This window comes from Sminthopsis crassicaudata, chromosome 1 (assembly GCF_048593235.1).
Source record: "Sminthopsis crassicaudata isolate SCR6 chromosome 1, ASM4859323v1, whole genome shotgun sequence".
In the NCBI taxonomy this organism is placed as follows: Eukaryota; Metazoa; Chordata; class Mammalia; order Dasyuromorphia; family Dasyuridae; genus Sminthopsis; species Sminthopsis crassicaudata.
The window spans coordinates 143,960,654-144,104,832 of record NC_133617.1 but is presented as its reverse complement, the minus strand read 5'-3'; the positions used below and the strand labels follow the sequence as shown (position 1 = coordinate 144,104,832).

At 35.2% G+C, this 144,179-nt stretch overlaps 1 protein-coding gene across 1 annotated transcript; it reads left to right on the top strand.

The window, feature by feature from the left end:
* The first annotated feature begins 35,808 nt into the window (after positions 1 to 35,808).
* Positions 35,809 to 143,522, top strand: LAPTM4B (lysosomal protein transmembrane 4 beta). Its single transcript, XM_074268847.1, has 7 exons — positions 35,809 to 36,287; positions 67,335 to 67,446; positions 81,508 to 81,581; positions 82,525 to 82,647; positions 89,065 to 89,163; positions 97,192 to 97,287; positions 140,710 to 143,522. The coding sequence occupies exons 1-7, from the start codon at positions 36,189 to 36,191 to the stop codon at positions 140,869 to 140,871; spliced, it is 765 nt and encodes a 254-aa protein (XP_074124948.1). The 5' UTR covers positions 35,809 to 36,188; the 3' UTR covers positions 140,872 to 143,522.
* Positions 143,523 to 144,179: the final 657 nt, after the last annotated feature.

Below are 144,179 nucleotides of genomic sequence, written 5' to 3'. Positions count from 1 at the left end.
GGTGTAGTTGTTTCTGTCCATCATTGATCAACTGGAAGTGAGTTGGATCTTCTTTATGTTGAAGATATCCACTTCCATCAGAATACATCTTCATAAAACATTGAAGTGTACAGCAATCTTCTGGTTCTGCTCATTTCACTCAGCATCAGTTGATTTAAGTCTCTCCAAGCCTCTCTGTATTCCTCCTGCTGGTCATTTCTTACAGAGCAATAATATTCCATAACCTTCATATACCATAATTTACCAACCATTCTCCAATTGATGGACATCCATTCAACTTCCAGTTTCTAGCCACTACAAAAAGAGCTGCCACAAACATTTTGGCACATACCTTTGCCCTCCTCAGTATTTCCTTGGGATATAAGCCCAATAGCAGCAATGCTGGATCAAAGGGTATGCACATTTTGATAACTTTTTTGGCATAGTTCCAGATTGCTCTCCAGAATGGATCAGTGTCCCAGTTTTCCCACATCCCCTCCAACATTCACATGATGAAATTTTAAAACTATTATTTTTTTCTTGATTTCATCTGGTTGATCAACTGATATCATATAAATGTGAATCTGTCTCTCATGCTCTGTGACAAGTGTTTTCAGGTGGTGTCAGTCTCTGTGAATTTCAAAGTCATCACCTCTGAGTTCAACTCTGCTCTTCCCAAGAGGGACTGGAAGTGGGGTGTGGCTGATCCAGTGGAACTCAGAGGTACAAAGGCAGGCAAGGACCCCCAGGCAGGTGGTCCACAGCAAGCAAACCCTCCCTCCCCCCAAACACACAATCCCATCTCATGTTTCTCTAGTCTGGGTCGACTGTGAATGCTTGATAAGGAAATAAGAAGCTGGCCTAACACAACATAGTTTTGGCTATCTAGGCTGAAAAGCTGGACAAAACAGTCTTATATGTTGACTGTTGTTAACAATAGATCTAGAGGACTTTTGTCCTTTCTTTTACTGGACATCTTTCAAAAGTTATTAGTGGAGAAATTCAATAGGCTTTCCCTGCAAAATAAGCACCACACAAGGGGCCTTTATGATGAAGGTTGGGATGGAGAGAGACAGAGAAATGACAACTGCAAGATTTACTTCTTACAAGAATTCATGACTGAGAGGCAGAGACAAGATGGCAGAGAAAAGGCTCCCCTTTCCTGAGCTCTCCCAATTTCCCTCAAAACAGTTTTAAATCGCATCCCAAAATAAATTCTGGAATGACAGAGCCCAGAAAAGAATGGGAGGAAACAATTTTCCAGCCTCATAACTATTTAGAAGGACGGCAAGAAAGGAATGTCTCTCTTAAGTAAAAGAGGAACATAGCCCAGCATATATGGTGTCCAGGCAAGCTAGAGAGAAGTCCCTAATCCCAGCATAGCTCAAAAGTCCAGTTCAACAGGATAGCAATGAGGTCTCCAGTCCCAAAGCAGCAAGCTAATGCTTTGATTTGGAAAAAATATTCACAATGAATTTGTTTCATAAAGGACTAAAATTTGAAATTTAGTAAGAATTGGTATAAATATGTAAGAATAAGATCCTGTTATTTTTGCTTGTATCCCATGTATATCTATATATGACTAAACAGTGCATGTGATATATCTTATATGTAATTTAGGCTTGAAGTCACTGAAACAGCCCATCAAGTGATTTTTTTCACTATAATATCTATTCCATATATTGTTGATATAGATTCACTACAAATGGCACCTTTTGGAGATTACCTGGGATATTGGAGTAATCATCCTTCTTCTGTAAAGATGCCAGTGTTCATTTTAATGCTTCAGTGAATACTTTTTCTTGAATACCATAGTCTGTTTTGAAAGGGATTGTAAATCTTAACTCCAGGAAGGAATACAAATAGTGTGAGTGATCCTCTGCCAATGACATGAGCAGAATAAAGATTCTTCTGGTTAGTATCCCACACCTTCCTTTCTGGTCAAGCAGGTAAGTGTCTAATAAAAAGCTTTTTTATTGTTTGAGCTTATTTATAATTCCTAATTTAGTGAGTACTTTGATAGTAGGTTATGCTAAATAAAATATGAACAATCAACTTTTTTTGCTTTATGCATTTCAATATATGAGAGCGTCACCAGGTGATTCAATATAGAGAGAGTGCTAATCTTACAGTCAGAAAGACTCATCTTCCTAAACTCATAATCTAGTCTCAGACATGAACTGTGCGATTAACTTTTTATGCCTCAGTTTTGTTATCTGTAAAATTAACTGGAGAAGAAAATGGAGAACTCTTCTGGTATCTTAGCCAAAAAAACTCCAAATAAGGTCAGAAACAACTGGTTGGCTGAAATGACTAAATAACGACAGGGCATTAGGGCTGCTCCTGGGTCTGATGTTGATACCTGCTAGGTGTCTTCTCTGGGAGTCACTACCTCTGCCTTCCTCCATGTTCTGGTCAGGGAACTGGAACACCTATTTAACCTGATGTTTGTTGCAAAAGAGCTTATTAATAATGACAAAAATTATGATGAAGAAGAAAAAGCTGAAAAGATCAAGATTTAAAAGGGAAATATGTAGGCTGCTTTACTTGGAGCTTAAAGCACAAAGTTTAGGATGATGATTTCTGAAATGCTTTAATATTCCCAAAGTACTTTCTTAACAACAAGCCTGTAGAGGGCCATTCAGAAGCTTCTTTCACTACTTTCCACAATTCACTCCCATCTCAAACCCATAATTTGAAAAAGATCTTCAACTTTTAAAGCTAAGAAAAGAAAATTTGGCCTTAGCTTTCTTCTTTTTGCTTTTTAATGCTTTTTTATTTTCAAAACATATTCATAGGTTTCAACATTCTCCCTTGCAAAACCTTATCTTCCTTCTCCCCATATCTTCCCCTAAACAGCAAGTAATCCAATATATATATTAAACATATGCAATTCTTCTATACATATTTCCACAATTATCATGCTACACAAGAAAAAATCAGATCAAAAAGGGGGAAAAATGAGAAAGAAAACAAAATGCAAGCAAACAAGAACAACAAAAAAAGAGAAAATGCTGTGTTGTGATCCACACTGAGTTTCCACACTCCTCTCTCTGGGTGCAGATGGCTCTCTCCATCATAAGACCATTGGAACAAGCCTGAATCACCTCATTATTAAAGAAAGCCACATCCGTCAGAATTGATCATTCATATAATATTCTTGTTGCTGTGTACAATGTTCTCTTGGTTCTGCTCATTTCACTCAGCATCAGTTGATGTAAGTCTCTCCAGGCTTCTCTGTATTCCTCCTACTGGTCGTTTCTTACAGAAGAATAATATTCCATAACATTCATATACCATAACTTATTCAGCCATTCTCCAAATGATGGGCATCTACTCACTTTCCACTTCCTTACCGCTAACTTTCTTAGGCAAATGTATTTCTATTATTATTAGCCATTGATTATTATTTTTATAGTCATTTGTATTTATTTCTTTGAACAAAAAAGATGATTAACAATACGTAATTGGTTTGAAATGTATAATTGACATAGAGGAGGATTTAGGAGGGAAAAATATGTCACATAGAGCAAAGTGTAGCTAAAGATGTCCTTAAGAAGGTGGCTCTTTGATCTTAAAGAAGAAAAAGGGACCTGTATATGAAAGAATGTTTGTGGCAGCCCTTTTTGTAGTGGCCGGAAACTGGAAACTGACTGGATGACCCTCCATTGGAGAATGGCTGAATAAATTATAGTATATGGATGTTATAGAATATTACTGTTCTGTAAGAAATGACTAACAGAATGATTTCAGAAAGGCTGGAGAGACTTACATGAACTGATGCTGAGTGAAATGAGCAGGACCAGGGGATCATTATACACTTCAACAACAATACTATATGATGATCAATTCTGATAGACCTGGCCCTCTCCAACAATGAGATGACCCAAATCAATTCCAATAGAGCAGTAATGAACTGAACCAGTTACACCTAGCGAAAGAACTCTGGGAGAAGTCTATGAACCACTACATAGAATTCCCAATCCCTCTAATTTTTGTCCACCTGCATTTTGGATTTCCTTCACAGGCTAATTGTACACTATTTCAAAGTCTGATTCTTTTTGTACAGCAAAACAACTGTTCAGACATGTATACATATATTTTATTTAATTTATACTCTAAGATATTTAACATGTATTGGTCAACTTGGGGGAAGGGGTGGTGGGAAGGAGGGGAAAAATTGGAACAAAAGGTTTTGCAATTGTCAATTCTGAAGAATTACCATGCATATATCATGTAAATAAAAAGCTATAATAAAAATTATTTTAAAAAGAATATGGCTCTTTTTGGGGCAGCTAGGTGGTGCAGTGGATAGAGCACCAGTCCTAAAGTCAGGAGGACCTGAGGTTTTTTTTTGTTTGTTTGTTTTTTGTTTTTTGTTTTTTAATTATAGCTTTTTATTTCCTAAAGGTTCTGATAAAGGCCTCCTATTCCACTCATCAACTAATCTATTTTTTAGCCAGCACCAAATGGTTTTGATAACTGGTACTTTATAATATAATTTTAGATCTGGTACAGCTATGCCACCTTCATTCGAATTTTTTTTTTTATTAGCTCCCTTGAAATTCTTGACCTTTTGTTCTTCCATATGAATTTTATTGTTATTTTTTCTAGGTCATTAAAATAGTTTCTTGAGAGTCTGATTGGTATAGCACTAAATAAATAGATTATTTTAGGTAGTATTGTCATCTTTATTATATTCCCTCGACCTATCCAGGAGCACTTAATATTTTTCCAGTTGTTTAGATCTGAGTTTATTTGTGTGGAAAGTGTTTTGTAGTTTTGTTCATATAGTTCCTGACTCTCCCTTGGCAGATAGATTCCCAAATATTTTATGCTATTGGCAGTTATTTTAAATGGAATTTCTCTTTGTATCTCTTGCTTGGATTTTGTTAGTGGTATATAAAAATGCTGATGATTTATATGGATTTATTTTGTATCTTGCAACTTTGCTAAAGTTGTAGATTATTTCTAATAGCTTTTTAGTAGAACCTTTGAGGTTCTGTAAGTATACTATCATATCATCTGCAAAGATGATAATTTGATGAAGGACCTGAGTTCAAATTTGATACTTCCTAGCTGTGTGACCCTGGGCAAGACACTTAACCCCAATGCCTCAGGAAAAAAAAAAAAAAAAAAAAAAAAAAGAATACGGCTCTTTTCAACAATGAGGATTCAAGCCAGTTCCAGTGGTCTTGTGATGAAGAGAGCCATTTGAAAGAGGACTGTGAGAAATGAGTGTAGATCATAACAGTATTTTCACTTTCTTTGATGTTCTTGTTTACTTGCATTTTGTTTTCTTTTTCATTTTTTTCCTTTTTTGATCTGATTTTTTCTTATGTAGCATGATAATTATGGAAATATGAATAGAAGAATTGCACATATTTAAAATTTATCGGATTAGTTGCTGTTAAGGGAAGGGGGTGGAGGGAAAGAAGGTAAAAATTTGGAACACAAGGTTTTGCAAGGGTAAATGTTGAAAATTATCAATGCATATGTTTTGAAAATAAAAGGCTTTAATAATAAAAAATAATTAAAAAGCTTAAAAAGTAAAATTAAGCATAACTCATTGCAAACTTCTGAAATATTGACAATGAGTACAACATGTCATGAAAGATCATGTGTATTATTCACTATTTTCTTTTTTTTTTTCTGACCAAAATACTGTGACAATTTTCAATGGCACTAAATTGGTTTAAAATATATATCGATATCTATATCTATATCTACATCTATATCTATCTATCTATCTATATATATATCTTTAAGAGCAACTACAGGATTTTATGTTTTCCTATGTTAAATTTTCTAAGAAGTAGAAAGGTCAAAGTCTGTATCTCCAGTAACTGGGTACGTAAGTCTTATTGAAAATAAGACTAGAACTAGGACTTCAGAGTAACTATTTCAGAAATCTTGTTACTAAAATGAAAAGCAGCTATTGAATTATGTAATAGACTTAAAAGGTGGAGGATGATTTTTTAGCATTTTATTTCAATCATCACTCAGCTAATGGAACAAATTTTAAAATACATTTTGGTACACATGCTGCATAAGCAGGAAAGAATGCACGGCCAATTATGTATTCATAAGACTCAGATTCTTCACTACCCAATGGAATCATCAAATTCACCATTTTATTCAATAAAGTCCTTAATGAGACTTAAAACACTATAGAAATATGAGTTTCTTTTATTACAGCAAACATTTTTTTGAGCATTTACTATGTACAAGCCGGATGAGAGCAAACTACCTCTGGTATCTAGGTGACACAGTGGATAGAATGTCCTAACCTGAGTTCAAATCTGTCCTCAGGCACTTAACTATCTGTGAGACTCTGGATAAGTCACAATCCTTTTTGTTTTATTTTCTTCATTATAAAATAAGCCAGAGAAGAAAATGGCACACCACTGCAGTATTATTGCTGAGAAAACGGGTAATGGGATCAAGAAGAATCTGATACAAGTAAGTTCTGAACAACTACATGCAAATCCCTGTGCTGTAGGGTGCATGAACATTAATGGCACAGTTCCTGTCCTCAAAAAGTTTCCATTCAAATAATGTCTTGTAAAAACAAGATCAAATGAACTTGCCTACTGATCTCTATGCATTTTCCAAGCACTCCCAATGTTTTTGTTGGGAATATTTTTTTAACTTCCTTAACTTACCTAAATTGGAGGAATGGGATAGTGAGCTTCTGGATAGAAGGGAAAAAGAGGGATTATAGTTCTCATCTGCTAGTTAATTATCTCTGCTCTTACTATGCTAGAAGCTGCAGTATCACAAAACTCTATGACCTAAGGTTTTCCAAGGATTTAAAGCTGGAAAAGATATTAAAAGAGGTGATCTCTCCCCACAAGAAGCTGAAATTCTAAGTGGAAGACACGTGAAACAATGATTGAAATGGACAGTACATAGTCAAATGCTAAATCCTATATTTTGTACAATTAGAAAATGAGATGGTATGCATTAAGATGATCCTAATATAGTTATTGCCAAGAGAAAATATAGTTAGGTAAGTCTATGGGATCTACAGAAGATCCTACCCCTCTTACATATGAGATTGTAGAAAGCTATTCTAGCTTTGCTAATGTCCCTAACCAATGTGTCTGCTTAATTAGGACAACCAGAAAGGGCACGTTAATCAAAAGACATTAAATCAAGGAACATAAGCAGCAAGATCTACCTCTATACCCACAAGGATATATTCTCCCTCCAGTTACTATAGTGCTAGTGTCATGTTGGGAGTACATATGGCTTGTATATATGCACAGAAGTCACATAGGTTAGGGCCACCTGTGGCTAGAGTTTGGTTGTATCTATAGAGATACTACAGAATCTCCAACATTCTCTAGGATGTCATAATGCTGCTTAGGTTTCTTGTTTTGGCTCTCTTATCAGCATTCCATTGTCTTTACAAAGTAGAACATCATCTTCACTAGGATATTGGTTTCTAATTACAATGAAGTAGATAACTTTCTGCTGCTATTTGTTGGTCTTCAGGAATTTATCCAGAACCTATGTAAACTCAGTGTTTGGGAAATTCTGAAAGAATTATATGGGAGAAAAAAAAATAAAAATTTAAAAATTAAAAAAAATTGTATGGGAGATATACTGCCTACAAAACCAAAGGTCCACAGAGTCATTGTACTGACTTCATTGCTCTATGTTTGTGAAATCTGGACAGTCTACTATCATTGTGCCAGGAAACTGAATTATTTCTATTTTAACTGTCTTAGGGAGATTCTGAAGATCAGTTGATTGCAACTCCAATTGGCTGGCCATATTGTTTGAATGTAAAATGTATGTTTGCCTAAAAGAATATTTTATGGAGACTCACAAAAGACAAGCTTTCACACAAAAGTCAGAAGAAGCAATACAAGGACATGTCAAGGTCTTTTTGAAGAACTTTGGAATCAATTGTGAGACACGGGAAATGGCCCAGGACGTCCTAGTATGGCGTACCCTCATCAAAGAAGGTTCTGTGCTCTATGAGCAAAGCAGAATTACAATAGCTCAAAGAAAAAAAATGATATGTTCAAATTTAGTCATTTCATCTCGGCTCCAAATGTTCATGTGGACTATTTGTCCAACCTGTGATAGAGCCTTTTAAATTCATTTTGGTCTGATTAGCCACAGTTGAACCCACTCTACCTTGACCCCAATAGAGTAATATGATTTTGGTTTTCTTCAAGAACATAGTACAACAACCAACTGGGATCCAGCAGAAACTTTTAGGGTATGACTTTCATTGGACAATACATTGTCACATACTTAGTAGGTGTGGCCTGGATGAAGACCCAGGAAAGGACATGGAGGAAAGTGGTCAGAAAGGTAAGAAGAGAACCAAGAATTATATAACAAAAACCTACAGAGGAGGGATTATCAGGGAGAAGAAGGTGATCAGTAGTGCCAAAGGAATCAAGAATGATGACTAAAAAAAGGCCATCAGGTTTGATGACTTGAGATAACTGATAATTTTAGAGAAAGCAATTTCAGTTGAATGATGAGATCAGAAGCCGGTTGCAATGTCAATAAGAGAGTGAAAGGCAAGGAAATAGGGACACCTACTATGGACAGCCTTATCATCTAGTGTAATTATAAAAAGGAGGAGTAATATAGGGCAATAAATAACAGAGATAAGCATATCATGTAAGGCCTTTTTGAGTCTATGGGAAACATGGGACATGTTTGCATGCAGTAAAGCAGCAACTGGTAGACAAGGAGAGATTGAAGTTTAATGAGAGCAAGGATGATTGTGAGGGTGATCTGCTGGAGAAGATGGGATAGAAGGCATCAATTGTACATCTAGAGGAGCTCACCTTGGCAAAGAGAAGGGCTACTTCATGTGAGGCAGAGCCTAAGTGATGGGGGTGAACCCTGAAACTGTCCTTGACTTTTTGGGTGAGCCCTGAAACACCCTTTGGGCAGTTAAGTGGTTTCATTAAGATTAGCCCAGGACCAAGATTAGCTCGAACTTAAATGATCTCATTTAGCTGGAGATCTGGACCTGGTATTTCTATTGAGTAGCTGCCTGTGAAGAGACCCTCTTCTCAGTGAAAACCTTTTGTTATTTCTCTGCCAGGACCCTGCCACTCAGAAGTTTGTCTTCCTAGCAAAGCTGGCTTTTTCAGGGCCAATGATAAACTTCCTTTTGCCAGTCAAACTTTTCAGGTTTGTGAATTCTTTCATGTTGATCCTGCATTGACCAGAAGGGGATTCTCACACCTCAACTCTCTGTACTGCCACTAACCATATCATAAGGAGATAGATAGTGGTAGAAGGCACTTGACATATGTGATAAGAAGAGAGGTGGGGGCTCTCTGTGAATGGCCTCTTTTTTTTTTCCAGTGAAATATGAAACAAGTTCCTTAATTGAGAGAATATGGAGAAAGAAAGACACAAGAAATTTGAAAAGATTTTTAAAAGATTTGGGAAAGCCTCTACAGTGAGTGGGATGATAAGTAAAGTAGGGCAATATTGCCTTGCAATGGTGAGGGTCCAACTGAAATTTTTAAAATAAAATTTTACTGGATTTATCACAGTTTTGTGATTTATAGGAGCACTACATTTGTAAATAAGTGGTATTTACTATCTTGAATTATATTTTCATTAGCCCAGAAAAAGTCATGTTGTCCTCCTGTTATGGGAGCCTCCATAGTTGTGGTTCATAGCATCTGAAGGAGTTGCAGGGCAGCCTTTACTGACGCAGGTGTTGTGGACTGGGAATGAAATAAATTGGAGGCAGAGAGAAGAGGAGAGAGGTCAGGAAACAGCAACTGCCTCTCAGTCTCCTTGTATCATCCTCTCACAAGAGGAGACCCATTCTGGGTTGGATTTCCAGCAGCCACTGTTAGGTGGCTCCTGTGTATTTCAGCAGCTCTCCTGTGTATTCCAACACCTCCCACATTAGAATGAATGAAAATGTAATTGCTACATGTAAGTGGGACCAACACAAATGTTAACATCATCTGAGATTTTTATTGGACTTCTACTTCCAAGGAAATTCTGAAATGTCTCTTCTCCTTGACATGCCTCCTCTGAAATATTTAAAACAGCTTGACCAGCTGTTATTTCACTTGCTCATTTTGCTGACAGAGACAGAGGAGGAAGTGGAACTCTGAAGATGAATGACCAAAAAAAAAAAAGGGGGATGATAATGGAACCAAATTGCTTATGCCTTCCAGCCACTTTCCTGAAGTAAAACTTCAAGAGTGAGACTATACATCCTTTTATGAAATATAATATTTCCTAAATATTAGGAACATAGAATCAAACGTTGGCTCTGAATGAAGTGAGATGAATGAGATGCAGGCAGAAATCAGGAACTACTGCAGTGAGCACAGAGGGCACTGGAATAGAGCCAACTGAGAACTGAGGCTTATAGAAACAGAGGCTGGACAAGATGCTAAAGCCTGTGATGAGCTAAGTGACTTCCAGATCATGTAGATGTTATGAGTGAGAAATTGGGTCTCCCAAATCGTCTCTCTCTCTCTCCTTCCCTCTGATGTAATATGATTTTGTGGTTCCCTGATTTTAGTGGGGCTTCTATTCTAACAATAATTCAGTAATCCTAAATCTTCTGGCTTTGGAGCCTGCTTCAGGGACTTCCCACACTTCCAGTCTAAGAACAATAATCTGATTCTGAAAAGACCACTCCTCAATTCTTTGCTGACAGTCAGATAGCTTCTGACAGTTCTGACAGTTCCATGGACCAAACACCTGAGACAATAGAGATAATTTTTTTTGGTGATAAACAAATTCCAGGGACCACTTCTGAGCTGCAGAATTAGCACATCAATGATAGAAAACTGGATAAATGTGTCTCCTGGTTTGCTTCTCTGCAGGATTCTCTTAGAATTCAATCTGCTTGTCTGAGTGGCAGCTAGGTGGCGCAGTGGATAGAGCACCAGCCCTGAAGTCAAAAGGACCTGAGTTCAAATGTCTCCTCAGACCACTTAACACTTCCTGGCTGTGTGACCTGGGCAAGTCACTTACTGCCTCAGCAAAAAAAAAAAAAAAAAAAAAAAAAAAAAAAAAAAAAAAAAAGCTTCTCTAAAAGATAAAAAGGCAGAGAGAACTGGTTTATATCCAAAAGATTCTCTGTTGTTGAGTTGTATACATGAGAATTAGGATTGAGTGTTCAATTGAGGACTCTATACCTGAGGTCCTAATTACGGAATAAGAGAAAGAATAGAAACAATACCTGCTATGATGTCACATTTATTAGTTACCATTTTTAGCATCTTCTGTTGCCTGTCATTTAAAATATATGTTGAGTCACTGTTGTCTAGTAGAAAGAACCTTTCCAGAAAATCTGAACTCCTAAGAACTTATATTTGTAGAGAACTTTAAAGGTATCCTTCAAATAACTCTCCAAGGAAAGCAATGCAAGTAGCATGAGGTTCTGGTGGGGTTGACAGAGAAAGCCTGAAGTACTGTTCAGATTATACCTTAAAGCAATCAGGGAAGGGCAGTGGAGGTCTTGAGTAATCCCACCTCAATCACGAAGCCAAATTATGTCAAATCCCTGAGGTTAAATTTCCCCTAGAAATCTTCCCGTGTCCTAGACCATCTTTGCTGAATCCCTTTTGGAATAGCCTGCCACCTAGTTCTACCTCATGGTGTCTCTCTTTCCATCCCTAATCCTTATCATGTTCCAAGCTTCATGGTGTCTTTCACCATTACAGTTACTTAACTTTTTTAGGGTACTAAATCCCTTTTAGGATTTAGCCAGCCAATCAAAGGCATATTCCCACCTCATGATATATTCCCTTTCTCCTGGTTGATTGTGAGTTCTCCTGGGAAACTTGTCTTTTCCACTGTTAATTGTTAAAACCGCTTTCCTTGAGAATTTTATGCTCTCTCAAATCTATTTCTTATTTACCATTCCGGGTGCCTATTTTACCTCTTTGTTTTGTCTGTAACTTCTCATAAATATAACCTATCGTTTGGTAAAGAAGAAAGTCATTATGAATTCATCATATGACTGAATCCCAACATTTGCTGCCTACACCAATTTTATCAAGTATTGCTTTACTATCTCCATTTTGCAAAGTGTAAAATAGACTCTTAGAGAAATTAAACAATTTGCTTGAGATCACCTAGCTAGTGACCTCATGATCTAGAATTGAAGCTAAGTCTTTCTTCCTCCAAGTACAATACTTTTTTGGAAGCATATAGATGGCTCAGTGGATAGAATCCTGGGTCTGGAGTCCGGAAGACCAATTCAAATTGCCCTCAGACACTAACTGTGTTACTCTGGGCAAGTCACTCAACTCAAACTGCCTGCCTCAGTGTCCTCAACTGTAAATTGGGGGTAATGATAGTACCTATCTTCCAGAGTTTTTGCAAAGATAAAATTAAATTATATTTGTAAAATGTCTGGCCCATATTAGATACTTAATAAATGCTTGTTTTCCGTCCTTCCTCCTTTCCTTCTTTCCCTCCCCTCTTTTCTCCCTCCCTCCCTTTCTCCCTCCCTTCCCTCCTTTCTCTCCCTCCATTCATTCCTTCCTTCTTTTCTTCCTTCCTTCTTATATCCCTTGGCACCTTGAAATTAGAGAAAATATATTCATAAATATTTTACTGACAGATTGATTCATCTAAACATTTATTTCTAACATTGGCTAAAATTTGAGATTAGTTTTATTTCAAGGTTCCAAACTTCACACCTTAAATTGGAAAGGGCTCAGATATATTATGAATTAATGATAGGATTAACTCCTAGGCCATTGGCATTTGTCACAGTTAGCACAGAGCTGTTCTCTATGACATGATGGCAAAAGAGAAATTATAGACAAAGTATAAAGCCCATTTCTCTTTATGTACATCTAATCTAACCTTTACTAAATAAGGCTTTTGAACAACTGGACCACTGCTTTTGAGATCTCTTTAGCTGTTTTTTTCTCTACTCTCTACTGCTTTATAATTATATAATATAATATATTATAAAGAAAACTTGTGTTTTCTTTGTGTTAATTATTAGGTCAAAAATAGCACAAACAGCAGAAAACCCATCTATACTTTGTTGCATCTTGGTTTCAAAGGATGCATCGAATATACAAACTACAAACAAAAACTCATGCATCATCTCTTTCTCCATCTTAGCCTTGGCTTATAGTCTTTTCAAGTTGAACAATAAGCCCATGACAATGCAACTGCTACTTGCAGGAAAATACCACACCACCATTAATTGTACTTATGCTCCCACCATGACAAATCCTGATAAAATCAAAGAAAATTTTTTTGAAGAACTGGAAATCCTCATCATCAATGCTTCAAAAGAGGCTAATAATTCTTGATGTACTAAATTGAGGTTAAAGAAGTTGAGGAAGTAAAAGGGATTTAAAATCCTATAAATGGAAAGGCTGATTGCCCCCACAATTGTGAGTTGGTGCTGTAAGAAAAGATTTGAAAGTAAAATCACAAAATTACATAACCTTAGTGATGAAAAAGGCCTCCGAGATTACACACTGAATAGCACAAACAGTTCCTTACACATAACAGGAACACATAATGACAACAAAAGTCTGTTAAAATGAACTGAATATAAACTAATCTTTTATTTTATTGCCACAATCAAGGCAATCCTGTGCTGGGAAGACAGCAATCACTGCTAACAGCCCTAATAAAGCATCATACCTCTTCTGTTCTGGAACTGTCTAGAGATAACATAAAATTAGGGTCAGCCCACTTCTATTATGAGAGTTTCTAAATTGGTCCTTATAATATTGTAGAGGTGAATGCATAAGCAAGGGAATCAGATGAGACTTCATTGTAGCAGAGCTATGTAACTCTGGGGAGTCAAGTTAATTATGTGACTTTATATGTGTGTTTGTGTGTCCAATATGGATTGGATTGAGTTTCATGCTACCTAAGGACTTAGCATAGGGGTATCCCAAAGCCAGGGCTTGATGATAGTTGTAAAGTCAGTGACAAATATGTCCTTGAGACAGCTGCTGAGTCCTTCCTGGCCTGCCTATGTCAGGATCTGAGGACTTTTACATCACTCTCTTAGCACTTTAACATATTTTACATCAAAAGAAACTATGTTCAAAGAAGTTGGCACAAGGGGAGAGAGAGAAGGGAAATAGATAATGATGTAGCAGATTGAAATGAGTCAGTTTTTAAAATGAGCTATCATTTGCAAACTATGTTAATATAGGTAAAATTGAATTAATCAAAATTCAAATAATATTTCTGAATTATCTTGGTACTGGATTTCAGTTATATCAGCTATTTTCCTAATGGACTGTCTCATAACCCTGGAAATCTTTTTTTTTTTTTTTTTAATTATTTGATGTTTTTCTTTGTCATGGCACTTGAACTCTAAACAAGAAATGGTAATAAATCGGCTATACATAGAAGACCCTAAAAAAATCAGTCATTCATAAGCTCCTATATAATGTTTATATATATATATATATATATGTGTGTGTGTGTGTGTGTGTGTGTGTGTGTATGTGAATGCAAAATAGCTAGTAAAAACTCAATAGCTATCTAGTTCAATCCACAAAAAGAAAAGAATGAAGATTTTATTATTTCAGATTAAATAATAGCCAAACTGTAAGAAGCAATGCAGAATATGCAATTAAATCCATGGCCTTATGAATCTCAAACAAATATACATATATGTTTATATATCGATTATTGTCCTTCATTCTGGAAAAGAATCAAAATGCCATTTCACTCTGTAGGAGTCAAGGTACAGTGTGTCCATTTGTGGCTGATCAGACTAATAGCAACTTGGAAAGCTCTATCACAGAGTAAGTACAAACAGTCCACATGAACATTTGGAGTAGAGATCTCCCCAAATGTGTATATCTTATGTTTCTTTTGAGTTACTACAGTTCTGTTTTACTCATAGAACGCAGCACATTCTTGGATGTGGACAAACCGTGCTGGGGAATCCTGTGCTGGTGGCTCCCATTAAATTCTAAAGTTTTTCAGAGAAAACTTGAGAGTGTCCTTGTATCACTTCTTCTGGCCTCTAGGTGAGTGCTCACTGTTTGTGAGTTCTACATAAAACAATCTTTTAGGCAAACTTCTATTGAGCATTCACAATGTAGCCCATTGGAGTTGCACTCTCTACAGTAGAGTTGGAATGCTTGGCAGTTCAGTTCAAGAAAGGAACTCAGTGTCTGGTATCTTATCCTGCCAGATGATCTTCATAATGGAAATGATTCAGTTTTCTGTCATGGCGCTGGTATACTATCCAAGTTTCACAGACATATAACAGGGAGGTCAGCACAACAGCTCTGTAGACTTTCAGTTTGGTAGGCAGCCTAAAACCTCTTCTCTCCCACACACTGTTTCAGAGCTTTCCAAATGCTGAGCTAGCTCTGGCAATGGGTGAGTCAACCTCATAAATTATGTTAGCATCCCTGGAAAGTAGAGTGCTAAGGTAAGTGAATTTAGCCACAGCATTTAAGATTTCTCCATTTGCTGTAACCCATAGTTCCACGCATGGAAAGATAGTGCAGTGCTGACTGGTGGAGGAACTCTGTTTTCTTGTTGATTATTAGGTCAAAATTAACACAAGCAGCAAGTGAATTGATTCATATGTTGTTGCATCTCAGTTTCAGAGATTGCACTAAATGCACAATCATCTGTGAGCAAAAAGTTGCCCACCAATTCTCCCTCCACTTTAGTCTTGGCTTATAGCCTTTTCAAGTTTACCATTAGTGCAGTAGATGATCCTGATGCCATTTTTATCCTTGTTGAAGGCATCTGACACCATCACTGAAAACATCCAGCTAAAAAGCATGGGAATAAGCACACAACTCAGTTTCACAGTAGTCCTTTCTCAAATTATTATGTGTCTATCTGTCAATAAATATTTATTAAGAGGCTACAAAGTGTCAGAAAAAAAAGGAAAAGACTATCCCTACTATTATAAAGTAGAATTATAAACTCCAATGGAAGATACAACATGCAAACAAATATATGCAATCTATATTCATCTTTGGACATAGAGGTAATGATGGGCAACCCGGTGGCACAGTGGATAGAGTAATAGGCCTGTAGTCCAGAAGACTTGTATCTTCCTGAGTCATAATCTGGCCTCAGACACTTATTAGCTGTGTGACTTTGGGCAAGTCATGCAACTCTGCCTTGGTTTCCTCTTCTGTAAAATGAACTGGAGAAGGAAATGGTAAGCCATGCCAGTATTTTTGCCAAGAAAACCCCAAATGAGGTCACAAAGAGTTAGACACATATAATAACTACAAACACTAATAGTAGTTACTACCCCATATTAATGGGGTAATTAATAGGGTAAAAAATTAATTTAGGGTTTATTATCCCATATAGTAAGTCACATTCAGACTTCACACTACTTCATCTCTCTCTGCCTTTAAGAATTCTGCAAATTAAGACAACTCTGAGATACCACTGCACACCTGTCAGATTGGCTAAGATGACAGGAACAAATCATGATGAATGTTGGAGGGGATGTGGGAAAACTGGGACACTGATACATTGTTGGTGGAGTTGTGAAAGAATCCAGCCATTCTGGAGAGCAATTTGGAACTCTGCCCAAAAAGTTATCAAAATGTGCATACCCTTTGATCCAGCATTGCTGCTATTGGGCTTATATCACAAAGAAATACTGAGGAGGGGAAAGGGACTGAATGTGCCAAAATGTTTGTGGCAGCTCTTTTCTTTCTTTCTTTTTTTTTTCTGATAGAAATGACTGTTATCTATTTTATTTTATTTTATTATTATTTTTTTAATTCATTTTTCCAAATTATCCCCTCCCTCCCTCCACTCCCTCCCCCGGATGGCAGGCAATCCCATACATTTCACATGTGTTACAATATAACCTAGATACAATATATGTGTGTAAATACCATTTTCTTGTTGCACGTTAATCATTAGCTTCCGAAGGTATAAGTAACCTGGGTAGATAGATAGCAGTGCTAACAATTTACATTCACTTCCCAGTGTTCCTTCTCTGGGTATAGTTATTTCTTTCCATCATTGATCAACTGGAAGTGAGTTGGATCTTCTTTATGTTGAAGATTTCCACTTCCATCAGAATACATCCTCATACAGTATTGTTGTTGAAGTGTACAGTGATCTTCTGGTTCTGCTCATTTCACTCAGCATCAGTTGATTCAAGTCTCTCCAAGCCTCTCTGTATTCCTCCTGCTGCTCATTTCTTACAGAGCAATAATATTCCATAACCTTCATATACCACAATTTACCCAACCATTCTCCAATTGATGGACATCCATTCAACTTCCAGTTTCTAGCTACAACAAAAAGAGGTGGCAGCTCTTTTCATAGTAGCTAGAAACTGGAAGATGAATGGATGTCCATCAATTGGAGAATGGTTGGGTAAATTATGTTATATGAAGGTTATAGAATATTATTGCACTGTAAGAAATGACCAGCAGGAGGAATACAGAGAGGCTTGGAGAGAACAACTACACCCAGAGAAGGAACACTGGCAAGTGAATGTAAATTGTTAGCACTACTGTCTATCTACCCAGGTTACTTATACCTTCGGAATCTAATACTTAATGTGCAACAAGAAAATGGTATTTACACACATATATTGTAACACATGTAAAATGTATGGGATTGCCTGTCATCAAGGAGAGGGAGTAGAGGGAGGGAGGGGATAATTTGGAAAAATGAATACAAGGCATAATGTTATAAAAAAAATTACTCATGCATGTATACTGTGAAAAAAATTATAAATAAATAAAATTAAAAAAAAAAAAGAATTCTTAATTCCCTTTAAGAATCAGCCCCCTCCATGAAATATTTCCTAATGTTCTCAGAAGAAAGTGTTCTCTCACTCCTAGAACATTTTGACTTGATGTCAATTTAAAAGGATTTTTTTCCCTCCTTTGCTACCATCATTTCCTGCCTTATATTGTGTTTATTTATTTATATGCCACATTTTCTCCAAGTAGAATATGGACTATCTCAGTTGTCTTTGTGTTATTATTGCCTACTTTGGTTCCTTGAATATACTAGGTGCTCAACAAAAGGCTGGTGCTCTACACATTGTGCCCCAAAAATGATACTAGAGTCAAATCTCAATTTTATTCCAATAAGAAGACACAAAAAAGTCATCAAATTGTTTACTTCTTTGTGATGAAAATATTTGGTAAATGTTTGGTAGGAAGGAAGGAAGACAGACTAGGAAGGAGGAAGGGAGGAAAGGAAGGAAGAAAGGAGGGAAGATGGGAGTGAAGGAAGGAAGGAAATTAAGAAAGGAAAGAAGGAAGGAAGATAGACAAGGAGGGAGGGAGGGAGAGAGGAAAGGAAGGAAGGAAGGAAAGAAGGAATGAAAAGAGGGAAGGAAGGAGGGAAGGATGGGAAGTAGGAAAGAAAGAAGGAAGGAAAAGAAAGTAGTATAAAAGCACAAAAGTTTGGAGCCATTTGCCATAAGGAAAACCAGCCCTAATCTATCTTAATTACCCTTGAGGACTTTTCTAGACCCTTTTCATAACTGTTATATCTATGCCGCAGAATCAAAAAGATTAATTAAAATTGTTAAAATATTAAATGTGTTTCAAATAGTCTTTGTTAAGGTAAAGAGTCTTAGAAAGAAATTTAGTAAGAACCCGGTCATAAATCATTAAAATTAAGATTTTTTTCTATTAACCCTAATTTTGTCAGGTGGCTTTTTGGTGGTTAAGGATATCTTGTTCTCTGACACCATACAAATGTTACTGCACAAACATATAAGCATTTACAACAGTGATGTTCTGTTTTGCCTCCCCTGCTAAACTGAATTTTATGAGACCAAGGACTATGTCTTATACATTTCATGTCACTCCCTCTGAATCAGAATTGGGCCACTGTATGGTAAGTAATTTAGCTGACACTGCTGGAGAATGCAAATTCAGTCCTTTGCTATAGATATTCTTTTGTGAAATCCTTTTAAGGGATCTTTAAAGGGAACCTAACAAGACTACTAACTTTCTTAGGCCATTAATGAGAAGAAATTAATAATAATAAAAAAAGATGGCCAATCATTTAAAAAAAGGTGCCATTTAATACAAATATATAATAATCATTTGATACTTTACAAGAAGAAAAACTTATGACATGACTCTTAAAAATCTGCCACATAGATGATTCAGATCTGCTTCCTATACCCATATTTTAAGGGTTTAATCAATATTGTTATCCAAGTAATGATACTAAAATACTATTATTGAATAAGGGATAGTCAGATCTTGATATTAGACTGCAGACATCTCTTTGGAAAGGCAAATAGCTGTCACTGAAGGTGAATACTAAAAAAGGTAGCAGATGTTCTGATGTTAGTGATGTTTTGAAGACAACTCTAATTGTATATTGTAGAGACCAGAGAGTATTTGGAAAGAGATAGAGTAATCATCTCTTTAATATATATTTCTGCAAGTAGTAGGATTAAGTCTATATATGTATCTGTGGGTGAGAGTCAGTGTGTATTGAATAAAAGTGTTATTCAAGCACAGATACCTGGTCATTTGAAGGTATTTTTTGTTCCTCTAAGTGAGGATTCCTGGTGGAAATAAGTACATGGATAAATTGTGTGCTGAAAGCTAATGTTTTGAATCCAAAGAATGAGAGTATCTTGACTCCCAAGGTCAATCCTTAGGGAGTAATATTAACATTTTAGAGCACAGCATAGTGACTCTGTAACCTATTTGCCATCTGACACATTTCTGAAGCCCTGGATATATCCACACACAGGAGGGATAAAGAATTCCCAGCTTGAAACAAAAGAGCCAGAGTCAGAGTATACGAGTATATGTCAATATGTGTGTTTGTGTTTGTATTTGTGTGTATATATTGGGGATGGAGAGAGGCTAAAAAAGGTTGAAGAGGAGAGAAGAGTCTGGAGAAGTTCCTGGCACTCAATAGCAAAGGAGAATAAAAGATAAGCTCATTTTTCCTGCTACTTTTGCCTGAAATCTCAGTGAATAATAATAATAAACTATGACATCAAGAACTTAGTTGATTTTTTTTAACTTTGTAATTTACTGTAATTGTTTCACTTATATAATGAAAATACTGAGTTTCAATCAAACCAAATCTTTGAGTAGCTATGATTTCATCCACGTGGGTATTCCCTGAGCTGGAAATGAATACAATCTCTGCTTTCTTGGGTTTCTGATTCTAAAGAGTAAAATTTTTGTGGTTATTTATAAGACTTCACATTACATTTTTTTTTTTCTTGAGGCAATTGGGGTTAAGTGACTTGCCCAGGGTCACACAGCTAGGAATTGTTAAATGTCTGAAGCCACATTTGAACAAAGTCCTCCTGACTTCAGGGCTGGTACTCTACACATTGTACCCCATAAACTGCCCCACATTCATTTATTCTTACAAGTTTTGTTGAATATAAATAACATTTTAATGGAATAAATTATGAATTGGAAGATATTTAACATAATTATATAAACTTGATTTTAGAGTTAGACTTTTAACATTTGAACAAAGATTAGAGCATTTGCTATACCAGACAAACACCGTCATAAATTGACGTTAATTTTTAAATTTTTATTTCAAACAAGGATAAAGTAAAAATTATATTTATTTTAAAATTTTTATTTAATACAAAATAAGAAAAAAACAAATAGAAAAAGGAAGATAGAAAAAGGGAAATAAAACAAAATATTGTCATGTGCCCAACAGAATATCAGAGAGGAATCAAAATATGTAACAGTAAATTTCCATTTCAAGAAAGCATATATAAGAATAGAAGACATACTCATGAGTGTCCATCTTTGCTCTCTTGTAACTTATTTTTTGTTCTCTTGCACACTTTTTTCTTTAAAGAATAAAGCTATTCTTTTTTTTTTTTCCCTTTTCTTCTCTCTCTCCCACTACCCCAAACAGGTTACAGTTAAGCACAGGTACAATTATACATTACATACATACACACACACACACACACACACACACAGCCATATCTGTCTATATATCTATATACATAAATCTATATACACACATTTTATGTAATTTCTCTCTTGATTGACTCTTTAAGTTTGAGTTTGTCTGAGATCAATGATTGCTACCCCTACTTTTTTTCCTACTAAATTCTACTCCTAATTCTTGTTGTGTTTGGGTATATATCTCTTATTTCCTATCCCTGCTAACTCTTCTACTTTAGTTTTGCTCCTTGATCTTCCTTGTTATTATGTAACCTCTCCTCACCCTCAAAAGATCCCTACTTTATCTTCTCACCCCACTCTTTACTTCTTCATTTATCTCATTCCCACTAATCTACCTAATCTAATTTAAAAAAATAATCACAAATCCAATGGAAGAATAAAAAAGCAACAACTATATTTCTATGATGAGAGTCAAGGAAATAAAAGTTCCATTTAAAGACCACTTTGCTAAGGGATACTTATACATTTTAAAATTGCCCAGGGGTATGTGGTGCTTTTGTTAATTTAAAAGAAAAAGAAAACTACAAAGTAAAGCCAGTATTTTAAATCTGTGTTTCTTTGAATTAAGTGTTAGAAGAGCGCCTCCTTTCAGGGAAAAAAGACTATTTGAAAATTTGTATTTTTATCTAAAATTTGTCCAATAAAATCACCTTGTGGGTGAACTGCTGCGGAATCTCTGAAAATGTAATGAGGCAGGTCCTTCCTTTATATCAATTGTCCTAGAAAAGAGACATCATCATTATCATCATAGTCATCATCATCATTGTGTCATCTGAATGGACCCAGCCTGTACCCATATAAGTCCAGAGCCAAACAGAGCAAGCTAGAGGTAGGAGAGTCAGAAATCAAACAGAAGTTTAATTTCAAAGTGAGGGCAATGGACTTCCAAGCAAGGACATGTGGCAGAACTCCACCTCTAGGGGGGGACCTGCTCTAGTGTGATCAAATTATTGAGGTTGAGAAGGGGGACCTCAAAAGTCACAGACCGGTGGTCATGAGGTGCCTCAAAAGAATTTGCACGTTTGAACCATTCTAGTCAAGGGGCAAAGCTTATTAAAGCAATGTTATGCCATTCCTGAGCGGACTGAATTCTAAGAGAATCCAATAAAGAGACTGAGGCAAGGAGATAACACTTGCACAGTTTTTAACCACAGATGTTAATTCTATGACCAAGGGTAAGGCTAGGAAGTAATCCCCACATGAATTAAGGTGGTTTTCAAATAGATTGGATATACTAAGTTTCCTGAAGTGGATTCCAAAACCAGAAGACCAAGGACTCATTAGAACAGAAGTCCCAAAATCACATTACATCAAAATCTCAATATTTCCAGGAATGTCCATTTGTAAGTGTAAGCAGTGAGCTGTAACCCTGACAAGGAGGGATAAAAGAAACAATGTGACAAGTTTGATTCATAGCAGGACTTCTTGATCTAGATCATGAATACAGTAGGTGCTTGTCCCAATTCAGAGAACACTTGGTGCAGGTCAAAGTAATATAATAATCATAGGATTTTGTCAGAGGGTGGGTGTAAAACATTGTTGCTATGCCAAGCTCAGGATACAACTTGCTTGCTGAGTCAAAGATCTGGAAAACAAAGTTTCTTCTAATGTCTTGACAATCACTAGCATTTATGTAGCCTTTTAAGATTTGAAAGTATTTTCTATGCTATTTCTTTTAGTCTTCACCACAACTCTGGGATTGAGAAAACTAAAGTTGAGGGAGGATAAATAAATCTCTCAGGGTCACACAGGTACTAAGTTTCTGAGGCAGGAGTTGAACTCAGGTCTTCATCACTCTTAAGTCCAGCTTGCTATTCATTATGCTATTTAACTGCCACTATAGACATATATTTTTCAGTGCTCCATTTTCTAGATTGGTAGCACCTACCACTACCTGAGCTATGCTGGTATACACATACACACATATATGTGTGTGTGTGTGTGTGTGTGTGTGTGTGTGTGTGTGTGTGTGTGTGTGTGTGCTTTATTCTGAACTTAATAAAACAAGCGTATCTATAGCAGTAGAATAGAAAAAAAGATTATACATGAATTTGCAAATCTATTATGGACAACTTGCTATTCCTTTAAAAATATAATAAAATTATCATGTAACATTCTTACCTTTTTTCTCCCTCCCCCACCCTAGAGATAGCTACCATTAGAGTCATGCAAATATATATGTACATATATGCATATGTATATGTATGCTGTGCAAAATCATTTTATGCCTACTTCTATTTATCAATTCTTTCTCTGGATGCAGATGGTATCTTCCTTCATATGTCCTTTTATAATTTGGGTATTTATAAAATGATTTAGTCACTCAAAGTTGTTCTTAAAACATTAAACATGTTGTTTTTAAATATAGCATTCTCTGCTTCTGCTTATTTCACTCTTCATTTTATATGTCTATACATGTGTTTTCTAAGATCATAGAGATCAATGGTCATCTTATTTCACAGTAGTATTCCATCACAGTCATATGTCACAACTTCTTAAATTGATAGGCACCTCCACAATTTCCAATTCTTTGCCACCACAAGGAGGGCTATTATAAATGTTTTAGAACATATAAATTCTTTCCCCCTTTCCCTAATCATCTTGGGAAAAGGACCTACTAGTGATATTACTGGTTCAAAGGGTATAGTCAGTTTAGTAACTCTTTCGGCAGAATTCCAGACTGCTCTCCAAAATAGTTGGATTAGTTCACACTTTTACCAACAGTGAATTAGTATGCCAATTTTTCCACATCCTCTCCAACATTTGTCATTTTTCCTTTCAATCATTTTAATCAATATGATAAATATCAAATGACATCTCAAAATGGTTTTAATTTGTATTTTTTAATCAATTATGATTTAAAGAAGTTATATATGACTAAATTGTTTTAATATATTCATCAGAAAACTGCCTGTTTATCTTTTGACTATTTATCAATTGGGTAATGACTTGTATTCGTATGGAGATGGCAAAATTCTTTATGTATTTGAGATACGAGATCCTTAAGAACCCAAAGTCATCTATATTCATAATGAGACATAGTACCAAGATCTTAGGAAAACAATGAATGAAATGTGATATAACAAAATGCTCAGCTCATTGTAGGTACTTAATAAATGCTTGTTGATTGATTGAAATCCCTATCTTATCCTTTGGGAAATAATAGCAGACTACTGATTTTCCTATTTTTTTTTTTTTTTTTATCATTTCCAGAGTCATCCAGGCTTGAAATCTTGAAGTAATTCTTGCCTCCTTCCACAGCTAATAAATCTTATTTATCCTCCTTTCAAAGAATTACTCTTTCAAACCTTACCCCACATTCCTTTCCCTCATCACTATTATCATCTCAAATCAAACTCTTGTCACCCCCGGATTATTATAATTACCTCTTAATTCATTTTCTGACTTTTAGTCTATAATCAATCTTGCACACCAATGTCAGATGGAACCTTCTCAAAAAATAATTCTTATTGTCATTCCCATTTTAAAAATCTCCACTGGATCCATAAAATGAATACCAGGTAGAAAGGGGGACATAACTCATAGGTTAACTTAAGGTCATTCTGTGAGGTCTTTCTTATTTTCCAATAGACTACTTGTACCCCAAATATTTGGTAGATGGCTTGTCTTTTTGCTGCCACCAACACCTCTCTCTCTGGTTACTGAATTTTCTTTTTTCTTTTTCTTTCTTTGTTTTTTTTGCTGAGGCATTTGGGGTTAAGTAACTTGCTCAGGGTCACACAGCTAGGAAGTGTTAAATCTCTGGGGTCACATTTGAACTTAGGCCCTCCTGATTTCAGAGGTCGTGCTTTATCAACTTGGTTACTGGATTTTCTTTGGCCAAGGTGTGAAAAAAATCTCTTCCTTAATTTGATTAAGATCTCTTGGCATAACAAAAAACTGAAACTACCCATGCACATGCATACACACACACACACACACACACACACACACACACACACACACACACACAAACCAAAAAAGTACCTTTAAACTCTCCATCTCTCCAATCCTTCTTAATCAATAAGGGAGGAAAGAAAAGACCAGAACAAGCTATATTCAAATCACTCTGTCTACTGGGACTAACTTATCTGTATATTGAAATGATAATAATAATAGTTATTATGTATGTAGCACTTTACATAAGGTTATCAAATTTGAGCCTTGCATGTGTCTGAGATAGGATTTGAACTCAACTCTTTCTGACTCCAAGCCTAGCATCCTACTACCATGCTAACAAAGCATATATTGGGTGCTAAATAAATATCTGTTGACTTGGTTTGAGAAATAGAAATCCGTCCCATTGACTGGAAGCTAGTCAGGCAGTAAATTGAATTATAAATGAAAGATATATGGAAAATTATTTCAGTAAGCTATAGAAGATGGTATTATGTTCTAAAGCTTTTGTTCAACTACAACGAAGCAGATATTTTATCCAATTATACAACTGTCCAAAGAATATTAACTATGGAAGAACTATATCAGAATAATGCCTTGATGTGGGACCTTTTTTATCTGAATTCTATTGAACAAAAATAAATTTTTTGTAATAAAATAATAATGACAAACATATGTTGCTTGACATTATATCATTGGATAACAAAACAACTATGAACTATAGTATTGTTATCTTTATTTTATAGAAAAGAAATTGAGATACAACAATACAAGGTAACTTATCTTAATCTCCACAGCTAGTTGTCAGGAAAATCATGAGCGAGAAAAAAAAAGCTTCAAAGTGAAAATAGTAGGCTTTGATCTGCAATTAGTCTCCATAGTTCTTTTTCTAAATACAGATGGTATTTTATATCCCAAATCTATAAGGATTGTCACCGTATTGCTGAGAAGAACTAGTCTAATAACATAGTTGATCATCACATAATCTTGTTGACACTGCATACAATGTTTTCCTGGTTATGTTTACTAAACATCAGTTCTTGTCTTTCCAGGTTAGAATTATGGATCACCATTATGGATTGCCCTATATCAAGAGAGGTTGAAATAGGTTCATGATTTAAATATAAAGAGTGTTTTGTCCTGCTTTCTAGAGCCCCCAAGTTGAGGTGCCAAACCAGACATTGTCAGCAGGTTCTCTCTGGGCTGAAGGGTGTTATACCTCACCTAAAGTTCCTCCACTGTCTGTGACCCTCTACAAAAGAGTGATAGTATATGCAAATTAGAAGAACAAAGAATTGTCTACCTCTCAGATTTGTGGAGAAGAAAGGAATTTGTGGCCCCAAAAGACCTAGAGTACATTATGAAATGCAAAATAGATAATTTTGACTATATTAAGTTAAAAAGTTTTTGTACAACAAAACCAATGCTGATAAGATCAGAAGGAAAACAGAAAACTAGGGGAAAGCATTTTACATCCAACGGTTCTGGTAAAGGCCTCATTTCTAAAATATATAGAGAATTCACTGGAATTTATAAAAATTTAAGCTATTCTCCAATTGATAAATGATCAAAGGATATGAATAATTTTTAGATGAATAAATTAAAACCATTTCTAGTCATATGAGAAAATGCTCTAAATCACTATTGAGCATAGAAATGCAAATTAAGTGAACTGAGATACTAATTCAACCTGTCAGATTGGCTAAGGTGACAGGAAAAGATAGTGAGGGATGTTGGAGGGAATGTGGGAAAACTGGGACACTATACATTGCTGGTGGAGTTGCGAACCAATCCAACTATTCTGGAGAGCAATATGGAATTATGTCCAAAGGGCTATCAAACTGTGCATACCTTTTGATTCAGCAGTGTTTCTACTGGGGCTGTGTCCCAAAGAGATCTTAAAGGAGGGAAAGGGACCCACATTGTAAACATGTCTGTGGCAGCCCTTTTTGTGGTGGCAAGAAACTGCAAACTGAGTGGATGCCCATCAGTTGGCAAATGACTGAATAAGTTATGGTCTATGAATGTTATGAAATATTCTTGTTCTATAAGAAACAGAATAATTTCAGAAAGGCCTGGAGAGACTTACATGTACTGATGCTAAGTTAAGTAAGGAGAACCAGGAGAACATTGTATATGGCAACAACAAGATTATGTGATGATCTACTGTGATTGACGTGGGTTGGAGGTAATTCAGGTCAGTTCTAATGGACTTGTGATGGAGAGTCATCTGCATCCTTGCATAGCATTACTTGCTATGTAAGGAAAGAGTGGGGAGGAATGGAGGGAGAAAAAATTTGGAACACAAGATTTTGCAAGGGTGAATCTTGAAAACTATCTATGCATATATTTTGAAAATAAAAAGCTTAAAAAAAAAGAACTATGGGTTACAACCCCATATGGAGTTGCAGAACTGAATGCAGGAATCTCCAATAAATGTGGCAATAAAGGTATTAAATATCCTGCCAAGATTTAATTTTTTTTTTTAATTTATTTTTATTTTATTTTATAATTATAACATTTTTTGACAATACATATGCATGGGTAATTTTTTATAACATTATCCCTTGCACTTACTTCTATTCAGATTTTTTCCCTTCCTCCCCCAAACCCCTCCCCCAGATGGCAAGCAGTCTTATATATGTTAAATATATTACAGTATAATTTAGATACAATATATGTGTGTAGAACCGAATTTTTTGTTGCACAGGAAGAATTGGATTCAGAAGGTAAAAATAACAGTTTACATTCATTTCCCATTGTTCCTTTTCTGGATGTAGCTGGTTCTTTCCATCATTAATCAATTGGAATTGGATTAGCTCTTCTCTATGTTGAAGAAATCCACTTCCATCAGCATACATCCTCGTACAGTATCATTGTTGAAGTGTATAATGATCTTCTGGTTCTGCTCGTTTCACTCAGCATCAGTTGATGTAAGTCTCTCCAAGCCTCTCTATATTTCTCCTGTTGGTCATTTCTTATAGAACAATAATATTCCATAACATTCATATACCATAGTTTACCCAACCATTCTCCAATTGATGGACATCCATTCATCTTCCAGCTTCTAGCCACTATGAAAAGGGCTGCCACAAACATTTTGGCACATACAGGACCCTTTCCCTTCTCTAGTAGTTCCTTGGGGTATAAGCCCAGTAGTAGTATGGCTGGGTCAAAGGGTATGCACATTTTGATAACTTTTTGGGCATAATTCCAGATTGCTCTCCAGAATGGTTGGATTCTTTCACAACTCCACCAACAATGCATCAGTGTCCCAGTTTTCCCACAGCCCCTCCAACATTCATCGTTATTTGTTCCTGTCATCTTAGCCAATCTGACAGGTGTGTAATGATACCTCAGAGTTGTCTTAATTTGCATTTCTCTGATCAATAGTGATTTGGAACACTCTTTCATATGAGTGGAAATAGTTTTAATTTCATCATCTGAAAATTGTCTGTTCATATCCTTTGACCATTTATCAATTGGAGAATGGCTTGATTTCTTATAGATTAAAGTCAATTCTCTGTATATTTTGGAGATGAGGCCTTTATCAGAACCTTTAACTGTAAAAATTTTTTCCCAATTTGTTACTTCCCTTCTAATCTTGTTTGCATTAGTTTTGTTTGTGCAGAAACTTTTTAATTTGGTGTAATCAAAATGTTCTATTTTGTGATCAATAATGGTCTCTAGTTCTCCCTTGGACACAAACTCCTTCCTCCTCCACAAGTCTGAGAGGTGAACCATCCCATGTTCCTCCAATTTATTTATGATTTCGTTCTTTATGCCTAAATCTTGGACCCATTTTGATCTAATCTTAGTATGTGGTGTTAAATGTGGGTCCATGCCTAGTTTCTGCCATACTAATTTCCAGTTTTCCCAGCAGTTTTTGTCAAATAATGAATTTTTATCCCAAAATTTGGGATCTTTGGGTTTGTCAAAGATTAGATTGCTATTTTTATTCACTACAAGATTTAATTCTTTATGTAAAAACAAACGATCAATCTATCTTATTAGTATGTAAATTTGCTTTCATCTTTAAAAAAATGGTAAAAATATATCTTCCCAGTTCTCTCTTGATGTGATTGGTATTTTCCATCCCAAGTCCACCAGAATTGTCCTGAATGATGGCACTGCTAAGAAGAGTCAAGTCTATAACAGTTGATCATTACATAATCTTGTAACTGTGTACAATGTTCTAGTTCTTCCCACCCCACACAGCATAGACCATGCAGGTTCCTCCAGCCCCCTCAGATATCAGTTTGCCCATCACTTCCTACAGAAGAATACCTTCATACACTACAACCCATTCAGCCATTCCCCAATTGATGGGCATCTACTCAATTTCCAGTTCCTCACCACCACAAAAAGAGCTGCCACAAACACCTCCCTACAAATGGGTCCTCCTTCTTCCTTTATTATCTCCTTGGAATACAGACTCAGCAGGAAGACTGCTGAATCAAAAGACATGTATAGTTCCAAAGCTCTTTGGGCACACTCCAAACTGCTCTCCACAATGGCTGGACCACTTCACAATGCCACCAACAATGCATCAGTGCCCTAGCCCATATCCTCTCCAATACCCATCACCATCTCTTCCTGTCATCCTACCCAACCTGAAAGACATGAGAATACCCTCATTTTATAGATGAGAAAACTGAAGCCCAGGAAGTAAAGTGATTTGTACAAAGTCACCCAGGTAGGAAAAGGAGAACAAAAATTTATTAAGTGCCTATCATATACCTGGTACTATGCTAAGTACTTTACAAATATCATTGCATTTTGTCCTCCCAACAAAGTAACAAATAGCAGAACTGGAATTCACATTGAGGTCCTCTGATTCTATGTCTATGCCTAAGAAGAATGGTTCATGGAAACTTTTTATTTTTTTAATAATTGGTGCTATTTATAATTTTACCTAATAGCATTTAAAAGACATTGGATTTTTGTGTGTGTGTGTGTGTTACTATGTATTGGAGGCTTTTATTGTTATGCATCTTTTTAATTCATTTCTTCCTTCCTTCCTTCTTATTTTCCTCCTTTCTTCCTTTCATCTTACCTTCCATCCTTTTTTCTTTTCTTCCTTTCTGTTTTCATCTTTTCTTCATTCATCTTTATTTTCTTTCCTTCCTTCTTTATCCCCTTCTTCTTTTCTTCATTCATTCAACAACAATTTGTGTCTGAACAACCTATCACAAAGCAAATATATACATATATAATTTTCTGGGATTAAAAAAATGAGTTTATATAAAGTAATTTGGTTCAAAGTAATGTGTGCTGCATGTTCAGCAGATTCCTGCCTTGTGGGCTTCTAGTCTTGGCTCTTTCTTATATAAAAAATTTATTGTTGCTTTAACTTGTCATTACCATAGACATTTATTAGTGTCATTAAAACATAAAGCACTGTATAAAGCATGGATAATGAGAGCAAAAATTGGAATTCCTGAGTCCTGATCAATAGATGTGTTCAGTTAAGTAGGACAGTTAGCCTATTAGCAAATGGGATCAGAAACTTTGGACCTGTGACCAGAACGAAATCAATCCCTGTGCTTATAGCTTGCCACCTTGGTCTCTCCCAGGTGGCCATCTTCTTACAAATTTATAATATTTTAGAGTGCAAGGGATTATAGAAATCATCTGGTCCAGAATCCCCATTTTGTAGTCTATTCACCCATTAACACCAATATTCTTTGGGAGATGACATATAACTATTAATCCTATAATTTCATGATCTTAGAAGAATGCAAATGACAAGTGACCCAAAAGACAATGGAAAAATTCACGGTGGGTACAAGTAGTTTATTAGCTGATTATTATATATGAGTATATTATATAGAAGGCATAAATTACATTTTATATATAAAGTACTTATATTAGCTATTTAAGGGAGCATAAAGGATCCAAAAGGAGCCCTTCACCTAGTTGGATGAATCCTCTAAGTATGAATTGTGGAAAAAGATGGACAAGGAGAATACAAGGTAAGAAAGCTATGTGGGTTTTGATCTGTTCTAGTAGAAGGAATTCTGATACTCATGAAAATGCAGGTAGAGAATTGTCAAGTACCGATTTAGCACTGTTACTACCTCCCTTGCTTGGCTGACAACATTCCTCCTTGGCTGAGGAATCTCAGCACCATTGGTGGTTGAATTGCTAATTAATTTATGGAAATATTAATTGGATGAGAGAATGAAACCAGAAGGGGGTTCCTGCAGGTCAAATGGGAGCAAGCACAGAGTGCTCTTTGGATACTTGCCAGGAAATACCACAATGGTATTAGAGAGTAATGCTTCAATCACTCTTTAATAAGGCACAGAGATTACTACTGCAAATGGCAAAAAAAAGTATAGAGGCAAACGATGTGAATGGTACAGAGAGAGAGAGTAGGGACAGGGATGGGATGGTGGAAGAAAAAGAGATTGAGGAAAAGAACGGAGAGGAGGAATATCTCAGAGAGTCACATAATCATTGATTGGAGTTAGGAGTAACCAGGTAGCATGGATCCAGATGGATGTGGAGGAATACTGGCATCCGGGGGAGTTTGGATCCCATTTTTATAGGATTTTAGTGGGAGAATAACTTCCATCTCTGCCACCTTGGGATTAGTTCATTAACACATTCACATCATCTCAAAGTTATCAACAACATTTGGGGCCATCCAACTGTGGATCTCTGGAGCTCATCTGACACTTACAGACTGTAGCAGTTTCCAGGACCAAAAACTCTCACAATAAGGTCTAGCTGGCATGCCCTGATTTAGCAGATAGTCTCAGAATGTGATTTGTAGTTAATTTATAATAGAGATTACAAGTAACTGTTACACCTCTGTGGTCTTTGGGACTGTCTGTATGTGAATTTTTGTGATCTTATTATTATTGTTACTTCATACAGGCTCCTTATAAACTTAATAAAATAAAGGATTGAGGAGACAGAAGGACCAGAATTAGATACAATTTTAACAATTTAGTGATAATAAGCATCATCTGACTTTCTTGTACAAAACAAAAGTAACTGACTTTTCATTGTCAGCTGTTTTAACTTCCCCTCCTTATTATTCTGATCTTGATTCTAAACCTATTTAATTTTGATGTACTTCTGAAGAGCACTTTGACATTATGGCCAAGAATTATGGGAAATGGCATTCCCAAGTGAAACATTGTTCTCTCTAGGTAAAACAACAGGAATTACAATTATTTTTTTTTCATGTACTATAACGTGCTGTTGTCTCCAGAAGCTGCCGATCGCGCTCTCTGGGAGGAGATCTGCTGTGTCAACTCAAATCTCTCGGACAGATTCTTCTTCCTGTAGAGAACTGTTGTCTCCAGACAGTTGCCATTAACTGTCATCCAGAGAAGTGACTTCCCTTCCTGCAGAGAGCTGCCTCAAGCCTGGTCTAGAGCAGAGACCCTCTATCTCTGGAGTGCTGCCCTCTTTATCCTCCCAGAGAATGGGCGTGGGATAATGCAAGGGCTTCTGGGAAGAATTACTTCAACCAATGAGCTTGCTCCTCTTAAGCATGCAAGCTCTTCCCCAGGAAAGGCCGGAACTAGAGAATTGTCAAGTACCGATTTAGCACTTAGTAAGAACCTAATATCTCATTAGCACTTAGTAAGAACCTAACAATGTACAAGCTTTTTTTTCTTAAAATATTAAAAAAAACAAACAAACAAACAAACAAACAAAAAAAAAAACACCTTAATCACTGGGTCACAAAGATTTTATATTGCAAACATTCATTAAATCTCTCAATTTTGAATACCTTTGTAGCACCCTTCATTCCTAACCCAAATCACTTCACTAACTTGCACTGGAAATTACAGGTTGAAAGGGTTCTAAGGGTTCTAAGAGACAATTCTTAAGGGCTGTACTTCTAGTACTGTTGTTCTTGAGTCCCTACTGGTATGTTTATATTGATGTCTCAATCAACCAGTAGACAAATAGCTTTTAGAAAAGGTATACTAATGTATGCTAAAGGATACTAAGAAAGCATATTGAGAATACTTGATATAAACATTACCTCCAAACTTGAGATGCACTTTCCCATAAATACATGCAGAAGTCATGAGTGGAAGTGTGCACAGCTTAAAGTATAGTGGTAATGAGTCATATGTAAGGAAAATATGTGGCAAAGGGATAACTCATAATTCCTGCATTGTAAATCCCTTTCTCTCTTCATATTGTCCTCATGGAATTTCTTTACATGTAGTTCTCTCCTATGGTCTGAGGTGTCTAACTAGAGTCCATAGCTGGCATTTCTTACTGTCACAAGGAGATTAAACTCCTTGAAGCTGTTTTACTTTGAGTGATTATTGCTCTGGACCTGTTTGCCCTTGGTATGCCTTTCTGCTTATAATGTAGATAGTTTTACTCCCACCAACCACTGGCACTGAGGTAGGTGCATCAGTTATTTATCTTTGACTGCCTATGGGACCTCTGAATCTCTCAAACTCACAAGATCACCTAAACACTTCCATTTTAGAATACCTAAGAAATAATAAACACACAACTATGTGCTTATAGACAGCCTGGACATAATAAATAGCTAACATTTATATAGCACCTACTATATGCCAGACACTGTCCTAATCACTTTACAAATCTCATTTGATCTTCACAACAAGCTTGGAATATCATTTTAATAGTACTATACTTTATCGTGGTGGGTACTGTGCTATATTATATTATACTATATTAGAGTAGGTGCTATTATAATCTCTGTTTTACAGGTAAGGAAACTGAGGCTGACTGAGATTAAGTAACTTGCCCAATGTCACACAGTTAGTAAGTGAACTCAAATCTTAACTGATTACAGTAGAACAATTCACCCATAATGCATCTTTATTAATCTCTCAATTTTGCAACAGTCTTATTTGTATTGTCTTCTCAAAAAATTATTAAAAATTTTACCTTTCATGAACTCTGGAAAAAGCTTCTTCCGAGCACCAAATTCTGTGTTTGAATGATTTCTCCCTTAATGACTATAATTAGAAATCAATCATTTAATCAAAAAAAGAACTTTCAGAGTACTGGATTAATTTTGTTCTTTCCTACTTTGGGCAATGGAGGTGTGAAAAACAGGGCAGGCTCTAAATATTCAAGCAAAAACAATGTCATTGATAAATGGGAATTTGAAAGGGAGTTAGTTTGTGTGATGGAAAGTGAATGGTTATTTCATCCTGTGGAAAGTACTAAAAGGACAAGAATGGAATAGTAGGTGAGAGTTATCCTAAAGCAGGACAGTGAATAAAAGAGCATGATGGAGTCCAAATGGGACAAGATAGTTGAAAATCTTGAAGGTGAAAAATAGCAATGGGACAAGCAAATCAATGGGAGAACTAGCTAAGAACTACAGTATGAATAACTTTATTGAATGGACAATATTATAATTGTCATGGCCTCAAGGCTTTAAATCCAGGGATACTTCATTTTACACAAATTTGTTCTTGAAAACCTATATGTGATTTGAAATTTGTAGTAGTATTAGTAGTAGTGATGTGATTTGTGGTGTGGGGTTCAGCACCAAATGATGTGGTTTGAGGACCAAAATGATGTGTGTGGGTGATGTCCTCTACCAGATGATGGTAGACACTAAAAGCTGGGGTTCAGTCATGTGAAAAATGAATGTGAAGAATGGCATTTTGGTAGATTTATTTGGAGAAGTGGCTGCAGACAAAATGAAGGGATACAGTAGACATTCGGAATGGTAAATATGAAATAGAATGGGAGAGCATATGAAATTCAAGTTCCTCAGCAGAACTCCTAATTAACAAGTAGAAAGGGAGCACCCCCTGAGTCTGAGGCATGCCCTTAGCTGGTAGGCTAATAATTGAAAGGGACTCAGTATACTAAAAGTTAGTTAGCTGTAAGTAGGAATAGAGTTAAGAAGCATTGATGCCTCCATATCCTAAGAAAGCATAATGGACTTAGGAGCTCTACCAAATGGCAATGAGGAGAAGGGGAAGGGGAAAGACATCAATGAGGCAGAGTGCCAAATGGCAGACTGACCCAAAGAAAAGCAGCAATCATGGGATGGCCCATAAATGGATTTTATAGAGCAAATTTAGCCTTAGGAACATGACAGATTTCTGATAAGGCATGATAAGGTGAGACTGCTTGAGACCCCTATTGAGGATGGACTTTAAGAGTTTGACATAACTTGGTTTTCAGAATGGATCACCTCCCCATGGGGATAAACTGATATTTATCAGAATCTTCTCCCTGCCTGCCTCAGGGATTATTTTTTTTTTATCAGTTCCTCTGTTAATCACACCTAACATTATTGAAGACCTCATCAGTAGTACAAGTCTAGTACTAGTAGAAGAAGAAAAAGAAGAAATTCAGTATTTATAGGATATCTGCAGTGAATTCTTTTTTAAAGTGAAGAATTCTAAATGCCTTTCATTTTAAAATTTTTTATTCTTCTCCTTTGTACATGTTATCGATGATGATAATATAGTGGATGTAGCTTGAAACTCTATTGTGATTTTTTAAAAATGCAATAATGACTTAAAATGTTGCTAGCGTGGAGACCTTTTCTTAGCTAGGTACCATATTACCAGGAGAATATCACTTTCACTGTGATTGAAATGAGTGATTTGGGGTAACTATATTGACATCTTAGTGACTTCAAGTTAGATAATAATTTTCCAGTTTTGAAGCAAAGATGCAGACTTGACGGATGAACCTACTGCATTTCCTTATTTTAGCCATCTAGCTGTAAAAACTGCTCCAAATGACCCTGTCAGTATTTCAGGCTAGATTTCAATACACAAATACAGAACAATTCAAAACAATCAAAGGAGGAGAGGGAAGAGGACTGCACCAATTTTACTTTGGCTTTTGATGGTCTCTGGGAATTGCTGAGGGCTCAAAGATCATTTATTTAGATTTACCTTCCATCACTTGGTAGCTGGCACAAACTACCTAGTGACATCATGGAACTCAGACCCAGATTATGGCTAGCACTGGTCACGCGGTGTCGCTGGCGCCTTCTCTCCCTGGCCCTTTCCCCTCCCCCTCAGGTCCTTCCCCTTCTGCCCAGGTCCTCCTACTTCCCTCCACCCCACTACGGTCGAAGTCCAATCCCTTCCTCCTCCCTCCCTCTACCACTTTCTTGCTCTTGGAGTCCCGCAGAGGCTGCAGCTTGAAACCTCTCTGGGTTTGTCAGAGCCGGAGAACCACCGAGGGAGGCCGAAGGGAAGGAAGGGGTGGGGGAAAGGTGCTTCCCAGAGACCAAAACAGCCACAGCAGCTGGAAGTGGACCTGAAGGGAGAGGCGGGGTGTTAGCTCTCAGACAAAGTTGGGCGCGCGTTTGCGGTAACTCTGAACCCGCGGGGCGGCGAAGCAGCAGGGGTTGAAGAGGCAGTGGCGACCCCTGAGCGGCTCCCAGAGAGCCAAGGGAGGCCCCTTGAGATGAAGATGAGTGCGCCTTGGACCCGCTTCTATTCCAACAGCTGCTGCCTATGTTGCCATGTCCGCACCGGCACCATCCTGCTGGGCATCTGGTACTTGGTAAGCACCGAGAGGTGTCCCCTCGGGGCGATGGGGAGAAGCGATGCAGCTGGAAAAGTGGGATGTCTGGGCTTCCCAACCCTGGCCACTTTAGAGTTTGATGTGAACTCTTCCTGCAGGTTTTAAATTTTTTTGGGGGGGGAGGGATAGCACAGGTGAGAGTTCCATCCTCTCATCGTACTACCTCCCCAAACCCTTCCTTCGCTTCTCAGATACGCAGCCTCCTTACTTTTTCCCAGGGAAGAAAAGGCGAGCAGGTGCCCCAGGAATAGAATGGGAAGTTGTGCACAGGCGGAGTAATCGGGAAAACTGAGGTCGTGGCGGGCAGGGAGGGGAAGAATGGAGGGTATAGACACTTGGGGTCTATGAAGTAGTTTTTCTTTTAATATTTTGACAATGGCATTTCAATATAATTTGTTTCTTTTTATATCCTGTGCATTTTATTTTACACATTTAAAAACATTCTGAGAATGGGTCCATAAGCTTCATCAGGCTGCTTGAGAGGTTGGGGGGTGGGGTATGACACAGTAAAGGCTAAAAAAAAAAAAACTAGGGGGAAAAAATAATCCCTTTAGTCTGATTTAAAGCCTAGAACTGCAGGTTTTCTCAGGTAGAGGGAAAGATAAAACAAACAAAACAAAATCCTTTGCTTCCTGGTTCCTTGCCCCCCCGGAAATTATTGCTTTCCACTCCAGTGGCATAGCTTTTTATTATTATTTTTTCCTCTCTTCCTTGCTTCCCGTGCTTATTCATACGTCAGCGGCTGTGGATTTTAGCCGCTTGAGCCGGGTCTATCCTGTGGACTGGGTGTTTCTGGAGATAACCTTCCTAAATGGTGTTATTATTAGAAACCTAATTCTCCTTAAGAGTCAATAATTCTCTCTGGCTGCTCTAACCTGTGGCAGGATCGTCTTTTCCCTTCTCCCTAAGTCATTCAGCTTCGGGAAACCCCCTCCCTGGGGGTGATTGAAGCACTGGTCTGTAGGAAACCCCAAGCTTTCCTCTGGAGAATCCGCATCCTGGTTTTGAACACTCAGCTTCTTTTGGATGATCATCACAACTAGAAAGAGAAAAAGACCAGACATTTCTGAGATAGCCCCAAGCATGGTGCTTAGGGGCTTCATATGGCTAGAGTTGATGAAAGAAACTCCCCCCCACACACACTTTCCTATGAAAATAGACTGAGTTCCCCCAAAATTATTCACTTTGTTATGGAGAATTTTTTTCTTTTGCACAAAATCATAAGATATTTATGTTATTAAAGGGGTTTAGATAAAGCTCACTGAGGTAGCGGGTCTTATTGCAAAGATATTTTCTGCTTTAGGCTGGAGGGTTTGGCGTCCCTCATTGCCAGATTCCTGTCTTCTAATCTTCTGAGTCACTGATTTGTGGATTCCTTTTTGTTCCTGGAATTTTTGAGGGCTTTTATAACAATCTCCTGAATGATTTTGTGTGTGTGTGTGTGTGTGTGTGTGTGTGTGTGTGTGTGTGTGTGTGCTCTGATTTCTCACAGGTTTTAAGATATAGTCGAGGGGAAATTATTTGGATATTATATACTGACTTTTTACCTACTTAATTTGGGAAATCATTTTGCACCCATTTATCATACTCTTCCAATCACTTGAGATCAATTTTTTTTTTTCCCTTTCTACTTAGCAGTATAAACTAAGGAGGTTTTAACATTAGGGTTCAAATTTTCTGAATTTTCAGGAGAGTTGAAAATACTTATCTAAAGTCTCTCAACTCTTAGGGTTGGTAGATTGTTGGCCTTCTCAGTCTACACCAATACTTGCATAAAAAGATTTATCTGAGTCTATTGCATCACTGTTAGAGCCTGGAGGATTAAAACTGGAGATGTACCTTGGAGTCATTTTTTTTTAAAAAGCAAAGTTGATTATTTTTTAAAAAGGAAAAGAACCAGAAATTGCCTTGGTGAAATTGGATATAGAGCTTTTTACTTTAGGCATAAGTTTGCTTTTTTTTTTTTTTTTTTTTTAAATCTTTTACACTAGTGATTATATCCATGTCACATAATATAGGTAGCAAGCCTTAGGCAATTATTTCATATCTTGCTTATAATTAAATGTGTGTGTATATTTTTTTAAAGGAAACATGTTTGCAGACATAATTCTTTACAAATTTACAGCAAATTTATATTTACAGCTTTCCTTTTGGTTGAACATATATTGTGGTCACACAATTTTAATTTCTTGCTTAAAAAGCTTTCAAATGTGCCATCAGGATGTGTGGGCCTTTAACAAATGCAGCATGAATGCAGATAAAACATCAGTGTGTTGGCTCAACTCTGACTTGGTAAATGCCAGGAAATCCTTTAGATTATTAAAGGGAAAAATGAAGATGCATCAAATGCAGTTCATATATTTATTTATTTATATTAAAACCATATTACTTTGAAAGAACGACTTAGAGCCTTTAGACTTTCAAGTATATGAATGACTATTTATTTTTTTTTTTTTTTAAGGAATCTAGGGCATTGCATCAGCCAAATGTGCTACATAATATACAGTTGTGATAAATCTACTTGAGCTCTATTATAGGCTATAATTCAACAAAATTAAATGTATTTGTGTGATAAATGAGTGCCACATTTTGCTTACTAGTTGAACACTCTTCTTTATTGTTGATGGAAGTTACAAAATCCTCTGAAATCTGAATTAGAAAACAAGACCATCACAAATTTATATTATGGAAGCTATTCACTAAAGCTCATATACTTGACTCTTGGTACATAGTTTTTTACTCATAGCCTGTAGAACCTTGTTTTATATACAATGCTGATGACTTTGCTTAGCTGGTTTTCAAACTTTCCGAACTTCCTTGATCAACCAGAAAATTAGAAAAAAGAGAAAAGGAGTGTTGCTAAAGGCAGCCATACTGTTAGCAGAGATAAATGATAATTGATGGCCTAGCAATAAAGAAGGAAACAAGTCCTAAAAAGCAGATAAAAACTCAAAAAGAAAAGTCTAGAGCTATTTAGTATTGGAGCAAACAACTCTATATACTTCAATACCTCTTGAGGGGAATACTATAAAATAAATGATGATAATAATGTCCCCAAGTCATTGCAAAAAATAATGATGCAGTATGCTGTTTTTAAAAAAGGTGAAGAAGAAAAGACAGCCCTCTGAAATGATCAGACAAAATCTGGTTAAAATGGGGGGTAATCCCTTAGTTTAGAACATTCAGCTTTCAAGAACAGCTCGTTCCCTGATGATTAAAGATAAAGGTAATCATTCTGAAGATAGCAGCAATTATACTTTAAAATGAAGGACTGAACAATCCTGGGAGCAAGTTTAACATAGTTACATGACCTTGAGCAAATTACTCTATTTCCCAAACTTTATCTGCCTCATCTGTAAAAGGAGAGGGTTGAACTAAATGTCTACAATCCTTTCCAGTTCTAACATCCTATTGCTCTAAGTAAAGCAATGAACAAAATACTAAATATTCATTTAATCTGACTCTTTCAGTTTCTTAATTTATAAAAAGGAGATGATAATGATCTCTACCTGTCAAACGAAGTGTCTTGCACACCTTAAAGTACTATATGAGTGTTATTTATCTATTCATCCATTTATCTATTTAGCATGATCTATTTATTGTTACTTTAATGAAAGGAGTACCCAACTCAGATGAGATCTTAGATCTAAAGCTTAGATACAATACAATGGCATAATAAATAATTGAATTGAATTTAAGATCCTTTTTGGTATTTAATATTTGTAGTTACTGCCATATGGAATTAATGTGAGGAAATGGCCTTGTAAATTCTATAGTGCTATATAAATGTGAGTTGTCATTCTACATTTATTTAGTACCAATAAATGGTGTTGTTTATTGTTACTGTGTGAAGTGCTGTGGACAACAATACTGCATTAGATTCCTTATCATTTAGATCATTATTGATGAATCTTTTTTGAGTGACTGCTGTATGTAAGGCGAAGTAATTATCCCATGGTAGTAGCAAGACATTGTGATAGATACAAACCTAAATCTCTACTGATAGATGACAAGTTCAGTTCTCTTTCCAGTACAGAGTGCTACTTCTGAGTATAAGATGTTACCATCAGTGAATTTACATTCTAGTAGGGACCTCAAGGCAGGTAGAAAAAGCAAATGCCATATTGGGCATTATACAGAGTAAATGTCAAATGAAGGCTATTACAGAGAATAGATGCTATGAATTCATAAAGAGGATTTGGTTTGATATGTGGAAAAAAGGTAGTCTTTTGAAAAGCAGAAGGGACTGTAGTCCAGTGGAAATAGCATGGTTTCTCTAGCAGCAGGGTGGCAAAGTAGATAGAATGCCAGGTTTGAAGTTAAAATTTGGCCTCAAATACTATGTCTCTGTGATCCTGGGCAGGTCCCTTAACCATGCTTGCCTCAGTTTCCTCATCTGCAAATTGATCTGGAGAAGGAAATGGTAAACTATCTTTGCCAAGAAAACTCTAAGTGGAGTCAGTAATAAGTCAAAGTCGGCTGAAACAACTGAACAACAACACCTATAGTCATAGGACTTGGGTTTGAAATCTTGCCTTTAATGTTAATTACTTTTGTGATCTTGGTCAAGTCACTTGATTTCTCTGGGTGTCAGTTTTCATACATGGAAACTGAGGGACCTGTCTAGATGGCTTTTAGTAGGGTCCCTTTCAAGTCAAGATACATGGTCTTAATTGATGAGGAGTAAACTGAGGTCTAAATCGAGATGGGTCAGTTCCTTTTCTCTCTCTCCTTCCTTCCCCAAAGTAACCAATGGCGGGTTCGGCAGCAAAGGAATTTGCTACTTAATGCTGTATGGAAACATAGTCTTTATTGATTAGAATGGAAACACTGGAGAGCCAGTGGGCAAAATGGCTGCATGGTACAAGGCCAATTTTGCAAAGAATAGATTTTTTGAGGACTATGTTTTATACAAGAGAACAATCATTCAGATGCAGTGATGCAAGGAGCTTCAGGAGAGTGATGTAAATAAGATAAGGATTCTCATGTTATCTTTTGGGGACAGACAGAAGTCTCTTTCCAAAAAGGAATTTCCTGATGGCATTTGGTCTATCTGAGCAGATTAGAATGGGGGCTGTAAAACCCTGGCCAGCTCAGATAGCCCAAACTAGTTTAACCAGATCTTGTATCAAAGGTCCAAGTCCCAAAGGAAGTTGGAGATCAAACAAGGAATATCAAGAGGCTACCGCCTCCAACATTAATGATCCAATTAATTTGACAATATTAGCAAGGAGAAGTGGTAGAGTGGATGGCATTTCATACATAAAGATGGAGAAGCACATTCTGGGAATAGATCAGTCATGAGCAAAGGGTTGTGTTGAAGATCCAGGCTAATGGTATGTGAGACAAGCTTGAGTCTGGTAAAAGAATTTACTCTTAGTAGATTCTGAGAAAAAGAAAAAGTTTATTTTTAGATCACTAAGAGAACTAATCTTTTAGGGGACAAAAGTTCCAAAATGGGATTAGGAGTTTTGCCAGGTGGTAGTCCAGGGTTCTTAGTTTTATGATCAGAATTCAGGTCTTGGGGGCTTTTGAAACAATAGGGAAGGTTGGATTTGAATAGGCTTCAGTAAAGTTATAGAAAGTTTAATTGGTGGTAGTTCAAATCTATAGAAAGCTTAATTGGTGGTACTTAACATTAGTTCAGCTCTTTTGAAAGTTAATGGTACTTAACTTTAGTTCAGCTCTATAGAAAATTTGGTTAGTGTCACCTGAACTCTATTGAAAGCTTAATTAGTAGTAGTTAACAGAAGTGGAGATTGGTTTCTAGGATTAAGGAATCTGCGTTCAAGGTGACTGACTTTTAGAAGAGAGAGGTTTCCCCATGTCATTTGGAGTATGGAAACAGTTTGAGGTCAGTTTGATCCCAGGGAATAAAGACTTGAGAAGTGTCCCAATTAATAGATTTTTACACTGGTTCAGAAGTACCAAAGGCTTAAATTAAGGGGCATTGGAAATAGGGAAAAAAGCCACAAATGTATGGTGTCTGTGGGAGACAATACTTGGCTAAATGTGGAGAAAGAGTGGAGGAATCAGAAATGATTCAGGCTTGAAGCCTACATGACTGGGAGAATGGTGGCATTAAAGAGAAATTTGAGAGAAACTAGTTTGGGGATGATGAGAAGAAAAGATGATGAATTTGTTTTTAAGTATAGTGATTTTGAAGTGAGGCTGAGTGGATTGTTTTGGTAAAAATATTAATCAGGTATTTGTAAATGTGGAGACTGAAACACAAGGGAAAGACCCCCAATCTGACCCATCTTATTTAAAAAAAATTTTTCAATAGCATTTTATTTTTCCAAAAACATGTAAAGATAGATTTCCACATTTACTTTTATAAGACTGTGTTCTAAAGTTTTCTCCCTTCCTCTCCCCTCATCAAGACTGCAAGTAATCTGATATAGATGAAATATGTATGATATTGTTAAACATTTCCATATTTATTATGTTGTGCAAGAAAAATCAGAACCCAAAGAAAAAAATGAAAAAGAAAAAAAACAAAACAAAACAGTTTTCATGGTTCTCTTTCTCATCTCAAGACTAATGAAATTGCCTTGAATCATTGCATTGTTGAAAAGAGTAAAGTCTATCACAGTCATCACATGATCTTGTACTGAGTCCAAGGTTCTCGTGGTTCTGCTTGCTTCACTCAGCATCAGTTCATGTAGGTCTTTCCTTTCCGGGATTTTCTGGAATCAGCCTGCTCATAATTTCTTATAGAACAATAATATTCCATATACTCAACCAATGGTCATTCAATCAATTTTCAGTTCCTTCCAAAAAGGGCTGCTACAAACATTTTTGCATATGTTGACCCATCTTATTTCTAAATACATTCAGGGAATATATTTTTACAGACTTACTTATTGACCTGTTTCAGTATGTCTAAACTTTGTTTATCCAGGCCCAAGTTTATCATGATTTAATTAATGCTTCTTTTAGGTAGCTAGTAGCATAGAGGAGAAAATCAAGAAGTTGAGAAGAAGTAAAGAAAACTCTTCCTGAATTTATATCAAGTTTCAGACACTTGCTAGCTGTGTGACATTGGGCAAGTCAAACTCTCTGGAATCTTTGCCAAGACAACCCCAAATGGGGTCAAATGGGGTCTGTGATTCAGACACAAGTAAATAATAACATCAATTTGTGCCTTTTGCTGTTAATTTTGTGATACAGTTTCTCTTTCACATAATGATTTATTTACATTTAGTAGTAATTTCAAGAAAAATTTTGGTATTTTGATAAATCTATCATAGTCCTATTCTAATGCCTTATTATAACATGGAGATGGCCCTAAATCTTTGCTGGTAATGCCAGTGTAGTACACTCTAGCAGGTCCTGCAAACCTAGAAAGGTTTTGGGAATGGGCTTGGTGATTAGCTTTGTGTGCTTGTCCCCCAAAACTCAGACTAGTTGAGTTCGGAGGGGGGGAGATTCTTAAACAGGTTATCTTCAAGTTAATGAATTGTTTTTTGACAATAGTAACTCTACCATGTAAAGGGCTGAAACTCTTGAGTTAATGCACTGAGGTGGGACAACCAAGCACTTAAGGCTAATTACCAGTTGGACAATACTCTATAGAAATATGCTTGGAACATGGCCCTTCCCACTATCCTGTGCTGGCCCATTCGTTTAGTGTATACAGAGAATTGTAGGAGGGACTAGGGGGTGGAGTAAGACTAGCCAGAGTCATTTCTGGGTGGGAGACAAGAGGTAAGGTCTCAGAGATCCTATACGTCATTCCCTTCACTTTTCCCGCTAAAGACCAAGAATAAAGACCAAGGACTTTTGTTTATCCTGACTCTGGCTGATTCTAAGGTATCTAGGGTGCTAACAAGGTCACCACACTACCAAGTGATAAAAGACTAATATTGGTTAGTCCTTGCTCCAATTCATCTTAACACTCTGCTGCCAGATCATTTTCCTATAACCATTTAAAAATAATCATATGCATCCCCTATTTAGAACTTTAATGACTTCCCTTTGGAACATACCCTCCCATCCTACTACCTTCCCTATTATTATTGTAAAGAGTAACACCATCCTCTTAATCTCAGGTTCATAACCTCAAAATCATCTTGGAATCTTCACTACCTCTCACCACTTACATCCAAGCTGTTGTTAATTAAGGCTTATCAATTATACCTTTTCAACATCTCTTGAATATCTACCCCCTTCTCTATGACACTGCCATCCAGTGCCTTCATCACTTCACACCTAGGATAGCTTGCTGTTAGGTCTGCCTGCTTCAGGTCTCTTATTCCTATCTATCCTCCATTCATCCATCAAAGTGATTTTCCTAAAGTACAGATCTGACCATTCACCCCATACTCAATAAACTCCAAAGGCTTCCTATACATCCAGGAGTAAGTATAAAATGCTTTGGTATTCAAAGCCCTTCCTAACTTTTTTTTTTTTTCTAACCTAATTTTAGTTTTAGTTTTAGTTTTTTTTTACACCCCTTTCCTGAGATGCATTCTTTGATACAGTGACACTGACCTAGACACTCCATCTCTGGACTCTGATTATTTTCTCTATCGTCCTTCACTCTGATTACTGACCTCCTTGACTTCCTTTCTGTACCAACTAAAATCCTGCTTTCTATAAGAATTCTACCTTTCCTAACCCAGTTAATTCTAGTGCTTTCCCCAGGGCCTGTTCATTATTTCCTATTTATCTTGTTTATTACTTGATACACAAATGCAAATGTTTGGATGTTGTTTCCCCCATTAGATAATGAGCTCTTTGGGAGAAGGGGCTGTCTTTTTTGTTTCTTTTTGCACTATACCAGACTTAAGTAGGCTCTTAATGAATGCTTATTGATTGATTAATTATTGATCAATTGACCAGACTGATTTTTATGGTTATGATTCTCTAAGAGGTATCTAGAAGGCTCCAGAAAGAAACAAGTTGACCACATCTCTGGGGACTCTTTAAATAGCAGTGAAAGTTCAACAGCTGGATGAATCTGAGACTTCTGGAGTTTCCAGGATTGGGTGCTTCTAGAGCTTTTGTTTGTTTCAAAGGGAAATTAGGGTGGTAAAATGAGTAGTATGAGACCAGAGGGAGTGTTATTCTGTCTCCCTGACTTGTCATCAGAAAAAATGGACCAGTAAGAGATAACTCATCCAAGTGGCAGCAGAGAGACACACACACCTTAAATATAGATCCAGAGATAGCCACTTTAGAGAACCAGTCGTTTTAGGCCATTTGAAAAAATGCAAACAATGGACTCAAGAAAATACTTCCAAAACCAGGAGTTGTAATTTCAGTGTTTGGCCTTTATATGTATGTCTCACTGCCATTATACTTTGTATTTAAGCCCATTCCTATGAATCTATTAGTACTTGGGGGGGTGGATGCCTCAAGCTTTTGAGGGTGGGGGAAAATGTTTTATATTATTAAAATTATATTTTTAAAATGTTAAATGTTTAAAATGAATAAGTTATAATATATGATACCACTATATCACCTTGGTAAATGCCTTTGCTAAAAGCTAATTGTGGCTACTGACTGATAATCAATAGGGGGCACACTATGGAGGCTTATGAACTGCAGTCCATTATTTTACTGTTCCAAAGAATGGTGTAGCTCCAAGTTCAAGTCAAAACTGTGACTATGTTCCCTAAAGTTCACAGAACTAGACTATATATCAAATATAAAGACACAAGGAAGAATGACTAAAGAATGTTTTGTTCAGGCAGTATCTCTCTTTTTTTTTTTTTTTCAAAAAGATCTTTTGGGCTCAATGTTCCTTGTTACAATTGTATAAAATACAATAATACAAAAAAATAATAATGGAAAAGCCTGATAATCACCGGTTTTTTTATGTCTGAAAATTAGTGAGCCTAAACCTATAGATGTCAGTCTTCTTAATCTTCATATTAAAAAACCTATAAAAGTCATTCCATTTAATCTTCAAATTCACAATCTTCTCTGGTTATGTTTATTTTTCCTAAACATTATTGAACTGTTGCTACTATGGTTAATAGCTTAAGTAATTTTACTTAGTCAAACCAACAGACACTCAAAATATTAATTAGCTAAATTAATTTAAACAAATGGTTTGTATTCTTTTACAAAGATAATAAAGTAAATAGATAAGTGCTTAGTGGGTTTGGTGATAATAAATCAAAGAAAAAGAACTTGTGAAAAATGCTGAAAAGTTGGTATAATGCCAGAGAAATTGAGGCAAGACAGAGATTAGAGAGTTTTAATATTTTATTGGAGAGTTTTGATTAATTGACTGGATTGGACTAGGGGCTCAAAGACTCCAGCAATGGGTGAAGAATTCCAAGGATTTTTATAGGACTTCATCAACCAGGAAAAACAAAAGGGGGGAGGGGATAAGAGCACTGGTCAGGGTGAGGATCATAAATTCTGTTAAGTTGGGTGTTGTGAAGAAGGTAGTCAAACTAGAGACAGGAAGTCTGGAACAAGAATATGTTTACCTATCTCTAAATTATCTATCTGCAATTTATAACTCTGTGGAATGCTAATGATCAGGGCTCCCAGACCTAATTTATATCAGTCCTAATGGTCAGGAAAAAAGGGGTTGGGGCATAGCATACTAACTCAGGGAAATTGAGATATTATAGTTCAGGAAAACTAATGTAGGGAAGCTGAGGTATTAAAATTTAGGGAAACTGAGGCAGAACAATTCAAGGAAACTGAGGTAGAACAATTCAAGGACACTGTGGCATAACATTGGGTTTCCACAGTGTTGCAAGCTTTGAAATTGTGTGGAATGGAGATAGTGGGTACCAATGACCAAGAGGTTTTCAGAATGTGAGAGGTTAAGGAAGATTAGGATTCACAGAACAACTAAATGATCAATGGAAGCCTTGAGCAAACAAGAAATTGGGGGGCTAGGAAAGCACAGATGGATTCAGCCAATTAAAAAGATTCTTGTAGTTTTGAGAAAACCACAAACTTAATAGCCTATCCAGTTGAAACTAGTTGGGGTCAATGACCTGACTTGACTAAATCACTACAGCTCCTGATTAATAGGCTAATTGAATATTAAACAACACCCCCCCCCCCAGGAAGAATTTTCCACCATTTTTGAACTTGGGATGCATGATGGGAGGGGCATGTTTTATACATATTAAGGGGAAACATGTAGTGGGTATATGAGAAAGACTAATCCACATAAAACAGACCAATCTGTTTTCTTTTCTTTTTCTTTTTCTTTTTTTTTTTTTTTTTTACTTTTCTTTCTTTTCTTTCTTTCTTTCTTTCTTTCTTTCTTTCTTTCTTTCTTTCTTTCTTTCTTTCTTTCTTTCTTTCTTTCTTTCTTTCTTTCTTTCTTTCTTTCTTTCTTTCTTTCTTTCTTTCTTTCTTTCTTTCTTTCTTTCTTTCTTTCTTTCTTTCTTTCTTTTTTGCTGAGGCAATTGAAGTTAAAGTGACTTGCCCAGGGTCACACAGCCAGGAAGTGTTAAGTATCTGAGGTCATATTTGAACTCAGATCCTCCTGACTTCAGGACTGGTAATCTATCCACTGTGCCACCTAGCTGCCCCTCCCCCCAAATCCATTTTCTGAAGGGAAGAGCTTCGTTGCATAAGCAAGTATAAAAGTTCCCCTATGGAAAAAAAAATCAAATGAAGATGGCCTAGCTCTACCAGATCTAAAATTATATTATAAAGCAGCAGTCACCAAAACTATTTGGTATTGGTAGAAATAGACTAGTTGATCAGTGGAATAAATTAGGTTCAAAGGACAAAATAGTCAGTAATCTTAATAATCTAGTGTTTGACAATCCCAAAGACCCCAGTTTTTGGGATAAGAATTCACTGTTTGAGAAAAACTGCTGGAAAAATTGGAAATGAGTATGGCAGAAACTAGGCATTGACCCACACTTAACACCGTACACTAAGATAACGTCGAAATGGGTTCATGATTTAGGCATAAAGAATGAGATTATAAATAAATTAGAAGAACATAGGATTGTTTACCTCTCAGATCTGTGGAGGAGGAAGGAATTCGTGACCAAAGAAGAACCAGAGATCATTATTGATCACAAAATAGAAAATTTTAATTATATCAGGATTGAAAAGTTTTTGTACAAATAAAACTAATGCAGACAAGATTAGAAGGGAAGCAATAAAGGAGGAAAACATTTTTACAGTCAAAGGTTCTGATAAAGGCCTCATTTCCAAAATATATAGAGAATTAAATCTAATTTATAAGAAATCAAACCATTTTCCAATTGATAAATGGTTAAAGGATATGAACAGACATTTTTCAGATGAAGAAATTGAAACTATTTCTAGCCATATGAAAAGATGCTCCAAGTCATTATTAATCAGAGAAATGTGTGATGTTCTATTGTCTCTAAATCGTGATCATTCTCTAAGAGCAGTATTCTTGGGGTGCTAAAAGCCTTGGCTTTAGTTTCAGTTCAAATAATCCCAAAATGCGGCCAGGAGTTAAAGTCTTTCACTGTCTCTTTCCATATCTTATCTCCAGATCCTTTATTTTCTCTTTCAAGCCTTGTCTCCTTCACTTGGGGATCTGCTAGCTTTCTTAGAGGCCTCTCTCTCTCTCTCTCTCTCTCTCTCTCTCTCTCTTTGGTTCCTGAGAGCTCTTGTCCAAGAGTCTCCAGCCAGCACAAAGGTAGATATGGGACTGAAATCTTGACTCTGCCTCCAAGAGTATAGAATTGTGGGTTTCCCAGAATTCAATCCTAGTTGTGAATCTCCTGGAAGTCCATGAGCAGGCTTTTCCTTTAGACTTGTGAATCTGCTGGACTTAGGAATCCACTGAATCCTGGCTTTGAATCTCCTCAAATTTCCCTGAAGTTCTCTTTCTCTGTCCTTGCCCAATCCAGACTGACTGACCCCACTGAATCTTGGCTCCTTATATCCTCCCAGATAATGGGCTTGTGGGAGCTCCTTAAAGGACCAATGAGCAAGCTCCTTTAAAGGTGTAAACTCCTTCAAAGGTTTGAACTCTTAAAGGTGTAAACTCCTTCAAAGGTTTGAACTCCTTTAAAGGTGTGAACCAAGAAGATTACCTTGTCTCAAATTCTGGCCCATAACATCTGTAAGAATCCTAACAAAAATGCAAATTAAGATAACTCTGAAATACCACTACACACCTGCCAGAGTGGGTAGGAAGACAAGAAAAGATAATGCTGAATGTTGGAAGGGATGTGGGAAAAGTGGGTCACTGATACATTGTTGGTGGAATTGTCAATATAGTCAGCCATTATGGAGAGCAATTTGGAACTATGCTCAAAAAATTTATTAAACTGTGCATACCCTTTGATCCAACAGTGTTACTACTGGGTTTATATCCTGAAGAGATCTTAAAGAAGGGAAAGGGACCTGTATATGCAAAAATGTTTGTGGCAGCCCTCTTTGTAAGTGGCCAAAAACTAAAAGCAGTGGATGCCCATCAATTAGAGAATGGCTGAATAAATTGTGGTATATGAATGTTATGGAATATTATTATTCTGTAAGAAATGACCAGCAGGATGATTTCAGAAAGGCCTGTAGAGACTTACATGAACTGATGCTGAGTGAAATGAGCAAGACCAGGAGATCATTATATACTTCAACAACAATACTATATGAGGATCAATTCTGATGGACGTGGCTCTCTTCAACAATAAGATGAACCAAATCACTTCCATTTGTTCAATAATGAATAGAACCAGCTATACCCAGCAAAAGAACTCTGGAGAATGAGTGTGAACCACAACATAGCATTTCCAATCCCTCTGTTTTTGTCCGTTTGCATTTTTGATTTCCTTCTCAGGTTAATTGTACATTATTTCAAAGTCCGATTCTTCTGCAGCAAAATAACTATGAATATGTATATATATATATATATGTTGTATTTAACATGTATTAATCTACCTGCCATCTGGGGGGGGGAAAGGAGGGGGAAAATTGGAACAAAAGCTTTTGCAATTGTCAATGCTGAAAATTTACCCATGCATATATCTTGTAAATAAAAAGCTATAATAATATTTTTTAGAAAGTATAAAGGTTCCCCCATTTCTGTACTTAGTGCTCTCTCTTCCTGAAGAGGAGTGCAGCCTGCTTCTGGCCAGAAACGTTAAGATGATTCCTCAAGATTTTTCATTAATAAATTTTTCTTGATATCTGATTTTCAGTGTCGAGTGTTTTTTTTTTTAAACAATTTTAATCAGCATTTTTTTTTCTTTTTACTTCTGATTTTTAAAAAAAATAGCTGTGGACTTCTACATTAATTTAAATTATCCTGCCATCAGAGAATAGAACATAACAGGCTCTAATTGAGGATTAAAATTGTTTTTCCCCAAAATAGACATTTGAATAAAATTTAAAACAAAAGTTAAAAAACTAAAAGCTTATACTTTCTCTGAATATCTGAAATGTTTTTAAAAATTCTAAAACAATAAAGTATCAATGGAGAAAATAGAACTTATTTTATATATTATTTTACAAAATAATCCTTAACTGTCATCATTAAATATCATGCTATAGTAATAACTTCTAAGAATCTTTTGTAGAACAAAGAAATGTTTTGTAGTTACTGTCCTGAATTGCTGGACAGCTCCTTTCTCTAGCCAGGCTTTTAAAATTTCTATAAATATTCATTACTATGGATCTGGGTAATGAAAAATTCTTCTTTGAGGTTATAAGTATCTAATTATGTTTCCACTTTTATTTTAAAAGAAATCAGTGTTAGATAACTAAGAAAGTGGGTGGCTTCTCAATCATTATTCCTCCAACTATTTTAGCTAGAACTGGTGAAGAGATTCTTACAATGTCTTACATTCCGTTCATTATGCTGTCTATGTAACAGATTTAATTAAGCTGTTATTCATTTTTACATTGATACTTAAAAGACTTACTGAATTCTCTAAGCTTAAAAATGTCAGGAATAGAAGAAAAATGAGAGTTCATTTTAAAACAATAAATATTTAAGTGACTTCTCCATGCAAGATACCAAACATGGTACTGTTGAGTTGAACCAATGTTCAAAAAGATAATTAAACAGAATTTTAAATGAATTAAATTTGAATCCTTTCTCCAAAGTCTATTTACAGGATTTTTATAATTTTATACTTTGTTAAAAATAGCACTCATGACACTGAAAATCAGATGTCAAAGAATATTTATTTAAGAAGAATCTTAAGGAATTGTCTTAATGTTTCTGGCCAGAAGCAGTCCCCATCCTCTTCGGGAAGAAGGGGCACTGAGTAAGAAATGGGGGATCCTTTATACTTGCTCATGTGATACAGCTCCTTCCTTCAGAAAATGGATTGGCCCTTTTTATCTGGGTTACCGTCTTTCTAATAAACCCACTACATGTTTCCCCTTAATATTTATAAAACATGCTCCCTCTCGTCATTCATCCTATATTCAAAAATGGCAGAAAACTCTTCTGGGGTGTGTTAATATTCAGTTAGCCTATTGAGCAGGTAGCAGTAGTGATTTGGCCAAGTTAGGCTACTGACCCCAGCTAGTTTGAGCTAGATGGGTTATTCAGTTTGTGGTTTTGTCAAAACCACAAGAGTCTTTCTGAATGGCTGAATCCACCTTTGCCTTCCTAGACCCCCAATTTCTTGTTTGCTCAAAGCTTCTATTGATCACTTAATTGTTCTGTGAATCCTAATCTTCCTTAATTTCTCACGTTCTGAAAACCTCTTGGTCAATGGTACCTACTATCCCAATGCCACATTACCTCAAAGCTTGCAACACTGGAAACCCAACTTTTCAGCATTTTTTCACAAAATCATTAAAAGTATTTGGTGAAATGAAAATTATCAATTTGGGGTATCTTGATTATTATATTTGGATATAGAGATGTCTGATATATCTAGAAAGAGCACTAGATTACCATGTAGAAGACTTCAGCCTTATTCTTAGCTTTATCAATAAATCATTGTATAACAATTAGCCTCGTTGGTTCTCAATTTGCATTCAGCAGCATTTCCAGAAAACTATAAATTTCATGAAAGCAAGACATGTTTGTGTTAGGCTATGGGACTCTATCCAGAGGGAGTACTGAGGTCACCTTGACCTTTGGTGCACAATAAGTTTTCTGCCTCCTTGCAGAAATGACCTCCTTGAGCAAGAGCAATGATTTGTGATCATGGGAATGGGTAAGCCTGAGGGTCACTGCATGCCTTAACAAGTCCTCTCCTCTGTGAATGAGTTGTTGAATTGCTGGATTGGCTCTCCTCCCATTGGCAGATACCACACATACGCAAAGTCTATAAGCTGCTTCTCTGAATGGTGATTGGGGATTGCCTACTGTTCATGCACTGATCATGTTACAAAAATGTATATCAACAAGGCTGTACCACATAATAAACTGAAACTTTTTTCACATTCTGAGTCTCCTGCTTCATTTGCCTCTGAAATCAAAGGGCTCATATGCTTTGAGCTCTTAAGACAGCTGCAACAACTGATATTTGTGTCCTTAACTACATAACAGATTACAAAGAGTAGGCATTTAGCATTTTTTAAAGTTAGTTACTCACTTCAAAAATGACTAGATTATAATTTTACCAAAAATCTTTTTTTAATGGTTCTTCAATGTCCCTTTTCCCCCATAAAATGAAAACATTGAATTAAGTCAGGGAATTCTTAACCTGGGGTTTGTCAGTTGGTTTGATTCAAATTAATTTTAATAACTATTTCAGTGTTATTGATTTCTTTTATAACTGTATATTTTAGTTATGCACATGTACTAATGTGATTCTGAAAAGGTATCCATTACTTTTACCACAGTGCCAGAAGGATCTATGCAAGGATGTATTGGAGCCAGCAAATACCATCTGTGCTGATTATGTGAGCATTTAGACCTTGGACATTGGAAAATCAGGGCTTAATCTATTGTAAGTTGTCTAGATTTAAGAAAGTGATAGAGAAAAAAGATACTAATGCAGGTTAACTTGAATGCATGTTTAGTACATTTTGGAAAGCTGGTTGTTAAACTTTGTTTCCAGAAAACCTTTAGATGCATGACAAAAAAGAAATAGTGTTGAATGATTAGTTAGGTCATTTTTAGTATTGACATTCAATACTTCTATTCTATAGTATACTTATGTAGTTGTTCAGTTGTATTCAACTCTTCATGACCTCATTTTTTGGCATTATCTTGGCAAAAGATGTTGGAGAATTTTGCCATTTCCTTTCCCAGCTAAGGAAACTCAGGCAAAAAGGGTTAAGTGACTTGCCCAGATTCACATAGCTTGTGTGTGATGCTAGATTTAACTCAAGAAGTTGAGTCTTCCTGACTGCAGGCCGTGGGGTCCAGATAATGAGTCATAAACCTCACTAACTTTACGTAATTATGGAAAGCATATCATAATATAGGTAGAATGTGCCAGTGCTTCATCCTTCACTATTCCTACTTCTATATGCAATCAAAGAATATTCTTTAAATCTGATAATTAAAATCAGAGAAAAATGAGTAGAGATAACTTACTTTTGACAAGATGTATGTTTTTCTTTATTTCTCCCTTAAGAATAAAGCATAAACTAAGATCTTAATCTACAAAGGTAGTATAGTGGAAGGAGTGATCAACTTGGACTCAGTCGAGTTCAGATCCTTATTGTGTTACCTTAGGTGATTTTTCTTGAATATTATCTGTTTCAGTTTCCTTATCTGTGAAATGGAGATGAGAGGATCAAATTAAATAAGATAAGGCATTTTATGTTACTATTATTATTATTACTATTAGTTATTATCCCTGATGTAGAAAATATTACCATCCAATAAATATAGATTATCTTAACACTTTGTCAAATCCAGGTAGTTTTTCCAAAATTTAACTGGGCATATTTATATAATATGTTTAATTTGAGGTATGACTCAAATGAGCAGACCAATGACTTATTCACTGCAATCATTATGATATTGCTACCCATATTAATATTAGAGATTTAGCAAATAGGTGTTAAATCTGCTGGAGTATGAATTGTCTTAGAATTTCTCTTCACAAGGGCCAGTGAAGCATTCTGCAGATATTAATGAATTTTATTTCTGGTGAGATGATCACTGGATCTGATGTACCATTTTTTTGTCTAAGTTTTTGAAGGCTTTTCCTTCCTATTTGACATCAACATTGAAACAATTAGGAATTCAGTGCCTTTGACAACCAAAATTACATTTTAAATTTGTAATTTGCATCCCTTTTCTCTGCCAATAATTAATTATTATTCAGTTTCCTAAATGTATTTTAATGCCAATCCAGGATCTCTTTCTATAAGACTGAAGAGGAATGGATTTGCTGTATTTAAACAAACACAATTACATCTTATTTTAGAAATTAATTTTTATTTGAGAGGAATTATTTTTCAAAAGAATCTTACATGGAATTTGAAGTAAAGGAGTTATTCAAATATCCAATTTTTATGCACACTCTGGGTCAGCTCATGATTTATCATTTTATCTTAAAGGTTTTCCCCTTTACACGTGTCATAAGATTTTACAGTTGGGAAAGACCTTAGCAATTATCTGCTCCAACATCCTTATTTTACAGATAAGAAACTAAGACATAGAGATTAAGTAATCTGTTACAGGTCTCAAGGAGACTATATGTTTTATACAAACTCCTTATCCACCAAATCTATCTACTTTGTGATGACTACTTGGCAACTTATATCTCTCATTCATTTATTATTTGTTCTTTGCTCCCAAGAGTACTATGACATCAGGAAGGTAATGTCATGACATGAAAGTGAGGTGTATTTAAGGAAGGGAGGGCTGTGTAATGTCACTGACCTTATTTTCTCCTCCAGAGCTATCTGGGTCTAGGAGCAATATACAGATCAAGACAGTTGGAGATTGTCCTCAATAATCACCTAAATGGTGCCTACTAAGTGCTAGATTTTGGGGATATATTGAAAACTAGGAAAGTAGTTGGTGAGTTATGTTGCCTTTTTGTATGCTTTTTCAATTGGTTTTCAAAATGAAATTAATCAATTAATTAATTATTTATTATTTAATATTTATTTTTAAAAAATTTAAGCATTTAAAAAAATAACTCAAAAGTCACTATATGCCTAGTCATATAATGTATTGCTCTCTATGACTATGGACAATTCAAAATCTGAGCTTCAGTTTCTTTATTTGCAAAATGGAATCAATAATATTCATACTACCTACCTGGGACCATGACATCAAGGAAGTGATGCTATAACATTAAAGTAAGTGAGATTTAAATGAGGGTGGGCTGTGCAAGTTTACCAACTTTACTTTCTCCTCCAGAGCTATCTGGGTCCATTGGCAAGATATGAATCGGGACAACTGGAGGTGGCCCCAAATAATCATTTAAATAGTTCCTACTAAGTGCTAGATTCTAGATATATACTGGAAACTAGGAAAATAGCTAGTGAGTTATATTTCCCAACTGATTTTCAAAATGAATTCAAGGAATAATTGTCAAAGCTTAATCTTTGTTTGAAAGAAATTTTCTTTATACATTTAAAAAATAATTCAAAGACACTATATGGTTAATCATAATGTATCGTTATTTTGATTAAAAAGTTAAGAAGAAAAAACAATATGTCAGAAATAATGTTGGGTTTAAAATCCCAGTTCAATATGACTATGGATAATTCAAAAATTAAGCCTCAGTTTATCTGCAAAATGGGATCAATGATATTCATATTACCTTCGTGGGGGGAGCATGAAGAAGATACTTCATAAAGTCCTGTATAAATATGAATTGTTTATGTGAATTGGATTGTTTAAGCTCCTCAGCTTGTCTTTCATTTGTTTCAAGGCTGTGAGTTGAGAATGGAGCACTAGAACTGAAGAGAGCACATGTTAGGGCATGGCACCACTTGAATTAGAGAACAGAAGGTGGATTTATTTATATATGAAAACAATGTCAAAAAACAGGGGAGTATGTGGTGCCACAGGAACATTTTGTAAATACAAAGGCACAGTTTGTACAATGAAGTTCTAAAATAGGAAAAAAGCTGAAATGTAACTGAACATGAAGGAGATAAATATCCTTTGTTTTTCTTTCACTTTTAGGGAAGGGAAAGTCATTATGTAACCTATACTTTCAATTTGTTACCATGTAATCAGTTTTTTAAATTTAATTTTCCACTCTAAATTCTCTTCCTTCACCCTTCCTCATTGAAAAAGCAAGAAAAACAAAACCCATTACAAACAGGTATAGTTAAATAAAACAAATTCCACATCCAAAATTCCACAGCCATGTTTTCTCCTTCTTCCCTTCAATCAAAGTATTTCTCAGTCTGTACTTTGAGTCCACCAGTCCTTTATCTGGAAATGGCTAGCATGTTTCATTATGAAGCCTCTGAAGTTGTGGTTGGTTATTTTGTATTGATTGGAGCTCTTAAGGCTTCAAAGTTGCTCTGTACTATTGCTGGTAAATTGTATATTGTGTTCTGCTTCTGTTTACTTCACTTTGCATCAATTCATACAATTCTTCCCACTCTCCTCATCAACACAATGTTCTATCACATTCATATACCATAACTTGTTCAGCTATTCGCCAATTGATGAGTACTCCTTCAATTTCTAATTCTTTATCATCATCAAGAACTAATAAAAACATTTTTATGCATATGATCTCCTTTCCTCTTTTTAAAGACTTTTTAGTGTACAGATGTCATTTAATCAGTTCTTATATTTAATAGTAAAAAAATAATAATAATTAGCATTTTAAGATTTGCAAAGCAAATATTATGTCATTTGATCCTCACAACAGTCCCAGGGTGTAGGCACTATTATTATCCCCATTTTGTGGAAAAGTAAACTGTGGCAGACAGGTGAATTGATTTGCCCAGTCACACAGTTAATAAATCTAGATTTGTCTAGTCACACAGCTTTATATCCTTGATCAGAAATGGCCAAAATTTTTCTTGGATTGATTTGAGTTTGTTCTGATAGGGGATTTGGTTTGATGGAGGTATTAGGTCTGTATTTCTTCAGAATTTTCTTCCCAGTGCCGTTTCTCCAAATCCCTGTGCAATGAGAATTTCTATCACACGATTTTAGATTAAATTAGGGGGTACTAAAGAGTTTTATGATCCACGGGAGACTATTGAGCCCAAATTTTCTGAATTTTTATTCTGTTATTTGCAATTGTTTAAAAAAGACCAGAGTAAGTACATGTTACTATCCAAGTTCTATGTAAAAATTTCACTAAGTGATAGAAGTCATCTCTGGTGTTTATTGATTGTCCTTACCACTTGATGGAAATTTAATCTCCCACCACCTTTGTCTAGACAATTTACAAAGGGACCACTAATCACAGTCATCTCTGAGATTGTGGGAGCCCCAACTGTAGTCAGTGGATTGTGGGTGTGGAGTGAGGAGCTGGGATTGGGGAAACTGAAGTGAAAGCTGGGAGTTCAGGAAAGATAAGAGAGTATGAGAACAACTTAAATCCAGAGAAAAACCCAGAAGCTGGTGGAAAGGATACAGCTAGAAACTGGGAAGCATGTTGCATACTTTCAGGTACAGATAATCGGCTGATTACAAAGATGCAGCATAGTTGGTCCAGATTTGAGATTATTTTTGATTGAAAACAACTGAACATCAACAAAACATGAGACTCGAGAGATTAAATTATTGATTGAATAATTAATTGAATGACTTGTCTAAGGTTACAAAACTAGAAAATATCTGAGGCAGGATTATAGTAATATCCAGATCTTCCTGACTCCAAGTTTAGATTTTATCTCTAACTTTTTGATAGCTAACTGAAGTGTTTGAAGGCATCCCAGGGGACATCTAATCCAACTCCTAAAGGAGAATAAGATTCTCTTCTACAAAATCTATGACAGGATCTGCACTTGAAGGCTTCAAATGACAGGAAACTTACTATCCTCAACTCTTAAATATCTCTTGTGTTAGGGAATTTATTTCTTATATTGAGCTGAAATCTGCTTCTCAGCATCTTTCATCTATTATTCCTAATTCTTTCTGATATCAAGTACACCTACTGTAATTATCCTTTTATACAACAGGCCTTTGTATATTTGATAACAAATTTCTCTCTCCAGTTTTCTCTTTTCCATTTTAAATAGTCCCAGTTCCTCCAGCTTATCCTTTTATGGAAAAATTTCAAATTTCCTCATTATCCTAGCTACTACTAGCTACTATTCATGCCTTTCTTGAAATGTAACATCAAATAGTACTGGATGTGAACTGATTAAGATACAGTATTGTGAGACTGTCTCCTTTTCCATTCTGGATGCTGTTGGATCTACTTAATATATCCTAATTTATTATTAATTTTTCAACTTTCTTTTTGGGGGCCATATTTAAACTATTGACTAAGTTTGAGCAAATGAATGAATGAAAAGTGCCTATGCCTAGGAAGGAGAAAGGCAAGCTTAAGGGGAAGGGTGCCCAAGATAGAGGCAATTCATCTTTGTCATATAACTTGAGAGATAATGGTCTACTTCTCTCACATTCCATCCCAACTCTGCTAATACTTTTGTAGTTTTTAAATTTATATAGATCTTTATGTTTATCTCTATTCAATTTCATTTAGGTTATTATCTTTTTGGAGATATTTTGTGCATCTAAAGTTTGATTTTTCATGGTTTAGTTGTTACTCTTAGATGTGTCAACCACAAATGTCATAACTATCCTATTTTTGCATCTATCCAAATCTTTAATAAATATTTTGAACAGCATAAGGACAGCTTTTTGGGGATACACCCACTACAGAGTTTCCCTATAGATTAATATGTATCCATTAATCTTTGTTCTTTGCCAATTCTAAGTCCATTTTAATTATCTACTCTATCCTCCAATGGTTCAATTTGTCCATAAGTAAAGCAAAAAGAGCCTTCTTCACATACCGTGTTGAAATCCATGCTATATCTACTACACTATTCTAAGCTATCAATTGGGTAATCCTGTTTTCAGAAAATAAATTAACCTAATCTGGAACAATTAATTCTGCCGTAATTAGTAATTCCATGGTAATTTTTAATGATCATTGTTTCCATTTTCTAAATACATACAAACTGGCCCTTAAACATTGATTCTAGAAATTTTCTAGATATCAAAGTCAAGTTTATCTCCCTATAACTTCAACAGAATATTTCCATCTCTTTAAAACATTGGACCATTTGTTACTATTCTCAGTCCTGTACCCTCTTTATTATTCTCTGTATTTTTTCCTTCAAAGATCTCAAATAGTGATTTAGTAATCCTTTACAAGTTCTGCCAGTACCCTGAATCATAGCTCATTTAGGCCCAGATTTCATCTTATGGAAGATAGCTAAGTGATATCTAATTCTCCCTTATTTATGTTAACTTTCACTCTCAGATTAGTAATTTTTTGTTTTATATGTTTCAGAATGAAGATGATTCTCTTGGGTGGAAAAAACAAGAAAAAAATGAAGTTAATAGTTCTGTCTTTCCTTCTCTCGTAGTTATCATCTATTCAGAACAGTGTTTCTGTCCTTTAGATCTTCTTTTCCCCCTAATAGTTCATGTTTGAATTCTGAAGCCATTTTGGTGTTATCTAATGGGATCTATTGCTTCTCATGGTTTGAGGAGTTCAAATTTACCACACTATACATAGAAATGAATGAGAATCAAACCTGGTTATCAGTCACCAATTCATTGACCACAATTTCATTTGATTTAAAATAGCATCGACAAAACAGTAAAAGTATTTAGCATTTATTGAATGGTGATTATGTAACAGGCACTGTGCTAAACACTAGGAATATAGGTGAAAAGAAACACAGTGCCTTTCCTCAAGGAACTTATATTCTAATGAGGAAGACAACACACAGAAAGGAGCTGATAAGTGGGGTAGCATGGGAGTAAGGATGGAGAATGGTTATAAGTCCAGAATGTCAAGAGCAGGAGTGTGAGCAGAATGATATTTGACTCACTTGTGTCTTTCCACAAAATGGACATCTAAGGAACTCACTAATTGGAGAAGGGGGCTAGCGTGCCTGATGGATAGATATTTCAAAGTGAAAAGTTTACAGAAGTGGTTGAATAGTCCTAGATGAGGAAGTCCTAGGAGTTAATGAAGGTTCCAGAATTAGTTTCCGTGAGAGACATAGTTTTGAAGCTTAGAAAGGGAGCAGAGTGGGGAGACGAATTAATAATAAGTAATAAAAGTGATCTTACACTTAAAATGTTTTACAATTTTTCCAAACATTTTTACCATGTCTATTTTAATGGAGGTTTTAAAGCATGTCTAACATGGAGTCACCCTGCTTCTGGAAGGAGACTGAGTTATTTGTGGAGCATTCCATGGATGGAAGTAGTCTCTTTTAATTGTTTGCATAGCCAAAACGGGCTTCTCCTAAGAAGCATGATCTTGCCTGCTCAGTATCCTGAAAGATTGAGTCAAATTCAGCCACAGCATAGGTGTTATGGAGAGGGAAGTACTTCTTCCTACCTCCTCCTCATTTTCAGGTTAGAAGTAGTAGAATCTCCAGTGCCAAACTGACCTTTCCCTGTGTCTTTGCATGTGTTGTTCATATTCCTGAAATATTTTCTTGACTCACTTCTACTTCTTAGAATTTCAACCCTCTATGAGACTCCAGGGCCATTCCCTACATGGGACCTTTCCTGATAATCCTTATTCATGCTCTCTCTTATTCTGAATAACTTTGTACCTGTTTTATAAGCTAAATGGTACAATGAATCAGTTCTAGGCTTGGAATCTTCCTGAGTTCAAATCTGGCCTCAAACACTAAATGTGTGACTTGGGCAAGTCACTTAACCCTGTGTGCCTCAGTTTCTTTATCTGTAAAATGAGCTGGAGAAGGAAATGACAAACCACTTCAGTAACTTTGTCAAGAAAACCCCAAATGGAATCACAAAACATCAGAAAAACAAATCAACAACAAATTTATTTTATATTCATCCTTGTACATGCTCCTTTCCCTCTAGTGGAATGTAAGCTTTCACAGAGCAGGTACCATTTCACTGTTATCTTTGTGTGTGTAGCACCTAACATCTTGTCTAGATTTAGAGCTGGAAGTGATGGTTGGGTAGAGGCCATTACCTCAACCTCATAGATTGGTAACCTGAGATCCTGAGAATTCATAGAATCATGGATATGCGAGGAGGGACTTCAGAGGCCATCTTTAACACTGATGCCAAATTCAAATGAAAACAGCCATGTAGGTTACATATGATTTAGAAAATCATAAATTAACATTACTTATGTTGTATTATATTTTTATTTACTTTGTTAACTGTTTCTCAATTACAATTTAATCTGGGACTTGCAACTTTGGGACATTGAGTTTGACACTTCTGATTTAGAACAATCTTACCATTTTACTTATGAAAGAACTGAAGTTCAGGAAATTTAAATGACTTATGTGAGGTCACACAAGTAGAAGACTCCAGAGTCAGGATTTGAATTTAGTTCTTTCACCCTAAATCTGATATCTTTATCATTTTGCCATGCAGATTAATACAGACTAATGAATGAACTTTGAGTTGTAAAGTAAATTATCCTATCTCTAAATGTTTTTGTGTAAATTGGGATTTCTATATCTATCTATTTCAAATGAAATTATTTTGAAGTAAAAATAAAGGCACTATGTGTAGTGATAATATGAAATAGATTTGAGAGTATAGTGGTTAGTGACATAGAACAATCATAACATAGACATCCATCAAAAGTTACAAAGATTTGCCATTTATTATGTGAAATAGCTCAGGGGCTTAACCAAATGAGACAGAATCATACTGATTAAGCAATTTGCTTTTGGGGGAAATGACTTATAAGGTTTCAGGGGAGTAGAGGAACAGAAGTGGGGAGTGAAGGGAGGCAGCACATAGGAAATAAGGGGAGGAACCAGGAAGGAGTTTGGTTATCAGAGATTGGAGTACTAACAAAGGAAAGCCAATTACCTTCACATCATTATATCCTAACAATACAGTCTTGATAATAGAAACTGGATAGGCTCGCTTTTTTTTTTTTTTTTTTTTTAAAGCAAAAACTGAGAATAAACTGATTTAGAGTTCATATCACTTTATCCCTTCATTTTTATACATAACTCAAACTTCTGTCTTCATTTATTCTCTGCTTACCTTTCAGTTTCAGAAAGTGAAATGAGCCTGTTTCTTTCAAAAACTAATCCCTACTTGCTTGAATTTAGCCTCCTTTCCTCCTGCCTCATCTCAATCCTTGCTTCATTGATCATTCATTTGCTCTTAATTTCAATCTTTCCCCCTCAACTGGCTCCTTTCCCACTGTCTAAGATAAAGATCCTTCTTAGCTTTGGAGGGGAAAAACAAACCTCTTGATTCTTACTCTTCCACTTCATTGCTAACCATCTAGATACCTTTTAACTGATAACTGTCTCCATTCTTTATACAGCTGTCAAGATAATCATATTGATGTACAAGTTAACCATGCCTACTTACTTTCTCAAAAGTCATCAGTAGCTAATAAAATACAAGCTTGATGGCCTGGGATATTTCATCATTTAGGTCCAACTTATTAGACTACTTGCCTTTATTTAGTCTCTGTTTTAGTCAAATTGGTCTACTAGTTTTTCCATGTTGAATTATTTTTTACTCTTTCTCATGCTTTCAACACAATGCAACAAAGTTTTATTAAATATCTACTCTAAGCAAGGATTTATATGGAAAACATTAAATATTTTACCTTCTGAAGCACAACTGCTTGGGAAAGACACATTGTTTTGATGAATTATATAAAATTAAGTTGTAACAGTTCTTAATTTTTTTTTGGCTATCTTTGATTACTCCCTATTTGGAAATATATTCATGCTTTGTTATACATTCATATTTGCTTACTCTTGTGTATTCATTTATATTTGAGAATAAAGTTGTATTCATTCCTATTTGTTTAAAATTTAAAATCTTCCTACTGGGATGAATTAGATTGATTTCTTAAAGGTTTCACTGACTTTTACATTAATGTCTTTCTGCACTAGTTCTTTGGGATTACAAAGGAGAATAACAGTCTTGATTAGTTTCAATCAGCAAGTATTTTGACATAATGACTATAAAATTGTCACATTTCAAGATCATATAGTACTAGTGACTATCCAGATTAGGCATGTTGTCTTAAGCACACACACACACACACACACACACACACACACACACACACACACTCCCCAACCATATAGATGTTTGGTCATCCTATCATGATAGACAATTCACTTTCATTGATTTGAGAGGAAAAAAAGCTGGATTTCCTTGAATGCCTTGTTTGTTAATGTATAAACCATCTCATATGAGAGGCACTTCGGAGAAGTGTCACACTTTGTGGGTAATAGGAATGATATAAGGAAAGAACAAAAATTGGAGGGAAAAGGAAAAAAAACTGAACCCAGCCAGACTTTTGTCTTTCTGCTAAGTTTGCAAGGCTTTGTTAGAGATACAAAAAAAAAAAAATTATAATGGTAGCATTATATCACTTTGTGATACCAATCACTTTGTTTTACAAAGGGCTTTCATATTTATCTCATTTGATCCCTGCATCATCCCTGGAAAGTAAATAGTATGCATGTTATCCGAATTGGGGGAAGCTAGGTGCTTATTGTAGATAGTGTTGGGCCTGCACTCAGGAAGATCTGAATTCAAATCTGGTCACTTACTAGTTATGTGACTGGGCAGTCATCCAGTCCAGTTTATCTCAGTTTCTTCTTCTGTAGGATAATCTGGAGAAGGGAATGGCAAACCACTTGAGTATCTTTGCCAAGAAAATCCCAAATAGAGTCATGAAGTATAATGCCACAGTCTCCTTGAATTACCTTACCTCAGTTATTCTGCCCCAAACCTCAGGCTGTCATACCACCCTTCCCTCTTGATCATCAGAATAATTGATAAGGATAAAAGATGTTATATTTGAGAATATCAAATGCTACTCCCTATTCCAATCTATTAGAATATCAGATACTTTACCCTATTAGAGTATCAGATAACTTTCCCATCTCCTGGCACCTCTTCATTATGTCATCCCCCTCCACTCCCCATTATATCATTGTTTCTGTCACCCTATAAAGAATCTCTATACCTCACATTCAATACTAGATACTTGAAGATGAGGGTCCGATCCAGGCAATTGATTTATTCTCCAATAAATTAAATTATTATAACTCTCTAACCTCTATCTTGTCTCAGTTTCTCCAGCATTACAGAAGAGTTGGGAAAGAATGAAATAATTGAACAATTATACCCATTTTACAGATGAGACAATTTTAAACTCTCTTATTCTTCCTTCCTCCTCTCTACCTCCCCATTGATAGTCTTTCAATCTTACTAGTTTCATTTTCCCCTTCTCCTGGCCCCCAAACTCTTCAGTTCAGGAACCATGATCAAAATAACTCTCCAATGTTCCTTTTACCATCCAAGGAAATTTCTGAGCTAAGTTGCTCTTTCTTGGCCAGCATCGGCAATATGTGTTGTTTCTGTCTTTAAAATGTAAACTCCTTGAGGACAGAGATAACCTTTGCTTTTATATTTGTATCTGTAGTGCCTAGCACAGCACAGTGCTTTGTACATTGTAATCTTTAATACAAACTTTTTCTTTCATTCATCCTCAGAAATGGTGTCTCTTGCTCAAGGTCAAAACAAGTAATAAGCAGGAGAGCCAGGACTTTAATGGAATCTCCAGCTTCAATGTTGTTTCCCAATAAAGCACAAGCCCCCAAAGAGCTTGCAGCTAATTCAGATGAATTAGAAACATAATTCCATGACAAATAGAATTACAAAATCTTAGATTTTGAATGAACCTCATAGTTGTTATCTGTCCTCCTCTTCCTCCTCTTTCTTCACCAATGACCACCATCATAAATTCCTTGAGGCTAGCATCAATATCATTTCTTTTCATTCTTCAGACTCTAAAGGCATTCTGCAAAGTGCTGAGCATATAGCATACAGTAAATAATCATTAAATGAATAAACCAATGAATATTTAAAGAAATATAGTTTTATTGCATGCACTGGTTGGCACAGTGGATTGAACACAGGACCCAGAGATGGAAATTTCTGAGCTCAAATTCAGACACTTTCTGACTGGGCAAGTTATTTAACTTGTTTGCCCCAGTTTTCTCATGTCAGATGGGGGAAATAATATTAACACCTACTTTCTAAGATTGTTGTAAGAATAAAATAAAAAATATATATTTGTAGAGTACTTCACAAATGTTAAAGTGTTATATAAGTGCTAATTATATATCATTTCCTGCTATATAATTTCCTGCCAAAATGGCTTCCTGAGTGGATGCAAACTGTTTAACCCCATGTACTTGCTCCAGAAAAACCTTGAAAAGTTCATGCCAGACTGAATACAGATCTTTAGGGTTCTCTCCAATGTTTTATGATACAGTGTTATAGATCTTAGAGGCTAGGTCTGAGCGATCTACTCAATGAAAAAGTACAATGACTTTTCCCACCTGAGAACTGCATAAAAAAATCAGCCAGAGTTCAATAGTTAATAGGAAAGGACTACATGGATGGCAAAGATGGTACTTATCTAGCCTTTAAGACTTTATATTCAGAGGTAGAAAGAATGGAAGATTCCCTTGTGGAAATCCCAGGGTGGTCAGAAAGCTCTAGGGAGATTGGAGACCTTATTAGTCCTGGAGAGCAGCAGTGGGCCAGCCCAGTACTGACCAATGCTCTGACCTAGACTGAGCTCCATAACATTCTGTCATGAAACATTGGAGAGAGCCCTGAAGATCTACATTCTGGACCAGACAGTTTATTACTCACAGTTATTCACGTGTGCAGATCCCTTGCCCTTTAGTCCCATGAATAATCAGGAGTTGGTGACCTGGGCATCCCAGAAGATGTACATCCTTGATCAATAGTGAAATATTATGTTTTCATCTAGAGATTCATAGTAGATTCATAAGGATTGAGTAAAAAGGGGATATTAGGGCCAATCAGAGAATGACCTAGACTGCAACTCCTTCCCCACCCCCCACCTCTAATGGCATCATGATTAAGACAATTTGTCAACTTTCCCTAAACAAATTATCTGGGGAACATTGCATTCTTTGCCTAAGTGAAGCTGACTAAATGAGTATTGTTGTTCAGTCCTTTATTTGGGGTTTTCATGGCAAAGATACTACAGTGAATGGTCATTTTCTTCTCCAGCTCATTTTGTAGATGAGGAAACTGAGGCAAACAGGGTTAAGTGACTGGCCCAGGGTCACACAGCCAGTGGGTATGGCCAGATTTGAACTTCAAACCTCTTGACTCCAGGGCTAGTAGCACTTTGTGGTCAAATAGGTAATCTTTACAGTGATCAGTAAGTACAATTAAGTCAAGCAGTAAAGTGATTGGTTCAATGACCTAAAAAATAGTAAGTCACTGAACTGGGAGGTGAACCTAAGACTTCTGAAAACCTAAATACTAAAGCTGTCTCCCTTACTCCACATAAGTGTTTCTCTTAAATCTTTGACTTTAAAGACCATTTGGACCATGTGGCTTCAAAAGATTGAGGAGAAAATGTAGTGTAGAAAAAAGATCACAGGCTCTGGAGTCAGATGATTTGGTTTCAAATTTGGTGTATAGTTCTTTAATACCTATATGAATCACTTAACTTCACTTGATATTAGTTTCTTCATCTGGAAAGTGAAAGGTTACATGCCCTCCATATTTTCAAACATTCATATATATATATATATATATATATATATATATATATATAATATGTAGTATATACTATACTACAGTAGTATCTACAAGGATTGTTGTAAGGATCAAATGAGATAATATTTGAAAAGTGCTTCTCAGGCCTCAAAGTGATATATAAATACTAGTTTTTTTTAATACTAGTTCTTTTTATTATAATAACTACTATGAGGTTGTTCTTAGTGTGTTTTTCATTTTTCTTTTTTCTTTTCTTTTCTTTTTTTTTTTTTGCTGAGGCAATTGGGATTAAGTGACTTGCCCAGGGTCACACAGCTAGGAAGTGTTAAGTGTCTGAGACCAAATTTAAATTCAGGCCATCTTAATTTCAGGGCTGGTGCTCTATCTACTGCGCCACTTAGCTCCCCTCTTAATGTGTTTTTCAAAAATAATGTTTTGCCTTCTCCCCTCTTTTCCCATTGTAGATCATCAATGCTGTGGTACTTCTGATCCTATTAAGTGCCATGGCAGACCCAGATCAGTATCACTTAACCAGTTCTGAATTAGGAGGTGACTTTGAATTCATGGATGATGCCAGTAAGTATATTTAATAACCATTGTGGGCATTTGTGGGTTGTTTTTTTTTTGAGCATATGCTTATGAGTTGAGAGGTAGGATAGATTTTCAGCTGCTCATAAAATATGCTGTGCTTGAATTGAACAAGTTAAAAAATGTATTTGTTGCTTAATGCTCCATTTAGAAGAAGAATCCTAGTAATTTTCTTCATGCCTTCACTTCTTATGTGTTTACATGAAGATAACATATATACTTAAGTTGATTCACTGCCTTTCCTCATGCTCCCATTTGAGTAAGTAATACTTTCATCTCACAATGCAGATCAAATTAAATAGGTAAATAAAACATTTATTATATACTTACTGTGTGTTAGGCACTTTGTTAATTACCAAATAGTTCTGTCATAAAGAAATATGCAAGCTACATCTTCTGTCAAAGGAACTCCTTTCCATTTTGATTTCAGGGAACATAAATTCCATTATCTTGTAGCCCTTTGTGTTGCTATATTTACTTATTTCTCTGACGGACATTAGATTAGCCATCCTCCATTCCAGAAAGCACTTTGTTAATTAACTCTAGGAAAATAAAACCCAGTCTGGTATACCAAAACATAATTTTGATTGGTGAGACATAGATAGAAAGAAATGTTATGAAACACTAAAGACTATTTCCATAACACATTGTTACTTATACTTTGCTAATACTCTGGGATTTTGAAATTATAATGGCTTTCCAGTGATACTATTGTATGCATAATCCCCAACAGCATGATGTCCAAATTAACCTTTCTCTGGTTTTGCAGTTCACTTTGCTGCATGTTTACTTGTTTAGTCTTTTTTCTTTAGTTTTGATTTGGCTAATATTAAGCTAGCCCAACTTGTAGTAAAAATGTGCTAGGCTAACAAGCAATATAACCAGGATAATGCTGACTGGTTGAGGTGGTCAGCTCAAGATTAAAATGTTGCTTCAGATAATCCACAAAAGTGATTCATCCATAAATCAGTATTTCAATTGCATTAAAAACAAACAAGCCTAGATTTTTATTTCCAAAAGAATGGACATTAGCTATAATGCTAGTGGACTTTAATCAGTGGACATTGGTTATCATCTTAAAGCCTTTATCCAGAAAACAGGAGCACTTTTTGACATCATCCTTTGAACCTTACCTGAAGAGAAATGTTTATGAAATATTGAGTTGTAGTCTAAAGAAAGTGGGGATTATTATAATTGTTAACCTTCAATCTATATAATAATGTGATTTCATCTGCATAGGGAATTCCTGAACTGGGAAGTGCTGCCACTAAGGAAGAATACAAACCTAAGGATTTTGTTTGATACATGTGACTTCCCCAGGGTTACATAGCTAGTTAAGGATCAGTAGTGAGGTTGGAGCCCATTTTTATTAAATACAAACTCAGCACTTTATCCACAAATGTCATGAAACCCTAAAGACTACTTCCATAACACCTTACCACTTATACCTTGCTGATACTCTGGGGTTTTGAAATTATAATGGCTTTCTCTATATGCTGTGATAATAACAGATATGCTACAGAGATATGATATCTCTATTTCATGTATTTTGCCAGATGTATTTCTATCTCTATGCAGGGCATTTGTTACACTCACGTATTTCTTCTGGGAAGGATAGTGAATTCCTGTAATAGTAATAGTAATAATGACTTTAAAAAATAAAGATTCTAAAAAAAATTTAGTTTTACAAAGCCTATGATAGCTAAAAAGGGTGATGAATAATTGCTTTGCCCTCCATATTTTCAAAGATAAATGTGCTCAAATGATAATGTTGAGAAGTGATATTTAGCAAAATTTATCTCATATGATCCTTACAACAATTCTAAGGGTTAATAATATAATTTACAAGCAAGAATTGTTGTAAGGATCATATGAGATAATATTTGTCAAGCACCTGGCACATAGTAGTCACTTCATCAATGCTTATTCCCTTTTCTTTATTAAATGCAATTTGATAAGATGACAGGATTTTTAAAAAATCTCTTTATATAATTAGATCTAGAGAACTAAGAGTTATAATAGACACAGATGGGACTCTAGCTGAAACTGGCATCAAAATGGAATACTGTGTCCTAATTCTCAGAGATTAACCCTAGTGATGATTGTCTGACAATGTAGGCTTTATTTAGCTGACTTCAAAGGTCTGCCAATATTTGAAACTTTAAAATAATTGCTCTGTTTTGTAATGCTGTGGCTATTAACCCCAGTGCATTTGAGGTTTTTATTTTTCTTGTTCACTGAAGGGTTGAATGCAGAGCTTGTGGACTGACCAAATGGAAAATATTTATCAAATTTAAATGACCACTCTTTTTATTTTACCTCTTGATTTTTTTTTAGCCGTTTGACTTGGCCTACAGAATTCTTCCGGTCAAGATATCAGAAATTGAAACAGTCAGCTATCATAACTGCAATGTCACATTTGATGACAGCTGTGAATGAAATTCTAAATTATTCAAAATAATAACTGACATTTATACAGTAATTTATATAGTGATTGTAAAGGGTGTGTGTGTGTGTGTGTGTGTGTGTGTGTGTGTGTGTGTGTGTGTGTGTGTGACTAAAGACTTGGGTTTATTATATAATTAGAATGCTGTGAACCCAGTTTTAGAACCATGGAGTTGAATGTGGTCATTCAGAGATGGTTCAGTTAGGATACAGTAACAGTTATAAGACTAGAAGTTGGTTTCTTGTTGGATATGATTTGTGGATGTGGATGTTTAGATAAGTAACACAGATACTCATGGTAACTATCAAATAGGTATTGTTAGATGAATGTATGATCTTGTTGATATTCGTAGTCACAAGAGAAATGTCTGTTAATTGGGGAATTGTTAAATGAACTTTGGTAATGAATATAATAGAATATAATAGAATATAATTTCTCGCTCTGCAAGAAATGACGAATGAAGAATTCATGAGAAGACTTATATTAATTGGTACAAAGGTAAATACTTGGAACCAGAAAAATAATACATAATAAAATATAACAATGTAAGTGGAAAGAACAGCAACAAAAATCAAAGTCAAATGCTATATAATTATGACAATAGAAGAAATGAGATAGAGAAAAGAAGAGATGCGAATATTCCTTTTTCCCTTCTCTGTAGAGCTGTGAGACCATGGAGGAAGAATACATGGATACTGACAGATATGGTTGATATTAACAATTATTTCACTGAATTGACTTTCTCCCCTCTTTTTTAATTCATAAAAGATTTCTTAAGATGGCTCTTGTAAAGGTTGGAGGAGTATATTAGGAAAAGCAGGTGATAATACAAGCAAAAGACATCAATAAAAGTTAGAAAAAAAGTCAAATGTTAAGAGAAGCTCTAATAATTATATATGTATTACATATGTACATAATTATAAATATATATAAATGAGAAGTTGTGATTATACAAAAGAGATGAGTTGTGATTTATACAAAGTGGATTTGCTAAGTGTTTTTCAAATCTTTTTTCATCTGAATTACAAAAGCAGAGATTATAAAGTAGAAGCTGTACATCTGGATTTAATTAAAAGATTTGATAGTGACCTCATGGAGTTTTAGTTGGGTAATTAATTCCTATTGGTTTGTCTATGAGATCTAAGAGGTCAAAGGAATCTAAACAAAAACCAGGAAGCCTAGTAGTAAATATGATGAAGTTTCTGTGATTAGAAGAGCTATGTTTGAGCCATCATGATGTAGGGAAAAGATTGCCAAAGTAAGCTAAATTATCATATGACATGTTCTCCCTGTGATAGATGGGTAGTTGCTTCTTATTTATTAAAGATCTTGGCCTTTGTGTAGTTAGCTAAGTGGTATGATGAAGAGAGGGCTAGGCTTGGAATCTGGAAGACCTGGTTTCAAATCTTTCCTCTGATATTTATTTAGTTGCATGATCCTGGCAAATCACTTAACTTCTCTTAGCCTCAGTTTCATCATCTGAAAAATAAGAATAATAGTAGCACCTACCTCTTAGGTCTATCATGAGGATCAAGTGAGGTAACAAACGTAAAGTATTTTGTAAACTTTAAAAGAGTGTAAATAAATTTAGCTATTATTATTAGGATAAAAAACAATTATTGTTATTTCATATATTTGGAGATGGTTCTGCTCCTGATGGTGATATCTACTCACAAGTGTATATGTAGGTATGGCAGAAAAGACCCAAGGTTCAGTCAAACATTCTATCTTCCCTAGGTATAACACTCTACCTTCCTGAGCTCTTTCCTTCCTGGAAAACTTACAATATGTAAGTACAAAGCCAGAAAGGTAGATTTAGGGGAGAGGAATGAGACTGGAAGCAGAAAGACCATTTAGCAATATACTGTAGGATACTAGGAACGAAGTGATGATCATCAAGATTAATGTCATTGAGAATTCTCCAGTTGCCAAGAGGCCAAGGGAAGGAATAGACAAGATTTAACTGAAATTAAGATTTAATTCCCTCTACCTTTGTAGGTCAGCATCCAGTAATCAATTTATAGCATAAGGGAGTTGCTTAAGAGCTCTGAAAAGTTAAACGACTTAAGGGTCATATAACCGATATAATCAGACTTGAGCCCAAGACAGATCTTTGCTACTTTGAAGTAGCAAAAAAAATCATAGTCCTCAGCTCATTTGGGGGATATGTGAAGTTGGCAGTATGATAGAACCTTCTAGATACTTACCTTTTCCCATCTAGGAATGGAAAGTCCTTGGTAGCAGCCTTATATTAGAGAGACAGGATGTGGAAATCTAATGACCAAGCTGATGTAATTTGAGGCTGAGAGCGTAACTCTGTCTTCTGGTTATGGAAAACTGAAGACTTTAATATAATCCTAGTAGCTATCATAACTAGAAAAGTACATTTCCAAGCCAATGCAATTTATAGACACATACCCAAAAGTTGGAGGGCATCCAGAAAAGAGAAATTTAAATGATTTATGAATTCAGATGGTAGAAACTTTCAAGTTTAAAGCTCAGGCAAAGGAAGGTATGGTGATCAGCTCACTACCTTGACAACTTCAAGTTTTCATGATAGAAGGAAAGATAACTTGGAAGAAAGAGAATGAAGAGTTTGGAGAAATTGAAGACTCAAAACAAAAGGCATTCATAGTTCATAGTGAGTAATTAATGTATTTTAATGATAGATTGACTGTCAAGGGGCTATATGCCTTTTGTGGGCTGCTGTGAGTTTTTAAGAGGTGCACTTGAACTGCACAATGAAGTAAGGAATTTAATTTATGTAACAATCAGATTATTAGCTTGCTCTGCAGTGGGGACAGGAAGAATGCTATATAGAGAGAAAATTAAAAAGTGAAATTAAAAGACCTTCCTAGCCCTGGATTTCTGTGGCTCTTATTTAAGAGAGAGAGAGAGTGAGAAAGAGAGAGGGAGGGAGGGAGGTTCAAAAATGAGAGAAATGTTGTCGCCAAGGATTTCAGATTATCTTTACTGGAGACATCAATTATGGTCTGATATTTTTTGTTTCAATTTAATACTCCTTATTCATCTTCCTTAAGCATAACCAAAGATATAATTGCTTGGAAGTAATATATATATGTATATTATTTTGAAGGAATTTATAACTTGTTTAGATAAATTAGGATGAAATATATTACTTTCTGTTTGTAATAACAGTAGTTAGTATTTAAATAGCACTTTATAAATATTATCTCTTTTTATCTTCACAGCAACCCTGAAGATGGGTGCTATTATTATATTTATATTACAGATGAGGAAACTGAAGCAGACAGAGATTAAGTGAGTTACCTACATCCCACAGTCAATGTCTGAGGCAGAATTTGAACTTGGTTCACTGACCCAAGTTCAGATTCATATGTTCTCCTACTCATCTTTGCCCAGGGCTATTAGTGATTGCTTACTCATTTGAATTCTGTACTTATTTTCTTCATGCTAAAGTCTGTTTTGTATGGTAAAGGGAGTAAACAGTGGATGGTATGCTGGTGTCAGAGAACTCAGCTTCAAATCCTATTTCTGTTGCTCACTTGTTGTGTGACACTTGATGCTTCTGGACCTCATATCTCTTCATCAGTAAAATGAGAGGGTTGGGTAACATTGCTTCACAAATCTCTTCAGACTCTATGACCAACCTTAGGATTCCCCTGAATAGTAAGGGCAGCTGGGCTTCGAATAAGAAAGTTCATAAGTTCAAATCTATCTTCAGATTCTTATTAGCTATATGACCTTGGGCAAGTCACTTAATCCTGTTTACTTCATTTTCCTCATCTGTAAAGTGAGCGGGAGAAGGAAACGGGAAACCTGTCCATTATTTTTGTCAGGAAAATCCCAAATAGGGACATTAAGAGTTGAATGTGATTGGAAAATGAGAAAACAACTTAGGTCAAAGTTTTTTCTGGTTAGTAGAGTGATTGCAATCATGTTGGCTAAGCAAAATACTAGAAATGTCCTCAATTCAAATGAATATTTTTTATCTTACTGTGAAAGTCAAAAATAAGATATTGAGCTGTTTTGCAAATCTTCTCTTAAAGCTATGCTTCCTACATCTCTTAAAATTAATCTGGCATTTGTGTCAAAATGTAGGTTTTCTTCTGGACTAGCTAGTTTGGGTTGCAAATGCAGTCTTTTACTTAAACGTAAGATAATGATTCTTAGTTTTGCTGGTGTCACTTCAGATGTCTTTACAACATTTTCCTTTTGTGCAGTTCTACTTTTCTAAAGAGTTTGAAGTGTTTCTGTATTGTTCTACTTATTTATTATAGATTTATTCTATGATAGTTCACTTAAGTCTTACCCATATTTTATAGCAGGTGTTCTTAGTCTGAGGTTCTTGAACACCTAAAAGGTAAAATACCAGGAGACCATGTAATTTGTCTAACATCATACGATAGCTTACTGGCAGGAGGAAAAAAAGTCTTCATATTAAGATTAATTTTTGATGAACTTCAATTAATATCATCTTCCTGTTTCAGTTGGGCAGCAGGGCAGCACAATGAATAGAGCACCAGTATGCAGTCAGAAAGACCTAAGTTCAAATCCAGCTTCTAAAAAGTATTAGTTATGTGATCCTGGCCAAGTCATTTAACTCTGTGACTTTAGATTACTATTATTACAATAGAAGGATTATTTTATATTAAAAAGCATGAATAAATACATACAATATAGTAAAAATATTCAAATACATTATTGAAATATATATATATATATATATATATATATATATATATATATATGTATATATTTTGCTGAGACAACTAGGATTAAGTGACTTCCCCAGGGTCACACAGCTAGTCACATTGGCATAATTCAAGGGAAAACAAAAATTACATTTCCAGCTAACAAGTCATTATAGTAGGCCTAGGAATACTAAATACAAAGAAATTCGCTGAAGTATAAGACATCAACAAATGAAGCCTAAAGCCTTTTTTGAAGTCAGAGGACCTAGATTCAAATGCAGCCTCTGACATTTAGGCCCTTGTGACCTTGAACAAGATATTTAAATTCTCAGGGGGTAAGGTGTTTGATTTATAAGACAAAGAAGTTGGACAAGATGATCTCTTGAGCTACAAATCTTATACGATAAGATTGTATAATTTTAGTGTTGAAAGATCTGGGAATTTTCCTCTTACTAGCTTTATTACAAACAATGGTATATAAAATATTTGGGACAAGCAATTATTTGAGTATTATTGATAAATTATATGTACTTTTACTTTTATTAACCTGATTCATAACATCTGACTAGCCTAGATGAAAGAGAATTGAACTATTTTCTTCAATTATAGCTAGTAATAGGTCAGTGGAATGCTGTATTTAATACCATACATACGTGTCATTGCTCTGTTTCATGTTTTTAAAGATGGATATTCTCGAAGGAAACATAGCATTTATTGTTCTTAAAGAACATATTCCAGTGATTTTGGCTGTTAAAGAAATCAGATTTTTCTTTTCATTTTATTTTTTTTTCTCAATGGTATTTAATTTTTCTAACTACATGCAAAGATAGTTTTCAACATTTGTTTTTGTAAGACTTTATGTTCCAAATTTTTCTTCCTTCCTCCCATCTCTCACCCCTTCTTGAGACAACAAGCAATCTGATATAGGTTAAGTATGTGCAATCCTTTTAAGCATATTTCCACATTTGCCATATTGTGCATAGAAATCAAACCAAAAGAGAGAAAACCCCAAGAAAGAAAAAGCAAACCAATAAAATAGTATACTTCCATCCACATTCAGTCTCCATTGTTTTCTTTCTGGATGCAGATGGCATTTTTCTATCCCAAGTCTATTGGAATTGTTTAGGATCACCATATTGCTGAAAAGAGCTAGGTCTATCACAGTTGATCATCACGTAATCTTGCTGTTACCATGTACAATATTCACCTAGTTCTGCTCATTGTTCATATAACTCTTTCCAGGCTTTTCTGAAATCACTCTGCTGATTGTTTCTTATAGAACAATAATATTCTATTACATTCATATACCACAATTTATTTAATCATTCCTCAACTGATGGGCATCCACTCAGAGAAATCAGACTTTTTTTTCAAGATCATTCAACCTTACAATGAAACAGAATTCATTTCACCAAAATGAAAAGGAAAATTTGCTGGAAAATACCAAGAAGTGAAAAACTTTTACTGGGAAACTACTAAAGCCATAGAAAACAAGCAAACACTATCAAAGATATTTAAGAATTGTAAAGTTTGTTATTAATCCATACAGAATACTATTAATCTAATGGGGTATAGCATTGCCTTTTTGAGGTTGGAAGGACAGCAAGAGTGATTCTCCTCCCCTCCAAAAAATAAACCCAAAACACTTGTTACCCTTTGCTATGAATAAAAAGTGCTTGTAATGAGCAAAACAAAAAGACTGGACTACTGAAAGATGAAACAAAACAAAAACAAGTTTTGCTTACTAAACTCACTCATTTAAAACAATACCAAAATCATTATCAAAGTTCAGATGAGTCTGTAAGATCTTAATATGTTCACCAAAATGTCTACACCATTTTATAGATTCTTTGCTTCCAGAAAGCTTGGAAGTCTTGTCCCCATTGAAGATATAATTAGCTCTGATAATTATTGATGTATGAGAAATACCATTGCCTCAGGATTTTGGAAATTCCTAATAGGAGATGGAATTCTGTAATACAACTTTGCACAAGCCACACACCACAAAACATTATGTAATTTATCTGAGATACAGAGATAAGCATGATTCTGCAGTTTGGAACTTGTCTTATTTAAACGCCACTGAAACTTGGGATGATCAAGGCTATACTGGCAAAAATGGACTACTCCTCCAAAGTATGCTTTTGGGGCAGGGAGCCGACATTCTAATTTCAGTTGTTTTTCAGTTGTGTCTAACTCTTCATGGAGTCCAGCCATGGAGCATTTTGCCATTTTTTTTTCTAGCTTGTTTTTATAGATAAGGAAACTGAGGCAAACAGGATTAAGTGACTTGCCCAGAGTCACACAGTTAGTAAACGATGCTATGTTTGAATTCAGGAAGAAGAGTCTTCCTAACTATAGGCTTCATACTCTGTCCATTGCACCATCTAGATGCTAGTAAAGTAAAATACAGGTTTGTTGCGCTTGTTTAGTCATTTATTATGTCAGACCCTTCACGGCCCTGTATGGGCTTTTCTTGGTAAATTAAACTGGAGTGGTTTTCCACCCCCTTCTTCAGTGGGTTAAGGTAAATAGAGCTTAAGTGACTTGCCAGGGGTAGCAGAACTAGTGTCTGAGGATGAATTTGAACTCTGATCTTCTGGACTCTAGATCCAGAGCTTTATTCCCTGAGCAATCTATCTGCCCTACATTCTAATAGTGGCAGACAAAGTGTATAGAAGAAGAAGAGAAGTAAGTGGGATGATGAGGGAAGTCATGGAGGAATTGATCAACATATATTCTTTCTGTTTCCATTCATTTGATCATTTTGCAAAACTGGAAATCAAGATGAGCAGTGCAAATTGGGAGTTTGTGTGGCAATAGAATGACTAGGGCAAAATGTGAAGTAGAAATCATATAATGATAGTGGTCCATGTGATGTACTCTCCAATATGGGCAGTGAGGCTTTTAGGATGAGATTTACAGAGCTAAAAATAGGAGCTTCCCAAGTAAGAGTACTTAACTGTGCAATGGCCAGGAATTATACTGTCCTGCAAGAGCTGTACCGAATAATGTATTATTATTTTTTTTTAGCATAGTATATCTAATCACTGAAACCTGGACATTTTTAAAAAATTGCATGTGTTTTGCCCATTAACCTGTATGTCATTGACTGAACTGAATCCCTAATCATTTGTGTATTACTCTTTAAAACTGAACTTTTAACTCTAGGTCCCTTATTGGAGATAGTCTGTACTGTACATGTAGGCAATTGATCTCCTTAAGAAAATAACACACTGTTGTATGGAAAATAAATCTTAGTACATTGATAAGATAGTAAGAAATATGTCAATTTAGAATAACCAATGATAGAGAATAGGATTTATTACTTTAATAAGGGACTTTATCAACTTAGCATAACTGAGTCCATTTTGCTTTTAAACTTGCATTTTGCAATTGAGCTGTTTGAATAAGCTGTTTTTTTGACAATAAGAAACACTTCTGTTCTTATAATGTGTATATAGTATATTATATAGTAGTAAACAAAATAGTGTATATATATATATATTAAAATATGTTATGTAGCATAATATAATAAACTCTTATAATCCTAAAAACCTCTGACATTTATACAGACACTTAAAGAAAAAAAGATTACCAAGTAAAGAAATATTATGAACAAATTTGTAGTAATTTTAAAGTAAACTGTTAATCAAATTATGGTTAATAATTTTAGCTAACAGAATAAAAAACTTGCTTGAGATCCCAATTAGTAAATTGTTCCTAATTAGGCCTGCCTTCTATCTTCCTATCTATGTGACTCAAGGGTAATGTTAGTTAGGTAACAGAGATTTAGAGATTTGCCTTAAGACCACCCAGAAGTGAACCTAGTCTTATCAGGTAAGAAAGAGGCCTATTGGATATAGCCTGAAATGACAGAGTGATGGTTTTGTTTTTATGCTTGGGTTAGTAAAGTTTGATTGCAGGCATTGCAAATTATATCTCATTAGTATTTCTGTAGCACTAGTTGGCATATGTAATGATAACCAGGAGCATAAACACCTTACACTATGTCTGCCTCATTTCTGGTCAGCTCCATTTTCTACGGTCTTAAGGAAAAACCTCCCATTAGATGCATCCTTTTCTATACCATCAAAGCTAATGTGTAAGTGCACCACAAAAAAGAAAGGCCATGTTGGCTTTGGTAGTCCCATAGACTAAAATATTGGGATTTTCAGCTGATCCCCAGTTAGATAAGTGTATAGTATTTTCTTGTTATGCCAGCAACTTTCTCTTTATGCTCAATTTTCTCTTCTCTTATTCAGATGACTGGACTGTTTGGTCTGTTAATATTATCAAATTTGCACCAAATGGCCCAGTAATGGCTCATATAATTCATCATTTTAACCCGAAATATCTCAACTGATTTTATTAATAAAAATTAGTAAGCATTATGTTCCAAACTATGTAGTTCTAAAGTGTATCATCTGGCTAACTAGTAGTATGACAATAACATTTACATAGTATTAAAGGTTACAAAGCCTGCACATCTGGTTTCTCATTTGACCCCCATTTTATAGATAAGGAAACAGAAGATGAAGGAGTTACCTAATAAATTACTGAGGTAGTATTGGAAATTCAAGTCTCCCCAATTCTGAATCCAATACTTTGCTACTACCAGGGCTTCTTAAACTTTTTTCCATTTGCAACTCCTTTCTGCCTAAGAAATTTTTATGTGACTCTGAGTATATAGGTGTATAAATAGGCATGCAAATCAAACATTTACTGGTAATAAGTCATAATTTTGCAATTCCCACATTCAAGAAGAGACAAAGTGATGGGTTCCATGTTTTAGGAAGGATGTAAATTAACAAGCTGGTACACATCTGGATAAGTGACCATAATGTTAAAGGACTAAAAATCATACTACCAAAAAATCAATTGAAGGAACTGGGGGTGTTTACTTGTATAAGAGAAAATTTATTGAAAGATAACTTTCATGTCATCCATCGTATCCATTGGAAGGTTTGTCTTGATGTTTTTCTTGGTTTTAGAGCATTAAAACAAGGATCAACGGGTGAAATTTGCAGAGAAATAGATTGAGATACAATGTAAAGATCTGTTTATTTTAAACAATTGGAGAAAGCTTGGTGGCTCACTGGAAAAAGATGGGCCAAGTCAGGAAAACCTGAATTCAAGTGTGGCTTAAAGACACTTACAAATCAAGAGAAGTCATTTAACCTCTGTTTGCCTTACTCCATTTTTGAAGGAAATGGCAAACCACTCCAGTATCTTTGCCAAGAAAATATCATGGACAACATTGACATCCAAGATCCATTAGGTCACATAGAGTCAGACATAGTGCAATAAGAGCAACAGTGAGCTGCTTTAACAGGTAGTGGATTCTATTCTCTAGATATCTTCCAGCAGAGAGAGGTTGGATGACCATTTCTTGAGAATGATGTTGAGAATCCCTGGTCAGTTGTATTTAAAACTCAAGTCCCTTTCAACTTTGGGATCCTATCCCTGTCCAGTCAAACTTTAACTAGGAGGTAATAGTCATATTTTATATGAACACTCTTAGGATATTTCATAATAGAGCCTGAAAGTTGGGATAACAGTAGATAGAACTCAGGAGGACCTGAGTGCAAATTCAATGTCAGACATTTGATACCTACTAGCTATGTGATCCTGGGCAAGTCACTTAACTGATAGCCTCACCCCACCCACCCACCCCCCAAAAATTGAAATTCTACAATTGTCAAATTTTTTTCCAGTCTTTCAAATATTGTCTTAATTAAGCTCTTTCTCTCTATTAAGCATTGTGTGCTAGGCACTGTGGATACAAAAATATAAGTTCAACTCTTAACGAAGATTACATAATTTAATAAGATAAAAAACAAGTATACAAATAATGAAATAAGTGAGTGAAACCAAAAAATGGAAATTTTTAACATAGGAAAGAGAAGAGAGAATTTTCTGCTGGGGAGGGTCAGGAAATGATTTCTAAAAGAGGTAGCATTTAAATTGGACCTTGAAGGATGTTGAGGGTGGCAGGAGCAAAGACATACAAATGGGAGAATAGGAAGAAAATATAGGATAGAATTATCACATAATTTGATCAGAATATAGAATGCATGAAGGGGAACAGTACAAGACACAGCTGATAAAGTAACTACAATGTGAAGGGCTTTAAATACTAATCAGAAATTTATACTTTATTCACTGAGCAATGTGGAATCACTGAAGGTTTCAAGAGACTGACAAGGCTATAATAATACTTTAGGGATTTTACATAGGTTTTTAAGGAAATAAGATTTTATAAATTCCTTTTGTAAAGGAATTATAAAGTGGCACTTTGGAAATTTTATTCCTATATAGCAAATGGATTGCAGAAAATTTAAAAAAATACATTTCAGAAAAAATATGAATTTAATTGAATCTTTTTATTTTAAGACAGTTTCATGCTTGGAATATTTTATTAAATGTTTTAGTGATCAGACTGAATGCTCTGAACTTGGGGATAATTATATAATAGTGATTAAGAGACTAGACTGTATTTAACACTAAAACATAATTCTTTAAAAAAAAATCATTGTTTTCCTAGGCTTAGTACATGTTTAGTAAATGAAGAATTGACTTAAATCCTAGACTGTGATGTGCTTTTCAAAATTTAATCTCTGATAGTAATTGATTTTTCTTGTTATATATTTTTTCATTTAAAAATGTAAAATTCTAGTTTTTAGAGATTTTGGTGAATCATGTTTAAACTCTATTTCTTAACTTTATGGTTCTAAGTTTAATTGTATTGCAGAGAGATTGAATGTCTTTTGTAGTCCACAGTCTTTTAATCATCATAAACAAAATACCTGTGGGAGGACGTTGACAATATATTCAAACAGTGGGTTGGACTCTGACCCCTCTGACAGTGTTGGGTGTTGAATGTTTATTGAATTGAACTGACTGTTTGCGTTCTTCTTTTGGCAGACATGTGTATTGCAACTGCAATTTCCTTTCTCATGATCTTGATCTGTGCAATGGCAACCTATGGTGCATACAAGGTAAACAACTGGAGGGATTGGCTCCCTTACTGGAGCCTCACAATGAGTAAATCCCATTGACCAGTGCTGATCAGCAATAATTTTGTAATTAACAATCTTAGAATTTCCTGAGGTGGTGCTGAGACATTAAACTATTTGCCTGATGTCCCACGGCAATATTTGTCAAACTACAGATGTGGTTTTAAGGCCAACTGGGTTTCTTTTTCTTAGACCAGTGGCATCAAACTCAATAAATATGACCCTCCAGGCCATATATTGCCTTTGAAAACCACAAATTAACAGTATCTAAATTGTATTGTATTTTTCTATTTATTTTGTTAAACATTTGAAAATACATTTAAATCCAGTTTTGGCAGTTTTGTGGGCTGCTTTTTGCCAACAACCCAACTTTGACACCTGACCTAATCTACATGGCCTGTCTCCAAGGTATTTTCCCAACTGTGTAGAAAAACCCTAGGTAATTTTTCTTTTGTTTTCATAAGAATTGTTGAAGGTTTAAAATATATCTAGAATACAGAAGAGAAGTCACAGAGTCATTGATTAAAAATGGAAGAAACTTTAAAAGTCATTGAGCCCAACCACTCACTTTACAGATGAGTAAACTGAGGTCAGAGGGATTAGATGATTTATCCAGGGTCACACAGCTACTAAATAAAGCAGAATTTTAACTTGGGTGTTCCCAATTCCAAATCTAGCACTCAATCCTCTGTTATATTAGCTCCCTCATTAAATTAGAATAATCTTGTTTTAGAGAACTGAAATATTTCTAGTGTTAGTTTGTGCTAGAAATCTCTCTAAGGGTAGAAAGTTGCCCAGTGCTAGTTTTTCTACCAGTAAACATTAAAGACTTTCTCAAAGGATACTATAAAAACAGCCTAGAAATATTTTTTTGTGGTAGTGGTGAGCCAGTTCTAATACTTTGTTTCTTTTCTTTTGTATGTAGCAACATGCTGCCTGGATCATCCCATTCTTCTGCTATCAAATTTTTGATTTTGCCATCAGCACGCTGGTGGCGATCAGTGTGCTTGTTTATCCTAGTTCAATCCAGGAATATATACGACAGCTGGTAAGTCTTCATCAGAACCATGCTAAGCATGTTCTCATCCGGGTAAAATGGCGACTAAAGGGATATTTTCAAATAGTTTGAAGCTTTGTGAGACTTAGTAAGATATCCAAGCTACAGGGGAAGTAGCTTAAATAGATTTTATCTTTGCACTTAGCTGACTCTGAATTACCTGGAAGTTTTGAAGGCTAATTAGCTGAATATGAACTTTTAGTTTCTTGGACTCCATCCTGGGAAAACACGAGCTCCCCAGAGCCAGAGTCTAATAAGCCTGTGATGTTACTACTCAGCAATCATTCTGAAAGCTGATCACCACCTGTTTTACTATGTGAAATTATATCGTTGCTTTGTCAGGTAGAAACTGAGGAGAGTTCTCCATTTACCTTGATGTATTTATCAGGAATGGAAGGAACAAGTCATAAGGTTAGAACTGGTAGCGACCTTATGGTCATATAGTCTAATCCCCCCTCATTTGAAAGAGATGAGAAAGACTCAGAAAAAAATCAGAAAAGTTGAGTGATTTATATCTATAGTCTCATGGATATACTAAGTAGTAAAGCCAGTATTCAGACTTGCTGTTGTGATTCCATGAGGGTAGAAGAGGAGGAGTTTAAATGAGAGGGTATTTCAATAGCAAAGAGAGCAGCAAAGATGGCAGAGGGGACAATGATAAGGGGATGTTGATGTGTAGGGAGTATGGATCATGGTTGTTACAGAATTACAAATTACATAAGAATTATGAATACAGATCATATGACAGAGATTTAGAGCTGAAAGTGGCTTTAGAGATCTGAAAATGATTTAAGGACCATCTCCATTCTATGATGTAGCAACCTTGTTAAACTTTGGTGGGAAAGTCTCATTAGTGTCAATATTTTCTGTTTCTTTTGGATAGGTGTTCTCTACTTTTATAGTGCCAAATGTCACTTCCTCCATGAAGGAGGATTCATGATTATTCTAATTTGGTACCCTCACCAATTAAAATCACCTTTTTGTTTTACTTTGTATCACATTTGTATCTATATACAGACACATACACCACATATGAGTGTGTAAGTGTGTGTGTGTGTGTGTGTGTTGTTTCCCCCAGTGGAATATAGAATCCTTGCACAAGAAGCCATTTAATTTTTATTTTTATTATCCCTAACATTAAGCACAATGCCTGGCACATAGCAGATACTAAATAAATGCCTGTTGATTTCTTTTATTAAATGTTATTTATATTGTTAGCAAAATACCATTCCAGCTGAATTAGGTTACAAAAAGTAATCTCCCTAACTCTACTTCAAATCCTAGAATCAATATCCCTTATTTAATATTTTCAGATACTGATTTCTGACAACTTTTCAATATTGCAAATAAAATGTCCTACTATGACATGTACAGCAAGAGTGCTTTTCAATTGTTTTGGGAGACAAATTAAATGTGACAGCCTTTCATTACCCTTTTACAGTTCATGACATTGCTATATAGTAAGAAAGGACAAACAATGGTTTTATATTGATTCTAATTTTTTCTCTGCAAAGCATTTTTTTTTCAAAGAATATTTGTGGAGACCTGGATCTAGTTTAAAATCCTCTTTTTTTCCAAAATGCTTGGAGCAATGTCTTTTCTTCTTTTCCATATGCCTGATAAGGAATCAGAAAATTTAAAGTATCAGAAGGCCTTCTCACACCCTTGTAGAATTTTAAAGCTGGAAAGAAATTTTGAACTATCATTTAATGTAACATATAGATTAAAAATAGCAATGGATTTGAAGTCAAAGGATATGAGTTCAAATCTGGTACCTACTACCACTATGACCAAATAACTTAACTTCTCTGAGTCTCAGTTTCCTTAGTTATTGGGCAAGGCGATCTTGAAGATCCTTCCAATGTTCATTCAAAGATTTTATGTATTCCATGAAATAATTTGCTCAAGATACACTGCTAATTAATGGATGACTCAGAACTAGGACTTAAATCTCTTGCTTCCCCTTCTGGGGACTTTTGCAATAAAAGTTCATTCTTATTTTCATTGTTCTTCTTCACTACTTAAGAGAGCTGTGATTCCATCAGAATGGGTCCTTTCTTCAAAACAAAACACAACACCTCTTTGCTTTAAGAGAAAGTTTCATGAACTATATAGAAATGTATTGGCTGAAAAGCCAGCCTTCTTTATATTAATTATACTTTCTGGTGATGTCATGAAGATATAGAGATATAGATTTGGGAGGTGAAAAAGAAAGAAAGAGACAGCCAGAAAAAGAGATTTTAGGAAGCAGAAAACTGGAGGATGGGATAATAGATTGTCCAAGTTTGTACCTGACCTTGGCAGAGGACAGAGCATTGTATATTTGTTGCTGGCTTTTGGGGGAGCAGGGCAAGGCAGCTTTGTTTTGCAACATGGTTATCATAGCAAAAGAATGAGAAAAGAGCAGAAATGCAAATAAAATGTGGATTGGACATGATTATTCATTTCTTACTGAAATGAAGGTAGACCCATTCCTGGGGAGGAAAGATATAGGATCCTTCTCTTTTTGCTTTCACACTCCTCAAATATGATGTAAAACTGAATATAATACTCTAGAAGTCACATTTCCCAGTTAGTGTATGTAGTCAACATTTAAAACTCAGAATACTGTATAGACCTTTAGTATGCGTGTGCAACCACAATTTTATGTTAATCATAGAATTATACACTCGGGTAAGGAAGTGTTGTCTAGGACAAGTGACAGGAACAGCAAAGACTTAATCGAAAACTGTATCTTTTTGGGGGGTTCTGAGTATGTTATATTCACTTAGCCTTTGTGAAGTCAAGAAGGCTGAAGATAGTGAAAAGACCTTTAGAAGACACCATTTCTAAAGGTCTTTTCACTATCTTCATCCTTCTTAACTTCTCTGAAATATCTGACATTGCTGACCATTGTCTCTTCCTATGTATTCTTGGTTTTTCCAGCACTTTGCACCTTGGATTCTACTTACTCTCTGTCTGTTTAACTATCTGTTCAGGTTCCTTTTTTTGGGATTGTCATCCATGTAATGGTCACTTACTGTAGATATTCCCTAAGATTTTGTTGCGTCTCAGACTTGAACCCCATTTCCTTTTTCCTCTATGTTTTCGTGCATCAAAATCTGGCCCCAGAAACTCACTACCTGTGTAATCCTGGGCAAGTCATTTAATTCTATTTGTCTCAGTTTCCTCATCTGTAAAATGCATAGAAGGAAATGGCAAACCACTTTAGCATCTTTGTCAAAATAATCTCAGATGAGATTGAGTATAACTGAAAGAACTGAACAGTAATAAAAGTGAGACTCTTTTCATTTGTTCTTTTAAGCTTCTTAGAGGGCACAAGTTCCAGAAGAGGTGAGATCAGCAAAAGGGAAAAGTAAAACTTTTAGAGTGATGCCCTTATGTGTCCATGACAGCCTGGGTTTAGTCCTAATATTACCCAACTCCGTGCAATAATTACTTTAGTTCTTTGATTTTCAATATTAGCAAGTGTAGTAAGTTCAGCCTGTTCTCTTTGAAAGACAATCTAGATAAGGATAGACCTGGCTGATGTCAGGAAAAGATTCCTAACAAGTAGAGCTGTTTAAAAATGGAATGAGCTGCTTTGAGAAAGCTTTCTTTTTAAGGAGAAGCTGAATGACCTCGTCAGGTATTATGGTATATTAGAAATTCCTTTTATGTTTCAGTTGGTCCTTTTCAAATCTCAAATTCTGTGACTTTGTCTATTTGTTTGTCCTATTTGTCATAGGATGTGAGAGAAGATAACTAATATTAAAACTTCAAGGTTTGAGGAGGAACTTGTTGCCAAAGTGAGAGATAATGTAACTGAGAGCAAATATAATATCAGTTTGCAAAAAAGAATTTTTTGCATTCCTAACTTTGGATTTTCTTCTGAGTATATAGTGACTAGTCGTTCAAGTGCTGAGAACTTTTTGTTCTCTGGGTTAACTGAAAGGGTTATGCTACTTGCTATCTATGTGACTTTGGCCAAGTCCCTCAACCCTCCTGGACCTCGGTTTCTTTGTCTGTAGAATCTCAATCTCTTATTAAAATGCTGATGAGATAGGAAAAGTCATGAATTAGAGGTATAAGGAATCTTAGAGGTCATTAGCCCATTCCCTTCATTTTCCAAATTTGTTTAAAGCCAACACTCTTTTCATTGCACTATACTGACTGTCATATATTATTATTTGTCTTAGAAAATAGAGACCACATTTTAACATTAACATATTAAAACAATCATTGTTTTAGAATTTGATGGAGACCTGGAAGTTAATTAGAACAAATCACTCATTTTATAAGAGGAAAAACTGCACTTCAGTTAAGTTAAATGACTCCTTCTAAGTCAGGTACTAAATGATAAACCTGGATAAGCCTCTGATTCTATATTGCACATTCTTTCCATTAGAACATATGTAATATCCAGAAAAACCAGTATTTTGATAAGTTTCAAGTAAATATTATTGGAAATCAAGAGGAGTTTGGAGGCCATAAATCATTCAGGATACATTCATACAGTATTTTTTTTTTTGCATTTTTATCATATGTTAATGACATTGACCTATAATAATTGCATAGAGAGCTCAGATCAGTACTGAACAGCTGTTTGATGGTAAATTTCTGTTTCACAGCTGAATATTATGAAAAGCAATAGGTACAATAGATAAGAGCATTGGCGGCCCTGAAGTCAGGACACTCTGAATTCAAATTCAACCCTAGATACTTAAAAGCTATACGACCTTGGGCAAGTCACTTAACTACAATTGTCTAAAAATAAAATAAAAAAAAAAAAACCCCACCAAACCATCATCTGCTGAGTAAAGTGCGCAGAACCGGTAGAACATTGTACATAGTAACAATATTATTCAGTGATCAATTTTGATAGACTTAGCTCTTCTAGCAATACAATGATCTAAGGCAGTTTCCAAAAGACTCATGATTGTAAATGCTATCAATGTTCAGAGAAAAAACTATAGTGTTAAAGACTATGCCTAAGAGAAGGGGCAGGTCAATTCTCTGAGAGCCTCCACAGCTGTGAATCATAACACTTGAAGGAGTTACAAAGCAGCCTTCACACATGTTCCTTGTGGATTGGGAATGAAATAAATTGGAGGCAGAGGGAAGAGGAGAGAGGTCAGAGAATGCAACTGTCTCTCAGTCTCCTTGTATCATCATCCTCTTCTCAGAAATCCATTCTACAGGTCTGAGTAAGACCTCCAACAGCCATTGGCAGGTGGCTCCCCTATCACAACACTATAGAGTCTGAATGTGAATTGAAGCATACTATTTTCACTTTTTGGTGTTTTTCATTCTTGTTTTTTTCCCTTTTGTTCTGATTCTTCTTTTACAACATGACTAATATGAAATAAGTTTATATGGTTGTACACATATAACCTATATGAGATTGCTTGCTGTCTTGGGGAGGAAGAAAAAGAGGGAAAATATAAATCCAAATATTATAAAAGTAAATGTTAAGACTATCTTTATATGTAATTAGAAAAAATGCTATAAAGTGAAATTTTTTAAAAAGAGCTTATTTTAAAAAAAGACCCATCTTTCCTACTAACCCCTTGGACGATTGAAACCCTCTAGAGGGACTTCAAAGAGTCAGAATGAGACATTTCCAGTATTCTTGGAAGGTGGCATTATAAACATATATATAGTAGGAGATGATTCAGTCATTGGTACAGATTAGACTACCATTCTCCATTTTCACTTTCAATTAATCAGCAAGCATTTATTAAGCACTTATGATGCTCCAGGAGCTGTGGCTGTAAAGACAAAAATGAAAGTCTCTGCCCTCAAGGAATTTGCTTCCTATTTGGTGGAAACAACATACCCATATCAGAGTGTATATAAAATATATATTATAAGGTAAATTGGAAGAATGGAGACCTTATTAGCTCAGGAGAACCATGACACAAAGCTCTTCCTGCAGGAAGTGGCAACTGAGCTTTAAAGAAAAATAGGGATTCCAAGAGACAAAAATGAGAGAGCACAATTTGTATTTCATTCTTTCTCTTCTATTATTTTCAGATGCACTAAAGATATAGGGTCTCTACATAAGGGACACTGTTTCCAAAATGACAGTGGGACCTAGGGTCAGTCAGTAAACAACTAGAAGAAAAAGACACCTGTTTTCTGTGGCTATGGCTAATGGAAAAACAATTTTTAAGATGCCATTCATGTATCTTTATTTCCTTTTTCCTTCCAGGCAAAAATAAGGAAACTAGCTTCTCCTTGTTCTCCCAGTGTTATTTTTATTTGGTCCAGATGGGCCAGAAATTGAATCTTGGTCCTAAATAATAGCTATCAGCTTTAATTAATTGCCTTCTGATAGGAATGCCTGAAACACTGCCCAGAGAATGGGATCTTGAATGATTAATGAGATTCACTAATGAGTTTTTTTTTTTTTTTTTCTATCCCCAGCCTCCTCATTTTCCATACAAGGAAGATATCATGTCAGTGAATCCTACCTGTCTAGTCCTTATTATTCTTGTCTTTATCAGCATTGTCTTGGCTTTTAAGGTAAGAACACATACTTTCCTATATGCTCTAGATAAGGGTTTTCTCATTAATAATCATTACACTTTCCTTCCAGAGCAATTGGTGTCTGTTTTCAAGAACACACTGAGTAATAATTTACTGAAAACTCTTATTTTTCACTAACAGAAAATCCAAGAAGAAAATCCTTGTGACCTTACTCCCTTACAAATAATAATAACAGATAAATGATTATAATTGTTTATTTAGAGTGCTGGACTTGGAATCAAGAAAGCTTAAATTTAACTCTAGCCTTGATACTTCCTAGCTAGCTATATGACTCTCGGCAAGTCATCTTAGTTTCCTTTTTTTAAAAAATGGAGGTAATGATAGCATCTACATCTCAGGGTTGTGGTGAAGGCAAAATGAGATATTTGTAAAGCTGTTTGCATATGTGAAAGTGCTAGATAAATGTTAGTTATTATTTTTAATGTTTTCAAGCAATTCGCATGTATTATCTCATCTGATCCTCACAAGAACCTTGGGACATTTAAGTACCATTATTATCTCCATTTTACACTGAGGCAAAGAGAGGTAAAATGATGTAGCCAGGGTTATACAGTTAGAAAGCATCTAAGGCTGTATTTGAATTTAACTCTTCTTGACTCAGGACTCTATCCACAGTGATACCTATCTGCCTGGCATTTTGGTGGCATTGTAGAGCCCTGGTATATGGAAGACCTGAGTTCAAATTCTCCTCAGGCTATGTGCTAGCTATGTGGCTCAGGCAAAATCACTAATTTCCCAGGCAAAAATTTCCTTATCTGTAATTTGGGAATGATAATAGCATCCATCTATCTCACAGATTTGTTATCAGGATCAAATTTTATAATATATATGAAAAGCCTTTTTTGATGTCTTGCTTATTTTTGCAGATTTTTCTTCTCTTCTTTATTTATAATATTTGTTACAGGGGATGAGATGGAATACAGCTGAAAATCTGGGGGGAGGGTGTTACTTAGGAAATGGTGAATTAGCTTAGAGAAATGGAGTCGTTCAAAGCTCTAATGCCAGTTAGAATGGGGTAGGTTATTAAGTAGTTCCTACACTTTTATCCTAGGTGAGTTTTTTGTTGTTGTTTTTAAAGAAAAAGTGAGAATTTGAGCTGAGCTCTGAAATTTAGAGCCTTTTAGTAAAGAGAATATTGCTAGAGATAGGAAGCCTTGACATTATTTTGTATTTACTCTATTTTGTATAAATTTCTCTTCAACTTTTATATTCCATTTTCTTCCTACTATAATGTAAACTCTTCAAAGTGTCAAGCCCTGGATGATAGGTTATAGCCTATTTGAGAAAACTGAATTTAGAAGAAGGCCCTAAACCTTGAAGCTCTGACTACCCCCATCCCCCCTTCACATTCCATTCTGACACAATGAAAGGATAGCAAAGAAAAATATTGTCCAGGTGCCTGCCTCCCTGACTCCATCCTTCCAAGATTGTCCTGACCTCCCTTAGGACTTGAGTTGTAGCGCACCGCCCCCTCCCCCAATCTCCTGTCCTTGACAAGACATCGAGCTATGGTTCTTCCCTTGTCTCCCTACTTAGGGCTTTGAAGTGTTTCCCTCAAGATAACAGCAGCTGCAAGATGTTAGGCTAACTGCTTGTTTAGCTTCTGTATTCTGCTTGTCTAGCAATTAGTTAGGACTCTCTATGTAAGCCATTTTCTTTGTTCAAGGCCATTTGATTTTGGGTAAACTGAGCCTCATTTGTCCACTGGTTAATAAATTCCACTTTAAATAAATTGGTCTCTACTCGCCTCTGTATCATGGTACTACAAAGGGAAGAGGCTGTTTCATATTGGACTTGGTATCTCTAGCACCTGGCACAAAGGAAGCAGGTAATGCTTATTCAATTGAATAAGATTGAATTAAGGAATTTGGGGATAGAGTTTGGGAAGGTGTTGGTCTTGGAAAAGCATAACAACACCTTTTCCCTGAGATAGGAAGGAAGAAAAAGAGTACAGACAAAAAAGATAAAGGTTGTTTTTTGAATTGTCTATTTTCAACTTGTTTCATGGAGAAATTTTATTGCTCCCTTTTCATGCAAAATTCAATTAAATTTATTAAATAGCTATCATATGTAATCTATTGTATGAGAGAGATACAATGATAAATAAGACATGTTCTATGCCAACAAAAGCTTAATACTTAATCATGGGGCAGAGGCATATGCTCAAATATCTAGAATCCTAAATAATACCTTATAAATATGATAACAGTTTCAACAAAATGTGATATGATATGACATCTGAGCAGGAAAGGTCCTTTCTGATTAGATGGCATTGGAGCAGGGTGATGAGGTCATAAGCTACTCTGACAGTCAACATTTGTCAGCTGAGTGATCTTGGGAAAATTCCCTAACTTCTCTCAACTTCAGTTTCCTCATCTGTAAAAAGGGAAAATTAACATCTACTTTCCAGGATTGTTAAGTAGTAAATAGGAGAATATATATAAAATGCTTTGCAAATACTAAAGCAGTATGCAAATGATAGCTATAATTCTTACTAAGCTTGAATATTAGCAGGTAGATGGAAAGAAACATGGGCAAAATCTCATCTGTCGTATCATCTGCACTATTTCCACAAGGACTATTGGTCTGTTCTTGGTCTTCTAACTAGCATCCTTTCTTGGCTACTCAAGGTACTCATAAACTGACGACCTCAGAATTAGCTCATACTTGAAAGGAGACCCTAGTATAATATTCACAAATGGTTATTCAACAACTCACTAAGATCTCTAGGGAGGGAGAACCCACCACTTGTCAAAATAATCCTGATGGTTAACTCTAATGTTAAGAGTAAAAAGGGAGGGGGCAGCTAGGTGGCACAGTAGATAGAGCACTAGCCTTGAATTTAGGAGGACCCGAATTCAAATCTGGTCTTAGACACTTAACACTTCCTAGCTGTGTGACCCTGGGCAAGCCACTTAACCCCAGCCTCAAACAAAACAAAACAAAACAAAACAACAACAAAACAACAACAAAAAACCAAGAGTAAAAAGGAAGTCTTCCTGGTTCTCTGCATCCTAGTTGAAGAAACTGAAGAATGGCTCCTATTCTTCTCACGAGGTACTACTACTCCCCACAAAATTTACAGCTCTAGCTAGTTTGGTGATGTCCACTAATGAGACTCAGACTCATCTCTCCTCTACCCCATCAAAAAATACCTCCTTACAATTCAACTGTGTTTGTATACACACATAAAAGCTCCCTCAAGAATGATCTTTATTTCTTTCTCATCCGTTGGATTTCAGTTTTCTGTTTTGTGTTTACTAAATGCAATAACATAAAATTTGATTCATCAAACATCTACAAATCACCTACTATGTGCAAAACTGTACTAAATGCTGAGGGTGCAAAGATGAATAATGACACAATGACTTGGAATTTATATTCTAATACAGAAGTGAGACAAGTATGAAAATAAATACAAATTAGACATAAAAGACATTAGACATAAAAGGATCATAAAGGAAGACAGAATGATTCAGAAAAGGAGAATGAAATGTAGGAAGAAGGTAATTAGGGACAGCTTTGTGGAATTTGTATCCAAGGGTTTTAAATGTATTTTTTGTACATACATATACTCCAGTGCTTAGTATTCTAGCTATAGAGCTGGACATGACCTTGGATGCCATATATTTTGTTATTCAGTCATTTTTCAGTTATGTCTGATTCTTCATTGTCATTTGGTGTTGATTTTCTTGGCAAAGATGGTGGAATGGTTTGTTGTTTCCTACTCCAGATCATGTTACACATAAAGAAACTAATGGAAACACTTAAGGGACTTGTGCAGGATCACACAGCTAATTAGTGTCTGAAGCTGAATTTGAACTTAGAAAGATGAGTCTTCCTAACTCTAGATCCAGCATTCTTCTGCTGTGCTGCAGCTGCCCAAGTAGTTTAACCATCTTATTCTAAAGATGAAGAGCCTGAGACACAGAGAGATCAGTTGCTTTGTCCGAGGTCATGAAGCTAGTCATAGGGGCAGCTCTGAGATTCAAATCCACTTTTTCTAACATGAAATCCTACCTCCTTTCTACTATTCCCACAAAAAGCATTAATAATATTTGAAAATAGTTAAGTCATAAGAATTGCATATTGAGCTATAGTTTAGGGTTTTTATTGACTGAGAAGCCTGTTCATGAGTACATGTAAGTCAAGGCTTACATGAATCTGGGAAATACATGATTTAAAGAAGAATTATTCTTTTATTTAAAGCCCTATTAAATTTTTATTTCCTTTAAGAGTTTCTTTGGGTCTGGAGGACAGTAAGAGGCCTGGGGTAGAGCTCAGTTAATGTTGTTCTTCCCCCCACTCAGCTTATTCTTCAGGAGTTGGGGTCATTACAAGCTCTTACCTCTCCTTGCTTAATGGTCAGTCTGGGAAAATACCATTAGTGTGTCTACATCTTAAAATATATGACTCTACATAGTGAGATAGGCACTAAAATTAAGTTGGTTCTAACACTTTAATTGAATTTTGTGTGCTTGCAAAAGCATGTGCAGATTTATGGAAGCTACTTAATGAAATGAAGGTTGGCCAGCATCAAAAAAGCTTTGTGCTATTTATCACTCTAATATATAAAAGTGGACAGTGACAAGTTTTATGAATTGTAATTAAGGATCAGGCTTCCAACATTCCTGAATGGATGCTTGCCAGGGAGCCTTCCAGGTCAGACAGGGAAGAGGAATAGTACTCCTTGGCTTATTTTGAGCCTTCAGAACAATCCTGTGTCTCCTACTCTTTGGGCATGTAAAGACTATTGTAAAGGACAGAAATTCCCAAGATTTAAGGAGGTATATTCAGGCAGTTTGTGTTCAGATGGGCCAAGCTTATACTTAGCTATTTTGGTATATAGGAAAAGCACCCTAAAACATGCCTTTAAGTTAACTTTTTGAAAATAGATTTATTTGAATAAAAACAAGCCTAAGACACCACCCCATGATGAATAAATAGAGAATTCAAAAGGTCTACCTCCATAGATAGAGCACTGTCCTTAATACATTGCTGGGGAAGCCACTATCAGAGGTAGAAAAAGATATATACAAGTTGGCAGATATGTGATGATTGGAAGATAGAAGTTAAATATCTAGAAGGTTTTTTATTTTAACTAATTAGTCAAAGTTTGTTAACTAGTTACTAAACTCAGGTATTTTTATGCTGTTGAAAGAATTCAAGTGCTTTTAGTGCACTCTAAATTTCAGGGCCTGAAATAAAGCCCTGATTGCCTTACTCTTGTTTACAGCTTTCTTGTGGGCTTCTGTTTCAGCTTTAATGAAAAAGCTACTTTAAAAAATTTGCTTACTCAGTCTAAATTTACAGTTACGAGCAGCAAGCCAGTAGCCATAAATTGCAAGTCCTCTCAAGGGTAATATCTATATTGATATTTGATATAAATTATAAGACAGAGAGCAAGACTTATCTTTTGGATTACCTGATGGAAATAATAAGATGTGTCTGTTATTTTATGAGTTTGGTTAATGCTCCTCACTGATCACAAGAAATATTTTTGTTCCTCTTTTTATAACCCCATTGTGCTAACAGTTCTATTTTTATATAGTTAGGACTTAAATTTTGCTAAATCTTTCACCTTACCTAGAATTAGGAGTCAGTAAGAAATGATGACCATTGACGACCACTTTCCAGTAATAAAAGTGCTAGCTTTAATTAAAAAAAGGTTTTAGAAATTCAGATCAAGTTCCATTATGGAAATCAGTAACCTCTATTAAGAGTCAATATTTGCAATAGAGTTCTTTAATCATTCAGCAACCATTAATTAGACATCTTCTAGCAGAGCCAATGAAGTTATAGTCTAGACTCAGGTAGGGAAGGCCCAGTGGTAATTTTGCCATTAGTGGTATCCCATCAACATAGAGAATCCCTCCAATGAAATAGATCACAACCCCTCCATACCTATTCATCCTATGAGACTCTTGTTCATGACTTCCCATTTGTTTCGCCACAGAGCCTTGACCCCTTGCCTTTGGGAACCATTTGACATGAACATACCAGTACAGCATATGAGCTGTCTATTGGTGATTCTTTGCTTTCGCCTTATCTATGACCAGTTCATCTTTTTTTTTTTAACCATCCATTTCTTTGAGGACATCTTTTATGCTGATTTAGCTGCATAATTCCTTTTATATATTTGAATTATAACCCATTTATACGGACCACATACTCTCCATTACATTACCTTTAAGGTGATTAAAACAAATAATGATTTTCTATTTGTGTTTGGTTTATTTTTCTTTATTAAATTTCCAGAGCATTTCAGGGGCATACTTAGATACAATTTAGTTCATTTATACATATTAATACTTCCAAAGTTGGACAAGAATATGGGACACATTTTTGATAATTACTGACACTTGAATAGACTGTGATTTTGTATAAAAGACCACTAATAAGATCTGAGGCTAAGTTAAAAGAATATGCCTTCCAGGTATCAAGAAGTGATATTTCTATATTTTTTTCCTGGTTAAATGACATCTGGCTAAACTCAAACATGTCTTTATGCTGGGAATTTAAGTGGATTATGTTTTCCCTTGGAAATATTAGTTTTGTTCTATTATGAAAACTAAATACTGAATGTTCATTTGTACGTTGCTTGGCATTTATAACTTGTTTTCTGAAAATTAAATTTGAACAAATTTTGCATGTGTCATAAATATTAATGTATTATGTACTACTAAACATAGGTATCTCTTACTTTTGTAGAATTAAAGTTTCAGTAAAGTTGACTGTCCTTATACAAAATTCTGTAAATTGAATCCTATGAGAAAAACATGTCCCAGTAGTCTTTTACAAGTAAAGGAATTACCCTAGATTTCTGGTTTGATGAAACTCTCTCCTTTAGGGAAATCAAAGCAGGTCTAACCTAGAAAATCCTTTTCTCAGGGATTTCTTTTACTGTTATCTAAACTGTGATGATCTCTAACTCATGATTCAAGGTATCTGTCAAGCTCCTGACCTTCCTGATCATTGAACTGCTAGACTTCTTGGGTCCAGTATCTGCCGGGGTCTCCAATCACTGACACAAGTCCCTCATCTTTTGCTGCTTATGAATTGTCCAACATCCAATCATTCTCTGCTACCATATACTCTAAACCATAATATGTTTTTTTTCCACACAGTTATATTTATAAAGGGCATAAGTGTATAAACTCAGAATAATATCGAAGGATAAAGGTAATCACAAGTATATTTAGAAGAGATAGATCTAGAGTAATACTTGTCCAGAAATGATTCCATTATTAATAAAAGCAAGCCAGGGCAGTGACAGTAATGGAACAAAAAACAAACAAACAAACAAAAAAAACTTGTCAGGCCTGAGTACCATCATTTAAAATGCTTGGTTCATTGACTGTCTGAGTTTCTGACCCTAGCTATCCTTTAGATTGATGATTTTGAGTTGCCTTATGTGCCTTGCTATGAAACAATCTAGACATGTTAGGGATTCCCATTTTCAGTTACTCATTTGCCCCGTGGCATCAACTAATGGTGTATTTCTAAACTAAAAGAAGCAGATTAAAATTGGGCAAGAAAAGAATGATTATGTAGTCATCTCATCTTCTGTTGAGCTTTTGCTACACTTCTAGAATTTTTATAACTCCAAGATTTATTTCCCTGTATCCCTCAACCTCCCTGTCTGAAGATAGGGAGATTTAGCAAACTTAGGACTATCTGGTTGTATACTTGCAGGCCCACATTTCTTATTTTCTTCACATTAGAATACACAGTGAAATAATCTTGAATAGGTTACAATTACTTATTTTACCAGTAGGTGCCGCCATACAATGATGGATTCTAGTTTGAAAATTACTTAAGTTTAGGGAATTAATTTCTGTAAAATGAACCAGTGCTTTATTTTGTCATTTCTGCCTATTTTAAATATGACCCAAATGACTGAATCTTATGGGATTCTTGTAATATCTTTATCACTTTTTTTTTGTTTTTTTTTTTTTTTTTCCTAGGAGGATTTTAAATGTCTCTCACTCTGTTTCTTGCCAGGGTTACCTGATTAGCTGTGTCTGGAACTGTTATCGATACATCATTGGCCGAAACTCCTCTGATATTCTGGTTTATATAACCACCAATGATACTACAGTAAGTATAATGTCCTTTAAATCCAGGATCTATCTTCTCATTTTGAACTGAGATACAGGGAACACCTGTAATTCTTTCTCCTTTATTAGCAAGTCTCTGTATATTTCCAGTAGCTCTAATATTCACTCCCCTGCTTACCAGCCTCAGCTTACTTTGTCAGTGATGTTCCACCAGGCATCAATTCATTCAACAGATTCCACAATCTCTTTATTTGGCAAAAATGGTTTATGCAGTTGAATGAAAAATGACTTGTGACTCTTATCATTTAACTATATCAGCTACACATTGTATGGTTTCAAGCTCAGTATATTCAAAGTTCTGGTCTCATTTGGGAAAAGCAAAAATGTTCAAGTGAGCAAGTGAACTAAAGGAAATGGGTAAACCATGCTCAAGAATAAATTGATCAATCAGAAAGGATTTTAATGTGCCTTTATCTACCAAGTACTAGGTGCTGGGGATACAAAAAAGAAAATAATCCTTTACCTTCCAGGATTTTCATTTTATCTGGGGAGATAACATAATATATAAGTATACACAGAATAAATGTAAGGTAGCTGGGAAGGGAAGGCATTAGCAGTTGTAGGGAGTTGGGAAAAGTTTTCACGTAAAAAGTGATGTTTGAGTTGACTCTAGAAGGAAATGGAAGGGATGTAGTCCAAGCAGCCAGTGCAAAGGCATGGAGTTGGGAAAAGGAATTTCAAATGTAAGGAACAGCGAAAAGGCCAGTTTTAATGGATTACAGAATGTTTGAAAGTGACAATATGAATTATTATTATTATTAATATATTTTTTTTACTTAGACAGTTGGGGTTAAGTGACTTGCCCAGGGTCACACAGCTAGGAATTGTTGTGTCTGAAACTAGATTTGAACTCAGGTTCTCCTGACTTCAGGAATGGTGCTCTATCCACTGCGCCACCTAGCTGCCCCAATATGAATTTTTTTTTAATTAGGAAAGCTACCAATAAACACTTACCCCAAAAATTCTTTAGACTTTTAAAAATTAACTTATTTTTTGTACTTGAGTTTTGTTAGGTTAATTACTTTTAATAATGCCTAAATGTGGGCCAAACCAAATGTATAATTCAGAAATATGATTATTATGATTCCATTATAGTAACATTAAGACCATAGGAAATGAAAATAAAAAAAATCAATCCCTAGCTCATGTGGATGACACTGAATATAAATTAATAATTTCCCTGTTGAATTTTATTTTCCTAGGAAACAAACGTAGTAAATACAAAATGATATTATAAATAAATAATTTTTCCAGTCACAGCTAAAGAATTAAAATTGTATTTTCATTATGAGCCTATGATTGAGGTTATTTTCCCCAAACATTCAGCTGTTATTAAGCACTACTACCAGTGTATTTTAAAATATGAAACACCATAGGGAAATAACTTAACTCACTGTAATGTGTTTTTGGTATTTGTGAAGAAATATTTTCTCTACTTTGCAGTTTAATCAATACGTTAGATTATTTTTGTCATTACTGCCCTACATCCCCCTACTCAAGGCATGATATTAATGATTATATATTTTTAAATCATTATTTCAAAAAATTCCTGGTGAGAAGGTAGATGATGTTTAAATTCCATGTGTTAACTTTGAATCTCAATTGTCATTTCTTGAGGAGAAAGTTCTCTGCAAAATTAATACAGCTCCAGCTTTTGTATTTGAAATTGTGCAGAGCTCAGATCATATGACTAATGTGAACTGGGGAATCACTTAACCTCCTGGCCTCAACTGCTTCATTATGCCTTTTAGCTCTAATTCTATAATTCTATAACCCTGTATCAGTGGTCCTCAAACTTTTTAAATAGGGGGCCAGTTCACTGTCCCTCAGACTGTTAGAGGGCCTCAGATTATAGTAAAAACAAAAACTCACACTGTCTCCGCCCCTCAGCCCATTTGCCATAACCCAGAGGGGCCACATAAACATCCTCAGCAGCCGCATCTGGCCCAAGGGCCGTAGTTTGAGAACCCCTGCCCTATATTATCTTAGAGTATTTACCATAAAGAAAAATGAGGAGGAAGGTCTCCTATTTTGGGTGGAAGACGTATGGAATAGTAGAAAGGAATTGAAAAAGGATGAGAAAGCGTAGAAATGTTATAATACTTGGTAATGGAGGATATACTTCACTGATAAGAATGAACTTCCTTCAGATCTAGGGTCATAGGATTTGAATTCTATTCTTGACTCTTTTACCTTTGTAAATTTGGACAAGTCATTTTACTTCTCTGAGCCTTAGTTTTCTAACTATAAAAGGACTTCTATTAGTGTCACACGTGGACTGGCAATACTCCTGAGTACAGGAATCAGATTATAATGGAATTGGGAAGATGTTCAATAAAACTAATAAAAATACAATGAAACATAATATTTTACTTATATTTTTTCATTTAAATTTTATTTTTATTTTCAGTTCCATGTTCCCTTCTCTCCACCCCTTCCCCCATCTATTGAGAAGGCAAGACATACATTATAGTCATGCAAAACATATTCTATATTAGTCAATGGCAGTGTATTTTAAAACTAAGTCAATATCTTGGTTCTTTTCAATAATAAAATTATTCAGGCTAATTCCAATAGATTTGTGATGGAAAGAGCCATCTACATCCAGATAGAGGACTATGGAAACTGAATGTGGATCACAACATAATATTTTCACCCTTTTTGTTGTTAGTGTTTGCAGTTTTTTTCTTTCTCATTTTTTCCTCTTCTTGATCTGATTTTTCTTATGCAGCATGATAAATGTGGAAATATGTTTAAAAGAACTATATATGTTTAGCCTATATAGAATTGCTTGCTGTCTAGAAAGGGAGGAGAAGGGGGAGAAAGATAGAAAAATTTGGAACATAAGGTTTTTGCAAGGGTGAATGTTAAAAACTATCTTTGCATATATTTTGAAAAATTAAAAAGCTATTAAGAAAAAAAAAACCTAAGTCAATATGCAAACTACAGTATACACTATGAACCAGTGGCCTCCATTTCCATTTGAGTTTGATACTTCTGTATGAGATTATTTCGTAGCTTTCTTCCTCTAGATTATGTAATTTTACTGTCTGTCCTTTAAAGGAATAGTTAAGTGGCACAGTGAAAAGAATGCCATGCCTGGAGGATTGATCTTTCTGAGCTCAAAATATGCATTAGACACTTACTATCTGTATGAACTTGGCCAAGTCACTTAACCCTATTTGTCTCAGTTTCTTCATCTGTAAAATGAGCTGGAGAAGAAAATGGAAAACCAATATCTCTGCCAAGAAAATCCCAAGTGGGGTCACAAAGAATCAGACTTGACTGAAAGTAACTTACCAACAACAAGTTCTACATGTATATCTTTAATATCTATCAAATTAATGAGGCACAGAGAGTAAAAGATGCCACAATAAAGTAATCATATCATACCTCTGCTAAAACATTAAAATATTTTAATATTGCCCAAAATTGAAGAAGTCAACAACTTCTGTTTCTTTCATTCTATAATGTGCCACAGTTTGTTTTTTTTTTGTTTGTTTGTTTTTGTTTTTTTATTCATTCAAGTGAAGTTCAAGATTCTCTTTCTATGGTTTGGTGGAGGAGATAGCTATTGGTGGTGGTGGGTACAACAACAACACCCACAAAAAAATCAAGGTGGAATTCATGTCCAGCTAAACTAGCAATGGAAAGTGGAAAGTCCTCTCCTTTGCGTCCCCAAAAGAGATCCCCAGAATTTTATCTCACTCAAACTTAGGTGGAGTGGAGAGAAAAGTGAAAGTATGTCAAAAAATGACTACATAACATGATTCTTTTGTAAGAAGTGTTTGAGAGAACACCATTTCTAAATTACTCTTTTATAAATGATTTCTTTTAGTTTTTATTTTGGTCACTTTGGGGGTATCCTAAAAAGGATTCTTATCCAAGTATGGGTCCCCCCAAAACGGTCATCCATTAAAGATAATATCTTTGCCAGTTTTAATGTGTGTAAATAATTTTAGTTATTCCAATTTGTACTTCTCTGATAAGTAGAGGGATTATTCCTTATTCAGTGATCCACTGAGCATTTTTATTTCTTCCATATCCTTTGGATGAATGAATGAACTTGTTTAAGTGCTAAAATATGTGTAAGACACTAAAGATACAAATAGAAAGCAAGACAGTCCTTCCTTTCAAGGAGCTCATATTCTACTGGAAGTAAAAACATTGATAATTTCAACTACAAGTCAGATAAGTTCAAGATCCTGGGCTGTCTTCATTAGAACCTGGTGGAGAAGATGATGTTTTGATTTGTCTGGCATAAGCTGCCTCCTCTCTCTCCCTCTGAGTACCTTCTTGCTTCAGATAAGCTGCTTTGCCTGCCTATTGGTGGTAGTTTGATTTTTGACTCCCTATATAATGGGGAAAACACTTTCTAACTCTGAAAATTTTACCTCAATTCTACTCAAATCCACAACTGGATTTGGATGTCATACTTTTATTAAAGGTGTTCGTGGAAAAGATTTTCTTTAAAGATTCTATTCCTTATCTTTTCATTCTACATATATTACAATTTTTGATGTTATGGAAAATTCTTTTTAAAAATATAATTGAATCAAGATAGTCCCTTATTTGACTATTTCTTCTATTCATTAAATAGCTGAGAATTTTCTTTCATTTCACAACTTATAGATTTATATCAATCCATTTAAAATATTTCCTTTAATATTTGGATTATTAAAACATTTGAAAGTTATTATGGCATAATTATTATATATAATACTATAATCTAATTCTATTTTTTATTATAATGCTCCAATTTTCTTAATTTAAAAAATTAAATGATGGATACTTTAACAATGAATACTCTAGTCCTTTTGTCATCTTGGATTTCTCACAAACTAGTCTGTTTTATTCCTTTGGTTCTATTTTGGGATAATCTAGTCTGTTCTATTGATACATTGTTAGTGTCATCACTTGCATGCTAATAAATATTTAACAATGTGTTCTCCAGGGGGAAAAATAGGTAGGTCACATTTTTAAGTTTAGTTTGAATTAATAACATTTTCTCCATCACTTTCTTAAGTTTAAGCATTAGATGTGTCAATAAATCAGGCCCTAATTTGTAACATTTTCAGATTTCTAAGGTGTAAATGCTCACACAGTAATGAGTCAGCATGAGCTATCTCTAACAAAACTGATTATTAATTTAATTCAATCAATTAAGCAAAACTTTTTAAGTCTCTATTAAGTACAAGGCACTAGGCATGCAGAAATAAAAACAAGCAAATCCTTACCCTCAAGGAGCTTATGTTTTATATGGAAATACCATGTTTATAGTTTTCATTCTATGGAGTAACTTTTTGGGTTTTTTTGATACATATTATTTTAAAAACCAATCAATTTGGGCCAATCAGTCAGGTGCATATCCTGGAAAAAGTAAGCTGTAGAGAGATATAAGTATTAAAAAGGTAATAATGTATGTGGGAAAAGAAATGTACTTGATTTTTCCAGGAGGCATAAATAGAAATGAGAAATGGAAGTTACAAAGAGACAAATTCAATTTCCTTATAAAGAAATATTCTCTAACAACTAGCACTATCCAAAAGTAGAAGGTATTGTCTCAGGAGGTAGTAAGTTCTATTTATGGGAGGGTTTCAAGTAAAAGCTGGATTATTGTTTGCTTGCTGACCAAAATGATATCACTGTGTTAGAGTCAAATTACAGTGTGTCCAACTGTGACTGATCTATGCTTTTGACATAAATAGTCCCTCTGAACATTTGAGGTGGATTCTCTAACTGCACACCTTGTGTTTCTTCTGAGCTAATTCAATTCTGCTTTGTACACAGACCACAGCACCTTCTCTGATGAGGACCCATCATTCTGGGTGGTCTTCTGCCAATGTCTCTCATTTCTTACAATCAGTTCCAAAGTTCTTAAAGAGATATTGAAAGTGTCCTAGTATTGTTTTCCTGACCATTTTGGGAGTGAATGCTCCCACCACAGTGGCAAAATGTATCCCATTTTTCACTTTTTACTTTATTACCTTCTAAGGATAAGGCAGAGATGGATTCCATACTCCCCACATGTTGCAGAGCTGATGGTTCACATCTGTGAAAATGTACAGGCATCCTTTTTGACTCTAAAACTGCTTCTTGTAGAATAGAAGGAAGAGGTGATAAAATAGATTTTTCTTATGACATGGCGAATGTATCTTCCCCAATTTCCCTAGAGAGATAGATGTAGTAAAGAATTATGATAGGTTGTCAGGAACTACAAAATCATCCCTAAGGTTTTACTGATCCCTTGACAATCTATGGATAGCAGAGGATAAGGGTCATAAGGAACTCTTGCTTCACATTTAGGGGAAGATGGCTTCTCCTTCCTATCATAAGCCCAAAGAGCTAATTAACCTGAAAGACTTGAAACTACTTTTTCTCTAACCAATGCTTCATTTCTGTCAGAGAATTGGATGAGTATTAAGGGGAAGGTTTATTAAAATGCTAAATATGAAACCTTCAAATTGAAAGAAATTATCCCCTTTCATACAAATTTCAAACACCTAGGGTTTTCCACACAAGTGTTCCCCCAACCAAGACTATCCCAGGTTCTGCTTGCCAAAATCCGCTTAATTGAATAACTGATTGAGCCTCACTGACATCTCTTTTATTAGACTAACCAGACTACCTGTTAGTTTAAGTGAATGGCATGAACAAATAAAGTACAAGAAAAATTTCCCCATACACACAGGTTATACTCTCCTATACCACTAATAAAGGAGAAAACCAGCACAGGAAACATATGAAAGACATAAATTTCTTTTCCTACCTTTTGTATCCTTTGTTATGACATGACTTTTTGGAACGTATTTGGATATAAAGGTAAAGACAGCATCTTTTCTAAGCATACACTGTTGTCACTGAGCAAGGTACTTTTCATTAATCTGGGGCACTCTGATACTTGGGTCTCTCTGGCATTCTCCTCCTTTCCAGACCCTTCCACTGATGCTTAGAGTCTCTATTTAATTTTTCTTTGCTACTTCTTCTAACCTTCAGCTATGTAGATTGTTAAGGCTCTCTGCTGATTTTCATAACAATTCATTTTTGTACATTTGCTTAGACAGTCATTCCCTGGAAAGATAGGAAAGTTCTGTCAGTAACAGCACAGAGTTCTAAAGCCTTATCTCCCAGGCATCCAGCAAAAGTCCTCAGGCTAATATTATTTCTCTTTTGAACCATCTTTTTGCCCCATGATTTCAGATGCCTATTCTCATAAATTCCTTTTAAATCCAGTCATACACTGAATTATTAGTTTGCATCCCTCATATCATCCTGGGACCTTGGTAACTGCAGATAGATGTTTAATGCATTGGTAGGCATAAATATACATATATACAAAGACTGATATAGATAGATAGACAGACATAAAGATAGGTAGGTTAGATAGAGTGATACATAAATAGGTAAACAGAGGAGCAAGTGAGATTTATTAAACACTCATTAAGTGCCAGGCATTGAGCTAAGGTATAAGCAGACCAGACAACATGCAATCTTAATGAATTTATGTTCAAATGGGGGAAGAAAATACATAAAGTCAGTACATATGGCAACATGATGTGGTGATAACTGGGAAATAACAGAAAGACTTCCCCCCCAAAAAAAAAAAATAAAGCAAAAATATATCTATCAAAGCCTTATGCCTCAGAGGGGGATAAACCAAGGTTCTAGTTAAGGAAGGTGGCTGGAGTTTAGGTAGCATGATATGGTGATGGCTGGGAAGTAAAATTGCAAAGCTTTATGGACCTGTTTTCAACCCCCATAATGCCTCTGGTTACCATGTAGATCAAGCAAGGGCCAAAACTAAACAGACCAGGTGGTACTAGGGACTGCCTACCTAGTTCTTTTGTTCTGTGTTGTCGAATGTATTATATATTCCTGATAGCAACAAAATCCCTAGTCTCCATTTTATATGCAAACTGAAATATGAAATTTTTGAAAGGAATTTGCATCATTTTTATAAATGTATTTTTCCCCTTTAAAGGCTTTTCAAATATTAACATTTAAACTGAAGTAACTGTACTGTATCTTAATAGTATACATTTGTTCCTGAAAAAAGAGGGGGGGCATTTACATAATTTCCATTTTGCCTTGGAATTACTGTGTGATTGAGTCTGTTCAAAAAGAGTCAGTTGAAATCAGGGCAGCATCCCAGATTTAAATTGCAAACAAAAAAGAAAATGATCCCAAGAAGTTATGGAAGCTCCCTTGTTTGCAAAGTAAGAGGCTATGGGAATGGAAAATGGCATGTGCTATCAAATTCAGTTAATGCATTATAATATAGTTTTCCTAAACTTCTTTTTTTCCTAACTCCCTTGTATTTTTGGTAGGAGAGGGAAAAGAAATGTATTTGGAAATGAAGGCAATGTAAAAACAAAAGATGTTAAAAAATTAAAGATGTAATAAAGGAAAATTCATATCACATAAAGAATAAGAAGAAAAATATAAATTTATTTTTGAGAAATAAGTTGTTTAAATTTCCATTTTATCTTGGATAAATTACTGCAGTTTCCTTATCTGTAACATAGCTTTATTTGTAAAATGAAGGGGTTGCACTAGATACAGCCTCTCTAAGGTCTCTTAAATCTCTGTCAAGATTTTATAAAGAACGTAGTTGAGATAAAATCTTACAACATGACTGTGAAACTTGGGGGAAGCATATTGCCAAAGGGTGCAGAATCAAAGGTTCTCCATCAAAAAATGGCTTAGCTGAGTTAATATACCTTTGAAAAAGTTCTTGAAGCCCCAGGAAACTGATTCCCTATAACTAAGATACATTATTAATAGTGGATTTTCTGATTTCAAATATTTCATGGATGAGACCAGCTGTATTTTTTTAAATTAGAAAATGCTGATTATAAGTACAATATTCTTACTCTAAAGAATTAACCAAAGTTAACTTAATAAATCTAGAAATATGTAAGAAAGACTGAAAATTCTGGACACATGACAGAAAAAAAGATTTAAAAAAATAAGTTAGAACAGAATGCTAAACCACATGCCACTAAATAAAGCAGAGAAATAATTCATTAAATCTAGGAAGAATTAGATTAATTAATTATTAATTCTTATTAATCTGGGGCCCGAATTCTAGCTGTAAATATCTAGGGTAGCCTATTGTATATTCCAAAGCTCTTAGAAAACTTCCCAGGTTTGAAGCATTTTCTGATTTATTACCCACTCAAACCTATAACTCCCAAGACCCAGTTTGTTTACTTTTATAAACCAACCAATTAGTTCAGAACAAAAGAATTGTTCATTCATAGTATTATTCATTCAAACAGCATTATGAGTAAAATGTCAAAAATAAAATTTTGCCATCTTGTGATCATGCACAGATTAGGTACACAGGCCCAAATATTCCCATACTTTCAGGGAAAAAAAAAAAAAGCCAGAATGAAAGGAAACCATGTTGCCATACATGAGAGGGGATATGCCAGGAAGCCCATGTGGTCAGGATGTATACAGAACACACATATCAATAACCTTTGTGGCTATTGTGGAGTCAATGTTTTGTACAAATATGGTGGGACATATATAGGAGAATGTGTGGTCAGACTATAAACATGGCCAGGACAGTTCACTTCTATAATATTGCAGAGCTTTTAGCATCCGTTGGTGAAGTTATTATGTTTTCTGCTGCTCTCTTTAGGGCATAACATTGTCTTTATAGAATGTTCCATCCTCTTTACTGTGTATTGTTTCTCTACTTTTTGTCATCACATTGATTCTATGAGTGATAGGTTCCTCTGTCTACAAGTGCCCATGATAGCTCACTATGGCCAACTTTTTCCCCTTTAAATAGTTTGCACTCAAACTTTTAGGTACAAAATGCACATTAAAAAGGCATAAAACAAAGCAAGTAATATTAACTCTGTGGAATCAATGGAATCTCCTTATTTAAAATATGTACATTTTAATAAGTTAATTGTAGGACTAAATACATTTTTCTGAATGTGGCTTCCTAGGCTTATAGTCACACCATTTCATTCATCATTTAGATATATGTTGACACCAATATAAAAATAGAAACATCATGGCATCTTCCCCAATAATGGAGGTTAACTAACCATATGTCAGAGGTATTATAGCTGGGACAACACTGTTGGTTTGGATTTTGGATTAAATAACCTTTGAAACCCCTTCGTATTTCCTTTTTGAGCCATCTTGTTTTAATACCATAACTTGTTCATTTCTCTCAGAATCTTCATGTGTTTTGGTTCCATTACATTGTTTTCAGTCAGTAGTCTTAGATCAGTGAGCTCTCATTTTTCATTATAAATGATCTCTGACCCATGCAGCTTTCTGGTTACTTCATCTGTAATTTTTCAGGGAGGCTTCCTGGAAAAGGCTTCTACACATAAACATTAGAAGTCTTTTTGTCTGGTGGGAGTCAAAGGTTGCACTGCAGAAGACACACACACAATAGGGGCCATCTAATACACAGATGGGCACTTTCAACCCATCCTTTCAGAAGAGTTTTTCAAACAAAGTCTGATTTCTATTGAAAAAGATTTCATCTTTTAAAAAATTGTACACAAATAAAAATATGTTATTGCTGAATCACATCTGACTCTTTGTGACCCCTTTGGAAAAGAGTAATATGCCCTTTTCAGCTCATTTTATAGATGAGGAAACTGAGGCAAACACAGTTAAATTACTTACCCAGGATCACACAGCTAATAAGTGTCTGAGACTGGATTTTAGGTCCTCTTGATTCTAAGTCCAGCATTCTGCCCATTGTGCTACCTAGCTACCCTAAAGTAAGCCATAAAACAAGCGGTCTCATAGCTGGTTTAAATAAGGGAATGAGGTTTGGGTCTTATTTATGATAGAAAAAAAAGGAGGAAGAAAGAGAAAAGTAGCAGTTCTCAGTTTGTTAGGCAGGAGTTCTTAATCTGAGATCCATGTACTTGTTGTTCTTTTTAGTATTTTGATATTGCTTCAGTACAAAAGAAGGAAAAAACCATTTAATAAATGCCAGTCATTTTGCAAATTTGATCCCCGCAACAACTCTGAGGGGTATTATCATTATTTCTATTTTACAGTTGAAGAAACTGAGGCATTCCTAAATTGGGTATGACTAATAAATATCTGAGGCTCTTGAGGCTAGCCAACAAGACTCAAACCTGTTGGAGAATTAGGGGGATATCTGTCCTAAACATGTGAAGACTTCCCCTGGTAGAACAACTGAATGAGAACAATTTGTTCAACAGCCATGAAGAGGGCTGGAGCACTTAAGAGCTTGCTCAAATGTGGAAGCTGCCAAAGTCATCCACTGCATCCTGAGCCATTTCCAGTCATCTTGACTTTTGTCCTGCCAATTGACTTCAATTACTGGAAGACAGAGTAAGGCTGAGGACTTTGTGCAATTGTATCTCACTTAAATTTGATTCTCCAGCAAGTCAAGACAACACCTTTTTATGTTATTAGTCTTTTTTGGAAATTAAGGATGACCAACAAGAAGTGTTTGAGGCTATATATTAACTGGAGTCCTCCAGAGTCCAGGACTAGTGCTCTCCTTGCTATGTCATTATGTCATTACATAATGAAGCATGAGTAGTAATTCAGTGGAGAAGAAAATGATGAAGTAGACTTTCCAGATACTTTGTGTTGAGAACTCAATTGCAAAAGGGTGTTTTTCTGCTTGTCCTGATCCATGGACAGATTATTAATTCTATAATTAGAAAAGCTGGATTCTTATTCTACCTCTAACTTACTTGCATAATCTTAAGGAGGTTTCTTAACCTCCCTTGGTCTCAGTTTCATACTCTGTAAAATTAGAAGGCTTGAATGAAATGAGTTCCTTTGTGGAGCATCAAAACAGTACATAGAGCATCCAGCCTGAAATCAGAAAGACTGTTCTCATTCAAATCCAGCCTTACTTACTATATGACTCTGGGAAGTCACTTAAATCTTGCTTGCCTCAGTTCCTCATTTGTCAAATGATCTGGAGAAGGAAATGGCAAACTGCTACAATATCTTTACCAAGAAAAAGATATGAATGGGGTCATGAAGAGATGGATGCAACTGAATAGCAATGAGACTGAAAATTCTTATTCAAGGAAAATAAATTCCCACATTGGCCATATTAAAAAAAAGTTTCATTCTTTTTCTTGATGGAGGGAGGGAAGGAATAAATATTTAAATGCCTAAGTAGCATGCTCCATCACTTACCCACTAGAATCAAAATTAAGCATAGTTCTTAAGTCTTTTGAAATAATTTGTCTTTACACTGTTGTTACTATCATATAAATTGTATTACTGTCATGTGCAGCAGTTCATATGAGTTCCCAAGCTTCTCTGAAGCTTATTATTTTTATAAAAAATAATACTTTTTTATGGCACAACAGGGCAGCTAGGTAACATAGAGGATAGAGTGCTAGGTCTGGAGAAATGTGACCTCTTGTACTAGCTGGGCCACCCTGAGCAAGTCACTTAAGCTTATTTGCCTCAATTTCCTCATTTGTAAAATGAATGGAAATGTCAAACCCCTCTGATATTTTTGCCACGAAAATGTAAATGTAGTCCAGATGGGACTGGTTTCTAACCCGGAACAGCTAGAGCCACATAAGGCAAGTCAGAGATAGGAACACCAGGAAATAAGTAATGGTTTAATAAATTATTTTGTGTAGGGAATCAGTTTGCCATATCTTTTAAAGTTCTGAGAGCTCCTCCTGGTGGATGAAAGAAAAATTTATTAACATAGAGCACAAGTGGAAAAATAGGGGGAAAATGAATTACAATACAGTCAGTCATTTCCCAGGTGATATGTTTCTCAAGACAAAAGCCACGAGCTCAGAACAAAATAGGTGTCGTCCACTTCTGTGGGAATGGTTCATAAGTGATTGTTTCAAAATCCAGGGAGTCATTACTTGATGGGGCACAGGACCAGAGTGCTGTGATAAGAACAGGTTCTGTAATCTTGGATTCACTTCACTTACCATACACAGAAGAGGGTTGTCAAGAACTGATTGATCATTTCAAGCTGCATTTTAAGTCTCTGACTCCAAGTCAGAATCTGACTTTAGAAAAATCTAAATTACTAGAATATTTATATGCTATATACTTATAATATATCAATTAACAGAAGAATCACAAATCCCTTCATAAACCCAAAAAATGACTCACAAAGGGTCAGGCTTGACTGAAAATGACTAAACAATAACAACAGTAGCATAAACATTATTTTGCATTATTCCATATTGCATAATTTCTTCAGTATATTTTTATATAGGGATGAATGTTTTTATTTATAGATAATATATATATATTTACATACTATTCTATATAGATAGATACTATATGCTATCATATATATTTGTTTATGCATAGTATATTTTATATATAGGACTAGGAATGGTCTAGTAACTTTGGGGGCTTAGTTCCAAACTTTGGCATAATTCACATTTTTTCCTATAATCTTTCCGTCTTTTTGTCAACTTTTTCAGTCTATGAGGTGAAAACTCAGATTATTCTAATTTGTACATTTATAATTATTAGTAAGTAGAACATTTTTCATATAGTTACTAAAAGCTTAGATTTTTTTGCTTTGAAAAGTACCTATTCATATCCTTGAACTATTTATCAGTGTGGACTTTTGAAGTAGCCAAAGATCTGATTAACTTTTAGCACACTGTTGACTCTTTTTGAGCTTACAATCCACAAAAATATGCAGATTTTTTTTTTTAAAAGAGCTGTTTAACTATTTCTTTCCTATTGTGTTTACTCTTTCCTCAGACTTTTAGAAACCTCACTACCACATGATACCTGATACAAAAATTATGAACTCAAGGTGTAGAATGAAGCAAACATTTTAGGACATGGCCAATTTGGGAATTAGTTTTGCAACTAATTGCAAAAAATAAAAAAGTTTGGCTTTTTTTCTTTTCTTTTTTTTCCCCCCCAAGAGATGCGGATTTAGAAAGAAGAGGCTAGCAATAGGTTTCTTAAAACAGTAGCAAACATTAATGGAATTCTTATTACATGCCAGATATGTACTGATCTCTGTGGATTCAACCCATGTATGTTTTTTTTTTTTTTTTTTTTTTAACAGTTCTTGCCCTCAAAAAGTTCCTAGTCTAATGAAGGAAAGAATATCTAAACAACTTGTTACCTCTTCACTATCACTGAAAACAGTTTCCTTTGGAGAGATAGAAACCGAAATCTTTTATATCCATTAGACCTGAAAGTTGTATCTACTATTTCTTTTTCTTCCATAGAACCTGGGAAAAGTAGTCCTGAGGTTGTCTTCTTGAATCTCTGCTTCTTTTGTGATTAAAAACAAATCCACTTGGTGGTTTCCAAATTCTGGTTAATCCTTTCCCTAAACTAGGAAGCTTTCTCTCTATTTCTCTGCAAGTAATAGAATATAGCCTAAGTAATGTAACTGACTTATTTTCATGGAGTGTAGAGATGATGGGAGGGGGGGTGTTGAAAGGAGGGCAAGAAGGGGGGAAGTGAGAATACAGCTAGGTGGCACAATGGATAGGGCACTGGGCTTAGAAGCAGGAAGACTCATTTTCCTAAATTCAAATCTAGCCTCAGAGACACTTAATAGCTATGACTGGGCAAGTCACTTAACCCTGTTTGCTCAGATTTCTTAATTGCAAAATGAGTTGGAAAAGGAAATGGCAAACAACTTCGGTATTTTTGTCAAGATAATCCTGTATGGGATCATAAAGAGTCAGACATTACTGAAACAACCCAATAATAACAAAACTTATTGTCATCAGGATACTCTTTGAAAATAAGATCTAGTTTTGAATAGTAAGAGGAGAAGTACCTAGGATAGAGATGGCAAGTACATTTTAGGTGTTTAAAAATATTTATTAAATTGAGATAAACAGGCTTTAGGGACAGTTGGAATTTTCTTAGGGAGCTGAGAAGCCTTTGAAGGGAGCTGTGTATGTAAAAGATGAGGGTAAAAGTGGGTATTTAAGGCTTCATATGTCTACATCTGATGTTATAGTTATTACACTCTCTAAGATTACCATTTGAAGGAGTGATTTTCATTTCCCTCAGTGGAAATTCAAGTTCACTTTTCCAGGCTTTTACAGAACTCTTTGACCCAGAGCAAGGAATTTCTGAACACTTACTTTTGGCCAGACTGATTCAGAGTTGTGCTTTTTCCCACAAGAGTGTTGGCAATGCAACCAGCCCCTAATCTGTTGGCCTTATTTAAGGATTTCTTTTTTCTGAGACAACTTTATTCCTTCCTTTCCCCCAGTATTTTTTTTAAATATCTGTGTATAGATCTATATTTAACAAATCAGAGAGAGGGAAGTCACCCCACCTTTTGCCAGACTGTCATATCCCATGTTAACTAGTGAGGTATAGTAGAAAGATTATTAGATTTGGAGTCAGAGGATCTGGGTTTGAATTCTGCCTCTTGAAATTAATTTTAATTAATTTTGGTTCCCTGGTTAGTATAGAGAGCATTCCTGTCAGGTATGGGTTGAACTATTTGGCTTTTTAATTCCCTTCTAGCTTTTAGGTTCTACAATTATATGATTCTATGCTTCAAATTGCCCAGAAAATAATGTTTTCTCAACTAGATCTTTTCAGAGGAAGTTGTGGTTGTTCACTTTGTTTTAATTGTGTTGACTCTTTATGGATCCATTTGGGGTTTACGTGGCAGAGATACTGAAGTAGTTTGCCATTTCCTTTTCCAGCTCATTTAAAGATGAGGAAACTGAGGCAAACAGGATGAAGTGACTTGCCTAAGGTCACTAGTAAGTGTATGAGGCCACATTTGAATTCAGGACTTCCCTTGCTCTATTGCACCATTATGGTGCATACAAATACATACATAAGTATATTTTTACATAAAATATTTGCATATATATATGTGGGGGTGGGTGTATGTGCATGTATTTGTGTGGGTGTATGTATATATTTATACATCTAGTACTATATGATATATACATAGATAGAAACATCAGAAGAAGCTTACAAAATATTATTTAGTCCTATAGAAACTACTTCCCTTCTGTGCCAAACAGATAACATGTCTTAAGCCCCTAGTCATAGGGAGTCATTCAAATGACTTAATTTTTCTGGGGAGGTGAATGTTCAAGTGAATTGATAATTCTGGGGAGGTGAATATTCAGGAAGACACAAGACATCACTTAAAATCTAATCCATTAGACTTTTATTAAGCATCAACATATGCCAGGGATTGTGCTGAGTTCAATGAATAAAAAAAAAAAAAAGAAAGACAATATCAAAATTTGGTGTTTCTCAAATGTGAATCCCTCCGCTTGTGTTACAGTTCGGCCATACGTGATCACTTTCTGTTCCTCGAAGGCACAATAGTAATGACTATTGTTACCAATCTTTATTCCTTTGCTTTGTCTTTTCCCAGTGCCTGGAAGGTGCTTCCTCCTCATAGCCCTTTCTCAGAATCAGTCTCAGTTTAAAGGTTACTTTTTACAGAAGACTTTCCCCCATGTTTTTCAACTGCCCTCTCTTTTGTGGTTGCTCTCCAGCTTCTATGTATGTGCCTTGTGTCTACTGTTTGTAGATGTGACATCTCTATCATAAGAAAGTAAACTCCTCAAATACAGAGCTCCCTTGGATTATTTTTGTACCCTTAATGTACTGTGCTAAGTTCATTAACTAATTTCTGCCTCAGATCTTTCCCTTCGCCATTCCATACTTTAGTCAGTTGGTAGCTATTCATTAAGCCCCTACTGTAGGACCAGGCACTGTGCTAAGTCTTGGAAATACAAAGAAAAACAAGAGATAGTCTCTTTCTTTGAAGAACTCAACACCAAATAAGGAAATAACATGCAAACAACTATGTACAAACAAACTATGGTCAGGATAAATAGGAAGTAAGAGAAGGAAGTCCCTAAGGATTGGGAAAGATTTCCTATAGAAACCATTGATGAGCTATTCCCATGGCACAGACTTTATCATGTCACTCCCTACTTAAGAACTCTAGAAGCTCCCTGATAATGTATCAGGAATTACTAAACTTATTACAGTCTCCTTCATGCTTCTTTTGGTCCAGTTATACTGACATTCTTGTTGTTCCACCTGTTGCTTTTCAGGTTGTTCCCAGAATGTTCTTGCTCATCATTCCTGCCTCTTAGAATATCTAATTCTCTTCAGAGTAACTCCCTCTCCTTTGCTGACCTTTTCTCTCCAGCTGGTAGCATTTCCCCCCAAAATTAGCTTGAATTTATGCCATAAACATTTCTATGTAAGCATTTTGTTTTCCTTGATGGAATGTAAGCTTCTTGAGGACAGTGACTGTTTCATATAATCTCATGCTTTGGCACAGTGTCTGGCTCATAGTATTTGTGGTTGATTGATTGATATGTGGTAAAGTTCTCATTTAAAACCTCCCAATTCTTTTCTTTCTTCAATAATTTGGGTGTAAGAAATATATAGCCTACTTCTGATGAATGTCCTGTCTTTGTGATATTCCAGCAAATCACTCAACCATGTCAGTGTATCAGGCAAAGTCTCTGAGACTTTTAAGTTTCATAGCAAGTAGTGGTTGGTAATGGGTGCCCATTATTGATGAAACCACTGGTCTATTCCAAAAACAAAAGTGAAGAGTTAGGATTATTGCACAGTAAGTGCAGGGTCAAACTAGTGATTAGACATAGATGTGTCAGTGATAAGAGTGTAAGCTTCTTGAGAACAAGAAATATTTCTTTTTGCGTTTGGATTCCCTTTGCTTAACATAATGCCTGTCATATAATAGCACTATTAAAAGCTTGTTGGATGCTTGATTGGGTTAGGAAATTTGGGAAGAGCACTAGGGTCAGATGCCCTGGGTTCAAATTCTGCCTGACACTAACTATATAATTTCAGGCAAGTCCCTTAACCAGCTAGGTCTTTAGTGTTCTTATCTGGAAAATGAAGGCATGGGACTAGGTGGTCTATGAGGCTGCTTCCTACTCAGAGAAGATGATCTTTGGGTGCAGGGATCAGCAACTCTAAAAAGCTGTCTTATCTATGTGCTGGATTATTCCTTAGGAATAGGAAGGAATATTAAACCTTTTTTTCCAGGGCTAGAGCATGCTCCTGAGAATACAACAGATTTTTTTTCAGGGCTCCAGAGAATCATAGAGATGTAGGGATCAGAGGAAGTAGGACTGAATGGGATACTGGGATCATCAAGTCCTTCCTTTACATTTTAGAGGTTAAAAAACTGAGACCCATGGAGGTGCTCATTTCTCCTCGATCAGGTCTAGAGCAAGAAGCAGAGCCTGGTTTTAAATTTATGTCCACAGAAGTGCATTTAGCAATGTCTGACACAAAGTCAGTCTTTGATAAATGCTTCCTTCCTTCCATATTATATCTTTTGGTTCAACAAAAGTTAAGCGAAAGAACCAAAATGCTGAAAAATTTAATAGTTTTATCTTTATCAGACTATCAGGAGGAGGGACTTTCATACACAGTGTGATTCATCTTTGGACCTTTCCACTCTGATGGATAGATGGATGCTCTGGACCTTGACTGGCTGGCTCCATAAACCTCTTTTCTCATTCATAAAATAAGGCAGTTAGATTAGATGATGTGAAAAGTTCTTTCTAGTTCTAAATCTGATTTATAATCCTCTGATCTCCTTTTCCTTGCTTCATTTCCTTGCTTTCATTTCAGTGTTATCCATTCGCCTGTGTTGTTTGTTTTTTTTTTTCCTTTCTACTAAGAATTGTGAATTTAAATTCTGTGGCAAATGTGTGTGTTTGACTTGCCTTGATGACTGTGTAAATAATATTCTCACATTAAATGGCCAGTATAGTCGGAAGCTGAGTCGATTTTACCAGTGGATGTATGATTGGCTTGTCAAGCAGAATTTCACTGGGAAGGATTAGCTTAAAACATTTTTGGTTGGAGCCCAGACCTTTTGGGGTTTATATAAAGCTGGAATGAATGTATTCAGTTCAGAAAAGAAAAAGTACACTTTAATCACATCTGGAAGGTATCCATTTTCAATGATAACTTTAAAATGTAATATATTCATTTTTACAACATAGCACTTCAGAATTTATCACAGTCATTGGCTCAAAGTGGACTTCATTTAAAACATGTTAAAAGACAGGATACTCATTTCAAATATAATATTTTTATAATTATATTTTAACATTCATTTTTAAAAAAAATGTAAGTTCCAAATTCCCCCCTCTAATCCTTCCCCTATCCATGGAGAAAGCAAGAAGATGATATCAATCACACATATGGAGTCACAAAACACATTTCCATATTAGCCATGTCACAAAAGAAGGAAAGGAAAATAAAGAAAGTGAAAAAATTGTGTTTCTTTCTATACTGTTCATTAGTTCTCTCTCTGGAAGTAGATAGCCTTGTTCATTTTGAATCCTTTGGAATTATCTTGGATCATTATGTTGCGTAGGATAGCTAAATCTTTTACACTTGATAATCATTACAATATTATTACTGCTGTGTACAATGTTCTCATGGTTTTGCTCATTTCCTTGGCATCAGTTTCTGAGAATCCAGATTTTTCTGAAACCATCCTGCTTGTCATTTCTAATAACATAATATAATATTCCATTACAAATCATACCACCGCTTGTTCAGCTATTCCCCAATTGATGAGCATACTTTCAATTTCTAATTCTTTGCCACTACAAAAAGAGTTGCTATAAATAATTTATTCATATAGTGCATGCATGTTGAATACTTGAAACTAACCTGAGGCACAATGGTTCTGTGACTTTTTAAAAGATTTGTGCATTTGACAAAAATGTGAGCACATACAAATTAACACCTATGTCTTTAGAAGCATGTGGAAAGTCCTCTTTTAGATTCTTAACTACTCAGTTCTGAGAATGACTTACCTTTGGAAAGAAATATAATTTCTCTAGTTGAAAGGAAATGTCAATGGAGAGTGCGCAATGGGGGGGTGTGGGAGAGGTGGGGAGGAAGAAATCCAAGATGACTAGAAGATGAGAGTAGTCAAGGCCAAACCTTGAATTAGAATATTGTTGTACATACTGCTTAGGTGAGAAAAATGCTACACAAAACAAAACACACACACACACACTTTGTCTCTCAAGGAGTTTACTTTCAAAAATTTTTTTTTCTCTTGCTTCTGTACTGAAGAACATAAAGAAACCCTCTTGTGGGCAATTCAAGTCAGGGAATATTTATTAAATTCCCTCAAATCTCCCTGTTTTGTGCTAACAATTTTACCCACACCTACAGCATCTTCCCATTTCTTTTTTTGTATCTGTTGGATGTAGCCACCCTTCAAGTTCCAGCTTAAATGTTAGTAAGGACCTTATTAAATTTTTTATCATGAGCATTTACACCTTGGAAATAGGTATAAATCAGGACTCTATTGTTTAAACTTTTACTACCACACCACTGTACAAGATGCTGTGTGAGGTCTGAGGACAGAATAATTACTACTAACTAGGAGGAGATCAAGAAAGGTAGAATTTGAGTTGGTCTTTAAAAGATTCCATGGTAGAATAGGTATTACAATTTAAGCTTAAGGAAGTTCATAATCAAAAACAGAGATACATAAGTTCTTGCCAAAAATGTGGTTTTAAGGTTCAATGGGAAATAGTTTACCACATGATTATCAATACCTATGGCATTCTCCTTTCCTTTGGGACAGTATACACACACACACACACACACACACACACACACACACATACATACACACACACACACACACACACACACACACACACACACTCTGAGTCACCTAGTGGGAAGTTAAAGGCTTTATGATAATCAAATAGGACAGTATATAAATGTTATAGTGCTTCTGGGCAACTTGTTACAAATTATAAATAATTGATAATAGTAAATTAGTCATCATTTTTAAATTATCATGATAGAGACTCAGTCAACAAATATGTACTAAGCATTTACCAGGTGCCAGGCACAATTAAGTGATGGGAATACAAAGAAAGGCAAGAGACACTCTCTCTGCCTTGGAGGAGCTTTCCCTCTAAGGGGGAGGAAGGAAAAACATACAAAACATACACACAAGATATGTGAAAGATAAATTGGAGATAGCTTCAGAGGACAGGCACTGACACTGAGGAGGACCAAGAAAGTCCTCTTAAAGAAAATGAAATTTGAATTGACTTGAAGTAAGCCAAGGAAACTAGGAGATAGAGAAAAGGAAAAATGAGATTCTAGGTGCACATGCAAGAATTTAGGGACTGGGTCCTCAAAAAATTCAATTTACATTATCTCACTTGGGCCCTTAATGCTGCAAGGCGCTCCTTTTCTGTATCCCAAGTCAACTCATTTTCCCATTTTCCATAGCAGCTCACATTTCTTGTGACACTTCTTCCCCTTACTCTACTCTGCTCTCATTTAATTATCTTAATTTATAATTAAAAAAAAAACCACCAAAAAACCTCACATCACTTAGATGTCTTTTCCCACTGTTTTATCCATTTGACTATCCATCTGATTTGTTAAATATTTATTGGGGTACCTAGTAGTAGTAAGGTTGATAGATCCTTAAAATGTTAAAGTAATTATGCCTCTATCATTTTCCTACATAAATATTTATGATATTTTTAAGTTTTAAAAGCATGGTTTAGAATAATTTAGAGATTACTTGCCCAGAGTAAGTAGAAATATCTTCATGTGTGAGTCCTATTAAAAGAAAATCTGATTTTCCAAATGTGAATGTTTAACAGATGGATTAAAATGATTAAAAACACTACAGAATGTTCACTCCTGGTTACTATATCAGAGAGCTTTTATGATTATGAATTTAGAATTGAAAGAGACCTTTGATATCATCTAGTTCAGCCTCTTAATTTTACAGACAAGGAAACAAAAACTCAGAGAGGTTAAGTGATTTCTTGAAAGTAACCTAGGGAAAGTAGCAAAAAGCCAGGATTTGAACATCACAGTTCTGTCACACTCCAAATCCATTATTCTACTTACCAAATTTTATATCCGTATAACTTTTTAAGTCAAATTAGAGTTTTATTGATTTGGCCAAAGGCCTGTAAAAGAATCGCTTTGAAAAAAAATAAATTGTTGATGATTCTTATTTTTTGATCGTAGGTATTTATTTCCTGATATACATTCTTCACCTCCATTATAACAAAGAAAAGTCATTTAGCAAAATCCACAACACAATGATTACATCTAATGCCGTAAACAACAATTCCCATGTTCCTTTATTTCTCCACAAAAAATAAAATAAAATAAAAAGACCTGAAAAAGCATTACTTTTGAGAATTGGATCAACCACATAAAATGAGGTATACCATAGATAGACCATGTTTTTATCTTTATTTTCTGCCTGGTAGAACTAACATAGAATTGATGCTTCCCTGATTGACTAAACCTTCATAAATCTCTATGCCTTTAAAATACCACTTCTTATGCTCATGATATCTAGTCATTAAATCAAGCAGTGTTCTTGATATGAGATTATAAATGACTAGTTAAAGGAGGGTAAAATATCTTATTATTTTGTCTCTATTGGTTGGCTAAAGATGTCATTATAACTGTGTTACATTTCTCCAAGTCTCTACTTAAACACATTCATTTAGGTGCACTCAGCATTCATACATAGCAAATGACTCATTCTTGGAGCTTTTTACTCTGTAAAGAAAAGAATACAGATGTTCCTCTTAACCAGGAAAGAGCTCATGTTCCATAACTCTATTACTTGGTTAATACAAACTTAACATTTCGAGATCTGGTGATGAATTGAGTCCTTTCTCTTTTTCACAGTGTATAATAATCCTGCCCTCTCTAACAATAAGGCATAGCAACAGGATTGTGCAATGAGTAGCTGATTCATTCCAGTTACTGTGGTGATTCATTTTTCTTACAAGATTTTTAAATGAAATTTGGGGTTCTGTTTGAAGATACAAGTGCTCTGCTCAGCCAAATATCCAAAATGTAATATATATGTGTTAAGTCCTTTGCAAATGTCATTATTCATACTACATGAGAATGTGTCCATAAGGAGAGATTGAAGTGGAAGAAAACAATAAAGAAACTATAATAATTCTCTTCTCGTTTTCCCCTTTCCTGTTGCCCCCCCAGATATACCATAAAGTGTAAACAAGCTAAAACTGAGTTTGACTGCCTTCTTCCTTACTCCAACTAAGGTTTCAGGAAGCACAGGAAAAATGGGCAAAACAATTGTGTGTTGAGCCTGGAACAACCTAATCAGCTTAGACAGTAGGGAGCATAACCAATCAATCAGAGACCTGGTGAGGAAAGGGCAGTATATCCTAGAGGGACTAGGAGAGGACTTGATGGAAGGAAGAGACAGAGGGGGATCAATAGACTTAGGGTATTTAAGAGCATGTTTCATCTACTCTCTTATGGGCAGAAATAGTCTTAGTACTTTGAAATGAGATGAAGAGTAAAAGAATGTCTCCAAGAAAGCTGCTTCACAATCAGAAGATCTGGATTTAAACCTGCCTAAATGACTCTGAGAGACTCATATAACCTTTCAGAGCCCTGAGTTTCTTTCAGGTCCAGACCAAAAAAAAAAAAAAAAAAAAAAAAAAAAAAAAAAGAACTAGTCTCATCCTTCTTATCTTTTTTTTTGGGGGGGGGGTATTAAGAAGAGGGTTTAGTTCTAGTTGCTTCTGTAAATGATATGATATGTCACTTTCTCTAAGACTCACAAAACCAAAATGTTCCCTCCTGATCCCTACTCCTCTACATATGAATTATGTCATTCTATTAGAATATAAACTCCTTAGGGGCAGGGACAATCTTGTTTGCTTGTCTTTGCAATCCAGAATTTAGCATAATGCCTAATATAGGATAAACACTTAAAAATGTTTTATTCATCCATTCATTCATTTTTCCATCTATTCAGTCTTTCAGCTGTATGCTTTAGTTTTAATCAAGTATAGGAACTCCAGTAAGAGTTTTAAAAACAGGGCTACACATGACAATCTGAACATAATTCCAGACCCATCCCTGATTTAATTATAAGTGCTAAGGCCTCCTACAAGTTGTAATAATAGAAAGAGGAGAGATATTGAAGAAGAAATAATATCTAAGAAAAAGAAGCTGACATACTAGAGATTCTCAACTCCCACTTATATGCATTATCATTGTTCCAAACAGTAAAAGCCAAAATGGGCAAATACTACGAACAGCTTTTCATCCATATGTTAATCAGCACTATTGATCAATAGGGCCCATGCGAGACCTTGCTTCTTGAGATTATAAATCTAGAACCACCTAAGATCTGAAAGATTCACTTCATTTCAGAACCACCCCCAAACTGGAAGAGGGGCAGGCAGGGGATGAGACCTTGACCTACTAATGTCAGTTTTTCTTGAATGGATTCTAAGAAAATAAAACTATATCTTTATAAAATAAAGCTGCAATTGGGTTTGTTTCAAGGTATTATGATTTCCAAATGTGAACTACTAGACTGAAGGCATGATGTGCCATATTTCTGTAAAAAAAGAACATGCATATGCCAACATGCTATTCTCAACAAAGTGTCTCAGCCCTCTTAAGTAGCTTCAGAGACCAAGTTTCTTAAATGCCAGCAAAAACTGAGAGAAATTACTAGGATAATAACAAAATCAAATTTTTAAAATTAAGTTTCAGTGATATCTTTGGTTTTTATGTTGCCTACATTTGTTCTCTTTTTCTCCTCCTTCTCTCTCCCAGAGAACTGTCCCATATGACAGATTTTTTCCTCTTTTTTTTTTTTAAAGATGAAAAGAAATAAGTAATCAACAATTCAACACATTTTAAAAAATCTGAAAATATATGAAATGTTCCACATCATGGTTTTCCCAACTTTATAAAAGAGTGAAGGAAAGGTGTCTTCTCCTATCTCTTCCAAGGGGCCATATCTGTTACTATAATTTTGCAACAATTGTTTGTTATTATTTACATTGTTACAGTCAGTGTGTATGTGTGTGTTTGTATTTTTTTCCCCTGGCTTTGCTTACCTCACTCTGTATCAATTTATATACGTCTTTCCATGTTACTTGGATAAAATCATAGATACTATGCTTTTCAAATTGGCAAATGGCATAAAACAGGGAGTAATAACTAATACATCAGATGACAGAAGTGATCCCTACAAAGATTTCAGTAGGTTAAAATGTTTGGCTAAATTTAATTTCATGAAATTTGATAGACAAAAATCTTTTAAAAAATATAACCATGCAAAATAGGAAAGGTAAAGACAGATTGTAAGTCATAGTAAAAAATAATGTAATTGGGAATTTAGTGGGTTATGAGCTCAATATGAAGTACCAATGTGATATTTTCAATTCTTCAGGGATCTGTGATCTCTTATATTTAGATATTCACTCCAACAATGCACATTACAGCACATGTATGCCTACTCATTCGAGTGGTTCATATCAATATCGAATATATTTGCCACAAGGTGTTTCCTTTGCTAAAGACCTTACTTCCTTTTGCCTGACATTAAATGGACACTAGCAGAACATATAGGCTATCATAGTATAACAGAATCTGAGAATAAGATGGGATCTCAGCCAAGAAGATATGTAGTCTAATCCTCGTGTGAAAGAAATCCCTATTACAATACACCCAACAGATATTCATCCAATGTTTGTTTGAAGATCCCCAGTAAGGGGGAACCCACTATCTCCAGAGATAGCGTGTTGCACTTTTGGATAATTCTAATTTTTAGGATCTTTTTATTGTATTATATCTAAATTTATCCCTTTATAAATTCCACCCATTGCTCTTAATTTTTTTTTTGGAGTCAAACAGAAGAGCCCTCCTGATATCCCTTGCTCTGGCCATACTATCAGCTAGTCAGTCAATAAAAATTTATTAAGCATCTGTTATGTACCTGGTGCAACCCAAAGCAACTGCAATAATATTTTATACATATAGGTCCTTTTCCTCTTTCTTTGTTTTCTTTGATGTATATGACTATTAGAGTGTTGAAACGAAGGGAGTTTAGTGATTTTTGGAGTGGGGGAGGGGGTGTTTCACTTTATTTGTATGATTCCAAGTTTTTCCAAAATGTCTGTACCTATTATCTCTCCACTAATTATGCTGATTTATAATTCTACTAACAAAGCACTAGTGTACTTATCTTTTCATGATCGCTTCAACACTGTTTCCATTTTTTAATTCTGTCAATTTTCTAGGTGCAGTGAAACTTCAGTTGTTTTCATATGTATTTTTTCTTATAATCTATGACAAAGCATTCGTTCAAATGATTATTAATCGTTTGTTGCATCATATTGAGTGAAATTATTTAAACTTTCCAAGGTTTGTTCTTTAATACCTTAATTCTTCAGGATTAAGATATTTGGCTTCCATTTAATTTTAATCCCTTCTTCATTGGTCCTGTACTGAATTGATTTGTATTGCATTGTGCTCCATAAAGGATATGTTTAGTATTTCTGTTTTTCTTCATTTATTAGAGTTTTTTAATGCTCTTAATACATAACCAGTTTTTGCAAAACTACAACAGATATAACTAGTACACACATATGTATGTGTAATAAACACAACTATAAACACATAAATAGGCATATTCCTTTCTATTGTCATTTTAAAGTTTCCAAAGATCTGTTATGTATGGATCTTTTTAAATTTTTTTTATGTTTTAACCCCTTTCTTATGTATTTTTTGGTTAGATTTGTCCACACATCTGAAAGGGAATACATTGATGTTCCCTCATGCCCTCCATGATAGTTTTACTTTATTTCTCTGTAAATCTTGTTAGCTTTTCCTTTAAGGTTTTAGATGTAAAGTCATTTAGTACATATCTATTAAGTATTGATATTAATTAATTGTCTATGATACCTTCTAGCATAATTCAGTTTTCTTGTTTATCTGTTTTGATCAAATCTATTTTTTCTGTTACCTTGTTTGAGGTCATGATTACTACCACTGCTTTTATTATTTTTTTAAATTTCTGCTGAAGCGTGACAGATTTTGTGCCAGCTGTGCAATGCAATGCAGTACATCTAGCACTTAGTATTGTAACAAGGATATAGTAGATGTTTCATAAGAGTGTTGATTGATGCATGATTGATCATCTATGTCTCATGAAATAGCATTGGGCCATTGAAACATTGAGTTACCATGGCCAAAGAATGAATCACCTAGTGACCAGGTTACTAGTGATAAGCCTGTCTATACTTAGCTTGACTGGCTTTTAGAAAGAAGATAATGTATGTTTCTGGGACCATACCTGAAGCTTTTCCAACATAATAGAATCTGTCAGAACTTGTGTTCCATTGGCATAACTTTCAGGAATCTAATATTGTTTCCAACCCACAATGAGGCATTGGAGTAGGACTTAATAGTGGAATCATCTGATAAGGCAGCTAAAAAATCTGATGCAATGTTTTAAGAGAGGTGCAGTGTACAGAGTACAGGACTAGGAGGGTGACAACCCTGCTGTTATTCATAGTGTGATTGCATGGGGAATATTGTGTTCATCTCATCTCTATAATAACCAACTATGATTTCAGAGGATCAAAAAGGAAACGTTACCCACTTCCTTTCAGGGAGGTGTTGGCCTCTGGGTGCAGAATGCTATATAAAGTTTTTGGTTTTTTCAGGAATTGATTTTGCTTGACTAATCAACAAAAGTATTATTTTTCTTTTTTCTTTTTTAATTGTCATTGGAGTGGGAGGAAAAGAAAGCTGATTTTTGTTTATTGAAAAAAAATAGATTAAACAATAGGGTGCTGTGCCCAGCTTGTGATGACACATTATCTGAAGGAAAGCAGCAAGATTGACAAATGGACTCAAGATCATGTCATAGAAGGATGGGTTGAAGAAACTGTAAATGTTAACATAAATAATACAGTCTTCAATTTACATTCCTCTTATGCATTTATGTTCTAAATAACATTTATTTAACTGTGTACATGTTTTATTTTTCCCTATTGAATCATAAGCTTCTGAAAGGAAAAGAAGAAAAATTTATTTTTTCATTCCCTATCCCTGTCCTGTATATAGTATGCTTTCTTGATTAATGAAATTTGAATGAATGAATAAATCTATAGTATCCCTTCCAGTTCTGAAACTTAGCTTCTTAAAAGTGTTGGTTGTGACCCCATATGGGGTCTCATAAGTGAATTTGGGAGTCAAAAATTATGATTCGTTATCAATAAATGTTTGATATACATACTATATATATACTGAGGTTACATGAAAATTTTTTGGACAAAAAGGGATTATGAATGGGAAAAGTTTAAGAACTTCTGGCTTCTCAGATATTTGCTATGTTTTAGTATGAAGATTCTGGAGATGCAAACACAAAAATGAATAGCATTTGCCTTTGAGGAACTTACATTCTACAGGGACAAAACAATGTGTACCATGTATATTCTTTCTCTCTAGAGATAGGGATATAGGGATAAAGTGGGAATACTAAGCTGTCCTAGACAGGTCACATTTGGAAGAACAATGAGGATGGTGAAAGACCTTGAATCCATGCCACAAAAAAGTTAAGTGAAGGAACTGAGAACATTAGCCCAGAGAAGAGAAGATTCCCAATACCATAATAGCTGTTTTTAAATATCTGAAGGGCCATCTTGGGGATGAACAATTAGAATAAATGAATGACCCTAGAAGGCAAAACCAGAACAATGGATAAAATTTGAAAAGAGGCAGATTTAAATTTTAGGTTGGGAGAAACTTCCTAATGATTGGAACTATCCAGAGATAGAATGGGGCACCTTGAGATGTTGTGTACTCCTCTCATTGGAGGACATCAGGCGAATGTTTGATGACCATTTGTCTGGCATGTTGTGGTGAGATATTCCTTTCCTGAATGATCTGGAATAGTCAGTATTGAGTACTATATTATTTATTATTGAGTACTTTAACATTCTGCTATTATGAATCGCTCAACACCCATAGTACTAGAAGGGAATGTTGGACTGTGTGTGGTCTGAAGACAGAATCATCTTTAGGAAATGTATTTCTGCCTCTTGCTCACATTCTCTAAACATAACCTTTCTTTTGTTTTTCTGCTGTCAACTAGTATTTCCTCTGACACCCACTTGAAGAAATAAACTAAAGTAATTTCCTCTGGTTAAAAGAGGTTAGAGAAAAACGATAGAGACCTGGCAGAATATATTCAATGGGCTTCTTTCCCAAAAGATGACTTTGATTATAGAAAGTTTTTCCTGGAGGAAACCTTTTGGGCAGATGCCTTCCTACCTCTTAAGTAAATAAGTGATTTTTGTTATGAATAAGAGATGTAGCCATAACTAAGTAGAAGTGGCAGCTGTCAGCCACAGAATCTTCTGAGTGATTCTTGGGCTCTCCTACATTTCGTCATTATCCCTAAAAAAATCATTTCCCTAAAGGATCAATTTAACTCTGAAACTCACAGTTTCTCAGTATCTCTTGTCTCTGAGACCTCTCTTTTCCTCTACTTCAGAGAGCTCCTCCCCAAAACTCCATTTAAGCAAAAAGCCCAGGGCAGCTGACTCAACAGTCTACCATAATGCTACAGGACTCATCCATTCCTCTTACTTTCCTTTTTGTCATTTTCTTATGTTCTGTTTTCCCTCATTAAATTGTGAGCCCCTCAAAGGCAAGTACTATTTTTTATATTTCTTTGTAGCATTTAGCACAATGCCTGAAATTATAGTGGGTGCTTAAATGTTTATTGACTGATTGACTTTCCAAGTATCTATTTTTTTTTTACCCATAAAATATCAGTTTTGACAAAACTCAGTAGTTACCTATTCCAACCCATTCTTGAACAAGAATCCCTTCCATATCATACTCAATATTTGGTTATCCATCTAGCACTCCAGTGAAGCAGCCTTTTTTTCCACTTTGGGATAGCTCTATCTAATGATTTTTTTCTATATTGGAATTTGAGCATATTTGCAATTTATCCTATATAGAAAGTATTTGTACATAGTCATTTGCAGATTTTTCCCCTATTTTCTGTGAATACTTTGAGAAAAGGGACTTTCTTTTGTTTTTCTTCATATTTCCAGAGTACCAAAACATAGTTGATGCTTAAAAAGTGTTTATTGATTGACTGACATAGGTAAAGCTTGAAACCTTTGTTATGCAAAAATTTTAGTTGTAAATAGGATTGATCTACATCTCAACACCACAAATAATATTTTTAAAATCCTTCTTTGTCAGTAGTAATGTTAAAACCTAAGATTTCAATTAATGCTGACTTCTAAAGTGCACTGAATGATTTTCTCATTTATTCTTTTGGCATGATGGAGCATTTTATATCACACTTATATAATAGAATTTACATTTTCCATATTTCATTTTTAAATGTATATTCTCAGAATATACTTTTATAGTTAATGCTTTATATTTCCAACTACTCTGACTCAGTGTTTCTCTTTTCTGTCCCTCTTTTCCTTGTGAAGTAGGGACCATAGCAAATTTTTCATCATTTAGACAATATTAACAAATACAGATTAGGATAGCCACTTGGCAGACCTTTCTTAGCGATGACTTTGACAGCATTATTCAGATAGATATTTATATTGTCCACCTAAATATTTGAATGACTTTCCATATCATTGGGGAAAAAATAAAGTATTATTTTTTAAAAAGACTTAAAGAGTAAAAAAAAAAGTAATCTAATTGTATGGGGGAAACTATATGAATAAAATGTATATATATACATACAAATATATATACATAGATATGTATATCTATAGGTATGTATATATACATGTGGACTTGAGCTACTAAAACTTAAAAACTACTACTCCCACAATAATACCAGTAGTGTTAAAGCTATTAAAGCTTAAAACTGACTTTTGGGACACCTATTACATACATACATATATACATGTATGTTTATATATGCATATGTGTGTATCTGTGTTTGTGTGCATTACTATAAGAGTATAAGATTTTGGAGTGAAGAGACTCTAAAATTAAAATCAAATTCTGTTACTTTCACTACCTATGTGATCTTAAGAACTTTCCCACTCAGTTTCCTTATCTGTAATATAATAAAAGCTAATGCTTAGAATTTTAAGGCTGCAAAAAGTTCTTTACAAATATTATATAAGTTGTACCACACAATCCTTTGAGGTTTTTATGTTTTATATTTATGAACGAAAAAACTGAGGCTGAGAGAAATTAAGTAGATTGCCTATAATGATCCATGTGATAGGTGTTTGAGGCAGTATGTTTTGATCAACTCTATACACTCTATCCACAATTTTCTGGGGGGGGGGCTTAATATGAAGGGGGTTGAATTAGATGACACTGAAAGGTACTTTAAGCTCTAAATATGATCACAGAATCCTATAGTGCCAAACAGGATCTTAGTGATTAATCATGTAGTCCAACATCCCCATTTTACAGATGAAGAAATTGAGACCGAAATAAATGATGTAATTTGCCCCAAATTATACAACCAATTAGTGGTAAAGACTAGACAATCTTTCTGTTCTGATTCTTTCCCCTCTACCCATATGATGACACAGAATATACAACAGAAATAGATTCATGGAATATAGTAAGAGTTTCAAAGACTTTTTCTTTTTGAAAATTCAGTCATCCTGACTTTTGAACAAAAGATAAAACATAATTGAACATTTTGGAGAGAAAACACCATCTGAATGTTGCAACTGTTGATTTTAAATTAAAGTTTGTTAAATGACAAGAAATAGTTCCAAATTGTTAAACTCACTTCTGTAGTTTATTTTTACAATTCAAATTTGTAGCAGACTGTGATTTTTAAAATGAGATTTATGTGTCCAACTCTCACTGAACATTTGGCAAGAGGCCTTTGGGGGAGATGTATTCTCCACAGGCCTACCATTTTCTGGATCTGTTTCACTCCTGTTTTAAAGAAGATTCATGGTATTTTAGGATGTGTCCTCTAAACATACATGTAGATATAGTTCAGTCCCATAATGAAGCTCTGAAATATACCATTAAAACTCCATCATCTCTCACACAGTAGTCCTAGTGGTTCTCAGTAATGAACAGTCAACCCATCTAATTCTTTAATTCTATGTAGGAGCTGCAAAGAGGATAGCAAGAAAGTTCCTCCTCCCTCCCCAGGGGCTCAGCCTAAGCTGGTATAGAAATCTAGGAGAGCTTGTATTTAAGAAAGTACATTTCTTTTTTTGCCTTTACCCAGTCAAAACTTGCAGGAATTTCTAATGTCAGAAGATTTGCTACCTTTTTCTCCATAGAGAGAAAGAGTCTGGAGCTTGAGCAGTTCATTGCATTAAAAGTTAAGTTCTGGAAAGAAGCTTCAAAGTTATAAACAAAAGCTCTTTCAGGACGAGAGTTATTCGTTTGCTTCTGAAGTACTTGATACAGTACCTGACACAGTTGTTTTTAGCTGTATTTGACTCTTTGTGACCCCAGTTTGGGTTTTCTTGACAAAGATATCAGAATAGTTTGCCATTTCCTTCCCTGGCTCATGTTACAGATGAGACAACGGAGGAAAACAAGGTTACTGCTAAGAAACAACTGTTAAATGACTTTTCTATTCTGACATTATTGTCTAAGTAAAAAATGCTGCTTCTCTTCTTCTTGTTTCAGTACTTCAATCATCCATTTATTTTTTCAGCTTAGACACTCAAACATACTCTCTTTGAAAGTTGCTATAACTGAGAAATTTTAATTTCTGGGACTTGATGATGAGACTATGAACTTTGTTAAGGTGACCATGAGAAAACAGACTGCAGCCTTTCACTGGACCTGTTTACAAAGCCTTCTTCATGTAGTACCTTCCAAGAGTTTGTTCTAGTACCTATCAAGAGAAATGTGAGTTGTGCAGATTTAGAGATACCTCCTTCCTAAATCCAAATGGTCATATGGACCCAATCTGTAGTAGAATGTTTCTAGATTGTATTGCTGTGATCAACTACAGCCAGACATGCTGTACATTGACCCTGACTGATATCACTATGTCATTTTGGTTCTTTCTGATTTTGAAGGATAAACATCAAGATTTTGTGTTCCTCTGGCATCAATCCAAAGTCATCTCTACAACATTAGATACTAACACAAGGCAATCAAATAAGATAAAAAGATAAAAGTAGTGTTAGGGAAACTGGTGGAAGCTGAACATTGATCCAACTATTTAAGAAAACAATTTGGAAATAAACCAAAAAAAAAAAATCTTTTGGCTCTTTCTACTATTCGATATAAGGTTCCCAAAGAAGTCAAAGACAAATCTATCAAAATATTCTTTGTAGTAGCAAAAAATTGAAGTAACATGGCTTCTTTTTAATGGCGAATTACCAAATTAATTGAGTTCCTAAATAACAGAAATTCTGGTATATGGATTCAATGGAATTTCTCAAGAAAAAAATTCTGAAAAATAAGGGGAGAGCTATATGAACTAATAGAGAAGGAAGAAAGCAAAAATAACAGAACAAAACACACAATGGCAATAGTAATGTAAACATAAACAACACTAAAAGCAGGTGAACTCAGACTAAATACAAAGTCCATCCCTGCTCTTGGAAGACAGAAGATAAACAACTTCCATCCTCTACCTCTAAAAGAATATTGAATACAAGGCCACTGTATAAGCAAACTTTATTTAATAGTTTTCTTAGTTACAGGTGAGTTCTGGGTTGGAATAGAGTATAAAAGAAAATAAATGTGGCATAAACCCCCAAAGGACATTAATATTTTTAGAAATATTAGGCAGTAGCTATTAAGGGAATCTTACTGTTCTCTAGTAGGATCAACATCTTTGATCCTAGTGTCAGTCCTGAACATGAGTTGATATAGATCTAATATCTGTGGCCAATGTGCACGTATATGCTCCTAAAATTTGAGTAAAAGTCTGGGCAATGTAATACCATAGATAAGATCTTTATAATTCAACAGATAGAGGACAGTTGCCAGGAACACCATTAATGTCTTTATATGGTATTCATTAGTCTTAGAAATATGTCTGGCACAAGGAGGAACCTTGGACTCTGCCAGCCACAAATAAAGTTGGTTGTCCCAGAAAGTTAATTAAGATCTAAAGTCAAGTTGACTTGATGGCACCATGACAGAACCATTTCTCCTTGCCAGTGAAATGAATCAGCAACTATATAACAAGTATGATTTCATTTAGTCTATACTGTATTTAAATGGAGTTGGAATGGAATTTAGAGGTCACCTAGTCTCAACCCCCTCCTTTTTTTTTTTTAAATGAAGTAGAGAAGTTAATACCCATAAGTGTTATTCCTGACAGAACCAGAAACATTGCCATTCATCATGATAAAAGTAACCTAGAAGGAGGCATTAAAATGACAGGCAATAAACATAATCAGAAGCACAGTATCATTCAGGGACTGTAATCATCCAAGGGCTGACCTGAAAGTACATTTACAAGAGATTGGGGGAGAATTGCACATGAATTCAGTCCTGTGGATAGGCCTGCTGGAGATTACCATGGGATATTGTAAACAACACTGGATTGGGAAACTTTGGCTTTTGTCCCAGTTTTTCCACTACCCAGTTATGTTTCTTTGAGCAATTACTTTAACTTATGGACCTCAGATTCTTTTTCTGAAAGATGTAGGGATTGGACTACATTCTTTAATATCCCTTCTAGTTTTTTGGTTTGTTTTTTTCCCTGAGGCTAGGGTTAAGTGACTTGCCCAGGGTCACACAGCTAGGAAGTGTTAAGTGTCTGAGACTGGATCTGAACTTGCGTCCTCCTGAATTCAAGGTTGGTGCTCTATGACTGTGCCACTTAGCTACCCCCATCCCTTCTAGTTCTAAGGGACAACAAGACAGCTCAGTGGATACAATGCCAGATCTGGAGTCAGAAAGTTTCATCTTGTCAGACACTGGCTGAGCTACTTAAGCCTTAGTTTGCCTCAGTTTCCTCTTTTGTAAAATGAGCTGGAGAAGGAAACAACAAACCATTTTAGTGTTTTTGCCAAGAAAACTCCAAATGGGGTCACAAAGAGTCAGACATGACTGAAATGATTGAACAACAACAAGAGTTGGAAGAGACCTTCTTGGTCATGTCCAAACCCATTGTCTTATGGATTAGGAAACTCAAGAACATAAATGTTAAGTACTTGGTCCATGATCACACAAATAGGAAGTGAGAGAAACTAGGATTTGAACCTAATTCTCTGACTTCAGAAACTGTTCTTTACATTTCACCATCCCAACTCCAGTCTGAGAGATTGATTCCTTTGTTTGCATGAAGTAAAATTTATTAGATATAGAATACTCAGAGAACCTGAATTTGAATCCTAATTCTGATAGTAGCTATGGAATGCTGGGCAAGCTATAGCTATCTTATCTTTATCACAAAGTTGTTGTGAAGAAAGTGCTTTGGTAGAAACGTAAACAGTACCCAGAGAGAGGACTGTGGGAACTGAGTGTGGATCACAATATAACATTTTTACTTATTTTGTTGTTGTTGTATTTTGTCTTTTCTCATTTTTTTCTTTTTTCATCTGATTTTTCTTGAATAGCATGATAATTGTATAATATGTATACATATATTGGATTTAAGATTTAAAAAAAACATGTTTAGCATATATTGGATTACTTGTCATTTAGGGGAGGAGGTAGGGGGAAGGGGGGAAAATTTGGAACACAAGGTTTTATAAGGGTCAGTGTTGAAAAATTATCCATGCATATGTTTTGGGGGAAAAGTTTTAATAAAAAAAGAAAAAGAAATATAGTTTGTTAATGTTGTGAGCCATTAAGTCATCTTAAGTGAGGTTCTAGGAGGCAGCTTTGTCATTTCCTTCTATTGTGTCTTCTCCTAGGGTTCCTTCTTCCATGTTGATTTATAACTACTTCAAATTTATAGTTCATAAGCCCCTACTAATACTGTTACCTTTAAATATTCAACCAATAAATACCGTTATTTCAAAGCAAAGATATTTACTGATGTGGTATAAGTAAGAACAGTAACTATAAAATATTTCTCTTCAAAATTGGGGAACACTTTACCACAAAGGAAAACAGCCTTTATGGGGAGAATAAGGATAGGATGAAGCACACATTTAGAGAATTCATGTGGCCAAAGCAACCTGTATCTGTGGCACTCCAGATTCTTCATGTCCTTTCTCTTCTTGGGTGTTCTCACTTTGATAGCCCCTAGCATTTCTGCTGAATAGATCACTTAGCTGGGCTCTCTGGGTCTGCTCCTTTCTATAGTTCTATTCTCAACTTCCAAAGGTAATTCTCTCTTGAATCTATAGCCAGTTGTCATCTCTGCTGTCAGGAATCACATTTCTCAGAGTTGCCTCAAACGGCCGTCTTTGGGTATTGTGTTTCATGGGGGCAAATAGCTTCATACAAAGTGCCATGACTTTTTGGTAGAGGAGAAGAAATGTCACCCCATCCTCCTGCCTTGTTGCCCTTTAGTAGAGGCAACAGGGGAAAAGCAAAGAGAAATGGTCTCTCAAGGGCCAGGTTTTTCGTCTGCTGTTTACTCTACCTACATCCTGTTTTGATGATCTCTACTTAGAGAGTTATGTCCTGCTTGTCAAAGACCACAGGAGTATGGCAAATCTATGACCTGTCAGTAATTAGCTACATTCTAATTGCATCAAGGGGAAGAAAACTTTGTAAAGTAGTAACCATACAGTAATTTGTTTAACACATTAATATCTTATTGTATCTTTTACTTGCCTCATCTCTTATTTTATCAGGTAGACTGGAAAGGAAGGGATCAAATGATCGTAGATTATCCCATACCTACATTTCCATCTAGGCCCTGACACCTTTAGCTACCTCCATTTGTCAATAAACCTTGAGAATTAGTCTTGTTATTTCATTGTTTCAGTCATATCTGACTCTTTGTGACACCATTTTGGGGTTTTCTTGGCAAAAATTTTGGAATCGTTTGCTGTTTCATTCTTTAGCTCTTTTTAAAGATGAGAAAATTGAGACAAACAAGATTAAGCGACTTATTCAGGGTACCCAATTAGGGTCTGAGGATGAAATTGAGCTCAGGAAGATGAAATTCCCTGACTTCAGATCCAGCATTTTGTCCACTTCCCCATGTAGCTGCCCTAGGAATTATTTATTCTAGATTCTATACAAAGGGAAAATAGAGATAGTCTTACATAAAAAATTAAAAATCTGTTTCTTATCTAACACTCTAATGGGGTGGGAAGACTATACTCAAATAAAAATATTTAAGGATACAAAAGAGCAAACATAAAGATTTATATAACTCTTGTTTCACAACTATGGATGCAAAGTACATTTTCCCTTACTACTCAAACTTTGGCAAAATTCAAAGGAGAAAAAAACAGAAAAAGAAAATTTATATTATAATTATAAAATTTATAAAATTCATAAAAAAAGAAAATTTATAGATTGTACTTACTCTTTTATTCCTAAGGTTAATTAACACATTTGAACTCCACATATGTTTTGTTTTATACCAGTAAAGCCAAGCTCAGACATCACTAATTATTTTTAAATGCTAATATGTCATAAACTATTTAATAGGCAGTTCCTTTTTTTGTAATATAACATTTGTAACTGAAATGTAAACAGCAGGATTTTTTCATAATGTTTCTGATTATTATTGCCTGATCTAAGCCAATCACCAACAAGCCATTACATGCTTATTGAGTCTTGGGACAAATCCAAAGCCATAAGTTAACTTAACCTAGTATTATACCTTTGAAGAGGTTCATGCTTTATTTTTTCTCTGAAAGCCCACTCACAAAACTCTTAAAATCATAAAATTTCAAACTGAAGCAACTTTGAATACTAATCCCATCTCTTAATAGATAAGGAGACTGAGACTATGATAAGTTGTGAGTTAGCCAAAATCAAATAGCTTGTATAGTAGCAGAGACAGGATGAAAACCTAGGTTTTCTGATTCCTGTTTCAGCATTATCCCAACTAAACTATACTTCCTTCTCTTGCTGTAGAAAGGGTCTTTCTCCTAAAGAAGCAGGGGAGCTATGTAGTCAGTGCTGAAATATATTTGCTCTTTTATTTGGTTTAAGTGAGGTCTTTGTGTCTTAGTTCAAGGGACTATAAATGACAAGGTAGTCATTGGGAGCATCCATCTTCCCAACTGGGGCAATTGCTGACACCTCCAAAATTAGGACCTACATGACCAAAGCAGAGCAAAAAAAAAAAAAAAAAAAAAAAAAAAAAAAAAAAGGTAGGGAAAGTAAACAACAAGTGATGTCAACACAGAGTATTAATGCTTTTCAGACAGGGGAATGTGAAGGGAGTCCATAGAAGTTGTGCAAAAGATTGTTCCCAGGACTTTGGTGTATGTTTACACCAATATCTTTGCCATTTCATAGGTGGAACTTCTGAATCCATGTATCCACAAAAGACTGAGGAAGCTGATGGACATAGGTCTTTTATAAGGAAAGGGAAGGTTCTGAGTTCAGGTCCATGTGATTAGTTACTCACCATAGATGTTACAGGCAGGGAAGTACTAATTGGAGGAATTGCATGGCAATTCCAGATATGGAGAATTCTAATGAAAGGGAGGAGCATGAGAGAAAGTTGTCAAGCAGAAGAATGGATATTGACACATGTTCCGATGAAGAGAAATTTTACCCAAACAATTTGGATTATTTTTGTGAACTAGAGCAATAATATCCTATTTTTGAAAACAGTTCTGAAGACCAATTTATATTTATATCAAAAAAAAAGTTAAAATGGCTTTATTCTTCCCCCCTCCCCCAAAAATTTTTATTTGAAAACTCTATTGGAGAAAGAGATCCTCTTTAAACAAGATGAATAAATTCCTTAGTTAAAATTATATTTTATTATACCAACATCTTTTATGCAAAGTATTGTGCTGTATTGTGCTGGAAAAAGCTATAACCAGAGTAGGGCAACTGAAGCTTGTCCAAAGAATTTGAAATTTAAAGTGTCCAAGAGCACTATTCTAGGGTGTGCTTCTTCTTCCTTCCTCCCTCATCTACCACACTTGCAAATATACTCCTACTTTCCAGGCTCTCTTAATGATGACAGCTTCATCTTGGGGGGTACTCTTTTTCCCTACAAGTTATTATACCTCTGACTCCCATTTCTGCCTACTCCACATCATTCTCAGCAGCATTAAGTCCTTCATTGTAGAAACCTTGTAGTGTCTTCCTCACAATGGTAGCAGATGAATTTCTCGTAGCCTCTATCCTGCCATCCATTGTTTCCCCAGTACATCCCTGCAGGATTCCATTAAAGCCAGAACCCACAACAGGATCTCCTATGTCCCCGTCTGTTCAACAGTCTATATTCCAAGAAGCTTCATGGGGCTGAAGTTGGAAAGTGTGTCAGACATTTGATGTTCCTCTTCTAGCTGGCAGGTAATCTAATACATGTTAAGCATGTTGAAATACATATTGGATCCAATATATGCATACATATTTATACAATTATCTTATTGTACAAGAAAAATCAGATCAAGAAAGAAGAAAAAGAAAACCTTAAAAAGAAAACAAAATGCAAGCAAATAACAACAGAGAGAGTGAGAATGCTATGTTGTGGTCTACACTCTGTTCCCATGGTTTTTTCTCTGGGTATAGATGGCTCTCTTCATCACTGCACAAGTGGAACTGGTTTGAATCATCTCAATGTTGAAGAGAGCCACATCCATCAGAATTGATTGTTGTATAGTCTTGTGTTTGCTGTGTATAATGATCGCCTGGTTCTGCTCATTTCACTTAGCATCAGTTCATGCAGGTCTTTCCAAGCCTCTCTGAAATCATCCTGCTGGTCATTTCTTACAGAACAATTGTATTCTATAGCATTCATATGCCATAATTTATTCAGTAATTCTCCAATTAATGGGCATCCAATTTACAGTTTCTTGCCTACAAAGAGGGCTGCCACAAACATTTTTGCACATGTGGGTCCCTTTCCCTTCTTTAAGATCTCTTTGGGATATAATCCTAGTAGATACACTGCTAGATCAAAGGGTATGTACAGTTTGATAACTTTTCGGGCATAGTTCTAAAATGCTCTCCAGAATGGTTGGATCCATTCACAACTCCACCAACAATGCATCAATGTCCCAGTTTTCCCACATCCCCTTCAACATTCTTCATTATCTTTTCCTGTCATTTTAGCCAATCTGACAGGTGGTTAGTAGTATCTCAGAGTTATCTTAATTTGCATTTCTCTGATCAATAGTGATTTGGAGCACCTTTTCATGTGGCTACACATAGTTTCAATTTCTTCATCTGAAAATTATCTGTTCATATCCTTTGACTATCAATTGGAGAATGGCTTGAACTATTATAAATTTGAGTCAATTCTCTATATAAGAAATAAGATCCTTTGGATATAAAAAAATGTTTTCCTAGTTTATTGCTTTCCTTCTAATCTTGTCTTCATTAGTTTTGTTTGTACATAAACTTTTTAGCTTAATATAATAAAAATATCTATTTTATGATTAATAATAATCTCTAGTTCTTCTTTGGTCACAAATTCCTTCCTCCTCCACAAATCTGAGAAGTAAACTATCCTATGTTCTTCTGATTTGTTTATAATATCATTATGTGTAGATCATGAACCTATTTCAACCTTATCTTGGTACATCGTGTTAGGTGTGGGTCTATGCCTACTTTTTTGCCATACTAGTTTCAAATTTTCCCAGAAATTTTTGTCAAAGAGTGAATTTTTATCCCAAAAGGTGGGGCCTTCGGGTTTACAAATACTAGATTGTTATAGTCATTGGCTATTTTGTTCTGTGAACCTAACTTATTTTCTCTATTTCTTAGCCAGTACCAAATGGTCTTGATGACTGCTATTTTATAATATAGTTTGAGATCTGATACAGCTAGGCCATCTTCATTTGCTTTTCTCTTCATTAATTCCTTTGAAATTATGGCTCTTGTTCTTCCAGATGAATTTTGTTGTTATTTTTTCTAGTTCAGTAAAATAGTTTATTGGGAGTTTGGTATAGCACTAAATAAATAGATTAGTTTAGGGAGTATTGCCATCTTTATTATATTTGCTCGACTTATCCAAGAGCATTTGATATTTTTCTAATTGCTTAGATCTGACTTTATTTGTGTGGAAAGGGTTTTGTAATTTTGCTTATATAGGTCCTTACTTTCCCTTGGTAGATAAATTCCTAAATATTTTATATTATCAACAGTTATTTTAAATGGAATTTCTCTTTGTATTTCTTGCTGTTGGATTTTGTTAGTGATGTATAAGAATGATGATGAAGAATGATGTGGATTTATTTTGTATCCTGCAACTTTGCTAAAGTTGTAGATTATTTCAAATAGATTTTTGTTGATTCTCTGGGGATCTCTAAGTATACCACCATATCATCTGCAAAAAGTGATAATATGGTACTCTAATTACTTTAATCTCTTTATCTTCTCTTATTGCCAAGGCTAAAATTTCTAATATAATATTGAATAGCAATGATGATAGTGGACAACCTTGTTTCACCTCTAATCTTATTGGGAATGGTTCTAGTTTATCCCCATTACATATAGTGTTTGCTGATGATTTTAAACAGATGCTACTGACTATTTTTAAGAAAAAGTCCATTTATTCCTATAATCTCTAGTGTTTTTAATAGGATTGGGTGTTGAATTTTATCAAATGCTTTTTCTGTATCTATTGATCATCACATAGTTTTTGTTAATTTGGTTATGATATAGTCAATTATGCTAATAATTTTCCTAATATTGAACCAGCCCTGCATTCCTGGTATAAATCCTACTTGGTCTTAGTATATTATCCTAGGGAGTATTATCTGTAATCTCTTTGCTAATATTCATTAGGGAGATTGGTCTATAATTTTCTTTCTCTGTTTCCATCCTACCTGGTTTAGGTGTCTGTGTCATAAAAGGAATTTGGTAGGAGTCCTTCATTCCCTATTTTTTTCAAATAGTTTATATAGTATTGGAGTTGTGTTCATTAAATGTTTGGTAGAATTCACCTGTAAATCTATCTGGTCCTGGGGATTTTTTTTTTCTTAGGGAGTTGGTTAATAGCTTGTTCTATTTCTTTTTCTAAAATGGGACTATTTAAGTAATTTATTTCCTTTTCTGTTAATCTAGGCAGTCTATATTTTTGTAAGTATTCCTCCATTTCACTTAGGTTGTCAAATTTATTGGCATAAAGTTGGGCAAAGTAACTCCTGATAATTGCTCTAGTTTCCTCTTCATTGTTGGATAGTTCTCCCTTTTTACTTTTGAGAGTAACAATTTTCCTCTTTCCTTTTTCTAATCAAATTAACTAACGGTTTATCTATTTTATTGTTTTTTTCCATAAAACCAATGTTTAGTTTTAATTATTATTTCAATACTTTTTTTTAACTTTCAATTTTATTGTCTCTCCTTTTACTTTAAAAATTTTAAGTTTGGTATTTGGGGGTTTTTAATTTGTTCTTTTTTCTAGTTTTTTAAGTTGCAAGCCCAATTTATTGATCATCTCTTTCTCTATTTTATGCAACTAAGCATCTAAAGATATAAATTTTCCCCTTATTACCTGTTTAGCTGCATCCCACAAATTTTGGTATGCTGTCTCATTATTGTCATTCTTTTGGATGAAATTATTGATTTGTCTATGATTTGCCGTTTCACCCATTCATTCTTTAAAATAAGATTATTTAGTTTCCAAATTCTTTTTGGTCTATTTTCCCCTGGCCCTTTATTGAATGTAATTTTTATTGCATTGTGATAGGGAAAAAAATGCATTTACTATTTCTATCTTTCTGCATTTGATTTTGAGGTCTTTATGTCCTAATATATAGTCAATTTTTGTATAGGTTCCCTGAACTGCCGAGCAGAAAGTGTATAATTTTTATAAGTATATATATATATATTTATAAGTTAATTTTTAGATGTCATTTACCTTGCTTTATATTACTAGAGCTTAGTACATGTTTTTTAATTGTCTGATTCTTTGTGATTCTATTTGGGGTAAAGATAGTGAAGTGGCTTGCCATTTCTTTCTCCAGCTCATTTTACAAATAAGGAAATTGAGCAAACAGGTTAAATGACTTGTCCAGGAACATACAGCTAGTAATTGTCTGAGGTCAGATTTGAACTCAGGAATATGAGTTTTCCAGACCTATCACTCTATCCACTGTATGACCTTGCTAATTACTCCTGGTACAATCTAGACACTCAATAAATATTTTTGACTCATTGGCTAATTTTTCATCTCAGGTATTGCCTTCTATAGAAATGGTTTCGTAATCTCCTGATTTGTTAATGTACTCATCCTAAAATTATTTTTTGTTGGCTGATCTATGTCTATATTGTATCCTTGTAACTTGAGGGCAAAAAAACTTTTTTTATAATTTTGTTTTTATATCCCCAGTACCTAAATTAATGATGTTCACAAATTAACAGATGTTGGCTAAATAGAATTAAATTGCTAAATTAAGTTAAATTGTGGCTAATAAGAATGAACTTGATCAATGAGCCTGACTTTTTTAATGACTGTTGAAAATTATAATTAATTCAACAACTATGGATTTCTTTTGCTTTTACTTTTTCACTTCATTCTTTGTTTCTTCTTCTTCAGGTGCTGTTACCACCCTATGATGACACAACTACAGCCTCAACAACAACTGCAGTGGGTGTAGGAGCAGGGGTAGGGGGAGGTATGGGTATGAACATGGGTGCTGATGCAAGTGGGGGTGCAGTTGCAAGTAAGGAGCCACCTCCACCTTATGTATCTGCCTAAGCCAAAAGGTAAAAGGGCCCTGGGAATAACAACTTCCCTCAGACATGTGAGCAATAGTTTGTTCCTTTGGAGATGGGCCCTCTAATGTTGCCCATCTTCTTGTCTGTTGCCGACCTCCTATGATTTTCAAACCCTGATATCATGTTAAAAATTTATTGTCCATAATTTCCAAAATGTGCTTCAATTACATCTTCTACCTGATGGGCTTCAGCATTTTTACATTTGTGCTAAGCCAATAGTAGCTTCAATTACAAGACTTTTATATTTAACATTTGGGACACCAGCCTTGAGTATGGGAGCAGTTTTATTTGGTCCCCATGGAAGTCCCAATATCAGGTAGAAGTGTTAGAATTTTTTTGTCTTTGTGCTCTTTAACTTTTGAAAAAAAATAACTGAAAAAAATTGAAAATATAAATAAAAATTTAAATTAGGGACAGATAAGGTTTTCCACCTCCCTCCTAATTCTGTTGTACAGGATGAGTTTGGTAGGACTGATACTTGCTAAAGCACTTGGGGAATGGCATAACCATTTCAACTATCCTAGGTGTTCACTGAAGAATCCTTTGTAGGACTTAAAAGTCAATAGCAGATTTGAATTTATGCTCCTTGATTCCTGGCAAAGGTCACTCATGTCTTTTAAACTCACTCAATTTTCAATTCCATAAATATAAATTTTCTATAGAAAAATTCTCCCCAAAACAATGAGATGTTCTGAAATTCTTGGTTCCTGTTCTACTCCAAGCTGTGCACTTGAAAATGTACTAGAGCTTCATCAATCACCTATCATTGACCCATCAACTTTCCAAGCACTTGAATGGAGCCTTTCATAGTTCCTTTCTCAAACTGAATAAAGATGAAAAATCTTACATATTTAAAGATGTTAAATCAAGGATGATATTTTTGCCTCATGTTTAGAATTTCAAGTCACCCTCTCAATTCTTGATCCTCTCTCAAGAGATCCCTGGGTGGACCTAAAACATATACAATAGAGCTGGTAGGTTTTATACATGTAAGCTTGTAAATTTTCACATTAGTTAGGAAAGAAGGCAAAGAATTTCTTCATGTTCTCTGCAGCTATTTTCTCACCTATAAAATGACAGAGAATGTTGAACTCCATATTTAATATTGCATTAGCTCTCAATTGTATATGATTCTGATTTCTCAGACCCTAACAGTTCCTGTTTCAGCTTTCAGCATCCTTGCTTTCTCTCTTCCTTGATTTTTAAGTCCTCTACTCAAGTAGTAATATTCATTTGTCATATTACTCATTGGAAAGGCTAGCAGAATGTATTCAGCTCCCCATTCCTTCTGCCTCTTTCACCTCATCCCATGACTTTCTATAATGTACCCTGAACTCTGTCTGTCTTGATTTCATGGCTCTGCTCTTTGAGGCATCCCCACATAGTCTCATTCATTTGACCATTTCTGGGGCACCCCCTTCTATGGACAGAAAAGTATGAAATCTCTAGGTCCAATTCCAGAGGGTCAAGTAAGCAGGGCAGAGGGGGGACAGGGAAAGCAGGGCAAGGGGGACAATACCCATGTAAGTGAGAAGGGCAAGGGCCAATGCCATCTGAGTTCTATACATTGCTAAATAGACAGGTCAGTGGTATAGCTAGAGTAAGGGTGTATGATTTGCTTGAGTATTAACAAATCTGGCTAGCATGGTTTCTATTTAGCACATCCTGTAGTTTTACAAAACCATTTGCAAATGTTTTTTGGTGTTTAGAGCAGCTTAGTGGGAGAGAAGGGTCATTATCCTACTCAAAAGCAAGAATCCTGGAAAAGATTTCAAAGAGTTCTTGATAAAAGGAAATAAATTTAGTAAACCTGATGAAAAAAAAATCTTTCTGGGCAGAGGAAGCTTGTGGAGGTTATATGAGTGAGAGAGTTGTCCAGAATGGGGAAAACGGGAGGAGGAAAAAAATAGGGAGTTTAGAATAGAAAGATCAGTGGATCTGAGTCAGTTGAGAGAGTACAAAACAAGTATCTATGTGAGACTGAAGACAATAGGAACTTTTCCCTGGAGTTGGGGAAGGAGGTAAAGGTGAGGGAAAGATGAGGCTGAGAGAGGAGCACGTTACCAAGAAAATATTTGGTAGGTCGCTTGCTCTCCAAAGATTGGGAATATTTTTTGGTAGCATAAGCCAGTCCCTAACTCCCTGCATCTACCAGTTAGGGCTAGGTCCTGTTGTTTGATCTCACCAAAACTATACCAGGCCCTCTCAGGGAGGTGGTCAAGACAATCTCTGAGGCACGTAGATAGATATTAACAGAAACCTTCAAACTTATGTGGTAAGATTCTTTCTCTCTCCATCCAAACAAGCATTCCTTTTTTGATTTCTGGGATGCTGAACAACCCTATGACATATAAAGCAAACCCCAAATTCCTCTGAAGGTGGAATATATTCCACTTTTCTTACTGGGTATTATTCTTTATTTGAAAGTCAGCAATTCTATTATTTGTTCATTGCTAAATGTGCTCTGTGTGAAAGCTTCCTGCAATTAAAAGTAATATGTCCTCATGTCTAAGAAAATAGCCTTTGGAAACTCTGGGCATGCTGCCCCATGGACCATCCCCTCCCTGATATTGTCATGCAAAAGTCACACGATTTCCACGTGAATAAGAAATAAATGTCATGTTTGTTCCATGCCTGTGGTTTTTGTTTTGTTTTGTTTTTTGTTTTTTTAATGCTGAGAAAATCAAAATCTCCTAATCTGGGAACTAAGGGATACTGAACAGACATTTGAAGGCATAATTCCTAACTCCTGCCAGTGGCCCACTCTCCTCCCCACAACTTTCTCATCTGCTTTGCATATGGTGTGCAATGGGCCTAAGTGCAGCCTTAATAAACAGTTGAGATTTTACCCCTTTTCACAAGAGACTAACTATGGGGAATGTTTACCCCTAAGAATCAGCCTGATTTTTTTCTATTAGTGTCTCTCATAATTACTTTGTATAAACACTCCTTGAATTCCATAGTTTCCAGCTTCTAGACCCACACAGAGTTAGCAGATTATAGAAAATAAAAAAGGAAAAGAGTTGTAAGAGAATTTCACCCATTTCTAAAGAAGACATTAATGAATGATTTAAAAAAAAAATAAACATATCCCTCTCCTACCAGGGAGCCACCCTTTATAACAAAGATGTTTAAAAGAGAAGGGGAAAAAATAGGTCAGCAAATCTAATTGACACATCATAAAATGTGATTTTTTTTTTTTTTGTAGTATTCCACACCCATAATCCCCTGCTTCAGCAGAGGCAGAAAGGAAATGCTTTCTATTTAGCTTTTCTATGGGGCCAAGAT

What these genes read in the sequence shown, in the direction of transcription:
- LAPTM4B (XM_074268847.1), top strand. Translation starts at nt 36,189, where the DNA reads ATGAAGATGAGTGCGCCTTGGACCCGCTTCTATTCCAACAGCTGCTGC. An exon ending in CAACCTATGGTGCATACAAG is followed by an intron (nt 81,582 to 82,524) that starts GTAAACAACTGG and finishes TTTTGTATGTAG; the next exon opens with CAACATGCTGCCTGGATCAT. An exon ending in GCATTGTCTTGGCTTTTAAG is followed by an intron (nt 89,164 to 97,191) that starts GTAAGAACACAT and finishes GTTTCTTGCCAG; the next exon opens with GGTTACCTGATTAGCTGTGT.